The 121,896-nt window shown below is 43.5% G+C and overlaps 1 long non-coding RNA gene across 1 annotated transcript; it reads left to right on the top strand.

The window, feature by feature from the left end:
* Positions 1–18,986: 18,986 nt before the first annotated feature.
* Positions 18,987–40,690, top strand: LOC125626451 (uncharacterized). Its single transcript, XR_007353779.2, has 3 exons — positions 18,987–19,158; positions 19,474–19,674; positions 39,158–40,690. It is a non-coding gene; the product is annotated as an uncharacterized LOC125626451 (long non-coding RNA).
* Positions 40,691–121,896: the final 81,206 nt, after the last annotated feature.

Genomic DNA, 121,896 nt, shown 5'->3' with positions numbered 1-121,896 from the left:
GGTTAGTTCCACCCCCACGGCTAGGGGCATGAGACTCACTGTACCTCTTTGCTAAGACTCTACTTCTGAATGGTGTAAGATGTTTCTGGTTTATAACTGCTGGAGAATGGGGTGGGGTTGAAAGACCTGGGTTATCCTCAGAAGAGAGTTTAAACCAAAGTCTGTAAAGCTTTATGTAAGTAGTAATCATAATAATTAATAACACCTGCCTCTGACATGGTGATTTGCATCAAAGTGCTTTACAAAAGGGGTCAGTATCGTTATCCTCATTTTAGAGATGGGGAAACTGAGTTCTAGCTATGTATCTGGATTGCTCTCTGTGCCGCAAAAGTGCTATGTAAGTACTAGTTATTATTCTTATTTTATGTATTATTTTAGCCTAACTCTGCTCCCATTACCATCCAGGCCATAAGTACGAGCCATTCCTTTGGCTTCACAATGCAGCCGAGCTGCCCCAAAGAGGAAGAGTGAGTGAATTCTACCGAGCCTGGCCAATGTGACAGGAGGAAGGTGAAGCAGCAGAAAGAGGGAATGAATTGAAGAATGAAAGCGGTTTTGGAAATTTCAGTGTTCAGGACCCTCCCTGTTGCCCAGCTTTTCAGCTCAGTGCTGCTATCTGCTGACAGTCAGGGAAGAGCAAATGTTTCATACTTTTGTGCACATTTAAGAACGCCAAGAAATGAACAGAGCCCAAACCCTTAGCCCCTGCTTAATAACAATCAAGATGGGCATGTGGCCAACCCCTTGCAATAGTTTAGGAAAAGAAAGAAATGTCCAAATGACCCACTCGCGTAGGAAGGAGTTTCCTCTGTGTAAGCAGGATATTCTGTGCCATACGCAGCCCTGCCCTACCCTGCAGTGGCTCCCTGCCCCTAGAAGCTGCCACTGGCTTGCTTCAGTCAACCAGTGAGTCCAGGTCTTGATCAGGATTCCAGCTAACTGCTCATGGGAATGTGCATTAGAACCTCTCTTTCCAAACAATTGGTCTAGGTTATTGACACTATAAATGTTCCTGGAACGGTACCAATCTGAGTTAAAGAAGCATTAGATACTATCCGTTAAAGCAGAGCACTGGAGACACTCCTCCTGGGTTCCACAATGGTGTCACTTTGGGCCAGTCACTTAGGCCAACATTTTCAGTCCTATGTGCCTTAACTTAGCTTAGACCCTTAAATAAGTGGCCTCATTGTCAAAGGTGCTGAACACCTAGAGTTTCCATTGACTTCAGTAGGACCTGTGAGTCAACACCCCTGCTAACCAGGCCACTTATATTTAGGTAAGTGCCGAAGAGCTCTAACACACCTTTCAGGAATTATTAATGACACAATAAGAACTAGCCCAAACCTTCCAAAACTTGAGTCAGACACAAAATCAGCTCTGAGGTTTGCAGTGTAAATTATCTTGGTTGACATGTCATTTTTCATGCACCTCCTGGCTTCAGCTGGTGCAGGAAATATATCACACGATGAGCTGTGGCACTTCTGTAACAACCCCTTTGGCTTGATGGGTCATCAGCATAGAATGAACCAAGGGACTTTCAGAACTAAAAGCAGAAGTCTCTACTATTGGAGCTTCAGGAGCAACTCCTTTAGCTGGAAGCATTAGTAGGCTATTATCCTCATATGTGGACCAGCCACAAAAGAGAAACACAGGACACACAATTGAGTAATGTGCTAAGCTTCAATCCCAACACTGTCAAGGAAGCTCATCCTTGTGAGGTTTAGTTTCCAGACTTGAGAGTGTCAGATAAATCTTGATGGCTCTATGACGTGAACCCACTCTTTGCAGAGTTCCCCAGCCCTTCTTTGGGAACAGAGCTAGGTCCTTCCTATCCACACAGAATTCTGTAGTGTGAGTCATATACAACAGTGTTAGCATGGGTCTGGAATATCTCAGCACATAAGTATTTATCCTTCACTAAAATAACGAAAACCATGTCTGGATCTGAGTAATATCCTCTCTGCAGTCTGCCAAGAGGGGCCTTGTGTTTTCAGTATTGAAAACCAAGCATGATTTTTTGCATATTTTATGTTACCATGGTTTATGTCCAAATGAAGGGATTTAATTTCATCCATCATCGTGCCATGGTTTCCACATGACACCAGTGCATTCCTGCTTGCTGTTCTGAGGGATGACAGAATAGAATTAAACGTTCCAACCACCATACTTAAAAGCAAGAGCCCAATTTCCTTAGGCCCTGCAGTTCACAGGGCAGAGCCTCAACCCATGTACATTGTTTTCCGTGGAGCTATGACATTTTACACCAGCTATGTATACATCCCCAGATGTATTTAGTGCAGAAGATAGTCCAAAGAAGGCGGATATAATGAGACTGAGAAGTGAGATAGATAAAGTGAGATTTGATACGGTTAAATTTAGAGTTTAAGAGGTTTAGAACCCTTTCCAGCCATAACCACTGGCATGATCTTCTAATCTAATCTATCTAGCTATCTAGCTAGCTAGCATGAGTCTCTTTCTCCCCACGTCCCTACCCAGGCTATCTCTGCCCTGCTCAGTCTCTATGCAATGTAGATTTAGCCATGTCCGTTGCAGAATATTAGACAAGGTGGGTGAGATCATGTTTTTAAATGTTATTTATCTATTTATCAAAAGATATCTCTGTTCCATCTCTGACTGTTCTCTCTAGCTGGGAATATTATTGTATTTTCCGGTTTAACATTCATTAACCAGCCCAACTTCTGCCGAGAACCAGGGGGAAGGAGTCCCTCCAGACATCATTCCACCAACCACAACCTGCCCGTCATGCCAGCCAACTTCTGCTGAAAGATATCACAGAAGCATTTGTCAACCAGGAGTCTTCTTGCCGTGTCAGGTTGTGGATGGAGGAATGGACTTCTCTAAGAACATAGGCTGGGATTTTCAAAGGAGTCTACAGGAGTTAAGCAACCGACTCCCACTGAAATTTAAGCCCCAGTTCCTAAACATACTGAGCTATTCTGCCATCACAACCTGCCAGCACAAAAAGACTGCTGATTGGGTGACATTTTGTGATAAGGGCTAGTTCTTTGGATGAGGTCAACACGCAGCAGCAGGGAGCACTCATGAGACCAGCCTAGTTCAGAATGCCAGCAGGGAGCGCTCATGAGTACTGATGACTTTCGTGCCTGTCTGTCACACTCTAACATTCACACCATGAGCTGGAAATATGGTGTCCCACCTGAGAATTGGAAAATCCCTGTAGATAAGGAAAGAGTACGTATTCAATACGTGTTTTATTTTCTGGAAGGAAAAAGACTTCAGAAGGCAGATGATAACTAATCATTTGGGCCCGGAGTCAGCACTATTGCAGGAACAATGATCAAACTTTGGCAGCTTTAGGATCTTGCCCTGGGATTTACAGTCACATGATTGGGTGTTGTCATGGCAGCTGAAGGTATTATGGTCACTGTGGTGATGGAGCCAGTGGTCTGGGAGGGGGAAAAGGGAACCAACCAGGACTCAGAGATGAAGAAACTTTGTATTAATTAAAAGCAAATGTTGTATGTTGGCTGGTGAGTTCCAAAGCAGATGTTAGTAAAAATAGCCAAGAGCAAAAAGTTATAAATAATGAGGGTAATAAATATATGTTACTGTTATTTCATATTTACCCAGGTCAGAGCCATGTGTCATCCAGTGCTGGAAAATATCATGGTGTGAGACGTGTCACGTTCAAACAAACATGCACACAAACATGCTGTGTTGTAATGTACACTCTGCAGAGAGCCACATGTCTTCCTCAATGCACCGCCTGGCCCAGTCACTCATACCAATGCCCATCAAGAGCTGTATATGTTCCACCCACACCCCATATCCACGTACCTCTCTAGATAGCACCTTGCCTACAACTCCTGCCTCACTGTACAGAACTTGAACTGAGCACATCTCTCACTTTATAGTCCTTGCCTGAAACGCCGTGCACTCAGCAGCGGTGGCTTGTCTTAGTTCCGTTGTGAATCTGACATTTTCCTTGCAGCCAGTATCTTAGAATTCAGGCAATTCCCACTGGGTGATACCAGTATATGCCACAGGGAGGTGAAGAATGAGTTCCAGATTCATCTCTGGCCTAACCTCATTGCAATTAATGAGTGAGACCAGAGAAGAACTGGACTTCTATTTTGATTGCAGCCATCTTGTGTATGTGCTCCATGGTGGGATGTGCCTAAGGGAGTTAGGCAGCCAAATCAAATTGAATTTAATGGGTTTGGGGTGCCTAATTCCCTTTTTTACTATTGAAAATCCCAGCCTATGGTCTTCGGTACCAGCTGACTCATCACCCTTCACTCTCTACATTGAAAGGCAGGCTGTGGGAGACTCCTTCTGGCACCAATGCGTTATGGCACTGCAAAGACATCTACATATGCACGTTCCCTGATGCCATCAGAGCCCAATTCACTGTTGGCACAAGTGAGCACAATCCAAATCTTCAATGGGATTTCACCCACCTACTCCTGAAGTGAATTTGGCCTAGATATTCATATCCACACCATTATATATAAAACCCGTATAGAAACATCTTCCATATACATGTACATATATGCAGAGTCCTGTATATGTAGTGTACACACATATGGGCCAGATTCTTAGATGGTGTAAATCAGCATAGTTCCAATGAAATCAAGAAAACTAAGTTGATTTACAGCACCTGCAACTCTGGCACTGTGTGTGTCTCTGTGTGTGAACTGAATATAACTAAACTGACCAGTCTGGTTTAACTTTCCAAGTGGAATAAAGTACAAATTTATTTTTTTCAGATGCCATAAATGATTAAAAGGAAATTACATTTAAAGCATTATGTCAGAGTTTGGTAATCTAACACATTACAAGTAAGAGAGGTAAGAGATTTTTTTTAAAAAGAAAAAAGAGAGAATATGACATATACCTTTACTAGGGTTTCTCTATATATATGGGTAAATGTGGATGTAAGTATATGTTGTGGGTGTAGTGTAGTCTTTGGATTTATGTAGCAGTTAAGGTATGTGTGTATAAGACCAAGAGCAAATCTACATATGTGTTAGTTTACATATGTGTATGAATACACATGCATATGTAATCAGACATATATGTATTCACATGTATACATTCACACACATATACATATATGTACACAAATACACAATCGCACACAAATCTTTATATTTATGTGTCTACATATGTGTGTCTATATATAAACACTTACACATGCATGCATGCACCCATATATAGATTAGAACCCTAACTGATTCACCCCTCCAAAGACCCACCCCTATATTTTAATATCTGCACCTACCCATATACAGGACACCCATACAGGTACACAATGATGCATATAAATCTCCATACCCATAAGGACAGCCGCCCATATAAGTATCATGTCCACCCACACACAGAGCCATCCCTGTCTCTTTCTGGTGATGCGCTCTCACCAGCGTCGTCTGATCTCTGCCCTCTTTTTCTCCAAATTAAATTTCAACTTTTTGCAAACCTCTGGTAGAGTGACAAGCCAGTGCCAGAGCTGTCTTTTGATACACAAAAGCATAAATAATGCCATCCATCACAGCTGTCACTCAGAAAGATAGATTGCTACTTGTCCAGACACTGGACTGACACAAAAGTGAAAGTTAGAAAGTGTCTCTTTTCTTTTCTTTCTTTCTTTATTATTATTATTTTTTTTTATTTGCTGGACTGCTTGATTCTGATTAATGGTGCTGTCAGGGTGCGATTCCGCTTGCCAGGATAATGAGTCAGGAATGTATTCCCTGTCACAAACATAGCAGATGTCAGGGGCAGAAGGGCCCGGGAATGCCAGAAACAATATACAGTTTCTTCCTAGTCCCTTGACAGGCCAATATGCTTCACAAGGTCTAATTTATGTAGACAAAATGCAGGCAAGGGGCCTCCGCAGCAGAGAACTATGCCGGAAAGTCTGCACTACAATACAGCAGAGGAGGGAACTGAAGGGAAGTAATGAGCGTTAGCAGTGGGACTCAATAGCACTGCATCAAACAGCTTTAACAAGAATGGCCCAGGACCACTTTGACTTCATTAAACTGCACTTTACATCATTATGGGAAGAAATCAAACAGGGCAGAGGGCTTCTGTTTCTTTTAATGGCTTGATTAGGTTATGCACTGATCAGCATTTGCTGCTGTCATACTCCCACGTTGACGACTGGGAGAGGTACAATAATGCAAGGGGTAGTGCAGTACCCAGATCCCCTCTTATCTGGAGCTCATTGCTTCGATCTCTGAATTCCGCATGTCTCTAGGCAAATACAGCAACATTAAAGGGGCAAGAAACAGAGATAAAAGTCCTGGCCAAGACTGTCAAAAGTAGCTCGATGCTGCATGCCTTCATTTTTTTGGATGCCCAACAGGAGACACTTTAAAGTGGCCTGATTTTTTTCAGGAAGGGCTGAGCACGTGCTCTCTGAACACCAGGCTGCTTTCATACACTTCAAGCTGGGCATCCAAAAGCAGCAAAACCAAAAGCCACATTTGAAACTCTTGCCCCCTATATTAAAAAAAATAAACCAACACCCAACAGCTTGTGTTTCTTGTAGCACATTGGCTTCCATAGTTCTTTGCATCTAGTGTCCTTTTAATCGCTTATGCCATTTGAAAAAAAATTAAAGAAATTGGCATTTAGCATTGCTGGAAAATGAAACTACATGTGTCACTCGCACTTTCTGTTCACCTCTTTGGGGCAGGACCCATCTTTCTGTTAGGGGTTTGTACAGCACCCACCACAATGGGGGCCTGGTCCAGGAATGAGTCTCCAGGGTGCTACCACAATACAAACAATAAATAATAATAATAATATTCATTTTCACATGCTGGCTTGTTTGGGTGCTGCAGGGCAATATTAAAGTTCCCCCATAGAACTTCTGAATATGTTGATTAAATGAAAATATTGGTTTATGAGTATAAAAGCTCAATCCAAAGCCCCATGAAGTCCATGGGGAGTTTTGCCATTGACCTCGCCGGGCCATAGAGAAACCCTTAAAAGACATTAAAATGGGCTCTTTCTTAAGAGTATCGAAGTGTCTAAGATTTCATACATCTGCCTGATGAAATCATATTATACTGCAACATTTGAAACAAAGGCTGATTCTGAATTTGGCTTGTACAAGAGACAGTTTTCCAGTGCAGGAATAGCAATGTGCTTTGGAACGTTACTTAGATTGTCAGTTCTTTGGAGCAGGGACTGCCTTTCTTGTTCTGTGTTTGTACAGCCTTCTGACTAGGGCTTCTGGGTGCTACAGCAAAACAAATAATAAATGTTTCTTGTTGTTATTATTATATGAAAGTTAGACATGATCAAAAGGGGCCAAATTCTCTACTGGCATAGCCCTAATGGAGTTACCCCAGAAGAGAATTTGCCCCCAAATCTTTCCATTTCATGAAATCCTTTGTAGTCCTATAAACAAAAACCTTGAAGTGGGGCCTAAATGTCTTTCTTGCCTTTGACCCCACAAAATATGGACCCCAATGCAGATCATGCAGCTCTGTTACTTTAAGAAGAGAAACAGAGCAAGGGAAATTAAACCATGTAAGGCAGTTTGTTATGTTGGGTTAACTTGGGATATTGCAGCCTGATCCAAAGCTCATTGCACTGAATCAAACTCTTCAGCAGTAGCAGGTTTTGAATTCTGCTACAAGAACTAGGTCTGGTCAGTTCTTATCTCTCTGCCACTTTAGCTTAACTTGACCTGCAAAGCATGAATGGTGCTGTAACTCCTTCCTGAAAAACAGGAGCTCAGCCCTGACGTAGTTCTGACACTGAATGGCTATGGGCCTTGAGAACTTAGAAGGAGTTAGGGGCGGGGAAAGAAGTAAAACTGAGAGTGACAGAGAGATGAGAATGAAGATAAAGGTCTGCAACCCTGAGTCACCATAGTAGACAGGAGCTGCTGCCTTAAATGGGGAAGTGCAGCTAGGATGCTGGGCTTGGCTGATTTCATGCCAAAATTAAATCAGATTAAAATACAATCTTGAACTTTCCCCAGATCCAGGAAACACTGCACAGTGTCCTCATGGAGCCAATATGTGCACACCACTCTGTACATACGCACCAGTGGCATGCTTCATCTGGACAACACGCTTAAAGTGTAGGAGTGATATTCAGTTGGTGTACATTGGCATAGTGCTACTGAGGCCAGTTTACACCAGCTGAGGATCTGGCCCATGTGGGTCAAATTTGCCACTGACTTAAACTACCTCAACCTCACAGAAATCAATAGGATTGCACCAGCATAAATGGCCCAGTCTCTTTTGCTAGATTTGTCACTGTGGTAGTATTTGCATTTACTTTACAACCATGGCATTCCCATTGGAAACCTAACAGTAAAAGGTTTCAGAGTAGCAGCCGTGTTAGTCTGTATTCGCAAAAAGGAAAGGAGGACTTGTGGCACCTTAGAGACTAACCAATTTATTTGAGCATAAGCTTTCGTGAGCTACAGCTCACTTCGTCGGATGCATACTGTGGAAACTGCAGAAGACATTATATACACAGAGACCATGAAACAATTGCAGTTTCCACAGTATGCATCCGATGAAGTGAGCTGTAGCTCACAAAAGCTTATGCTCAAATAAATTGGTTAGTCTCTAAGGTGCCACAAGTACTCCTTTTCTTCTAACAGTAAAAGGTTTTCCGGGAAAGCAGAGATGGGACAAAATATCTTGCCTTGCTTTTATACTGTGGGGCAAATTCAGAGGTGATGTGTAAAGTGATATAAATTACACTATAGTAAATGGATGCAAGCTGATAGGATTGCATGTAACTTACACACTGGAGGAGCTGGAAGAAGACATGAGCCTTTTCTCACCACAGCTGTTGGGCCTTGTCTGCACTGAGGAATAGCTCAGGTGAGCAGCAACCAGTGCTGAATCTTGAGTGTTGGTAAAGGCAAGCCAGGGTTTGCACTGACTGAGCTAATAGGGGGTCAATCATTGCACACCCCTGCAAGTCCTTGTCTGCACTTAGGAGTCAGCACAGGTGCAGGTTTATCCATTGCTGGCCCCTAGTTGCTAAGTCACGACCAATCCTGAGCATAGACAGATCTTAGTTACTTTCCCATCTCTTTCTTCCAGATCCTGGATTTGTAAATTACACCAGCTTGGTTAGAATCAGTGGGACAAATTCATAGGTGTAAGTGGATGTTTTGATGAATGAAAATTTAATCAAAATCAGGTGCTAATTTACACATTGAAGGCCCGATTCTACTCTCACTTAGATATGTATAATTCCAGAGTCACTGGGCCAAATTTTCCTCTTGCTTACCACAGTGTAAATCTGGAGTAACCCCACTGCAATAAATGGTCCTTCTCTAAATTGTCATAGTTCCATTGACTACAGTAAACTTATGCCAGATTTGCTTCAGCTGGGAATCTGGCCCAGTGGAGTTACTTTGGATTTATACTGGTGTAAAGAGTCCACTCCGTTGCAGTCAGTGAAGTGATTTGGATTTATATCGGTCTCAGGAACAACACAATTTGGTTTTGAGGAAGTCAGAAGAAGGTATAAATTACATCAATTTAGACTCACCTCTGAATTTATATCTGAGTTTGGATTTCCCAACAATTATTTGAAATCCTTCCTCATTGAAGTCAATGGGAGTTTTGCCCTTGACTTCAATGGGACCAGGATTTCACCCTGGATCTTTCCTTTCATACTGTACAGCCAACTAATTTTATCCACAAATGAAGAGCAGATCTCCTCCAAACCTAAACACAGCTGTGAGACTAAAAAGAAAGCTTATGCCCAAGTTACCTGGCTTAACACAGCCTTTTTCCATAAAGTCAGGGCCTCTTGCTTCCATTGACAAAGACTTTTCTTCAAAATCATTAAGGGTTGTTGTTGGGGATTTTTTTTCTTTTTCCAAAGAGCAACATGTTTTTATTTAAAATTATTATTCCTGCTCAGAAGGTCCCTAATCAGAACCAGCACCTAATGGCTAGCCTGCAAATAAAGGAAATAGAATTAAATATTGCAATTGCTTTGGTTTAACAAGCCTGAGGGCTGCTGGGGTTTGTGTGACGGGAGGGGGAGGCAAGGGGCCTGTTTTCTTAAGATTAGTTTTGCTTGTGTTCCACTGATCAAAGAAGCATATTGTTAAGTAGGAACAAGCACAAATGCAGAGAGGCAGCATGTTAGAATAACTGTGATTGATGCTGAGTTACAGGAGAGCCGCGGTGAGCATGGGAAGTACACAATGGGAGCTCCCAGAATGCAGGACAGGACTGAGCTGGTAGCAGACGGGCAATGGGAGAGCAGGGCAGCCCCTCTAATGCTGCAAGGTAGAGCTGAGTTGCCAGTGGAGGAGCAGAGTTTCTTCTATAAAGCTGCAAGCTGGATGTGACCTAGAGAGTAGAGCACACTGAAGAGATGAGAAAGCAAGAGAGCACCTATGAGGGCAAGGCATAGGCATACACAGGACAGGGCCAAGCTGGGGAGCAGAGCACTGCGGAATATAGCAAACAGAGGAGTAACTTCTCTACAAAAGGTGTCTGGTCAAAAGGAGCCTGTTACCACAACATGCTGGGAATTTACCCTTCTCTTCTCTTCTCTTCTCTTCTCTTCTCTTCTCTTCTCTTCTCGCCTTTTGCATCATTTTTTAAAATTCATTAAGTGAAACAATCTGAAACTTGCAGCCCCCTCACTACTCCCCTTTGCAATACAGAGAAAGAGCTGGGTCTTGTGTCCCGCTGGTGGAAAATGTGCCGAGACTGAGCTTCTGGCACCTTCTGCATGTTGTGAGCTGGGGTGTAATGGAAATCCTGTGGAAGCAGTTATGACATGGACATTAATAACAATACCAGAGGCGCTCCTTTGGCCTGGCCGTGTTATATTACCAGAGCTGCTGAAAGGAATTAACATTATTTAACAGAATAACCTGGGTCTGTGTATATTTGAGATTCTACAGTGGGGAAGGAGGTTGGGGGTAAGTCTAACTTGTACCTTTTTCTGGCCCCCTCAAAACCAAAACGTAGGTCACGGTGAATCTGAAGTCACTACACTCACTTCAGTGGAGCAGTGGCCAAGCATTGAATTAGTTAAGCTGTCACCCCCTGAACTTTACAGAATGCTGCAGCATGAAAGATTTATGCTTATCACTGCCAGCGCAGGACACTCTGTAACCTGAGTTCCCGCAGGACTGGGTCAAAACGGTCAGTGCTCAGCCACGCCCTCACTTCCCCTCATCTCCCCCCCCACGAGGAGGGATTGGGCTTCTAATTTCTCCTCAGTCATCCTTAGAAGACAAAATTCAAACAAGTGGCACCCTCAGATCAGGGGTCGGTTTGGAGGGGGGAAGAATGTGCCTCGGATCAAAAGCACCCCTTGGCTGCTTCATTGAGGCACATCCCTCAGGAGGGAGACTGAAAAGACCAATTTTCACAGATCTCAGCACCAGGAAACAGGCATTTCATCATGAGATGAATCGAGGAGAGGAGGATTTGGTCAGGCTGCTGTTGCTGAGGCAGAGACAAATGTAATTTATTACCCGGAGGCCTGCAGAGGCTTGGGGAACTCACGGGGAACATGCAGCTTTAAAGAGGCCTGGCCCCCTGGGAGGCTTTTTGGAGAGTGACTAATCAAGTTGGGATATGCTCGACTGTTTGAGTACATTTATCCCTTTTGCACATTTGTATTGTAAAATAAAGGCACTAGGAGAAGGGGTGGCCTTGTGGCTCAGGCAGTGGCCTAGGACTCAGGACATGTGAGGTCCCTTTCTATCTCTGCCACAGGCTCTATGTATGACCGTGGGCAAGTTATTTAATCTTCCAGTTCCCCATCAGCAAAATGGGGAACACAGCACCTCACAAGGGTGTTGTGGGTGTGGTCTTCTGATACTAGAGGCTACAGAAATACCTAGATACATTACATTATAAAGAGAAGGAAGGCAATAGTGACTATTCTGCTCCAGCATGGTAGATAGCAGTGCTGTCATGCAGATGAGATATATAATTTAATGAGACAAAGTGTATAAAGCCTGACCTGGTTGTAACAGGGATAACTTGCAGCCAGAGGCTCAATTAACCCCTCCTGGGGTGCACCCGTACTGGCTGTCAGGCCTGGGTGCAGGACTTAAAAAAGGAGCAGCCCAGCAGTTGGGAGGAGGAAGGGGAAAGGGGCAGACAGGTTTCTCCAGGGAAGATCTGGAAGCCTGACTGGAGACGGACACCGATGAGCTGTCGCCTGCATGAACCCTTCAGTAATGGGGGGAGTGTGCCAGCCGGGGGCTGGTGGCATCACAGAAGCCTGTGGTCAGACATGAGGCCAGCCTAGAGCAGCAGAGGCATACCTGTGACAAGGTGGTGGCCAGCTGGGGTGAAGGCGGGGTTGTTTTCAGATTTTTGTTTGATCTTGGCAAAAGATTCTGAGGTCCCAAAAAGGGGATGGAGTCTTTAAAAGGGCTGGAGTAGGCCAAAAACATTGGGGGAAACTGGGGCAACGTTGCTGCAGCACTTCATCTGAATGCTAGGGGTGTGCTGGAGCAGCAACCTTGTGACAGTGAAGTACCAGCAACTTATTGTCATTAAAAATCACCTAGAGCTTTTTGTAAGGGAAGGGTGTAATCCTCTGTACCCCAGTCAGCTGTCCAGCTCAGGGAATGACATTCCACCTGGCTCCATTCTTCCTGCAAAAGACAGTTTACACGATGATTTCTGTTGCAATCGCATCCAGGTGAATTCACTGACTTACTGGAAAACAGTGAACAGATGCCACCGGGAAGGAAAGGCATGGTGATCAAGTTAAAGGAGCTTTGGAAAGACTAGTTTGGCCCTACATTAGCAAGCATAAGATGAAGTGCGGTGTCACTGTGCCTTTGCTCAGTGTGGTTGTGTTTGGTAGCTTCCACAAGGGTGTGTGTGTGTGTGTGTGTGCATCCACCACCATGGTACTTCGCTCAGGGAATCAGAACTTCTAAGTTATGACCTTGCAAAAGTAATTTAACCTCTATGTGTCTCATTTTAAAACTGTGTCTTGTAGTACCTACATCATAGTGATGCTGTGAGGAATAATGAATATTTGTGAAATGCTTCGAGACCCCTCAAGAGGAAGGTGATATGTAGGAATGCAAGGTGGTGGTATTTCATCCAAGTAGTGATTAAACGATAGTACTAAATGCCGAAGCCCACCACTTCCCATATGCGAGAGCTCGCGTGTGTGTAGCAAGGCCAGGCAAATGACTAATGCAAACCTGAAGAGCGACAGCAGAGCATATTGTAAAGATCAACCCTATTTCAGCTTATGTTCAAATCGGAAATGCCAGAGATTGTTTCATAGTCTTCTGCAATGTTCATTATAAAAGTCCCCAGATGGCAGATGGCTATTAGCTCACTGTGACCTATATAAATGTCAAACGTAAAGCTATTGCCCCAGTGAAAATCTCAAAATAAATAACAACAGGAGGGATGCTGTTCTGCTGCCATCAGGATTTATGGATTATGAATTCATACTAATTCATCCCAAAGCCTGCAAAGGAATGAATCTTGTCCTTTTTTGAGGGATTCACTTAACACCTGTTTACAGATGAACTTCAGTCCTGTTTGCCTAACTCTTGAACCAATCTCTCTTATCTGCTCTTCCACTGGTTCTGGACAGATACCCCTAAAGGGACAGCTGGTTTCTGGAAAAAACAGAATTTACACAGGGTGGTATCGATTGGCACTGGACAACATCAGTGTCAGTCATTGCTGACAGCGGAAATCTTCCTTTGTTTGCCAAAATCATGAAGCAGCAACTTTAACAGTGATTTCCAATTGTCTTTTGTTGCCTTTATTGATCACTATTATACCTCTAAATTATGTCAAGGTCCTGATTCCTCTGAGGCTTTTTAGGGACTGGGATGTGTTTTCACAGGCCCAATTCTGTTCTCAGATACATTCAGTTTGATTAAATTAATCTGTCAGATTTTTTTTACAATGAACATAACATCTTTTTAGTGGGTATAAATAATAAAATAATAATAATAACCATAATTAATAATTATTTATAAACCCTTACCTACAAAAAACAGTCATGTTCAAATAATGGCAAAAATGCCAGTGAGTAGGATCTTCTTAGAGGACAACCTTCCCCTGACATTCCCCCCGCTCCCCTCTGAACAGATGCAATGTGCAGCATGCCCAGAAGGTCAACTGACTTGAGACCCAATTCTGGTCTCACTTACACCACCATAAATTAGGAGTAACTCCACTGAAGTCATAAATGTGATCAGAATCAGGGCTGTGGGTCCTACATAAGCAATGCACCTGACCCCACTCAAGACATGGAAATAAAGGGCTTTTCAGTTTGGGTATCCCAGGTCATCTCAAATATTGCACTAAGACATGCGTGAGTATATACCATTGAGTTGAGTTGTACATGCATGTCTGAGGGCAAAAATACAAACCATGAGCTCAGGAGTTCACTTCAAAAATTAAAAAAAATCACTTTTGAGTTGCAGGGAACTTGGCCTGGATAGCCAGATTAAGATGATTGTCTGAACAGTTTAGCCAATCATAATTATTAATACATTCATTTATATTTATATTACCCGCCCAGCCAAAGACCCCAGTTAGCGTCAGTGTTCCATTGTGTTAAGAACTGTACAAACACACAGGAGGTAGAGCTTGTTGAAATATTGTGAACTAAAAGGTGTCTAATACAAAATGGCCTTTTCTCAATAACAAACTTTTTTGTTGACATTGTTGAAAGTTTTCATGTTTCACAAAAATGGTTGTATTTTGTCATTTTTTGTCTTTCAAAAACATGATTGGAATGGGTATAAGAACAACAACTGGGTTTCTGGTAAACTAATCAAAGCCTATGAGCATTTTGATAAGCTTTCTGGTAACATTTCTGATTTTTTTAAAAATATGTTTAAATTATCAAAGAAAAGAAAATTGGGTCATTTTCAAACTCCCCACGTTGAAAACAACTTCAATTTTTTTTTCACAAAAATAGGATTTAATTTTTCTACGTGCTCTGTCAGGAAGATGTGGTCCTTGTCCTAAAGAATATAAAGTGACTTTAGTTTCTTAACACACCGAATGATACTGGTTAAAATGTTATGGGTCTCTATAGCTATGAGTATTGCCTATGCTTTAAAAATAAATTGTAGTCACACATGGGCCTGGAAGGTTGTTCTCTGATTATATCCATTGTGCACCACAACTTGGAAAATTAGCTGGCGGAGGGATTTAGGTTGCCAATATTAAAAAATAAGATACACTTCATATATGAGAGGGTGTGGGAAGGCTATTGAAAAGTACTCTATAAACAAAGTGCAGCCTTGTGGAATTGTATAGTAAATCCATGCGTCAAAAGGCATAACTTCATAGTAGTTACTGTATTGTTATGCTAGCATGTAGTCAGTGTACCGGGATTCTAAAAATGACATGTATTAAGTATGAGACTAAAATGGCAATACTAAATCACTAAGGCATCAAGTACAACTTCCGGTAATATGAATTAGTCATACAAAGTAGTAATTACACGTAACAAAAAAGAGAGTTGTGCTGTAACTACACTGTAATAATAGTTTAACTGCACGCTAGTTAATGTGCCTGTATTATGATGTTTACCCAAAAAATACACAGTAGTCTACAGTGTTTGTCATTAAAAGTTCAACACTGGCAATGGATACCATGCAATTGTCCCAGTTCTTTCCAGCTATCGCCCTGATACAGCAAAGAACTTAAACATGCTTAATTATTGCCATCTTCATCAACGGTACTTACATGTGCTTAAAGTTCAGGGAACAATTGCTATCACAATATGGTTATTGTTGACAAATGCCAGCCCCACTTTTTACGGCGATCTCTGTAGGACTTGGGTAATGTAGGGCATCCCATTTTGTGCTGTCTTTTTTTAGAACTGGTTATTCCTCAGATCAGAAGGGCAGGTCCTCAGCTGGTGTAAACTGATGTCGTTCCACTGAAGTCAGTGGAACTATGCCCATTTACACCAATTGAGAATCTGGATCAGAATATGAAATTACACCCATTTACTCTAAAGGTACGTTTGTTAGGTACCTTTTTTCCCCTTGATTGACTGGAATTTGCCATGGAAAACATACAGTAAGGGATTGTGTAGGTCCACTTCACATCTGTTCCATTTCCATTGTTTCAGGGCTTTAAATCAACTGGTTACTGAAAGTGCACTTGAAAATTAATTTCCAGCAAAGCTTTTGCCGACAGCTGACAGCTGACAGATTGCTGCATGGCTATATATATATATTGTTCGTGCCCTAATGTGAAATGAAGGTCTTTGAACAAAGTTTTTTGTTTGTTTTTCTTTCTTTTATTACGTCTGCAATTCCACAATGCCATGAGTCGTGCCATGTTCTTTGGTGCTATGCGTATCAGTGTCTCTGATGAAACAATTTTACCCAGTAGCCAAATCCTACGTATTGGGAATAGGCAAAGTATAACTACAGGCTAAATGTGGCCTTCCTGTATAGTCCATGTGGCAGCAGCCTGATTCAACAGATAAGATGCTGAACAGGGAGTCAGGAGACTTGGATTCTATTACTGACCCTGAGCCTGATCTGCAAGTCACTTCTCCTTTCTACACCTCTGTTTCTTCTCCAACCCTTTCTTTGTCTTGTCTATTTTGACAGTAAGTTCTTCAGGATAGGATCTGACTCACACCAGGTGTTTGTACAGCACTTCGCACAATGAGGCACCAATTCCAGGCCTCTAGGCTGTGCTATAATACAAATAATAATGATAAAAACATGAAAACATTGGTGTGGCCCATGGAGACTACATATCGCAGTATGCAGTTCCCCATCTTGACCCCAGGAGTGGAGACCACTAGATCAAGATAAAGGATTGCATGCTAAGATCTGTGGTCTTTGAGCAATGCACCTCTTGTATTAAAGAGGAAAGAAGGTACTATCAACCTGATTTAGGCAGCCGTTGGCTCCAGGCAGGCTTCAGCAGAGCACAATTTGGGTGTCCTTATTCTATTTTTTTTTCTTTCCATTCAATACAGCCTATTACGTTTCTAGTCACGTGATGTGCCCAACAAATCCATTATTAAAAAGATGCATGGCTCATTATTGCTAATTTCTTTGAGTCTGCACACATCATATAATCCAAACGTACATGTATATAAAAGGGAAGATCTGCTATTTCCCCATAACCATTTCCTCTGATTCTGGGGATTTGCAACAGAGCTATTAATACAGGAGTTGGTAAGATTTTGGCTCTGACTTTCAGAGGTGCTGAGCACTCACAAGTCCAACTATAGTTAATTGAAGTTGTGGTCACTCAGCGCCTCTGAAAATCATGCCCTTTGTGTGCCATGGTACAATTACTATAGTTTATATTATGGTCATGCCTAGAGGCCCTAACTGAGACTGGGATCTCATTGCTGTAAATATCGTACATACCCATAGTAAGAGACAGTCCCTGCTCCAAAGAGTTTACAGTCTAAATAGACAAGATGAACAAACAGTCAGAGTTCAAATGTAACAGATCCAGAAACAGAATCCAAGCCTCCTACCTCCCAGTTCAGTGCCCCGTGTGCTAGCATGTGTCCGTGTACCCGGACTGGGAGGCATGCTCTCCCAGCTGCAGTGTAGAGATACGAGGCCAGGGACCATTGTGCTAGGCACTGTAAAAACATATAATAAAGGGATAGTCCTTGACCTGAGGAGCTTACAGTTGAAGCGTAAGAGTATAGACAACTGTTTGATATCTATGCCCCATCACTCGTGATATGTTAATCCATACTAGGAAAGTGATGGAAGTGATACTGTATAGTCATGTAATAGTCAAGCTAAGGAGGCTGCACTAAAGAACTAATAGATCTTATCCAAGTCTCTCTTTTTTGATTCTGTGGATTTGGAGGTCCAGAATCTCAGTCCAGTTACATCCATGCTAATCTGGAGTAACTCTACCGATACTAGCAAAATCTGCCTAGATTTACAATGGTGTCAATGTGACTGAAATCTGGCTCAAAATGTTAGTTTTGCAGCTTGATTCTTCTGTCACACAGACCAGTGTAAACCAGGAGTATCTCCACTGAAAAAAACAGAGCTACCCTGGTGTGAGTGAGAGCAGAATGAGGCCTATCGCTCTGCTCTGTGGATCTCATACTCTTATGGCCAGAGAGAGGCACATCGTTTTCTAAGAGGCCAAGCTCCAGTTCCCCATCAAAGACAAATCAGTCTGTACATAGATCATGGTTTTCCAAGAGTTGCCATACATACAGAAGTGGGGGGAAACACCAGCACACTTTGTCCCTCTGCAACCCAGCAAGGATGGAGTTAACATGACCTAGAGGCTGAAACAAAGAAAGCTTTCCTTCTTCATGCTTTGGCATGCCTGTTACTCACTTCTATGAGTATTTGCATGACCATAAATTCTGAGCTCTGGAGGATAGACCCAGCCAAAGACTACATGTGCAGGATACTATAATGGAAACTGCATGTGTTGTGAGAAGTTGTTAAATGGAACCATTGGATGATAATGTGCCCAGCGTTGTTGTTAATATCAGTCGATTTCCTCCCACCATCCATAAAACAAAGACCTCCTCCCAATCAATTCTACCTTTGTGACGGGTCTCTCTCTCTCTCTCTCTCTATATATATATATATAATTTTTTTAAAGAGAACATTTTTGTCTACCAGAAAACCATAAAAGACCCAGGAACTGGCCTGGGTTTCTGAGCAAGACTTGGGTTGCAGCATGCACAAGAATACAAATAAGCTGTGTCTGTTCATTCCCATTTTTGCTTATTGCCTAGCAGACAATGACATCTTTTGGAAAAGTCTGACACAATCCAATAAATTTGTGAGCTTTCCCAGTCCTCTTCCCTACTCTCCTCCCAATAAAGAGGCTTTTCTTATGGCTTATTGAAACATTTCCTTGTATTGGTTCTAAAAGTGCCAGCCATTCATTTAATCATATGCCCCTTTGCATTGTGGGATGGAGTTCATTTGCCATTATGCCCTTCACAGTTTTGAATGATGCAGAAGTCTTCTGAAAGGGCTTTCTATTGGGCTTTGAATGATGTGGTACCTTGTACACCAGCACCCTGGACTGGTCCTGCTCCTACTGAGGTCAATGGTAAAATTCCGCTGTTTTCAGATGTTGGCTGATTGATCCACAAATCCCTAATGCTTAACCAAAGTGGTGAGAAAGGATTTGACAAGATTCAAAGCGGAACTGGAGATTTATATGGGTAAGAGAAATAACTAACAATAATAAATGGAGTACTGGAAGGGTGATGAAGCCTTATGTGTCATGGTTTAAACCAACCCCATGAGACCTTCATGGGAAGTAGATTAACCCACCTCCGCCTACTTTGGGTTTCTTGCACCTTTCTCTGAAGCGTCTGGTGCTGGACACTGTCAGAGTCTGAATACTGGACTAGATGGACTTTGGGTCTGATCCAGTCTGGCAATTCTTATGTGCCGTGTACATTTTAGAGAGAAACGGGAAGGAGAGGAGGGAGAACTGTAAATCCAACAAACAAAAATGAATTTTCCTTTTAAAGCCTGATAGCTCAGAATCTGTTGGTCCATTGTTTTCCTGTGAGTCCCAAGCTGAGTACGCTGTGTTTCCCCTGCAAGAATTTATCATATCACGAGCACCTCAAGCAGAGCAAAGAGTGCAGGAAACAGCTCTACTCGAGGTGTCGGGGATGTCGCTAACTGTTTCTGAGAAAACACAGAACCCTGAACTCAAGTCTTGGCAGGTAAGTAAAACAAAGAACTGGTTTTCCATAATATTTGCCCGTTTCTCTGTATTTTCAACCTGCACTCAATGCCACAGCTGTTCATGTAATTTTCTCTGCCATTAAAGGTTTAAGACATGAAATGTCTTTTTAAAATATTTCTTGCAGAGGCTTCTGAGTACCCCAAGTTGGTTCTCATGATGGCTAAAGGGTGGACAGGATTTGCACTTCCCAGAACCGTGCAATGACTGCCTTTCAGACCCAGGCTGGCAGGGGTGCTCTTGCTGCTACCTCCATACATTTTATTAAGATACAATCACAAGAACTAGAAAGTTTAGCCGGGGCCCTGATTCAGCAAAGCATTTAAGAGTGAGTGCAATGGAACTTCACTAGGATTTGACCCTGGGTTTAAATGCTTTGCTAAACCTGGACCTAAAATGTTACCTTTGTGGTGCTGAATTCATTGTTATATTTGCAGGGGGTGATGCTATGCTCAGTGATGTACAGAACAGACAAGAAGAGCCACAGGGATGATTAAAGGATTAGAAAACATGCCTTGAGGTGACACACAAAAAGAGCTCACTCTATTGAGCTTAACAAAGAGAAGGTTAAAGGGTGACTTGGTTATAGTCTGTAAGTATCTGCATGGAGAACAAATATTTAATAATGGGCTCTTCAATCTAGCACAGAATGGTATAACACAATCCAATGGCTGGAAGTTGAAGCTAGACAAATTCAGATTGGAAATAAGGTGTAAATTTTTAATGGTGAGAGTAATTAAGCACTGGATCAATTTACCAAGGGTCTTGGTCTCCATCACTGACAACTTTTAAATCAAGATTGGAGGTTTTTCTCAAAGATCTGCTCTAGGAATTATTTTGGGGAAGTTCTGTGTTGTGTGTGTTGTGCCGGAGGACAGACTAGATGATCACAATGGTCCCTTCTGGCCTTGGAGCCTATGAATCTATGAAACAGGGGATCTCATCCCTCTCCTACAAAAGAACAAGTGCTACCGCCCTGTTGCAAGAACTCAGTCTATTAGAGGGTAAAGCCCAAGCTTGCACCGGTGCTAAGTCAGGTGACCAAGGGTCATGTGATGCAATGCCTAGTATAAGAAGGGTCATTGCTCAGTGGTGAGCTAGATAGAGAGAGGGGGGAAAGAGCTTGCACCGGATAAGCAGAAAGTTGCATACTGGGGACAAGTGAACAGACATGGAAGCTGAAGGAACCTGCTGCTTCACTTAGTAGAGCCTTGGAGCTGGAGCCTAGGGGAAAGAGGGTGGGATTAGGTCCTGCAATGCTGTTGCTGCAAAGGTAAAGGATTAACTGCAATCCCTAGTGGGAAGGTTGCAGAGACCCTTGCACCAAAGGGTGGATTGGAGGGGGGCTGTGAGCACCTACTTCAAAGAAGGGGAAGTGTATGTTATGATGTTGGAGAAGCTCCTGAGAGCAAAGGTCAGAGAAGGTTAATGCTGAAGAGGGATAAGGGATGGGCTATTTGTGCACCTCTGCTGCTTAAGGGAGGAGCCACTTATATTTATGGTGTGGAGTCTAGTAAACCAGCCCCCAACAAGAGATGTTACTTGAACTACATGGGTGTGTTTACTTTCCTCTAGGAGCACAGAGGGGAAACTGAGGTATTGTGGTGTGCTACTCATGGGGTGTATCAGCCTTCCTGTAAGGGTGTGTAATGTAACACCTTATTGTCCAAGTGCCAGTGTCTTCAGAAGGGCTGCTTGCAGTCAAGTGCTACTTTGCTTTGATGGGTTTCAGAGTAGCAGCCGTGTCAGTCTGTATCCGCAAAAAGGACAGGAGGACTTGTGGCACCTTAGAGACTAACCCATTTATTTGAGCATGAGCTTTTGTGAATTTGTTAGTCTCTAGGGTGCCACAAGTACTCCTTTTCTTTCTGCTTTGATGGTGAGAGAAAACGAAATGAAAATGCACCATATAGGTGCTGGGGCAAAGTGAAAATCCAGGGGAAGGCCAGTATTCAGTGGGATAATTTACAGAGTAAAGTGCTATTTAGCATGAGTGAGAATGGCAGAACTGGGCCCACAGGTAAGGGTTTTGTAGGTTCAGGTCGCTGCCCCCCGCTGTGAATGGTTCACAATCTCAGGGGTCAATCCGGCAATGCATTGGCAGACTGCTGTTCTTGCTCAGCGCCCCATTGATTTCAATGCCTGAATGTATTTAGTTGCAGGATTGGGGCCAAAAGGCCGTGTCCTGACAGGTTTATAATCCTCTGGATTTTAATAGAAATGAAGTCAATGAGGTTTACAAGAAACTTCTCTTAAAGCCCTACAGAACTGAATAGAGAAGGAGACTTTTTCTGTAGCAGGGATAGAATTCTATAGTAAATCCTGCAGGATAGTTGCAAACACCCAGAGAGAGGCGATTCTATTAAGGAGAGGATTAATTAAGAGGATTTGCTATTCCCTTCTATAGGGCTTTCCCATATGGGTGGGTGATGAGCAGAATGCTATGGCAGGAGCATACCCAGTGCTCATTAAATCAGTGTGACTGCTTGCTTGAGGAAGGACTGCAAGAGCGAGCACCTAACAATGGAGTATAATTTAGACTCTCTCCTTTTCTCAATGGAAGGCAGATGCCTCTCTGACTGTATACAATGGCTCAGGCACTGAGTGAGGAATCGTTGGGCCTTCTTTCTTCCTTCTGAAGTGGACTCTTCTCATTCCCCACTGCCAGTTCCCTATGATTGAAATTTGAAAGCATGTAGCTGTTAATCTGGGAGTGATTAAAGAGCCTCATTTCTTGGAAGAGTCGGTACTCATCATCTGCTGTGATGAATGAGCCTCTAACATCCCCTGATCCCATTATATTGTGATTAATTGTGCCAGTTTAAGTCAATAATTCATTTGTTAAAAATAGGCCTGCAAAGTATCATTTGTCTCTGGGGAGATATCAGAATAAAAAAAATTCATTTGATACTTCTCATTAAATTAGTGTTGGGAGTTCTATTGACGGGTTCTGTTCATGAAACATTTATTGCAGGCTTATTTGATAAGAAGTTGTATTTGTCTAAAATTATGTCTGCTAACAGATGTAACGGCCTGCATTTTTCCAGTGTTAATGAAAGAATAAAGAGTCTGAAGAGGTGCATGACTAGGGAGAAAAGGCTGTCGTGACAAGGGGAGGGATTTCTGAAGCTCAAACAGACAGGAATAATATCCCAATCTTTCAATACAGACTGGGGTCTTTCCCCAACCCCCCACCCGTAAGTCTGACAGTGTGTTAATGGGAAGTTATGTGCCTGCAATAAAAGATGTATGTGTCCCAAACTCTCATAGTATAAATGGTTATAAATGGTGCATTCATATTCATTGAGCCATTATAAATGTTTCAGTTGTGAACCATTCTAAAAGGAATATATAGGGAATAGTAGCTAGTCTACTAATGATAATGGCCATAACTGACAGACACATGCTTAATATCTTCATTTCTAGTCACTTGTACTTTGCATCACTGTAATATTCCCAGTGCTGTGTGGAAGGATGTACAGATTATGAGCTCCCACTAAAACTGCCCAAACTACCCCTATGGAGGAGGATCTTTTAGGATATGTCACCTTTTGATCTCCAGGTAGCTGGTTCAAATCCAGCCCAAGTTGTTCAGGGACAAAAATCATTACCATCTAATGCACAGTCAGTGGCCTGTATGGATTAAGCCATACGTGATCTCAGTCACTTTGACCCTCTTCCTGTCCTGTTCATTAAAATGTAGGCACTTTGGGGGCAGTGACACACTCCTTGTGTGTGGATTCAACTGCTCACAAAGCCCTTCCAGCCTGTAAAACTGCCTGGAATAGCGACCTCTGTTGTTGGGGAGAGTACGGATTTGTTATCAGTGGAGTGATCCCCGGACAGAGGGAGTGTGAAATGGGGGTAGGGAGTAGGTGGAACCTTGAGTCTCCTCCTCTTCTCCCCGCACCCTCTCTAATGACCTGCTAGGGGAAGGACTATGCTGTGCCCCTGAAAGGTGTGTGAGAAATTATTCTATCACCTGGTACAATTGGTGGGCTCTGGGAGGCATAAAGATAGAATGCCTCCAGTGCTGTCCTTGGTACAAAGCAGTTCTGCACTTGCCCCTTCCTACCATTTGTCTTAAAGGCATAATTGAAACCCAAATCGTTAAATGAAGGTAATGCTGGTGAAGAATGCTGAATTGATATCCCCGGAGGGCTGGAGTTCCCTTCTAATGGTCTGAGTAGTTATGGCAAAGGCCGTGGCTCAGTCCTAGGCTGGAGAATCTGCCTCTGAGGTTAAGAAGAGTGTTCAGGGTGGGAGGGAGCCCCACACTTCCTCCAGCTGCTATTCAATCTCTTCATCTCTTTGCTGAGATTGTGATAAAAGAGCCAATCGGTGCCAGTTTCAAACCTGACACCCGTCACCCCCAGGGAATGGACTGACCCCTGTAAATTTTGACCATGGGGCACTTTCTGGAAGAAACTTTAGCTGTTAATAACTTTCAGTTACCACTGACCGTAGATGCATTTGAATCAGTGACCTAAAGAGTCCAGAGCCCCATTCTAATTCTTGGAGCTATTTCCCTTCTGTGTTAGCAGGGCTCTTCCTGCAGCAATATGCAAACAGTTCGGGTTCTCTCAGTACAGCCTAGTAGGAAGGGCTGGGGTCTATGGGTTAGAGCCGGTAACTGGACGCCTGAGTTCTATTCCTGGCTCTGCTGTTGAATTTGACCCAATCATTTTGACCCAATCATTTAAAGACCTGCTGTAGTCAAACACAAGTTAGTGGGCTCAATACAGGGCTGAGTAGGTAAAATTCTCTGGCCTGTTATACAGGGGCTCGGACTAGATGATCTAATGGTCCCCTCTGGCTTTAAAACTCTCTGAATCTCCTTGTGCCTCAGTTTCCACATCTGAAATTGGGATAGTAGCGTTCAATGGACGGGGATGTCGTGAGCTTCCTCTTGTTAATGTTTGAAAAGCACTTCGAGGTCCTTTGCTGGAAGGTGCTAATGAATAGCAAAATGTTACGGCAAAGCGGGCTTGACTTACCACATCCCTACAGAAAATCGGGGGGGGGGGGGGTTTGGCTCCATGAAGGGCAGCAGAACTTGGGCCACAATTTGTCTGTGAACTATTAAGGGAAGACCGGAGAGAACGTAGCAGGGCGGGAGGCAGCTGGAGAAAACAAGGAAATACTCTGCACCATTAAGGAAATCTACACATTAAACTAAGGCCAGCATTGGAAACCCAATATAACCCTGTGCCAAGGTCAGTTCCAAAATATATACTTTAAAAATCTCTACAAACCACAAGTTTCTTTGCGAAATTGGTCTCTGTGCCTTTTGCTTGTATCTCTATTTTATAGTTCCTGCCTCAGGTTACCTGGTGATCTGCCCATCAGCCATGCTGCACACTGCACAATCCTTCCATTGTTTGGAAACCCTGCTTGACGGCGAGGTCTATTAATGTGACGTGCTTGGCCAAAAATGTGTCGTCTGCAGCAGGGTGAGGGGAAAGGGCCTTTGATGTCTGAGTGACAAGTTTCAGATGTCTGCGTGGGGTCCGGGGAATGTGCTCTTGAGCAACAGTCAAAGGGGGAGGGGAACACGAGGTCACTGATGATCTCTCGATTGTAGACACAGCCCTTGATAATGGTGTTTGTCTCATTCTTAGTGGCTTATGCTCCCCCTTCGTTGGGAAAGAAACTAATATATTGCCAGGTTTCAGAGTAGCAGCCGTGTTAGTCTGTATTCGCAAAAAGAAAAGGAGGACTTGTGGCACCTTAGAGACTAACCAATTTATTTGAGCATAAGCTTTCGTGAGCTACAGCTCACTTCGTTTCCAAGGTAATATGGGGTTACCACTTTTGGCTGCTAATGCGTTCATGCTGTGTGTGTTGATCTCCATACAGAAACATAATGGGCAAAGTTCACCATAGCTCCGCTGAATTAGGTCAATAACCCTAACCAGGGACAAGCTCTATCTCCTAAATTTAGGAGTAAGCCTCCTACCTATAGCCAGCAGCCACTGCCTCACAGGTAAGGTGGTGTGGGTGATATGCATCTCTCAGTTACCTGAGCAGCCTGGCACTTTCTTGCACTTTGGAAACACTTGTGTATATGTAGCTTGCCATGTCAATAAAGGCTCATTTGAATGGACAGATTCTTATTGACTTCCTAATGGGCTTTTTTCTTATGCAGTTCAATTCCTTTTTTCTGCCATTTATCCATGCCTTGTGGATCTAGATTAGGCTCTTATATGGAGAGCAAGTAAAGTGCCTCACAATCTTTAATGTATTTATCTTCCTCCTTCGGAGATAGGACAGTGCTATTATCCCCATTGTATGGTTGAGGAACTGAGGCACAGAGAGACTAAGTGACTTGTCCAAGATCACAAAGGGAACCTGTGGCAGAGCAGGGAAGTGACCTCTAGGCTGGAACCATAACCACTAACACATCCTTCTCTTTTGCAGAAAGGCATATATGTATTCATTCATAACAATATTTATCCTAAACAGCACTCTCCTCTTCAGAGCTGTAATGTCCTTCACATGTTGCTCTTTAATCTCACCCATAGTCTTGTGAAGTAGGTAAGTATTATAATGACCATTTCACAGATGGGGGAAAACTGAGACATAGAGTGGCTCAGTGACTTCCCAGAGGTCACAAGGGGAGCTGCGGCCACAGGTTCGGCACGCCCAGTCCTACACTCAGAGCGCTGCCTCCCTCACTTGTCTGGTTTAAAAATATAGCACAACAAGTGGCTTGTTTTTTTAATCTTCTTTAGTTGTCTCCCCCCAGAAGTCATTTGAATACAACCCTTCATAGCTTGACTTATGGCTGAATTAATCATTGCCCATACCCTAAATAATTCACACCTATGTACTGTGAAAACACCCAGAAAGCTGCCTGGGAACACACTTAGATGTGAATTATTGCACAATAACTCACATACTGTCAGGTTCCCCTGTTTCACTTAAGAAGCCTCCATTAGTGCAAAGTTTCACCTCTTTTTATTTGGGAAAGTCTCACTTCTGCTTCCCCTTGCTCACCTAGAGACCCACTGACATCCGTCAGACTAACACGTTACTGTGCGTGAGCCTCAGGCCCTTACTTATGGGCCAGATTTGCAAACATTTTACTGACCCTGGTGATCACTTGCATACAGGAGCATGGGCTAGGCACCACTTCCCAAGTATTAGCAACGAAGGAGTTATTCCTGTGAGAAGTACCTCACCAGGGTGACCAGAGAGGATTCACAACCAGCATATGGGTTATTGGTTAGGCAGAATATTAGCCCTAGTGACTGCAAGGATATGGACATTTGCCATTTGCCTTGGGTTCACCACTGAATCTGAAATGTCAGTGTGCCATTGCTTTTCCATTTTTAAGGCTTCCCCCAGGGTCTGGGATTTGCTAAAATGTCCCCCTGCCTTTGTTCTCAGTCTGTGCTTCACAGGGTACAAACGCCACTGGTTTGTTACAAAACAAACATCAACAACAATCAAAAAGATCTGCAGCCTCCTTGCTAACTGAAAGGCTCTGGTTTGCAGAGAACCAAGGATGCTGCCAGCCGTCTCCTTCTGATAAGGAGAGAGTTCTGCTATAAGACTAGAAAATGCCTGGAGCCCAGTGTGTGATGCATCCCAAAGGACAAACAGCGTCAAAAGCTCCCACTGCCATTTTGCACTGACACTGAGCTCCGCAGGACCAAAAGACACTTTAAAAGGTGAAAGGGTTGCAGCCACGAGTCCTTCTCTGTCCACTACAGAGAGCAGTCCACATTGTCCCACTAACATGGAGGGAGAACAGCTTCAGGGGCCTGACCCAGAGGCAATGGAAAAACATCCATGGAATTTGGAGCAGGCCCCAAGTGAGAAGGGAATTCAGTCACTAAGGTCCAGTCATTCCCAGTTCCATTAAGGGAGACTTTTAACAAGGCCATTTATGGTGACATTTACACCTAGGCACAACAGCTGGGATGAGAGGAACCCCCTTCCCAAACCGGACTCCTTTGACAGGGGCCAGTTGCTAGTAACAACTTGTAGTTACTCCTGGCCTGAGCTGGATTGGAACTGGCAAATAAGGAGCCATCATAATCCTTTAAGCCATCCATTCTCTCTGTTCCCACCCACTCTGAGACTGCCTGTCAGCAAGAAGCATAAAACAGACTATGACACAGGGCAGTGATTTGTTTTAACAATCCTATTATGAAAGACAGAGCTTTCGTGTTTCCTTTTCAGCTTTTATCAAGACCTAAATTGCTGTCAGGTGTGGGGAGAACTTTACCTTTTTAAAAAAAAAAAAGAATTTTTTTTCAGAGAAAAGACTTTGTTCCATTCCTAAATTTTTCCCCAAGTCTCCTCCAAGCTGAGACCCAACAGAATCCCTATTAAATTATATAAAGCGAGTCCAGTCCTTGGCTGTCAGCAGGACCCATCAGTCCTAATTTATCGCCCCAGGAAACACAGTACAATTATGGTAATAAATAATAATAGGATTCAGTACATGACAACATGAATGATGGAGCCTCTCAGAACTCATTTACATTGCTTTGTGTTGCAATCACCCTGCTTCTAATGTAATGCCAAGCAAATGAGGCTTTTTGAATATTGTGCAATCTATTGCAAGTCAACTGGCACAAAACTCACTCAATAAATCATGTTCAAACACATGCCTCTAATGACAGGTAAATCAACAATGAAGTAATTGCATTTAATGTATTGAAATACTGGACAAAAACAGTGACCTCAAAGTGACTTTTTGTTAAAGGTATGACATAGTCGCAACAGCAAATGGGCCTCTTTCTTTTTTTGTAATCAGGCACTTCTTGCTCAGATGCACACATGAGGACTAATGATACTGTTCCCTTCACACACCTTGATTCATGGGCTGCTCTCTGTGCCAGCCAGTGTTAGCTGCACTGGCTGTTAGGAGTTGCAGGTGCCGCCGGCAATCAGTGTATTTCTTTACAAGACTTAGGGCTAAATTCTGCACTCCTTTTCTTGCATGGGATGAAAGAGCCAAATGCTCAGTGGTTGTGAATCGAAAGAGCTCCGGGGAAGCCAATGAGGCTATACCAATTTACACGAGTGAGGATCTGGCCTGTTGTTTTGGACTGACTTTGTTCAAATGGGCTTTTCCCCTTCCCTTTCCTTGTTTTCTTCCCTTGTGATAGAAAAGGGAAGATCAGGGCTAGCATGGGGAGGGGAGACTTCCACAGTGCCTGTTATCAGCCCACCAGGTGATTTCTTGTAGGTTTGGCTGGTTGGCAAATGGAGGAATTAACCGCGTTCACGTTCTGCACAGGAGCACATTGGTGGTGATTAGGGGCAGGGAGGAGCAGAATTCATGGCCTCTCTGGTGGGAAGAAGAGGAAGAGGGGCCTACAGTGGGGGCAGCAGCTTTTCCTGGGGCTCCATCATCGGGACCCCTTTGGCCTGGCTTCCTGCTTCCCAGAACCCTAGGCTGCCATCACGTCATCTTCCACTTCTGGGCCTGCTCTTAAAGAGAGATGCTACCTCAGCAAGGACATGGCAGGGGACCTGGCCCTCCTCCTTCGGAGAATTCTGTTTGCGCCCTTGGTTCTGCATAAACCAGAAGCTCACGCTGCATGGGAAGTAGAAGGTGCATTAGACAAATGCTTCTAATTATCAGTGGTGCATTTCAGGGAAGTATTTGGGCCTGATTCTCCACCTTGTATAATCCTTTGCATTTGGGCAAAAGAGAGTGGAAGGCTATGTCTAAACTGCAGCTGATAAGCTCACCAAAACTGGTAGTATGGACATTGTGGCTCAGGGTCTCATGCCTAGGGGTCGGGTGAGCGTGAGGCCCAAGCCACAAGATCCATACCACTATCTTTAGCATGCTAGCCTGCTACCACAAGTCTGCCTACCTGGGCTGGAAGGCAAACTCGGAGCTGCAGCATAAACATCCCCTAAATAGGTATAAAATGCTGCCACCACTCTGAGTGGCACACTCAGATTTGCTAATGTTGTTGCACTTACTTTGCATGGGTGTAAATTATGCCATAAGGATCACGGCAGGGCAGAATCAAGCCCAGTGAATTGATCTTCCATGCACACTTTCTCTTTCTCTTTTCTCTTAAAGAGAAATTAGTAGTTCTGCTTAGAGGTTCTCTGGTGCAATGTGTTTCTGGCAGAGAACACTGATTTATCACAATCAAAATGTCTTGTGGAGATGGTTCCGCAAAGTCACAACAGATTCAGGTGGATTTCTAATGGAAACCTGCCTGCTTTTCTGCCAGCTCCAGCTTCCCCAGCACCCCGGCTTCTCAGCATCCTCGGAGACTGGTGGGGAGCCAAGAGCCTGGAAGCTCCAAGACACTGCTCCAAGGCTCTCAGCTCCACTTGCAGGCTCCTGGCTCCCCTTCAGCCCACCAAGGAACAGATTCAGGGCTCCTTGGCAGCCCAGGGTTCCAACGTCAAAAGGCCACTAGGCAGAGTGGGGCTCCATTCCCTGTTGAAGAGGATTAAAAAAATCAGAAAACCAAATTTTGAAATATCAAAGTCATTGGAAAAGGGGATTAGTTGCCTTTCTGCACCCAGCTCTAGAAAGGTGGGAAGCACTATGAAACAATACTGCGCAGTAAGGGAAAAGATGTGATCACAGCAAACCAAATCCTCAATCATTTATTTTTGAGTGGACATCATGGCAGAGGAGAGTTTTAAAGAGGGATTAGAAGGACAATAATGAGGCAGCTTTGCAGATATAGCCTGCGACTCCCACTTCTGCACTTCTCCTTCCACAGTTAAACGTTCAGGGAAGTATCAAAGGTCCCTTTGGAATCATGAGGCAATGCAAAGGTTTTCCATATCCCCATGTTGGCCCTCTGTGCTGATAGCTCCCATATGAGGTAAACTGATTAGTGAGATGGCCAGAGGCAGCATCAAGAAGCCATTAATGGAGGAAAAGAAAAGAACAAAATTCTCCAATTTTAGAAAATTGTTACCAGTTGTGTGTGCCATCCAGCTTGTTCTTCTGAGATGGGAATGTCAGGGTGGGATCACACAGTTTTTCCACCCAGCCAAGACACCAGGCCTCCAGGACCCTGATTATAAATATCTACAACATTGACCTTGTTTTTTCTCAATGCTATGCTATAGCATTCCTGGAAGCATGACCAATATTTGGCATCAGGGCATTCCACAGCCAGAGCTCCTCTTGAAATGCAAACTCCCATTATAGACCAATGCACTAGAACAGGACTGCTACAGCTGCAGAATTCAGAGCTGGATCTGGATTTGGAGTATTCTAGTGTCTATGGGGTGATCTGAGCTAAGGTTATGGTTCAGACATTGGCCTGATTTTCAAAGTTGCTAAGCGCTTCTAGATATTGACTTGGTTGGCACTTCCGAGTGCTGAGCAGCTCTGAGAATCAGGCCATACACGGGGCCTTCTGAGACATCTGAATCTGAAATGTACAATGTTCAAGGGGAGTAGGATCCTGGGTTTGGCTCAGGTCTGTCTAGTTCTTTATGGTTATTGTATCCAAACAATTGCACTTGGCTCCACAGATATATAATTAGCTATCCTATACCCACTCGCACACGCACACAGGCAGACACACTCATGCATTTGTATACACACACACACACGTTAATTGAGATAAAGATGCACAGTCATAAATCCCTTCATGTTTACCCCCCTCCCCACCCCCCACACTCTCTCTTCTCCCCCACCAACTGTGAATTAATGTCAGCAGTTCAGTGGTAGGAAATAGACTCGCTCCTCCTTGTCATTTTATTACGTGGCTCCCAAGACCCAATAATCAGGCTCTGGCTGTGAAAAGACCCTGGCTCAGGCAGCTTGATTAATGACTGGGGGTCAGTAAGCACCACCTTTCCGACTGGATCCCTGAAGTACACGCACAACCCAGCTGGAAATGAACAAGAGTCTGAAAGTAACAAAGAGTCTGAACAATCAGGAATCGAAAACAAACTCAGCAGAGACAAAGGGGGGGAAATGTTGATTTTTTTTCAGGAGTCCTTAATCCAAGGGTTGGTTTTTGTTTCCTCTCCCTCTCCCCACCCTGCGCGAATTTAGCATAGTTCCCCTATTAACAGTGCTGGTGGCTGAGGTCCTTTTAGTCCTTGTGCAGTTCAGGAGGCACAGGACGGGGCATCAGGAAATTTGGGCTCTTTTTTACCTTATCTGTCATACATTCCCTCCCTCTCTGCCCTCGAAAAAAGGGATGTGCCACTTCTCTCAGTCAGCCGAAGCAAATGAAGTCAAACTGTTTGCAGCGTTAAGGAGACTGGGAGATACAGATCGGACTAAGCTGGGGAATGGATTTCTCAGTGGACTTTAAAGGAATGGAGTACTACGGGCAGTTGTGGCCGCATCTCAGCCTTGCCTCTGGTCACAGCTCAGACTCACAGGCCTACCCATGCTGGAGGTGACTTTTGAACCACAATTGTTCTCCGGCAGGAGAGAAGAATTATTTCCACGGCACCTTTCCTTTCCAGGCCCTGCTGGTGCCTCTTCAAAAGGCTTCCCAGAATCGTTTTCATCAGCAGAGAGCGGCTGCTTAAAGCCAAGTTTCTCACATAATTAAACTCCCATCCCCCACTCGTGCCTGCACCCTTCAGAAGGCTGCAGGACGTCCAGCTCCATGTTATTAAAATCCTCCAGCGATGAAGTAACAAGCAAGCGTGTTACCACTTGGGGTGTGATGTCATCACACTTTACGAGAGTCCCAGCGAGATGTTCTTCCTCGGAACGTATTAACCTCCCCAGTTTTTAATCTTGCTTGGTCGATAATTATCAGCCATTTTCTTCCCACACAGGGCTCTGCCCAGAAGCCCAACTGCAGTGCTGCGTGTAGGCTCATCACTAGCAAATATTAGTTGGGGGTGCGGCTGGGGTTATTTGCTTTTTTTGCAACCCACGCTGTTGGTTCCTCCAAGTAAAGCAGGCTCACACCTGGAACAATCACAATCCAAAAATGTCACACCAGGAATTGAGTTCTCCTAAACTGCTGCTGACCTGCCAGTCCAGACATCGGAGTAGGAATGCGCTTGGAACACCAACCCACGTCTTGGGAGGAGATAGGTGGGGTAGGGAACGGAGCTGGTGCTGAGCTGCAAAATTCAGCACCAGAACTGGTTCTGGAATTCAGGGCTGTTTGGATCCTCTGTGAGGGTGAAATCCTGCTCTGTTACATGGGTGTAAGTGTAGAGCCACTCCATGGACTCTGATAGGAACAGTTCATGGATTCCATATGTGCACCAATGCGACTGAGAGCGGAGCAGAACACTCCACTCTGGCTTTGACTCTTTTGTGAAAATATTTGCAAGTCCTGAAACTTCTCTCCCTGAGACCTTGTCAACACGCAGGAGTTGCCTTGGTTTAACTACAATCACTTTTCAAACAAATATAATGAAACGGTCACAAACCCGTGTGTGGACAAACTTATCCCAGGTTCAGAGTGGGTTATTTCAGTTCAGCACCAGTCCATTCCCAATCAATTTAATATACAGTTAAATGAGCCTAGCTTAAAATGAAAGACGATAGCTTGCACAGCATTTTGTGCTGATTAACTAAATCAATTTAAGATCACCCTTAAATTAAACCATAGACGCATAGAACTGGAGGGCTGGAAGAGACCTCACAACACTATCCAGCCGCAGTGCAGGGGATGGACTAGACAAAGTAGTGTTACTCTGCTGGCAGGCAAGCCCTTAATGGGATGTAAATCAGGAGCAATTCTACTGAAGACATTGGAGCTGGTATAGGAGGGTGGAGAAAATGACCAAAAGGCCTGATTCACCACTACCTTACAGCCTGCGTAGCTATTTAGGTCCGGGCAATGTGCAGCCAGTTGGCTTGGTAGCATTTTCCACCTCCTTTGCACAGGGGTGAATGAGGATATGTGATACAAGGCAGTAAGGAAGATCAGGCCCCACAGTGCTTGAGATATTGGCAAATAAAAAGCATGTTAGTCACTTGTGCAAGCAGCATTTACTTTGCATTTTATTTTGCATTTACTTCACCTCAAATCTCAATTTATTCCACAAAACTGGGTGGTGAGCTTTGGTTCATCGCTGACAAGAAACGCTGAGTTCTCTGGCTGAGAATCTGAGATGTCTTTGTCAACTTCTGTTGTATTATGAAACCCAAACCATGCTCATCTGAGGAAGTGGTGATATTGTGCACAAGGGTGGGCTCGGGAGCTCTACTGGGGGAAAAAACCCTCCAGTGTTTGAGCGTGTAGTTTCTCAGACAAGTGATAGATGTTTTGCACAGAGCTGCATAAAAGCTGGGTGTTGAAATGAAAGGGGGGAGGCAAAGGAAAAGTGAGCAGATGCAGTCAAAAACTTTCCAAAATTTATGAAGACTGACTATAGAAGATCTATTTCTATTAGGTCACCTTGTCCACACTCATTCTCCCACCCACAGTAATGCGTGTTTGTTCCCTGCACTAGCTTCTCCAGTGCTTTGTCCAGCCAAGAGGTGGAGTGACCCCACCGTGGACTCCAAGCAGCCATATTTGGGGGGGCCCTCTTACCCTAATCCACCCCCTAAAAATTCTAATTGCATTATTTTCACAAACTAAAAAAAATACCAACACAACACATATGGATACACTTATTAAAAAGTCTCTGTTAAATAAGATGAACCGTATTTTGAGGCTAATACTAAATTGGGGGGCCCTTGAGCTGCTTGGGGTCCCAAGCAATTGCTTACTCTGCTTATAACTAGTGTCATCACCATTCCAGCCTGTTTTAAAATGACTCAAGCAATGGGGTTTCCACCACTTCCCTTGAGAGGCAGTTCTGCCGTCTAACCGAGCTCACCAGTAGGAAGTATTTCCTGGTAATCAGTTTAAATTTTCCTTTGCTCATTTTCATCCCATTACTCATTAGCTCTAACCCCTTGGCTCCCTCTAAATAATTCCTTTTCCTCATCAAAATAGCGCGAGAAATCCACTTTCCTAGTTTCACAGATTCTTATTTAATTCCTGCCTGCCAGCTGCCAAACCCCACGAGCAATAACAACCTGCACGATTCTCATGTTCCCTGGGTCTTTCCAGTCGGGACATTAGGCCCCACACATTAAATAGCTGCAGACTCCTTGGAACCTGTATGTTAGTCTTAGAGCTCACTGGAGCTTCGGAGTGCTCAGGTCAAGATCCAGCAAACTCAACACCAGAGGAAATTAGGTTGCTAGGCTCCCAAGATTGTTTATTATGCTCTCATCTTTAATTAGCTGTAAGTAACATCATGTCCGTGTTCTGCCACAAACGCTAAAGCTGTCAGGGCAATTTTACCGAGTCTGGCAGTTTAAATCAGAAACAAGAAAGTCAACATGTCAATAATGGACCTGGACATGATGGATATATTAAGGGGAAAACCTGAAATGTTCTGGACTTCATTATATCTACTTGGACTCTAAAAATGTACATCAGAAGAAATCTGTGCCTCATTGGAAAAGCCCCTTGGAGATATTATTCCACTCAATTATAGGGCACTCTGCTCATCTCCAAGCATTTGTTTTTTCACGCTTTATCCATTACAAAAATATATTAATGGAAGGTGTAGAGGTGGAAATAGGCCAGTTGGGTTTAATTTCTAACAAATATATCTACGGAGGTGGAGAGGATGTAATGAATTTAGGGGAATTGAATGTTATACTCACTTTAAAAGGGATTTTAAAAAAACCCAAAACTGTCTAGACACCAGGCAACTTTTCCAGTGAACACTTCTGAGTAAGAACGGGAGTGAGTTTTAATGTTCTGGGAAGCTGACATACACAACCTTTCAGGAAGAGGTGAAAGAACAGAGAAGAGGAGGGGTTTTGTGGGAGGAAAGATGGTCCAGTGTTAGGGCACAACTCTGGAGCTTGGGAGACCAAGGCTCAGTTCCCTACTCTGCCACAGACTTTTCCTGTGACCTTGGGCAAGTCACTAGAAATCAACTGGATTAAGGTGCCTAAATACCTTTGAGGATTTGGGCCTTAGTGTCTCTGTGCCTCAGTTCTCCATCTATTAAATGGGGGCGATAGCATTTCCCTACCTCACAGCTTGAAGATGAATACATTAAAGATTGTGAGATGCTGCAGTACTATGGAAATGGAGGCCATATATATATATCATAGAGGGGTATTTCCTGGTTAAAATTGTTTCTGGCATGCTTGCATCTGAGTCAGTTCATCCTTTCACATGTCTTGCAAAGACGTAAGCAAGTGAATAACTTTGCACAAAAGGACTTCAATGGGACTACTTGTGTGCGTAAAACCTTTGCATGATTTGGGCCTAAGTCTCCTACACAGAAGGCCCTCCCCCCCACCCCCCCGCAATCATTCTGGCAGTGTAAAGGAGCCTTAAACCATCTTAAGGATGCTTTACACTGCTGGAGTGATGTAAATGAGAATCAAGCCTTTCGACTCTCTCTTTCACACCCACCCACTTGTGTTCTGCAGGTTCTGAGGTATAGGCACTCCGCAAACATTTTGGTGGGCTTGGCCTTCAAACCAATTTTTTCCTCCCCCGCATAAAAATCATGCAAAAATAATTAATATTATTTGACCAGATCTAGTACATTAGCATTACACCAATATTGCCGATATCATGAATGCAGACAGGGCATTGGTTTTTATACTGTGCTCCTTTCCATATTATCTCAATGCATTTAAAAGGTGCATTTTTCTGAGGCAAAGTTCTAGCACATCAGTCTGAGGCCATAACTGTGAGCAGCAGATTTGCAAGGAGGGTATGGGAGGAGGATTATTGAATGTTGACAGTGCGTGCGCGAGAGAGAGAGAGAGAGACTAACTTCCTTTAAATTTCATTAGTTAATCGTTGTTTATTTTCCAACATGTCCCATTCTAAGTGTATTTTGGCTTGTGTATTATACACACGTCCATTAACATTAAGCAGATTTGCCATGGTCTGACAAAGTTAATATTGCTCTGCAAATGTAAGCAGATGTTTTACGAGCTCTCAAGTTGTGGGTTAACCACAGCAAAAGTGTATGCAAGTCAGGGAGTCTGGCCTTTTCAGTACCTGGTGAGAAAAGTCTATGTGCCTTCAGGCAACATTGCCTACAAGAGGAAAGCAGAGAAGAGGGTCTCATCTTGCACAAAGAGGAGTTAGGGCTGGGTTGTTGTTGTTGTTGTGTTAATGGCTGTAAATAAATTATATAGGGGACAATATCACTGGATCCAAAAGCGTTTACTGGGTCTGGATCAAGGTCCCAATTCAGCAACATACATAAGCACCTGCCAAAGTGCGAGCTTATGACTAGTCCCAATAACTTCAGTGGGACAAAGCACTTAGTTACAGTGAGGAACATGTGGTGTATTGAAAAAAACTGTGTTTAAAATTGTAAGCTGTCACTTTAAATTTCAGGGTGGGTTAGTGATCCTGCTTTCAGGGTACAGGGCTCTATAGGGACACTTGTAATCTGGATACTTTTGCAGTCAGTTTGCAGACAGACAGTCTAGAATAAGGTGGGGTGAGTTGTGCCTTTCTGTTTTGGGGGAGCAGCCTGCCTTGTCTCTCTCTGTTTTTGTGGTCTTGCAAGATATCATTCTGAATTCTAAGAAATAAAGTAGTTTGAGATTGCTATCTTCCAGCAAGAGTGTTAATGGTTTTATTTAACTTCTCTGTGTATATGCCAGGAACATAACAGAATGTTCTTAAGCACCTTGATGAATTGGGGCCTGGAGAGGCTTTAAGTATTTTGTTCTCTTTGTTTTTTAACTTTTAATTTTTGATTATTAACATGCATAAACTTTCCAAACAAGCATTAAAAAATCTTATTCATAACCTCAGTATGTTACCTTTAAAAGAAAAATTTGCTTTTGGTCAAACTCTTCACAGTATCTGTGAATATATTTTGTTCAAATTCCCAAACTGGTTATCATACACTATAAAATCTACTTGATTCTGATATAAGGCTGTTTGTCATTTTTTCCATTGAATTGAGTGCTTAACGTTACAGCACTGAGATCTACTTATAATAAAACAAAGAGAACTTTATTAACAAAGATGGAGATTTAAGTGACACTGAGTAAAGACAGTGGGAACAGATACTGTTACAAATAAAACAAAACTATAACATGCTTCTAAGAGACTAAACATAATGTTAGCAGGCTAAAATCTGATCTAAGATAAACTTCCCACCTAAAGTAACCTCTCAGCATCACCCCTCTCCCCTGGGGCCAGAATCCAGCTTTCATGGATGCAAAAAGCACTGTCCTTTTTGCTCCCTCATTGGTGAATAACAAAATATCTTTTTGCTTCTCCTTATATCTCCCCAAAATTCATTGTTTTGACCCCAGAGACGACAATCCCCTTGTGGTTTTAGTCTCTGATGACTTTCCCCCATCAATCTGGGGGACTTTTTTTGTTGGCGTTCATGCAAATGAAGCTCTTATTGAGTTATGGATTTTGCAATGCTTGATTTTTTTCACCACAGATCTCAGCAGACAGGTAAACCAACATTCCTTTGCCTGGGATAAACTTGTTTATTAGCCTTGCCTGATTACATCATTTCAACATATTTTTAGTCCATACATACAACTTCTTGAATAACACCTGAACGTGCATCTCTCAATGCTTATAATGACTACTGTGGTATAAGCTTTCTTTAGTATCTCACATGACCTTCTTTACAGATAAATATTATGACAGCAATGTGTTAGGTGTGGTAAGTGTATCAGGCCTGATAGGAGTTGCTACACAGAGTTGTGAACCACAATGTGCCTCTGTGCCACACACTCCCTTCACAGAGTCCATAGTGACTGTGCTGAGTGTCTCTGCTTCAAGCCACTCCTGGCAGATTTTATATTTGCCCAAAGGCCATCCTTCTAATCCGCTGATGCCCTATGGGGTCAGCAGCATCCTGCCTATTCTGCTTCTCAGTCAAAGGGTGGGTGTACGTGTGTCTTTGTGGAAAAAAGAGGGAAGGAGTCTAGGTATTGACTGCTGTCCCCTCTCTGATGACTTCCCAGAGCTGTAATCCCCCCTGGAGTGAGGAAGATATGGAGATATTTGCTAGATCTCAGTGGGAAGGCTCCCCATGTTCAGTTTCTGTTTTATGTACAGATTTATTCCCTGTCATTCAAGAAGAACACCAATGCCAATGGGGTGCCAGCAGTATAACTGGGAGGGGAAACCCTAAGCAGCACAGGGTAGCACAGTGTAGGGAATTATGAGACAATGAACCAGATCCTCCACTGTAATGTGGCTGCTTCCTGCTGCTCCAGCACAGCTTGGGATCTGGTCCAATGATTTCCTGTAGCCTTTGTCAAGTACTGGAGAAATAACTCCAGGCCCAGTCCCTTCTGAATTCATCTCTGGTTGGCTGATGTACTCTTTATGTGAGTGGCCAGTCAGGCTGTGAGTTTGATGGAGGGATGGCAGAATGAGCCTTGCTCCCCGAGAACTAGCTCTGAAGTTGGGCCCAGAGAAGCAGTCGGCAGAAGCACACTAGGCTTTTTGTTCAGTTAGTATTTTCTTTCATTGTTTAGTTCTTTGTTTTAATTGCAGAGATCTCCAGATCCTTGCAAGAGAGGAAGAGCTTAGCAGAACAAGAAGGAAGGAGCCTTGCTTCAATCCATCACGTGTGTGATCTCTGTGTCTGGCCAGACTGGTTATAGCAGAAGAGTCCTGCCAGAATACGTCAGCGTTCAGGTTACACACATAGAAGGAAACAAGATGTACTTACCAAGAACTGGACATAACGGGGAAGGAGAGCAAAGAGTCTCCACTGTGCCGGGCTGGCTGAGCAACACTGGCAGAGCAAGCAGTCACCTAGGGCAGCAACACTGCCTAAGGCAATGAGTGGGTGACTCATGGTGCATAATTTCCACTTTGCCCAGAGTTGCCCAGAGCCAGTGCTGCTGCTCTTGCTGCTGCATGGTAGGAAACCAGACGCAGAAGTAACCAGATCATACCAATCACTTTCACTATGGAGGGCCTACATGATGCAAGGAATAAATCCCTGAACAGCCAAGCCTGGGTGTGGGAGGGATCCTCAATCAGCTCCTAAGGAGAGTAGCAAGGCTTATAGTGTTAGCTCAGCAAAGTATCATATCGTGCATCTTGAGGATCTCAAAGAGCTTTACAAACCCTGATTAATTAATTAAGCCCCATACAACCCAAGTAAGTATCACTCCTCAAATTGTACAGATGGGGAAACTGAGGCTCAGAGAGGTGATCTGATTTGACTGGGATCACCCAATGGCCAAGTGGGAAATAGAACTCAGAAATGCTGAGTCCCTATCCCCTGCTTTCCCCACCAGACCATGATGTTTTGGGGTTAAGGTCATGCTGATGATGGCTGTGACATTCCATTCCATATTTCTTATGAAAATATGCTTATGAATATGACATAACTGAGATGTACTTTATGCAAGATGGGTCCTGTAAGGTATCACTGGAAAGGTTATGATTTACTGAATGTGATTATCCAATTTGTATGCCTATATCATTTTTGTATCTGAAGTTAGAAATATGGACTATGTAACTATTACACTGGGTATGTACTGGGAAGACACCCACCAGATGACAGGCCATCAGATTTGATGGGCCATCAGGAAGGAACAACAGGACCATGTCAGGGACCTAACTGTGACACTATTAGGTCAGGTGGTCTTGTCACCTGATACTAAATATTACCTGGGATTGCTTGTAACTTTCCACTGGAAGGGGAGGGGGGGTCAAGTTTGGAAAACAAAGGATCCCCGCCTTATTTAAATCCTATTTAAGGATGGGGAGGAAGGCAAATGGGACCCCTCCTCTCCATGGCCTGTCTGCCAATGAAGAAAGACTGCTAGAGCACCTGAAGAGAAGATGGGGGGTTGGATTCCAGACCGAGATGGGGGTCGAGTTTGAAAAGGCATATAACTGGAACTCTGAACCACAGAAACTTTGCAACCTGCCTAAAATAACATTTAGGGAAGGAAATTACATTTTGTGACCTATTTCTTAAGTATATTGAACTTAGCTTGTGTACTTTGTTTTATTTGCTCGTAATCTGCTCTGTTCAGTCTGTTATCTCTTATAGTCACTTAAAATTCACCTTTTGTCCTTAATAAACTTATTTCTTGGTTATAATATAGCCCAGTTTGTACTATGTCTAACTGGAGAGGGCAAGAAGTCGTGCACATCTCTCTTCACATTGAGGAGGAGGGCGGATTTTTATGAGCTTGCGCTGTGCAGATTTTTCTGTACAGGGCAAGACAGTATTATTTTGGGTTTATCTCCCAAAAGGGGTGTGCATGTGAGTGCTGGAGGAGTCCTCTCACGCAGAGCTGACTTCAATCTGTGTCTGCAGTGAGGAGTGGCCCTACCTGTGTGTGTGCTGCAAGAGGCCGGAGAGCCCAATTCAGCGAAGCCGGGAGAGGGAACCCAGGCAGGTTGAGCAGGGAAGGCTCAGTGAAGTCCCAGTACTTCGGGTGGCACTCCAGAAGGGGGAGTCCGACCCGTCGCAATGGCATGTTGCCAAAATTTGTGAGGTCACCACTGGTGGCACAGAATTCACATGTTGTGACAGTGCCTCTGTCTCTCCTAGGTTGTATGGGCATAAAATCCACCCTCTCTGCCTACTAGCAGCCCGACCAAGCCCAGGAGTTCCCTGTTGTTGGTAGCCTGGATTTAAAATTGCAAACAGTGTCTGGCTTCTGTAATGAATAATTATATTGTGTGTAACAAATTAGAACACCGGGTCAGACCATTAGCTGGTATAAACGATCATAGCACCATGGATATGAATGGGATTATGCTGATTTACACCAGTGGAGGGCCTGGCCCAGAGTATGTATTTATATGGGTAGCGGGGTAAAGCAGTAAATGGCTGGTTTTTTTGAACTCCACCATCATAGCCCTATCTATCTATCTATCTAAACACCTACAGTCAGAAAAGAACAAGGCTTCTGCCTTCCAGCTTCTGCTATCTAGCCCTCCAGCCCACGCCAGCTCACTGTGTGACCCTTGTGCCACAGTCATGCCCACTAGGGTCTCCGTGGCATGCTAGGAGGTGACTCCTGTATCACCGGGCCCTGCAGCGATGGCACAAGATGCGATCTAGCCCGCGCCAGGAGCACAGACAGCAGCCCCTCCCTGGCTCACCACTTCCTACATCATTGAAAGCCCACTCACAAAGGGAAGACAGAGGAAGTGGTTTTGCCAGCTCGATAGGGATTTATGACTGCAAAGGCACTTCCCCTCTTGCACTTTCTTCCTGCCTGCTGTTGGAATTAGTCAATCCACACACACAGGCTGACAGGCCTTCTCTGGCTGAATTCACACACGAGAGAAGGATTTCTCTTCCTCCACTATCCTTCCGCCCCCCCCAGCCTTCCCTGGCATTGTTTACAAAGGGATATGACCTCTCCGAATAAACCCTCTTTGGTCTCCTGCTCACTCCAGCCATGTGTTGTACCCCACGAGCTGGCTTGTGGCACTTATTAGAATGAGCAGAAAAATGCTTGCCTCATCACAGAGAGCAGCTGGAGACAGAAGGGTTTTCAAAGGCATGCAGCTGACCTCTAGCTCAGCTGCTGGATGCCTGGGTACTGCCGACTCAGTGGAATTTTTTTCTTTCTCTCTCTGTCTCTCTCTTTCGTTCTCTCTCTTTTTCCTTTCTGGAGTGTCCTGACCTTGCGAGGCCTTGGTCTCCCTGCCTCCCCCCTCACCCCCGATCCATCTCCCAGCTTTCAGTCTCTCTTGTGAACTCATGCTGGGAGATTAATTGCTGCTATCACCCCTAATCCATCACACTTCCCAAAGATTGTTTTGACATCTAGTTAATTTTTGGCTGATGATTTATCAAATTCTTATTACCGTGCTCTGAAGGGGCTCATTTATTGTGTTGATTCATGGTAATGATAAAGGGGAACCTTTTTGAATTTTAACTACATTCCCTCATGGCTCTGCCCAGTGCAGCTAAAAAGGAAAAAAGGGGGGAAAATACAGCTGGGGACTCAAACAATTCCGTATGTAAAAGGGGTGGAGTGGGGGCTTCATTATTTGTTTGAGAGCCAGAAGTCTAAAAGAGGTTAATATATATTAAGATGTATTTTTAGAATCCTGGTCTGGACCATGTTTCAAGAGCATCTCCCCAAGGCTGTTTAAAACATTTATTGCCCTGTAATATTACCTAAATGTCTACTACCATTTTATTCAAATAGAACTTAATGGTAAATGATGTCAGTCATGTACCAGTGGAAATGTAAAACAGGACTCTCTGCCAGTCCATATGGCGATTCAGGCTTTTAAAAGTACACAGAGAATTTTCTATGGCTTTTTATGTCATCCTCCTTTCACTGTACCCACCTATTTTTAATTTGCCGCTCGTTTTTTTTTAAATAAGTCCAGATGGCGAAAGGAAGACAGGAGTAAATGTGCACTCTTTTCTCCAGACAAATACGAGAGTCGGGTAGAGGGAGAGAGGTGTGTGTTTGGGGAGGGGGAGTCATTGTAGGTGTAGTGGACAGCTAACTAGCTGGAGTGGGCATTGGAGGCTGGTTAAAGCTTTGCAATAAACCGGAGCTCTGGGGTGTGCTGACAACTCCAATTTATGGAGGGTTTGGCAGAGGACAGACACAGGAAGAGGGCCTCTGAAAGGCTAGATATTAGATACATAGCATATGCAGTGGGCAGTATTTTCCCAGCTGTCCTGTGCATCCTAGTTTAAGCACTGCAGTCAGAGAGTAGGATGTCTTTGGGTTGAGGCAATGGACTAAAAGGTCTGGATTCAGTTCCTGGCTCTGTCATCGCCTCCCTATATGTACTTGGGCAAGTGATCTTCTCCCTCTGTGCCTCAATTTCCCAGCTATAAAATGGAGAGAATAATACTGCCTTCTCTTTGTCTGGCTTATCTATTTAGGTTGCATGCTCTGTGGGGTAGGGACTGTCTCTGTTCCCATACATACACTGCCTAGCACAAAGCCATAATAATAAATTAACAAAAGATAACGAAAGAAGAGTCATAATGCTAAGGGGAAAAGAAATTGACTTTCTTATAAATTTACTTTTCAAACATGCCAGATGATTTTATTTAACCTTTCGGAACCCTATGGGACTCTTGACTAGATCATGAGGAATTCCCCATCGAGCAAACTGCAAGTGTTCAAGTTACAACTGAAATGAGTGATATGACAGGTTCATCTACACTGGAGTGGGGAGGCGTGATTCCCAGCCCGCACCGAGGTACCCACAGTACCTCTGCTTGAGCTAGCACTTAAAATTCACTCTGTGCCTATGATCGTGTGCGAGGCACCTGGCATCCATGGCCCATGGCATTAGCTGGGACTAGCCACCTGAGTACACACCCAGGGGGGTCAGACAGGATTGTACCCAGGGTGGCTGGCCCAAGAGGCTGCCCATGCCACCATGGGTGCACTAACTACAGCAATTACCTTTACAAGTTTCAGAGGAACAGCCGTGTTAGTCTGTATTCGCAAAAAGAAAAGGAGTACTTGTGGCACCTTAGAGACTAACCAATTTATTTGAGCATGAGCTTTCGTGAGCTACAGCTCACTTCATCAGCTCACTTCATCACTACCTTTACAAAAAGATAGGGACTCCAAACCAGCAAAGCAAGAATGTTTCCTGCTTCCATCCACAGAAAGCACAATGTTGTTTCCGCTCTACCCAAGGAGTAGCATTCTCCCCATCCCTTTGAGTACAGTAGAGCAGCTTACACACACACCAGCCAGATGCTTCTGCTTTCACAGGTTCTTGAGAGCTTTGCCAGGTTCCTGTGACATGTCTGTGTCCCTGGATCTCCTGGAAGGGAGGACCCCGATTCAGGACGTTTCATCCACATAATACTGGTAGGTGATCGTGGAGTCATTTGTTTGCATTAGCACTTGGCACAAAGACATGGCATCTCCTCTCAGTGCCAGGGCCTTTTCGGGGTGAAAACTCTTTCTCCAAGGGTCATAAAAAAAACCGAATGTGTAATCCATATAGTTTAGAAACAGCACTATAAGAGCTAAAACAGATTGCAGGTGTCAGCTTGCTGCCTTAACAAGGGATGTATGGCGGCAGATAGTAGCATGATATGACAGCATCAGGCCCAGCCCACTGTGGTTCAGCTCTCATGTTGCACTTCTATTTAAAAAAAGTTAAATAATGGGTTCCTTTTTAATTCATTGTGGAGTTAGTTAGTTTGTTTGTTTGAGGATTGTTGCCTGTTGTTTTATTTATTTATTTTTTTCTGCTATTTATTTATTTTACATTTTAAGCAAAGTATGTGTTCTTGTTAAGTTCAGAGTCCCTCTCCACTCCAAAAAAGTGATGGGGGTGAATGGTATAGTGAGAGGCGAATGGATGGGTGGAGGGAGGGGAAGGTAGGATTGCAATGAACAGCTCTCGCTTCGGTTAGGGTGAGCTGGTGCCTGGGTTCCAGGAGCTCATCCTTGCCTTCACTCATCCCATAAAGAGAACTTAGCTCAGTTTGTCCCAAGTTCAAGTGCTTCTCTGTCCGCTTTGTACATAGCGGGAGGGGAAATGTCCTGACCCCTGCAACAACCAGCTTACACCATGGAGCATGAGATTTTATTTCTCTCTTCTTCTTAGCATCATTGATGCCTAGATACTATTGTGATGGGCACGTTACAAGTGAGACAGATAAAATAGGTAGACTGCATGGCTACAATGTCACTAATGGTCATAAATAATATAATCAGGTGCTCTGTGCACTTTGCGGCTGTATAGAGCTGATAAAAAAAAATTGACCCAAAAAAAACCTTTTCTGTCATAAAATGTGACCCATTGAAATAGTTTTTTCCCATGGGAAAATGTTGATTTCAATAAAAGTTTTTGCTTTTCTGATTGGGAGAATATTAGTGAACATATCAAATTGTTTTGGTTTTGATCATTGAAGAAAAGTTACCATGGCATTTTTTCAACCAGGTTCATTAATTTTATTTCAGAAGTGATTGGAATCTTCATATCTGGGCACGCCATGACCAGCCTTCCTCTCTTCCCAAGACTCATGAAGAACACGTTCCCTGACTCCATCAAACAAAAAGACCCTCGGATTTTGACTCTCTGCTGTTTGAGTCATTTCTTCCCCTTCCAATGATCGTTAAGATGCATTAAGCGGCATCTGAAGGAGGATAAGGTGAAATAAAACCAGAAGACATTTTGGAGGCTTTACACAGTCCTGTGATGGATATAAAGCTCTCAGGCATACCCATAGGGTGCCTTGCCCAGTTAGCAGTGAGCCCCTTTCCAGCCAGGGTTGCTGGAACAATTTTTATAGTGGGGGGTGCTGAGATCTATTGAACCAAACTGTAAACCCTGTCTGTGATGGACACCACTTCAAGCCAGGGGGCGCAGCAGGCCCCCCACCCCCCGCACCCTTAGTTCCAGCACCCATGCTTTGAGCTGCTTCCCACGTCATTTTCTTTTCCTCTGTGGACTGCAGCAAATGTGTTCTCTCACCAGAAAGGCAAGGAGGACCCTGAGAACCAGCCCTGCGCCTGCTTAGCACAGCGGAGATGTCTAATTCTGCTCTCAGTTACACTGGTGTAAATCAGGAGTAACCTCCTATAAATGACACGAGAATTGGGACTTCACGAGCATGGGTTTGCCCTCACCAGTGCAAACCAGACCCCAGTAAAGGGAAGGGAGGGAATGGCTCGTGACAGACAACAGTTCATTTGAGTCACTGCCTCCCCTTACCTTTTATTTTTCGTATTCGCGCTCCCCCCCGCCCAACACACACACACACACACACACTCTCAGCTTCTCCTCTTCCATCCCTTTAAATGAGGTCACCCTGACTGAATGAAGGACATGAGGAGCCGGGAGAGGTCAGGCATTAGCACGGCTATAACTGCACTGCTACTGAAACTAGGCAAGCCATCCATCACGGGCTCCACTTCTCCATTAGGCCCCACATGAAATATGCCCTGCTCTGAATTGCACGGCCATACATCTCCCAGTCTAGACACCTTCCTGTTGTGTGAAGATCAATGCCGCGCGGTCATGCATCATGTGTCATCCAGTAGCCCTCACTCTAATAATCGTGTCTATTCTCTAGTCTGCAGCATAAATTATGGCACTGTGAAAGTACTATATTATTCAGCAACCTTGGTCACTAATGGATTATTGGTTTATTGGCTGATAATGTGAGCTCCTTTTTGGCTGAACCTCTCTTTTATTTATTTATCTTTTTTCATTATTATTTTGAGCAGTGGCTGATGTAGAGTCCGACCCTCCAGCTTGCAGCGCTGCAAAGCAATAATAAGAATAAAGCCCCCAACGCTCCACTTGACCATGGACCCGCTGCCTTGGCTCTCACTTAATACAGACATGCCTGGTTATTGTTGAAATTAAATGCCCCCTGCTGTGGTCATTCTTGGCCACAGTGCTGGGCATTCTTTCCGACAAAAGCTGGGTGGCCTAGTGACTAAAGCAGGGGACTGGAGGACAGGACTCCTGGGTTCTTTTTGCACCTCAGGGAGGCAGTGTGATCTAGAGGCTGTAGCAGTGAACCACAGACAGGATTCTGTTGCCGGGGTGTCTCTGAGGGTATGTCTGCACTGAAATTGGAAAGTGTGATTGCACCCCATGTAGGCACACTTGTGCTAGGACCCTTAAATAGCAGTGAAGTTGCAGCAGCCATGGTGATGGCACAAGCTAGCCATCCAAGTGCCTACCAAGAAGGATCCTGGGTGGGCTTACACACAAGAACAGAGCTGCTGCAGCTTCACTGCTATGGTTATTCAAACTAGCTGGGGCATGTCTACCCACGCTGTAGTCACGCTTCCAATTGTATTGTATTGTGTGACCTTGCACAAGTCATTTCTGTTTTCCGACTGGTACCTTATCCCCACCCATAAAATGGCGACGCTAGACCCTATCTCACAGAATGGGCATGAAGCTTAATTAGTGTTTGTAAAGCATGCTGAGATCCCCAGCCAGAAGGAGCCAGAGGCGGACAGAGGGTTATTAATAGATTGGCTTCACTATAGCATTGCACCAGGGATGTTGTGATTATGGCTGGAGCATCATTTCATCTTAAGGGGCTTTGTTCAGAGCCGCATCACTTTCTCCACAATTCATTTCCGCATGCTTGTCCTCTGCCATGAGGAGGCCTATGTTATAATTTAAAACAAATTGGGGCTTGCAGATCCGTTCAGATTAGAGTTGGTCCCAAAAATTCATTGAAACCTATTTTTTTAATTTAAAAAATGGCTTTTTCTTCTATCACGGCCCCCCATAATTTGAAGAAACGAGACATTTTTAGTTTTGTCTAAAATTTCTGTGGGTGAAAAAAAAAATTTCCTGACCTGCTGTAATGCAAATATTCCTCCCCGGTCTACCAATAGCATGGACACCCCTGGGTTTGAGGATCAGTAGAAATACTCCTCCCAGCTCTGCTACAGCACTGAAGTCCTTCCCTTGTGGGTGTTCAGAACACATGCCTTCCTCAGATAGGGACTTCCAGTGGGAGAGACAGTAATGAACCTATACCAAGCCGAATGGCACCAGGTGGACGAATGCTGTACCTTAGGCAGACTGGAGACTGAAGGAGACTGAACGAAGCGGGAGGTCCCAGTGCCGCCAGTGTTAATTGACTGTAAAGAGCGCAGCGTGCTGTTCTGCTGTGTCTTGCTCACGTGTCTGCTGCTAATTTGTTGCTGTTTGTTTGTACATGACAGTAATGTGTTTACCTCATTAGGGGATGTCAAAGTTCCCCAAATCTGTAGCTGGGAGATTACAGATCTCCTCTCTGATGCTCTGAGGAAGAGCAACAGATGGGTAAGTGGGTTTTTGGCAGTGGGGCAGAAGGCGGGTACAGCAGTCTGATTTATTAACCCTTGAGTGGCTTGCCCTTCATGCACTCACAGGCTAGCCCCGTCTCCCCGCAAAAGGGGTTCATTGCTATTTATTAATGAGACCGGCACCTCTGCGTCACATGGTAGCAATGGGTCCCAGCCTCAAATACCATGGCTGTGAGCACCATATAAACACCCTGAAACCTCTTGAAACTGGTCTACACCCTGTTGTTGCAAATTGCAGCTTTCCTTGCCCACACTGGGGGTGAAATACTGGCCCCACTGGAGTTAATATTAAAACTCTCATTGATTTCAATAGGGTGGAATTTCACACTAGTGGTTTGAAGTAGTGCGGATGCACTGATAGCTGAAACTGGGGCTAATTCCCAGGCTTTGGACAGATAGATCTGATTAGGGTCGATGGGCCCCACACTGAGAGAGCAAGTGCTTGCCGAGTGCTACCATGCTGAAAAATAAGCTAGTTTATTTTAAAACATTTTTCTAATTTTTGGAAAGGCCTGTTTGCAGTGTCCATCCACAACACTGAATCACAGTTAGTTGTGTGTTCATAAGACACTTTAATTAAGAGTAAGATTCATAGATGTTAAGGCCATTGTGATCAGCTGGTCTGACCACCTGCATAACCCAAGTCAGAGAACCTCACCCACCGATTCCCGCATCAGGCCCATGCAGTCTTGATTGGGTGTGTCACTGTCACTTAAGGGTTGCAGTGCTGGAATTCGATATGCCAATTAAGGAATCCCACACTGGAGCTGTTTGAAACTAAAACTCCAGCGGGAACAAGTCTCTATATAACCATTAAGGTGACATCTTCATAGCCTGCCACAGCGATTCCCAGAGCCATGGTCGACAGACTCAGGCTCATGGGGCTTGGGCTACTGTGCTAAAACCAGCTGTGTAGATGTTGTGACTTGGGCTGGAGCTCAGGCCTGAGCCACAGCATCCACACCGCTGTTTTGAATGTGGTTGCCAGAGTCCTGTGAACCCAAGTTGTTCCCCCTGGCTTTGAGACTCCTTGCCACAAGTTGCCACTCACTGGGTGGACATATCCGATAGTCACCCCAAGGGAAGTGTGAAAGACCCACTCCTGGAGATAATGCTGGGCCAGACAGAACATTGAAGAGTATGCCGTTGGGATAAAACTCCTGCACTCACCAGTTGGGTTGCATTTGACCCTAAACAGAAACATCTAGCTCTGTATCCCATCTGTCTGCAGTGTAAAGTGGCTCAAATTCTCCCTCTGGGAAACTGGACTGATTCAAACAACAGGACTGGAATACCTGAGTTCTACTCTGGGCTCTGACACTTCCACTTTTCTGTGGCCTTGGCCAAGTCACTTCACCTTGCTGTTCCTCACGTTCCACCTCTATAAAATGGGGTTGATATTTACAGGATGGCTGTGAGGATTAATTAGTTCCATGTTTGCAAAGTGCTGTGAAAATACTAAGTGTAACTGTCATTTATTTACTCTGCCAAGTGATCATATTCCCCATCTTCAACATGAATGAGTTCCTACAGGAACAGAAAGTACTTCCTGAGAGTGCAGAAGGGATTAAGCTTTTGAAATTAAAAGGAACAATACAAAAGCCTTTCTTCTTTCTTTAGCTTCAGAGGGAAAAAATCCTAATAGTAATTCCCCACTTCCACCCACTCCTCCACCCTCACCACCAACCAGACCAGGTTTGCTCAGGTCATTAGTGGAACAAAACACTGGCACAGAGATGGGTGCCAGGATCCTGCCCCTCCCTCCTCTATGGGGATGACAGTTCCTCCTGGGAGGGAATTCTGGGAGTGGGGGCCCCTGTGACGGTTCAGTCAGGGCCGTTTCCTGCACATGCCAGGAATTCCTCAGCAGCTGGTATCTCTGACAGGCAGAAGGAGTATCTCAGGGAAGATCTAGGCAATCACTCTGACAGGGCTGGCTGGTTCCACTTCCTGTGAGACATAAAGACGGCACCACATTTGACTCTGCTGATCAGATAGGAGCTGCATTACAAGGCAATATTGTGGTTTTCCTTAATGTCCTGCCAAACTACATTTATCTTCTCTTTTCATCCCCCACTCCCTAAACAACCCCTCTCAGGCCACAGAGCAGAGAGAAAGCCTGCCTTGTGAGGAGGATAGAACGTTAGGCATAGCAAGGGCCCTGATGGAGAATTTTGGTTTATAGGCATGTTTTATATTACTCAGGAATGAGCCAGAATAACTTAATTAGGGGCACTCAGACTGACTCATTGAAGAGGGGATCTTGACCTGCATAGAGTATAGCAGCACTAGAAGGCTGAAAAATGTGGGTGTAGAACCATCCAAGGTTTGTTAGTCCTATTAAAAACAACTAAAGAAATGTGTCTAAATATAGAGACTGCTTACATGCTCAGTTCTTGTATATGAATGGAAGGAATAGGGGGTGGGCAGATAGTTGATTGACTACAGGGTTTTCTAATTCTAAATTCTAATCCCAGCACTGCCATCTAAGTGGTCTCCAGCAATTTAGTGACTATCAGAGTTTCTAGAGACAATAATACTTAGGCTGACTATCAGGACAAATTTACTTACAGTGAGATGTGTTAGTCAGCCCCCCTTGTGAAATCTGTCTTTTGTCTGCTCCAATGGCAGGTCCACACGGAGAACAACAGTCTGCTAGTGGAGTTACTCCTGTACTCAAAGTCTGTACTGTGGAACAGAAGGCCCGGGGTTCAAATCTTGCAGGTGAGATATAGCAGGGAATGTTGTGGAATCAACCTGTGGAATAAAGGAAGTGGTACAAGACCGAGTCCATGGGACATTTTAAACTTGAAAATGCACTGGAGGGAGCAATCCAGGCCAGGAGATGGACTGGATAGTCTAATAGGTCTTTTCCACATCTAAATGATGTGATTAATTGTTGTGTTCACAACAATCTATGTGCCTACGCATTGCTGTTCAGGTCTGTTCACCGTCCTCCTGAGTTATTTCAGTGCACAGAGGAGACTAAGGAGACAGCATCAGACACATTTAACCCTGAGAAGCAGTAGCCAAAAATACTGCTGAAGTCCTTCCAAGTGCCACGAAGCATGTGGCCAGCTTGGACATTTTGTCGTCAATGCAGGGCTACTGTGCAGGCAGTTTCCATCGGCATCTCTGTCAATGAAAGAAGGGTTCCACCATGCAGCCTCTGTAGATATCAAGTGAAAAACTCCAGCGTAGCGGGCACTAGGAGGTCAGTTACGTGGCAATTTTCTGGCCTAAAATACCTCCTTCCCCTTCTCCCAAAGGTATTCTGCCATCTTTCAGCACAATGTACTCACAGTGCATCCTCCCAGCTGAGATCTACTCCTTGGGCTTATGCATGGTGCTAGGGTCGTGAAATGGCAGTCACTTGCTCCACACTGGCCAGTAGCTGTTGGCAGCAAGACAGACTAAACAGCCTTCATTAATATATGCAGAACTGAAGGATTCCCCAAACTAAAGGCAGAGAAAGAAATCATATCAGGGAGCTAATTAAACTATTTTACCCCAAAGGATAAATTCTACCGCCTTCCCCAAATCAGCCTGCATTCTTTTTATTATGTGCCTTGACAGTTATCTTCCTCTCCTGTCTCCAAAAATCCTTATTTTCCCGTCCTCCTTCCTGCATCTTCCTATACTCCTCTCTCACACACACACACTCCTGGGCTCGCTAAAACAAGCAGTGACATCATGCAAAGATTGGATCTTTTTATGTATTCTGACACCTCCCTGCTCCAACCCAGTGATCCACAGGAGATTCATCTGATTGCAGTGGGGGAATGCTCCTTTTGTGTTCTTTAATTTACAGTGTTTCAGAGTTCATTGTTAGTGTTCCAAAACCCTTTGGACAGCCTCTGACAAGGTCCCTCACCAAAGGCTCTTCAGCAAAGTAAGCAGTCGCAGGGTAAGGGGGAATGTCCTCTTCTGGATCAGTTGCTGGTTAAAAGATAAGAAATAAAGGGTAGGAATAAATTGTCAGTTTTCACAGTGGAAAGAGGTAAATGGCAGAGCCCCCATGTATCTATACTGGGACCAGAACTGTTCAACATATTCATAAATGATCTAAAAAGCGGGTAAACAGTGAGGCGGGAAAGTTTTCAGACAATACAAAATTACTCAAGACAGTTAAGACTGCAAAGAGGTACAAAGCAGTCTCACAAAACTGACAGGTTTCAGAGTAGCAGCCATGTTAGTCTGTATCCGCAAAAAGAAAAGGAGGACTTGTGGCACCTTAGAGACTAACAAATTTATTTGAGGATAAGCTTTCGTGAGCTACAGCTCACTTCATCAGATGCATTCAGTGGAAAATACAGTGGGGAGATTTATATACACAGAGAACATGAAACAAAGGGTGTTACCATACACACTGTAACAAGAGTGATCAGGTAAGGTGAGCTATTACCAGCAGGAGAGCGGGGGGGGGGGTGGATGTTACAGTGTGTATGGTAACACCCTTTGTTTCATGTTCTCACAAAACTGAGTGACTCGACAACAAAATGGAAGAAGAAATTCAATGTTGATAAATGCAAACTAATGCACATTGGAAAACATAATCCCAATTATACATACAAAATGACAGGGATCTAGATTAGCTGTTACCACTTAAGAAAGAGATCTTGGAGTCATCATGAATAGTTCTCTGAAAACATCTGCAGTGGCAGTTGAAAAAGCTGACAGAAGGTTAGGAACTGTTAGAAAAGGGATAGAAAATAAGACTGAAAATTTCATAATGCCACTATATAAACCAATCATAGAATCATAGAATATCAGGGTTGGACTGATCTAGTCCTGCCGGAGATCATCTAGTCCAACCCCCTGCTCAAAGCAGGACCAATCCCCAACTAAATCATCCCAGCCAGGGCTTTGTCAAGCCAGGCCTTAAAAACCTCAAAGGAAGGAGATTCTACCACCTCCCTTGGGAACCCATTCCAGTGCTTCACCACCCGCCTAGTGAAAAAGTTTTTCCTAATATCCAACCTAAACCTCCCCACTGCAACTTGAGACCATTACTCCTTGTTCTGTCAACTGCTACCACTGAAAACAATCTAGATCCATCCTCTTTGTAACCCCCTTTCAGGTAGTTGAAAGCAGCTATCAAATCCCCCCTCATGGTATGCCACACCTTGGATACTGTGTGCAGTTCTGATCATCTTGTCTCAGAAAGATATATTAGAATTGGGGAAAGGGCAGAGAGGGGCAACAAAAATGATTAGGGGTGTGGAACAGCTTCCATAGGAGGAGGAACTAAAAACACTGTTACCTTAGAAAAGAGATTACTAAGGGAGGGGATAATCATGGCCTATAAAAATCATGAATGTTGTGGAGAAAGTGAATAAGGAAGCGTTATTTACCACTTCACATAACACAGGAGCCAGGAGTCACCCATTGAGATTAATAGGCAGCAGGTTTAAAACAAGCATAACACGTGCTTCTTTACACAACGTACAGTCAACTTGTGGAACTTGTTGCCTGGGGATGGTGTGAAGGCCAAAAATATAGCTGAGTTCAAAAAAGAATTACACGGAGGATAGACTCATAAATGGCTATTAGCCAAGAGGCTGGATAGCGATCTGTCTTGGATGGTTTAGACCCAATAAATCCTGCATCTTGTAAGGGAGTTAGACTAGATGACCCTTGCAGTCCCTTCTAACCCTATGATTCTATGACCAGGGACACAACCCCATGCTCTGGGTGTCCCTAACTCTCTGACTTCCGGAAGCTGGGACTGGACAATAGGGGATGGATCACCCGATAATTGCCCTGTTCTGTTCATTCCCTCTGAATCATCTGGCACCAGCCATTGTTGAACGACAGGATACTGGGCAAGATGAACCAATGTTCTGACCTAGGGTGGCCGTTCTTATGTTCCTAGCGTGGCCAGCTCCCATGATTTTATTATGAGTCTCAAATTTGATTTTTTTTTCCTGCATGCCTCAATTCCTTGTATCCTTTGCTTACTAGGAAATTTCAGCTTTCATTTTTTGAAAAACACATTTCTAACTTCATGGGTGCAGAGAAAAGCATGAAAACATGACCCGGCTGCACCCTAAACAGTCAGCAACCAAAAGGAAAATGGAAAGGAACTCATAAATGTATATTTTTTAAAAAAATCTCATGACTTTTAAACCAAATCTCATCATTTGGGTTGGGTGGTGGAGGCTTGACTCATGATTTTGCATTGCTTGAGCTGGGCAGTGCTGAAAATATAGTGAAGCCATGGCTTGCATGACTTACAATGGGACCATGCGGTCAGCAGTTCCCCTATAGGAATTCTGGTTGATTTATCTAGAATTCTAACAGCAGGGCAAGGGATGTGCATGTTGGAGCAGTACTTCTGCTATCCTTTAAACAGGTGCAGGATGCTCTCATCCTCCATACTACGCCAGCTCTTTTAGATGATGGGGGTAGAAGGATGTAAGCCCATCTTCACCCCCCACACAACAGGATTGCACCTAAACTCTGCAGAGGGGAAACTGAGAGAAGCTCTCCTGGCCTACCCCTTCTACATCAGTGCAGGGCTAAATACAATGTAGAATGGTTTCAGGAGAGCTGGGCTCAGTTCCCAGTTCTGCCATTCGCTGCCTATGTGCCCTTGGCCAAGTGGTTAAATCTCTTGGTGCCTCAGTTTCCCATAGGTAAAATGGGGATAATAACCATGCCTGTCTCCCTTGTCTTTAGAGTTTGAGCTTTTTGGAGCAGGGACTGTCTCTTATTTTGTGTGCATACTACCCCTAGCACAACTGGGCCCCAAGCATGGTTGCGACTTTGAGGTATTACTGTCATACAGATAATAACAACAGTTTTATATCTCATGGTAGTGCTGTGTACTGGCATCATCTAGACTCTGTGCCCATTTATACATGAGTTTCCCTCCAGAGAATTGAATCCTGTTTAATCTTATATCAACTACAAATACATATATATACACACACAGAGTATATATACAAACACACAATCATTGATACCACATATAGATAGCTAGAAATATACATACGCATAGTACACTGTGTAATATGCATATATGAGTGTTTATAATACCAGCCGGTGTATATTATATGCAGAAAGAAAGAGAAAGAATTGAAAAAGCCCCAGCTTCCTTCTATCTATGGCTTCAGAGATCTCTTTCTCCTGAAATTACTTCTTGCCACAGTGATATAGGACTTGCAGGGCTTGTTGGGATACACAATCCATCTTCGCGAGCCCATAGTCACAGGGAAAGAGCGAGCGAAAAAAACCAATTCCTAAGCACATTTCACCATTGGTTTTGATCCATAGCCAAGGCACTCCACCTGCAGAAATCTTCAACTATCACATTTCTACAGCTGTGGCCGATAACGAAGATAATTGTTTCATCCACTTTGTCAAGCTGAAATGAAAAGAGGGCAAAGCAAAATGATGCCATCATAAATCATGGGGCTGAGACAGCAAAAAAGGACAAGATAGTGACTTCATTAAGGGTTATGTATTGTGTCATTAAGTTGGCAGGGGTCACCTTTCATGTCATGCCACGGCCCCATGATGCATTGCCTGCTCCTCTTTCCAATAAAATTAAACGTAGATGTAAAACTGATTAGGCCGTGTTTGCTTCAGCCCAAGGCAAGGGAACTGCATAGGGAATAATTGATACAAGATCACGACTGATTTGTAATGGCAGCGATTTCTCTTCCTGGTCATTTCGTTGCTGACCTTGCCCATTAAAATAAGCCCAGCTGCCTTGAAAAGAGAGAGACTTTATTCCACCCTCTCCCCCGCCCACCAAAGTGGCTTGCCTGGAATTCATTTCCCCAGACTTTCTCTCCGTGGAATTTTTTGTTCAACATTATTGCCGATTGAAACTGAATGCAGGCGGCTGCATTCAGCCTGCGGCACTGTGTATGACAGAGAGTCCTGGGGCCATCCCTTCCTATCTCCTTGGCATCACTTGCAACACCATCTTCACGTTCCAATGACATCGCACGTCTCTGGCTTTGCCTTTGTGACAAACAATTTATTATTTCCTTCTTCACAGCCCTCCTAATCCCTGTAGGGTGAGGCTTCGCCTTACTGTGTCCCTCTGGTGGATCTGGAATTTTGCTGGAGAGATCAGGTTGTAGGGTGTTGCATTGCACAGGTCTCATTGGTATGTTGTATCAGTTTTGTTGAGCTTTGTCAAAGGTTTCTGTGTTCCTTTGAGAAAGAAGAGCTTTAATCAGAATTTAGGGATTATAGGGGAGAAAGCGAGAGCAGCCAGCTAGGCACTGCAAGGTGTGACCCTAGCCTGCCTATGTTACCCACTGTGAGAGTGTTAAAACTATTAAACTATGCTAGGAAGGGAGTTTTACTAGCACAAGTGGAGTGACTACATGAAAAAGAGTGAAAAATTCATCCAGAATTCAGGGTTGAATATTTTCTACCAGTTTACAACCTGGCAGAACAAAAATCTAAGATTAACGAAGTGTCAAATATTTTCTGTGAAATTTAAAATGAAAATCTTAGCGAAAAATTCTTGGTTGAAATTTAAAAAATTTCAACCAGCTCCACTAGCCTGTATACAGAGGTCTGGATTTAACCCTGTCTAAACTTGTTTCTAACAGCATGTGGACACAGATTACCACAAGGCTTTGAATTGTGTTTTCTCTAGCCCACTTTGACTGCCCAGTTGAGGATATTTTTGAGGATACGTTGAGGATATTTTTTTTACCCCTTGTGGGTTTATTAATTTTTTTTTCAAATTCCCCAATATGGTGCTCATTTCAGGTCTGATCCTGCAGCCCTTACTCACTCATGTAAGAATTTCAGGATTGGAACTTTCATTGCCAGCTTTCAGTTGCTTTCTCAATTGAGCTGATGAACATCCAAAATCTTCATTGCTTACATTCAACAGCCTTGGGGAAGATGTCTGTTATCAAACCCTAGAACTGGCAGTGCAGGGTTTCCCATGAAAAATTTCCACAAAATTAAAACTTTCTCATTTCTCTCTAATTTTCTTTTCTTTTCTTTTTGGACATTTTGGGGGTTCTTGTCGAAAAGCCAAAGCACTGCAACAAAAACAAGCAACTTCCATTTGGTCAAAAAAGCCTTTTTCTGCTGGAAAAAAGTTTTGATGGAAACTTTTTGACCGGCTCTACTAAACAATGATAAAAGGCCAATTTTGTGATTCTCAGCTGTATGGTGTCCCTTCTATCCACCATGGTCAAGAAAACACTATCTCTGTCACATAGCTAGTCTGTATCAGAGTCAGGTATAGAACCTAGGTCTCCTGAGTCTAATTCTGAGGACTTAAGGATGAAGCCAAGATTCTCCTGACTGTAGAGAACAACCCTGCCTCATCTGGTGTTTTCTATCTCCAGTTTCATGTGGATGGAGATGGTTCAGAAATAAGACTCCTCTCAAAGAGCTGGGTGGCGTGAGATGAATGCGAATTCCTGCTCTACATTATTTTAAAACCATAGAGCTGGTTATCTTCTGGGATTGTGGGAGATTTAGACATCCAACTCCCCTATGCTAAGGTAACAAGAGGCACATAAATGTGTCCGCTCTGAAACTTATAGACAGTGGATCAAATGAGATCTCCTTCACATTCTCTGAAGACACAGAAAGCACCTCTGGCTTCATAACTCAATCTATTTGGATCTTGGATTCCCTTTACTGCACCTTCCCTCCCTCTACCATGTCCATCTCCTAATATAGGGCCCGCAATGGCACACCACAATTCAAAGGGCACCTCCCTGGTGTTTTATATATCCTCATGCCACAATAATTTCTGCAGATTAACACTGCTTGTGTTCATAGCACTTTGTCAGGGTGGACAACATGAGCTGAAGTCAGGTCTGAAAGTGGAGGAAAGTCGCTAGTATTTTAATTTCCTTCAGAGAGAAGCAAACAGGAACTTTATTGCAACAGGAGGCCTAGGTCCTGAAAGTTGTTCTGTGCAGATGCATTTCAATGAGACCATCCATCTCTCTCATCCATTAACGCATTTGGACAAAACTTTCAAAAGTGGCTCGTGACTTTTGGGTGCCCAACTTGAGACACCGTAAAAGAGTCTGATTTTCAGAGCACGGGAACTCAGCACTCTCTGAAAGTCCCCTTTAAAGTGTCTGAAGTTAGGCTACCAAAAAAACTGATCCACCTTAAAGCACTAAACATTTGTTGCAAAATCTTGGCCTTTGTCCAAAACAAACATTAGTATAAAAGCTGATCAGCAACTAGTGTAAACTGGTGTAGCTCTGTATACCACAAGGAAGTTGGGACAATTTACAGCATTGAGCATCTGGCCCATTGACTTCAATAGAGCTAGGTCAGGGGTTCTCAAACTGGGGGTTGGGACCCCGCAGGGGGTCACGAGGTTATTACATGGGGGGGGGTCGCAAGTTGTCAGCCTCTATCCCAAGCCCTGCTTTGCCTCCAGCATTTATAATGGTGTTAAATATATTTTAAAAGTGTTTTTAATTTATAAGGGGGGTCGCACACAGAGGCTTGCCATGTGAAAGAGGTCACCAGTACAAAAGTCTGAGAAACACTGAGCTAGGCCAATTTACATCTGCCAAGAATCTGAGCCACAACATAAATAAGTTTGTGCACTTCCCAACAATCAGCCCTCCACAATGATATGATATAAACCTAGGCAGAATTTCAAAGCCCTCCCTGCTCCTGCTTCCTTTACACTCAAATAGGTCACGTCTCAGGCAGCCTTATAACCATGAGGCAATTGGATTGATTGAACTGAGCGTTTGCAATAATGGCACTGGAAGAAAACAGAGTAAATAACAAGTATTGGGTCTCCTTTGCAATGAACAACTATTAAAGAGACGGAACCTGTAAAACAAACCCATTTCCATGCATCACCCCAAGAAATATGGATTAAAAAATACATAGAGGGAGAGAGAGTGCATGAGCCTTCCAAAGGGAGAAGTGAAAAGCACTCATTTTCCCATGCAGTAACTAAGCTGATGTGGAACAAAGGAGCTGGGACCTTCTCCCCATAAACAACTGATGAAAATATAAACATTTTCTGGGGCGCAGATGGCCAATGCTTCGATTGTATTTGTCTTTTCTATACGTTTGACAGCTAAATTCAGTCATTTGTGAACAGCGCAGTAATAAAAATGAATGATAATGATTGGAAGTATCTTACTTTTGTTTTAATGGGCCTCAGTGCAATTCTCAGGGCTTCACCAACCTTTACAAGGAAGGGGAAGAAAAGATTGCAGGCCACATCCTCAGCTGGCGTGAATCAGCCCAGCTACAATGGGGTTGCCCAAATTTACACCTGCTGCGGATCTGGTTCTGCAGTTTTCTGCAGTAATGGCTCTAAATATTAAATTTCGTGCTCTCAACTGCAGGGTTTCTGGTCTGCACAGAGATATCAACATACTATTAGATAAGGCAGATAAATAGGTGTTATTTTTAAATATTTTTATCTGCTTTTCATCTTTTTGTCCTTCTATGATTATTTGAACTGTAATGTGTGTTTAGGCGGGGATTTTCAAAGGAATCTAAAAGAATTAGATGCTCAATCCCAGCTTTAATTGTTTGCATAACACTCTACCATGGGCATTTCAGCAAAGGGAAGAGGATAGTTATGCATAGGGTGGCAGTGCTCTATTTGTCCTTCTGCCAGTAGCTGATTAGTGATCTAGCCACCTCTTTGTAGTGGTGCAGAGTTCTGTTCTTCTGTCTTTCTGTACAACCTTGGGTAAGTCAGACTCTTTGTGCTTCTGTTTAAACAGATGTAGCGTATAGATAATGATAACTGCACATATTTGTTACGTGTTTTGAGATCCTCAGATTATATAACTGCAATGTGAAATTATTAATTTTCAATACATCATGAACAGTTATGTATTGAGCAAACTAATCTGTGCTTATCAAATTATTATTAATGATAAAAGGATAGTGTATTGGGGTCATAAATCTGGATGTGCAGAAAATGAGAAGCAACATAAGATTGGAATGCAAAAAATAGGACTTCTATAAGAGAAATGAAAACCCCATTCTCAGCAAAGTAAATTTTAATAAAATTATGTGTAATCCTTTTATTGACATTGATGCTGCGGTGGCACAAAGGAACTGTGTTCGTTCTATGTTCAACTCACATAGTACACAGTGTTTCAGCTCCTGGTTTATACTTTGATTGGACTCTCCCCAAAGTCACTTGGTCAAAGTTTGCCCTGGACTACAGAGAGCGGATTCAGGGAATGACTTTCACTGGTATCCTTGGATTAGCTGGCTTGGAACTTGTTTAGGGACCAGTCCAAAAACATACAGGCCAATGCTCCACCTCAGTTATTCAATGACATGATATTAGATGGTATTTAAAACGAAAGCCAGCTGTGACAGTGAGTTTACCAAGCTGGAAAACAAAGTGACAAAGCCTCACAATACTGCTGCCTCTCTGAGGATGAAATTCACCCCTGTGCACAGAGGCCAGAAAAAGGCCTAGGCACCACTTAAGTCCCACCTAAGCCGTATTTTGAGGACTTAAGTGACTCATAGGCCTTGCACTGGCCCCCCTGCACAGGGGTGAATTCTATCCCAATATAGTAAATAACTGCATGTTTCGATTAATAGCCTCTCTGTCGCAGGGCGTGGGCGCACTCCTTCCTTACAGTGACCCTCAAGCTGGGGTTAGAACCCACCACTCTCGGACTCCAGTGCTTGCCTGACTGTAAAGGTTATTGAAGTCAATGTGGGTATTTTCATTGAGTTCAAGGGGCTTTGGATGAGGGCTGAAAACAGTCCTTGCAGCTGTGTCTCTCTCCCACTAAATAAACGCTCACTAGACGATCCCAGAGCACCGATCCACAGAATTATGTTCCCGCTGCACCTTTGACCTTCCAGCATTTAGAAAAGGCGTCTTCATAGCTGAGTACAGGCCCAGAGGGAGAGCAGGAACAGTGGGAAAGAACAAAGTACATTTATACAACTTCTCACCAGGCAACTAGCATTCTCCCCATAGTATTTCCTGCCTATCGCAGTCTTTTACTGCCATTAACAGCAGAGTCAGAGGACAGCAAGGGAGTGGGGGGAGGGGAAGGGGATTATTAAATAGATTAAATGTTAAAGTAACTTTCAGGACCAGGCTCCCTTCTTCCAGTGGTTAGGGGGAGCTGTTATTTACTTGGTAGCTGGAGCTGTTTTTGAGGGACTTAGTTATTACCACTCTTCCTGGACCCATAGGTAACGGGTCTCAACAGGTCAGGCAGTGCTTTGTTACAGCAGCCTTTTCCTTTGTTTTCCTTGTGAACTGGAAGGGAAAAGCAGCACCTTCCACGTCCTGGCTCCAGGTATGAACTGCCCAGTCGGACAACAGTTAGCCACTCCTTGTCTCTGTCTTTTCACACGATCTGCCTACCGTGGGGGCAGGAGCCTTCTCCATTGCAACTCTGGCCATCTGGCACAGCCTTTCTGAATCCCTGTAGCTCATTCACCCTCGAGCTCTTTTCTGATCTCAGGTAAAACCACATTTTGACTGTATTCCTCTGTCTCTCTGCTGCTATTTACTCTTGCAGTCTGTGACACTCTTATTTGTCTCTGCAAAAAGTTTTGGAGTACTGTTGTTGTGAAGGATGCTCTTTCTACCACGATGCCCACCAATCACTGCCATCTGACAATGGTTAGGTGGGTGGCAAGCTGGAACTGTTGTTATTATGCCTAATGCAGTCTTTGCACCGTTATGGTATCTGCCCATCTCTGTCACCCCACTCCTGTTTCTTCCACCTGTTGTGCCTTGGCATTATCCAACACTAAGAGCATACCGGGGCAGAGACTGTCTTATTTTGTGTTTATAAAGTGCCCTGCATAATGGGGCTCTGATCCTACTTGTGCTCCTGTAACAATAACAATAATTAATAATGTGTGGGCCTAATCCTGCAAACACGTAGGACCAGGCACTGATCTCTGCTGAGTGAGCAGTCCCATTGATGTTTGAGCATGGGGGCGATTTGTCCCTGCTTTTTAGGAATTCAGAAGCATTTAATAACAGAGGCGCCAGTGAGCTCTATGTACCTGCCCTATCCAAAGGGGGAGGGGAACCTTAAATGATAATCAATAGCCCCCCATTCCAGTAAGGGGATGGCATCCCAAAGAGAGGCCCAGTGGCAGCTGCTACTCCCCCATGCACTATGCCCCAGTGCATGCTGCCAAGACGAGATGCTGAGCTCTGATCCCAGATTGATTTTTCTTAATGTCTTTATATAGACAAGTTAACTCAAAGCCCTTCCAACATAAGCATGTTTTTCTGTTCCTTCATTCTGACCTTGGCATTTTCTTTCTCCACTCCAAGTTCTGTGCTGTCCTCTGGCCAGCTTTGCCTCTCATTTGTCAATGTTATTATTGAATTTTCAAATGCCAGTAGTGCACATAAATCAATGGCTTGCTTCTCCCTAGTGGCATATCCCTGCCACATGTGGTCATTCATTTTTTTTAATAAGTCCTTCTCTCCTTTCACCCATTTATAAAAATGCATCTTGTTTGCCCACTGCCGTCCATCATTCGGTGAGTCCAGCTATTTGTTGCCCCTGAGTGCTTATTCATCAACGTTTTCAAAAGCAAAATCACTCTTCGCCTCCTGCTCTTATTGGGCCATCAATCTCGACTGGGGATCAATAAACCTCGCTTTTGCAATTTTTCCCCTCCACCCTCCTGTGCTAGCTTTCCCAAAGTCTAGTCTTTTTATTTACATTTTTAACTGATCATCAGGAGCGGGGCAATGACAGTGTCGAGGAGCTAAATGCTTTCATTTGCTCCCAGCGTGGCAATCACCGTCTAGGCATCAGTCATTTCACGTGGTAACCCAGAGAAAGGAATACTCACTCCTCTTTTCCCTTTGCTGCACTCCTGCAGTGTGAATTGTAAGTGGAGGGCAGAAAATCCCCAGCCCCAATGGTGTCTGGAGGGAGCAGCCATAGGGACTAGTATTGATTGGTTTTTTTTTCATTATAAAGCAATTTTAGGGACAGGAAATTTCACTGAATTTTCAGAGAAAAACATTAATTTTTGATGAAATTTTCTGTTTTTATCAAAAATGATATATATTTTTATCAAGAATGTTTTTTTCAAATACTGGAAATTCTTAAGGAAACAGTTTTTTAAAACTGTTTTTTTTTTCAACCAATAATGTTTTTCAAAAGCTGAAAATATTTACTGAAAACCATTTTTGAACAAAAAATATTTTTCAGTTTCAGTTTTACATTCACATAAAGTGTTGACAAAAATGAAAAGCTCCCCCAGAGTGCCCCATAAAGTTAGTTGCCATCTTTTGAACTGCTCTAAGAGGGACAAGCTGTTTCGGTCACATAAGGGACAAATTTCAGAGTAGCAGCCGTGTTAGTCTGTATCCACAAAAAGAAAAGGAGGACTTGTGGCACCTTAGAGACTAACCAATTTATTTGAGCATAAGCTTTTGTGAGTTACAGCTCACTTCATTGGATGCATCAAAGTGCTTAGCTGGTCAGTGTTACTTGCTGAAGTGATTTGCTGGACTGGGTTTGAGTGGCTACAAGAGTGTATGATTTCAGACTGAGGGAATGGCTTGCAGGGCTTGGTTCATTCATTGAGGGAACTTCATGTATCTTTTGCCTCTGTGCAGTTTCCAGATTGTATTTAACACAGGGAATTCTATTCCCCCACTGCCCACTCTCCATAATACCAGCCCAGTTTCCTTTCAATTCACTGGCCTTTCACTTCTGGATCCGTGGCTTCCTCAAATTCTGATTTAGGCCACCCGAGAAAATGAGTCTTATGGCCTTGACCTGATATCAAATGGACTTTCCTCCACCACACAAAATCACCACCCAGTGTGGCATGGCTAGTCGCCTCTTTGGCCCAAGGCGCGAAGAGCAGGGCAGTGATCTAGACCTATTGAAAATCACTGGCAAAGAAGCGCTGGCTGGAACGGGGCGAGGACTGGAAAAGAAGTGGCACTGTAGGTGAAGACTGAACGGAGTGTTTGGTCATTACGGGATAGACACCAACTCCATTATGCCTGCCTTTCACCAGTGCAAACTACCCTTTGTGTGCATAGCGACTATCCCCACTCATGCTCACCGAGTTCACTGCCTTTGGGTTATCTCGTGTGACAATATGCCCATAGAAACAACAGCTGGCCTCAGTGTTACCAGTCAGTCCAGTGGGCCAGGGAATAATACTCGGGTGCCTTTGGGGTCTTTCACCAGGGGGGGAAGTGAGTCATTAACCCTTTGTTAACAAGAGAAGTGAAACTACAGCCACACATTTTCAAGAGGAGGAAGCCGGAGCAAGGAAAAGAAAGAGGAGGCAGAAGGAAGCATCTGCCAAGATAGTAAACGCGGGCCAAAATCATTAACATTTTCTGGTTTGACACTTAATTGATTAACTGATTTGAGGCAACAAGATTCAGTGTAGCTGTAGATTAGTGTCGAAGGGATAATTATGGCTAAGCTCCTATTTCCAAACAGTGTGTCAGCTGCGGTTTAGATCAGGCAGAAACCTGCATTACAGCTTTTGCTTTGCAGCCTGTACAGAAGGTTCTTGGAAGAGGTCCCTTTATGGCTCAGCACACTGGGATTGCAATGGAAAGGTCATAGACAAAATCCCTTTCTATAATGTACGTGTTTATTCTCAAATTAAATGTATTCATGTATTATTTGTTCTTAAAATGTCATTCAATAGATAGTAAGCCTAGCTTTCCTGGCAGACCTTTGAAGCCTGAAGTGTAATGTAATAATAGTACATTAATCCATAAGCTACACAGTCATCTCCCAGCAGACCCCAAAACCCCAGTACTAGCTCTGAACCGCTGAATTTGCTGCATCTGTTCCTAGGAATTTCTGTCTAACAATAGCAGGCTTGTTGAAATATGCTCTGCCAGCTCCAGCATGAGACACTGCTTCTCTCCCATCCATCTGTTCAGCATTAACACTCAGGCACCTGTAAGGGCGCTTTTGGGTACCAAGACAGGTGTTCATTTCGCTAGTGGCATTCATCTCAGCTCTACTTTAATTAGGGGTGCGCTCGAGGCACAGCGTTCAGCTCTGGAACCAAATCAGGATTTGCACTTTCCCTGTTGCCCAACATTTTGGTTTGGACCCATCTCTAATTGAACGTCAGTGGAAAATTGCTGCCGTTGGACTTGACCCCTTCCTGAATTCTTGGCATAAGCAGATGATCTCTTGATAAAAATCTCCAGCTTATTTCTCAAAAGCAACCTAGCTATCTATTGTGATATGCTATATTATAGGTACCTAAATGCCAATCGTATATGCAGCTTTAAAGGAAACAGAAACCTTTTATTTACCCTTATCCCCACTGACCCTTGATAGTTTGGAGAAATCGGAATCCACCACTCTGGTTTTGGTTTTGCAAATCTGACACTTGACTGATGAGTACAGCTGAGCAAATAGTTTACAATAGTTCGTTTATCTGACAAATTTAGACCTCTTTTGTCTTTACAGAATATCCACAAGCAGAGCATGTTTTATTTTAAATGTATCAGTTATTCCAGTTTATTCAATGAATGTTTAATTTTTTACTAAATTAATTGTTTTCTTTTCATGTTCTTATGCCACATCCATCTTATCTTAGCAGTTAACACCATGGATTGACCATGAACACTTCCTGAAGAGTATTCATTTGTCAACATTCAAAATTATAGGTGAGCTGCTAACTTGTGACTGGTCAGTGAAGTCACATTATTATCTGTCCCCCAGTGCTGTGAGTATACATGCATATCCAATGCTCATAGCCATACACACAAATTTAAAATTCCCCCAAATACTTTTACAGGCAACTTTAATATTCACTTTTTGTAGACATGTGTGTCAGCACAACTTGATTTCTCAAGTGTCTCCACAAACCTAATCCAAAAGGGATGTGATCCAGGCCAAAGACAGATCATTTCAAAATTGAAGCAAACGTGCTGAAATGTATAGCTCCAATCCCCTCCATTGAAGTCAATGACAAAACTCCTACTGGCTTGAGTGGTGCTGAATTAGGCCCTACATAAGACATTCACCCATCTGTACTGATGAGTTTGTGCAAAATTATCCCAAAGTACTGTGTGTGTGCATGTGCGAGAGAGAGAGAGAGAGATGTAGATATAGGGAGTGCTGTTTACTTAGATTGTAAGGTCTTTGAGCAATGGAATCCTGGTCCTTGAATGGGGTTCCTAGGTAATGCTGAAATAATAACCTACATTTTATAATTTATTATTATTATTATTATTAATTATTATTATTATCCTATTATATATGTAAATATGTAATGTATATTATCCATATATATATGTAAATCTTTTTTAAATTAAGATCTTGGCAGATTGCTAGCACCACGGAACTGGAGGACAGGAATTAATTATGATATATAATCATTTTTGTTAATATTATAAATAATAAGAAGAAAAGTTTTCTGTTTCCTTTACTAGGATGTTCAAAGCCAGGAATTCCCATTTGAGGAAAGCTCAATAGATAGATGGTGCTGAAAGAATTAATTGCACTACATAAAGTGAGATTAAAAGCTTGGTGCTCTTTGGCTGTATTGCAACACCCTGTCATTCCAACCCCACACACTTAGGGCAGCTCCCTCTCATCCAGAGAAAAGATTGCAACTCTACTTAGAGACTACATGTATGAAAATGAGGGAATAAATCAGAGAACGTGGCAGCAAGTGGTGGGTGGTACCAACAGATTCCTAGCACTTCCTGTTCCTTCTCCATCTTGCTCGGAAAACTATAAAATGCAGAGACCCTGCTCTGAATCTCAATGCTTTCCAAGCTGTGTGCTCTCCAGGAGAAAAGGATGCAAAGGCAAGTTTCCCTGTGAAAGTGGCGCAGTTCTGTTATAGGAGGGAGGGGGAATACGTCCCAGTGTAACCCTCGATCAAGGAGCCATAGAGGTCACAAAGAGAACATGCCGGGATTCTTCTCTTCAGCTCTTGTAATGGTATTAGCAATGACTGTTTCTTACTCAATCATACTCCCAAAGGATTTTCAATAAACTTTTTATGTGCCATAACTGTTACATTAAATAAAGCTGAAAGTATTGAGTAAACTGACTGTAAATCACTTTAGATGCCTTGGAATTACATTAAGTGTGAGAATTATGGATCTTTTGCTGCTTGCAGAAACTGAGAGACGACAGAGCCAGATATTTTTATGTTGCAGCCTTTCTGAAGATTTTTTTAATTATTTTTATGCCATGTGACAGGCTTCTTCTCCTGTAAATAGCTTGTTCAGGAGTATATAGATGCTGAATGCCCGGCTACACTTTGGGATCTTATGGCTCCAGTGAATATCTGCCCCCGCTATAAATCTGGGTTTGTTTTCTCAAGTGGGAAACCTTAATTAAATGCTGGAAGGGACAACACTAGCAGATCTGAATTCACTGCAGAGTTTATTACATAGCGGGTGATTTTCCATTGGATCTTACAGCTGATATTTTATCAATATAAAAATCTTATTTATTTAGATTTAAAGAAATGCTGAGCAAAGAGCACCTTTCCATATTCTCTATGCACCCTTGAGGTAACTTAAAAATACATCATAATGAGTACCTTAGGGGCAGCTGTACAATTAAATATAGCCCATCACCAATGAATCAGGCAACTTAAAAACTCAGATCTTCCTCCTCCTCCAGCTTCTCCCCCACTTACAACTCTCTCCACCCCATTATCAAATGAGTGGGAAACAAGATGAACTTTGCAAAATGCACTGATGGTCATCAGATTCAGGGCATTTTGGACCAAGGGTGGGGAGCAGTGGGACACTCACAGAGTATGGTGAACCAGCAGCCCCTTCTTGTTTATACCAATAGGTCTTCAACTCAAGCTCCTCCGCTGATCTCAACTTGACTTTGATCCTGTGGCCTTGCTGTGACTGTCATTCTGTCATAGATTATTGGGGGGCATTGGTTTTTAATCCTTTAAGGCTTAATCGGTCTCATCCAATGCCCATCATAGTCAGTGGGAGTCTTTCCATTGACTTCAGTGGTCTCTGGATCGGGCACCACAGGACTTTCATCCTGCAGGAAAAGTGAACAGAGCATTTTTAAAAACTGACCTGTCAGGAGAGTCTGATGAAGGCTTTCACCTCTACACTGCTGGTTCACAATTAACACCAATTCTTGACAACCTCTGCAGAGAAACCAAGGACAGTGAGGAACTCTGCCCTCAACACCCAAGATCAGGGTTTTGTCCTTGGGAGGCAATACATGAGGGTCATTTGTGTGTGTTCCATGGACCAGCAGAGGACTCCTGTCTCCTTTGTGTAACTTTCATGAGCACTAAATTGACATGAACAGTAACATCATGATGGTGGTGAACAAGTATAGGAAGGAAGTTGGTTTGTTCCTTTTCTTTTGATCCAACTGATGTGAAAACTTTCGACCTGAATGCTTGTTGCTTTTAATGAAAGGGCCAAAATCAGAGGTAATGAGCATGATGGTGTATGTTAAATTCCAATAGATCTTCTCTACACTAATTGTTTTCCCAAAATATTTCCAATTCTTGCTACTGCTGGTTCAGCTCCACTGGGGATAGCACTGTTGCAGACAGAAAACCATCATGCCATCTTCCTGGTTTTTGCCTCAAGCCTGCAAACAAAACCACAGGGGCAGGCTCATATCTGAGAATTTGAATTGGAGGCCTCCTTGCTCCTCAGAAAGGAGTGGGCTGGGAAATTCAAGGTTTGGGCCTCTCCCTGGTTTAAAGCAAGGCAACAGGCATTTTTAAAGTTCCATCCTGGTCCAGCCCTACTTGGCCAGGTCCATCTCAGGTTCACAGCAGTTCAACCAGCCTGATTCTTCTCCCACCCACAGCACTGTAAATCAGGGATCAACTCCACCAAAGTCAATGGAGTTACCCCAGAGTGGAAAGAGTCAGATCCAATATATTGCAAGTAGGCTTGTACATCACTCAGTATGCACTGAAAGTGCAAAACAAAGGGCAGCAGTCTGGGGAGATTTTGGTTTTGTGTGTTATCATTACCACTGAATTAGAAATCTAACTCTGCAAATCAAGCAAGGCAAATGGCAACCTGGCTGGAATCCAGGCTGGAGTGCTGAGATGGTTGCAGGGAGGGCAGTGAGTGAAGGAAAGAGAGAGAAATGCCTGGCTAGAATTGCTGGTCTCTGTTTCTAGCAGAAGCATGGCAAATCACAGGCTCTCGCAAGCCAACATTCTGATGAGGAAATAGTTAGAAAAAGGTTCTCAGTGGGAAAACCTTCTGTTTTGCTGATCTTGTAAATCAGCTGAATTCAGCATGTCACAAGCACGTCTTACAATACACAAGACAATGCCCAGATTTTTGTAGCGCAAAAGCATATTAACCTTTGTGTACTCTTACGGGCTTTCGACAAAAGATGTCTGGTAAGAACTGCAGGGCTCATTGTAATTGCTTGCCATGTGGGTAAATGATCCAGAGCTGTGTGAAGATAAGAAGAAATTGCTAAAGGCAAATCACCTGGGTTTTATTATGCTTGCCCTAAAAAATAATTAGCCTGGCCTATGAAATCATGCTGTGAGGGGGTTTGTTTTAGAAGGAAAGTGTAACCAATATAGTGTAGCTTTCTTCCTGCAGAGTAAATGTTGTTGTTGTTGGGGGAGTGTGGGGGTTAACTACAGTGAAAGACAAATGAACAAGTCCCTGAATTGAATAGCAACAAGGGGTTTGGGCGCTAAACTGCAAAACCAGGTATCTTCGCTCGTCAAGTCACAGACTCGCCCTTAAGGAAAGTCTTGTCGATTTCTCCAAGTGGACATGGCTGGATGTAGCAAAATTCCATCCCCAACCCCATGTGCTACTTGGAATCAGGAATTGTTGTGAATTTGTCCCAATTTGTCCCAATCATAAAAATTCCCCATTTTTAAGGATGCAAACACCTTTGTAGAGGAGCAAAATGACCATTTTCTTGATTTTTGTAGGTGCTGAATACCCACAGCTCAATGTGTAGAACCACTGGACTGCTTTGCTATGGAAACAGGGCAGCCAGCCCCGGGGACCAGCCAGTGTCTTCTGCCATTTGCTAGGGGCAAAACTCATCACTGCATAAGACGGATGCACCACTTAGGCCTTGAATGGTGTATGGGGCCCTTTGCACGGTGGGCTGCATCATATCAACACTAACTCCCCTGCCTTCCCAGTCTCTTTGCTTTTTACTACTCTAGCTCTGTGGCTTTTCTTTGTGCCTGCAATAATCCCTGCATTATCCTAAGAGAGCTTTTTCCCCCGCCTCGAGCTCAACTGATTATTTATTTAGTTTTGCTAAGTGTTTCTGTTCTGGGGGCAGGGGAGAGGAAGGCTGGTGTCTTAGAAAAAACGACTCATAAATGTTCAGGTACATTCCTTTTTTGTTTCATTTTGTTGGCTAAGCAGCTTTCCAAGCCAAAATTATAATCCCACTATGGGCATCTCCCAGGACCTGGAAGCAAACATATTTAATCTCTCCTTGGTAACAATGCACAGATGCCAATGCTGCTGGTTTGGTTGTTCTTGTTTGAACGATGCATTTTCAATAGATTTTTGTCAGGGAGCTGGTTGTTTTCTTCATCGGTTGAGTCTTCACAGCTTTTCAGGGAGGGTGAAACAAAAATCCCCCCGACATATGCTCCTCCCATGGCTTGCCAAGATGGCATTTAGTCATTTCCACTCTGGATGATTAATATTGTTTTGCAATTTGGGTAACTGTGCTTTTTGTTTTATTTAACTTAGTTGTGGTGGCAAGTGCTACGTGGCCATCCGTGGGGAATGACCCTTGAGGCAGCCTGGGTGACATTCACAACTGTGCAGAGAGCAGCACAAAGTCTCTGCACTACTTTACCCCGAAGACAGGGCTCCAGCTGGACTTACACAATGCATGGGCCTTGTGCTGGCCCCTTGCACAGGGATGTGTTTTGCTCAGCAGGGGCTTAAGTGGCACTCTGGGGGTGCATGGGCCTCATGCTAACGCAACTATTTGAGAAGCTGCACATGAATTCATTCTGCTTCAGTGGGACAGCACCTACGTCTTGCCTCAGTTGTCAAAATAGTGCTGCATAGAGTTTATGTGCTAGCTACACAGGGGTAAGTTTCAACCTTGGGTACCAGAATGGATGAAGTTCTGTGCCCATTAAAATCAATGGCAAAACTCTCAGTGGGATCAGTGGGATCATGATTTCACCCCAGGTGACTTCTACATGTGTATGTCTTACACATTGAAAGGTGAGGGCGGGGGGGATGGGGTGTGCTCTGCAACTGCTCCAAGTCCCCTATGTTATCCAGTGCATGTATTTTAATGATTTGGATTCCTTTCAATCACTGGGGTGGGGCTGGGAGTATTTTATTGGGGGATGGGGGAATGCAGGAATCTAAATAGGTAATGTTTGTGCTGAGCCCAAGCCTGGGATCTTGGATCCACTTTCTCCTCCTGTCTCCGCTGGAGCCAGAAAGTTTGCTGGGTTGCTGATGCAGAGGAAGCTCTGACTGGCATTTATCTGCCTCCATCACACACCTAGCAGGCTCGACTTTCCCCCGGGTTCGTTTTCTAAAGCTATCCGTTTGTTTTTTCACTGGGCAGTTGTTCTGAGTTTACTGAAATGGAGGGCAGTCATAAATGTCAGCAGTTGTTACAGAGAGGAACGGATTGTGTTTCTTGGAGTCCCCGAAGCAGGGTCAGGCCCAGAGGATCCTGACACAGCGAGGGCATTCTTTGGTACAAAGCTGGAATCAGTGAAGATGGAGTCTTATTAACAACTACCTTTAAATCAGCTGTCTAATTTCAAGCAGAAAGGCAGGTCACTCCAAAGTGGATACGTTCACCAGATGGAGGCACTCAGTTCAAACTTTTCATGCCAGGTCATTTTTAATGGATGTGGTATGTTTGTCTGCTGCCAGCACCTCATGGGGAGGGGTATAAATTAACAACCTTATCATTTATCATGGGAGCTGCGACAGAGAGATTTTGCTGAAGGATCAGGTGGCTTAAAGAAATTGGTAATAGAGGCCACATTTCAGCAAAGCATATGCTTAACTTTAAGCAAAGGCTTAAGTCCAACTGAAGTCGATATGACTTGAAGTTAAGTATGTGTTTAAAGGGGCATAGAGCCTTTAGGATCAAGTTTCCATAACAACTCAACTCCCATTTAGGTGCGTAAATAAATTGTTCAGATTTACAAAAGTGTGAACAATGGGAGATGCTGGGTGGTGGGAATTCTGAAAATCTGACCCTTCTTTAGGTGCCTAACTGGGAGCTGAGCTCTTCTGCAAACCTGACCATTCAGCATCCTCTTCGCTGATTTGAATGTGGTCCAGGATGTTTCTGACTGAGTGTTGCTATCTATTTGTTGCTTCCTGTAAAAATGAGTGGGTGGGTGAGGTTGTATGTAGCAGAGGAGGTTTTCCACTCTATTTCTTAGTGGATTACATGTCCATCTCACAAAAATCACTATCAGAATCGGCATGAATAGGAACACTCCTTGACAATGTCAGATAGGTGAAGCATGGAACTGGACATGGAGTCTGAACCTCACAATTACCTCTCCTGAAAAGAGTCAATGCAAATCGGTTCTGCCACTGTCCATTGTGTATTTGCGTTGTACATAAACAGAACCCACCGTTCCTTGGGCTGTAAGTCTGAGCCCTTTAACAACCAATACATACTTTTATTTTTTAAATGACCTAGCCCTAAGGACTCCCTATTTGAAACATTCCATCTGCAGTAGACAGGGGAGACTCTTATCTGTGTTTAGACAATATCTCTCATTGGAAAGGCCTCAGATCCCTTCTATTCTCTCCCAGGAATTCTGTCTGTGTTTGCTTTGTCCAACTGCTTTCTGAGCTTCCACTTAAAGGTCAGGGAGAGCCATAAAATCCTATTCCCCATTATTACATGCTTAAAACAATCAGTTCCATTCTTAGGTAGGTATGGGTGGGTTTATTCCGTCCTTGCATTTTTTTTAATTGGTTTTGGCAATACATTCCATCAAGAGGAAAATTCCTATGGTAATTAGTCATTCCTGTGGTCGTCAGTATAATAACAGAAATATGCTATCCTGTAATTTTAGATTAAATTTAAAATAAAATACAAAAACACCCACTGAAAACATAGAAAGAGTCAGACATCATCCTACGAAAGCACAAGTGATCCTAGCTTCAGGCTCCTGTGCTAAGCTGGGCCCACTCTGCTGTGTATAGATGCACAATAGTTTACACGTTATTCCAAGGCTAGAGAACAGGCATGCCTCAGAAAGGTTCAGCATGCAGGTGAGGCTAGTATAAGCACCCTGATGGTGCTGCACCCCAGCCCTCTAGGTCTGCAAAAATAGGCCAGGAAACTCTCAAGAGACCAGGACTTTTCACAAGGTTTCTGCTGCTTCCTGCATCTGATGGGAAAACTCAAGGAAAGTCTCAGTGATGGGAAATCACCAAAAACCACGACAATGGCAGTGCAAGCTTCCCCACAACTCAGTCTGGGAATACTGTATGGGTCTTAGTGCTTCACACCTGGACTTGGAAGAGCAAGAGAATTCAGTCTTTATGACCTGCTTACCACTTGGCGTAGCTGCAGGGGCAGCCAACAAGAGCCATTAGTGCCAGTGGGGACATTGACACTGAAAACCTAAGGCTGAGCCCAAACCATCTCACTGAAACCACATCCTGTCGAGCTACGTGGGAGAGTTCAGGTCCCAGTCTGAAAATCACTGCTCAGGCAGACATATCTATACTGATCCAAACTGGAACAACAAATCCAAACACTAGAGAAGAGTTTAGGGGAAGTTGGATTTGAATCTGGATCCAAACACCCCAGTTCTGGCTCATAGTAAAACTCAGCTCTTCTATAGAACTTTTCAGCCACAGATTTTAATATGTCTTACAAAGGAAGGCCAGTATCATTAGCCCCAGCTGTAAGATGGGAAACTGAGACACAGAGACATGAAATAAATAACCTAGATATAGAATCCAGTTCTCCCAAATACCAGCCCGTGCTCTGGCCACTGGCAAACACCATCAATTTATCGTGCACAGGCCACTGAACAGCCATCGTATATTGAGAAAATCCCAAATGGACCAGAGCTAAACTAGATTTATCCCACAAATGAAAGTTTCTGAAGGTGGAAGCTTTGATCTCATGGGCTTTCTTCAGTCATTACCAGTCATCCTGAGCCACTAAATCCCTCTCAAAGCTCCAAAGTTTCAGAAACAATGATAGCTTAGAAACGAGTGGAAAAAACCTATCCCCACTGATTATGTATTTTTCCCCATTAAGACCTTGTAAAAAAGGCATTAAAATTCATAAGCCACAATGGTGCCGGTTCCTCATAGCTCCCAGTGACTTGGCGGTACTGAAGACAATGTGATGAAGCAGTTTGCACACTGTGGATTTTATTATTAAATACCAGCATAAATAGTCATTTGAAACTGACATCATTTGTCAGCTCCTGAGTTATGGCTGCTGTGGTAACATAGACACCCTCAGCTTCTGCCAAGTTCTCATGCTCTTTGTTTTGAATATGTATAATTTTATGGGTTTGGACTTAAATAACTTCTGCTGTCTCTCTCAGATTTCCACCAGTGTAAGAGCAAAGGCAAAGCTACTTCCACACAGGGTGCAAAGGGAACCATAATATGCCACAGGTTTTTTCTTGGGAACCACAGTTGCATTGCTCATTTTTATAAACAATTGGAGTCATGCTGGAAAGGAATCAACTCTGCTGTTAGTATTAGTCATAGACCGTGGAAATGTGTATCTTTCCCAGGAAGTCCTAATGAAGTTTAAAGTCCTCAGGCCAAATTCACAAAGGTATTGAGATATCTAAAGATGCAGTCAGGTGCCTAGGGGGGTTTATACAAACTTCTAAGCAGGTCAGATCCCTCTCCTCCACTGAAAGTCCATGGGATTTAGATGCCAACTCACTTGGTGCTTTTTCAAATCCCATTAGACACCTGTATAATCTGCAGGTGCCTAAATACCTGTGAAAATCTGGCCCTTCTTCTATCCCCATTTTTCATTCGCTCGTAATTTGGGATCGGACAATTACCTTGTAGAAATGTATGCAAAAGAATAAAAAGAAAAAAATCTAAAATTATTTAAAATACCTTCACTGTGCAAGGCACATCCCTCAAACCACAGTGCAGCAGATACTCAGCTGAGGTAAATTCGTGCCGCTCAGTTGACTTTAATGGGACTCGTATTATTATGTGTATTACTGTAGTGGCTAGAAGCCCAAGTTGTTGACCAGGACCCCACTGTCTTAGGTGCTGTACAAACAGAACTATGCTGATTTATGCCAGCTGAAGATTTGGTGCAGTGTCTCTTGTGACTAGCCAAGACAACTGGCAATCAGGTCTGCCTTCTGTAGTGTTCCAGGTTGATGGAAGCTTTCTGAATCAAAGCGCTAAGGGTTGATAAATGAGGCAAATAACAATTAGCTTTATCAAAGATGTCCACATTTATAAAGTACTAACTTACTGGTGACTCTCAATGTCCTGCCTCATCATGGCCTGGGCTGATGAACTTTTTTGGAGAGGTCTCCTCTTCATTTATTCCCAAAGCCTCGAGCCCAATTCAGATCCCATGGAAGTCAGTGCAAAGCTTCCAGTGACTTCCATGACAGCAGGCTGGAATCCAGAGTGGGTCTTGCTAAGACATTGCAGGTTCTACTCCCAGCTCTGGCACTGATTTGCTGTATGACCTTGGCGAAATCTCTGAACCTTTGTGTACCTCTGTTACTGCATCTTCAAAAAGGAAATAATGGTGCGTTGCACAGCTTAATTGTTTGTAAAGTGCTTTGAAATCCTCAGATGAGATACATGGTACGAATGCAAATCATTATGACTTTGGATAACTGTGCCTCTTTTAATCCATGTATTGTCTGCAAAGTATAATTAAAACAAATACAAATTATTATCAGACAGATTTCAATCCCTTTACTTGCGCTTGCTTTGCACATGACTCTGCAGAAGAATGATTTAAAGATCGGAAAACATTCCTGTAGTGGTAAACTCAAGGAGCTCAATCTGTTTAGCTTCCCAAAGTGTACCTTGATCACAGTCTTTAAGTACCTAACTGGGGAACAAAGATTTGATAACTGGCTCTTCAATCTAGCAGACAAAGGTATAACACGATTCAGTGGCTGGAAGTGGAAGCTAGACAATTTCAGACTAGAAATAAGGCGTACGTTTTTAACAGTGAATGTAATTAACTACTGGAACAATTTACCAACGGTTGTGGTGGATTCTCCATTATTGGTAAGCTTTAAATCAAGATAGGATGTTTTTCTAATAGATCTGCTCTACTTCAATGAAGAATTACTTCAGAGATGTTCTCTGGCCTGTGTTCTGCAGGAGGTCAGGTTGAATTATCACAATGGTCCCTTCTGGTCTTAGAATCTATGAATATACATGCAGCCCCATGGAATACTTGTGGCTGAGTAAGGGCACCACAGTCTGTCCCATTATGTATATAAATTTACAGCCCTTTTCTAATGGCATCAGACAAAGGGAAACATAGGTATAGACAGAATGAGAAAGCCAATACCCCCAATACCATACCCACGCTCCTGTGCTGCGGACAGAACTTCCAGAGGGTAGAAGTGCTTTCCACTTTGAACTAGTGCTTAGTTCTACGTGTACCAAAATTGCTGAACTATTGACTGTCATGCTGGTTCAATTATCCTCTGCTATAACCTTCTTTTTCCACATTGCTGCAGATAAGGGAAATTGCAGGCACATCCATTCACCAAGGCCACACAAGGAGGCACTTGCTGTGCAGTTACAAATTCCCAGCCATATAACTCTTCCTAGTGGAGAACACTGGCTCACAGGCGAAGGGCAGGAAGATGAGGACTAGCCTGACACCTCTTGAAAGCTGTATTCAGACTTGGCTTGGCTCGCAAATGAAATGTGTTTGCTGGGTCTCAACTTTACATTTGTCATCCCCTAAACATCACCATAGAACTTGGCATATGCTTAATGGGCATACGAGGACACAGTGTAGGGCATTGGCAGATAGAGCTGGCCAGACATCAGAATTCCTGTTCCACAGGAAATACCAAAATTTAAAAACAAAAACAAATCTGAAACAGAATAAAACTGAAATTTCTAAATTTCCCACAGACTGGGAATTCTGAAACTGCATTTCCAAAAAGTGGAACAGACATTTCATTTTGACCTTTTCTAAATGTTCCCAGGGCTCCCCCAACTGCCCAGAGTCCCAGCAGCTCACCAGGCAGAGAGTTGGGTAACTCAGGGAACCTGGGGACCAGAGCTCTCAGAGTTTCTGGGCTGCTAAGGAGCCAAGAGTCTGGAAGCCGTAAGAGCCCCAGCTACAGGACAGGTGGCCAGGCAGGCTGCCCCAGAGCTGAGGAGCTGGTAGCTTGGGAGCCAGGGTTCCAGAGCTTCCAGGCTCCTGGTTCTCCATCAAAACCTGCCTGAACTCTGTCTGAATTTTGTGAAATTCTGATACGGTCCCGTGGAAAGTTTCAATTTAACCACATTGACACTTCCAATGGAACCGCGTTCTGTTAGAAAATTTCTGATGGGTTTGATTGGCAGACTTTTGTGGTGAGGCCTGAGACTGGAGCAGAAAGGAGTCTTGCAGGGCAGGACTGAAGAACAGTGGCAGATTTTCAATGTAGCCTGAGACTGGAGGTCTGGATTAACGTTAAGTCTGAGAGAACTGTTCCACGAACCTGCTTGCACTATGCACCAGACAGCTCTATTACTGTGGCCCTGGTGCTCATTTCATGTATGTATGTATGTATAATTGGCATGCCTAGGCCCGAATTGAGAATCAGGACCCCATTGTGCTAGGTGCGGTACAAACATAAAACAAACAGATGGTCCTTGCCTCAAAGAGCTTCCCATCTAAGTACACGACTAGAGCTAACAGACGGATAGGCGCATGAGGTAACAATGAGACAGGCCTGTTCTGCATGATCAGCAGTGATCACAGCCCGCCAGCTGCCGGCCCAGCCTCCTCACCATGACAATTCAATGTGCTTTATTTTAAGGATATATGTTGTTGTTGTTTTTAAAAAAAAAAAAAACAACCCAAAACCAGGAGAGGTGATAAGCTGAACAGCTGTCTGCTGGGCTAATCACCTAGCAGCTTGTTGCCCATCAGGATGTGTAGACTTGCATAGCAGACCAGGATAACAGCAATATTTTGTATTTTTATTATTTAACATTTATCATCTATCCTATTGCAGCAGTGCCTAGAGACCACAACCACGCTGAGCCTCATCGCACTACGTGCTGTGCAAAAACTGATTTCAGAAGTTATCGGTGTCACCAGAAAGTGTCTGGCTGCTCAGACACATTTACAGCGCTTCCGTTGCGCTAGGTGTGTTGGATGCAGGGGAACTGGGGTATATTCCTCGGCCTCATGGAGAGAGGCCTTGGTAGGGTTTTGCCATCTTGGGTGGATACTTACCAAGTTAATTTCAGATCTACAAAGCTTCCCATGGATGTTGCTCGTAGCTGCCTTGCTCTACAGTAGGGGTCACTGTACAGCCAGGATAACAGCACCAGCCCAGGGAAAACATGCATTGTACTTTGGGCAGCAACCTGTCCTTTCCTGTTAGGTTCATATGGCCGAGTGCAGCTGTGTGTCTTGGACACAGATTCTTCCTCTGATCACACCTCATGCTGTGCCCTGTAAAGGCAACCTGGGCATTATCGCCCATCATTGTGGGGCAAGGAGACCTGCTGGGTATCAGGGAGGAGCAGAGTTAAGCCATCTGTGTGAGAGGTTAGGTCCCCAATCACACAAAGTGCATTGGACAAGTACTATCATCCCTAAGCGTTATCAGCTGTCTGAAAGGGGAGGAAGCATGGTCCTGTGGTTAAGGAACAGGCCTGGCCTGTACTATAGAGTCAGAGAGTCACAGCCATATAACCGGAAAAGAGACTAGAACACCAGGACTCTAGTGCGCTATTCCTCACTATAATCCTGACTCGTTCCCTCTCCTTGCTTCAGTTTCCCCATCATTCAGCTGGGGGTGATGATTCTGACCTATCCCACAGAGTGTGTTGTGAGGGTTACCAGTTAGTTATGATTTGTTAATTAGCTTATAATAGAGATAAGATCTGACCAAAGTCCCAGAACTAGGAAACGGGATATTAACTTCAGGTCCAGTCTCTGTCTCTGAAATGGGCAGAACACCTGTGGTCTGGATAGAACTTCAAAACACATTTTTAAAAAAAATAAAGCACCACCTAAATAAAGTGGAGCACATGACTAGGACTTAGGAGACCTGAGTTCTATCCCTGGGGTAAGCCCCTTTCACTCTCTGTGCCTCAGTTTCATGCTCTGTACATGATAGTGCTCTCCTTTGTGAAGCACTTTGAGATCGGTTGATGAAAACGCATTGTGTATACATAAGAACTGGGTATTACTATTAATGCTAAATATTAAGGCCGGAATTTTCAGAAGGGTTCAGCATCCACAGCTGGGGGTTATGTTTCCAAAATAGCTCAGCTCCCATTTAGGCACCTGGAGATAAAAAAAAAAGCTCAGATTTTCAAAAGAGCTCAGTGAGTTGAATGCAGGGCTCTTTTGACAACCTGGCTCCACCTATGGGTGCTGAGCACTTGAAAATCTGGCTCTGAGCTCTTCGGAAAATCTGGCTCAACCCCTGTTGACCTACCGCATTGGGGAGCGGGGGGAAGGCGGGGGGGGGGGGAGGAGAAGCTTAATGTTCATAAGCCACGGTGAGAGCTTCACTTGAAAGGCATTGTGGGTGAAATTCACCTCAGTTCAGAGAGAGACCGTGAAGCCCTCAGAACAGTGCCTAGGGTTGGTGTTGGTCTCTGCACAGGGCTGAATGGCAGCCTGTAGGCATGCAAAGCCCCTCATTGTTACTGCCATTGTTTAATGTGTCTATTTACTGGGGAAGCACTGCAACCAGAGGGATAATAGAAAGGTTAAATGATAAATTGTAAGTCCTTTGCTTGGCCACCACACATGGGACACAGCCATCCTTACCAGTGTTATGAGTTCTAATGGGAAAGGGAAATTATTTTGCCATCTACTAAAGGGCAATATTCTGATCAGCTCCTGTTCTAATGCACGCAGAGAGGAGAGAGGGTGGAAGAAGGAGAAGAGTACAAAAAAAAAAATATCAAGAGAGAAAGAAATACTTACGTTTTAATGGAAGCTCATTTTTGTAAAGTACCCCAGTGGCCCCGTGGGCCAAGAGAATTAAACGCTGTCATTCAGAGCTTGAAAGCAGAGCTATCCAGTTTGCAGACACCTGTCATAATTAAACTAATGGCTCTGAAAATGTGCCTTGATATTAAATCTATCTTCCACCAAGAAGCAGGGCTGATTAAAACTGCTGTTTGACAGTTAATGATGAACCTCTCGCTTGCTGAGCTCAGTAACTGGAACAGACCGGTTCATCCCTCCCCTGGCCTGTCCCTTTCCCATATTACTCTCCTCCTCTCATGAACTGCCTGACTTCTCCCCAGGTCCTCTCCTGCCGGCGATAAGAGGTGGTGGGGGATAGGGCTTGAAAAGCAATGCCAGGCTAGTGAATGCATGTCGTGGCTCAGCATAGGGACTCCAGCAATTTTGCAGCAAGAGGATAAGAAGCCATCTGTAGGGGAATGGGTGGTTTTGCAATTGGGGGAGGCTTTCTTTATGTATGTACAGAGCCTAGCACAAAGGGCTCAAACATGAATGGCCGCTAGGTGCTACTGCAATATTAATGAACCTTTTATGAGCCTAGAAAAAATCTCCAGACCCAAATATCTCTGATCTTTCTCTAATGAGAAGGTGGGAAGGTTGGAATTTGAACCCAGATCTGGATTTCAAATCTGGCCACCTGTCTCTACGAATGGCCAATCCAAAGGATTCCAGATCCTGAAATCCTTGAACTCCGGAATATTTGGTATTTAGATCCTTTATTTTACCTATGTATTTGGGTACAACTGCTGCTGGAACACTGTGTCCATTTCTGGTGCCCACAATTCAAGAAGGATGTTGATAAATTGGAGCAGGTTCAGAGAAGAGCCATGAGAAAGATTAAAGGATTGGAGAACATGCCTTATAATTATAAACGCAAGGAGCTTGATCTACTTAGCTTAACAAAGAGAAGGCTAAGGGGAGACTTGATCACAGTCCAGAAGTACCTATACAATGAACAGAAATTTGATAATAGGCTCTTCAATCTAGCACACAAGATCCAATGGCTGGAATTTAAAACTAGACACATTCAGTCTGGAAAAAGGCAGAATTTTTTAACAATGAGGGCAATTAACCATTGGAACAGTCATGGGTGACAGGTGCACCCCCTCTTCGGGGAGACTAGCCCCGCAGCCCAGCCCCTTCCGCACAAGACCCCATGGCCAGAGCCTTGAGCCCCTTCCCCCACTCCACCCAGCCAGAGAAGCCTCAGGCCAGCCGGAACCTCGAACCACACACCCCCTCTCCACCAAAGGAGCGGCCCCAGGGCCGGAGCAGCCCTAACCACGCCAGCCAGGCCAGGCCCAGAGCAATCCCAGCCACACTGGCCGGCCCGGGGACAGAGCAGCCCCAGCCCAGCATCTCGCGGCAGTGGCTAAAGACAGGAAATACAGAGCCTACCCTGGCCTATTATACCCACCACCCATGGGAACAGTTTACCAATGATTGAGGTATATTCCCCACCATGGGCAATTTTTGGATCAAGATTGAATATTTTTCTAAAAGATCTGATCTAGTTCAAACAGGAATTAATCCAGGGCAGTCCTCTGGCCTGCTTTATACAGGAGGTCAGACTAGATGATCCCAGTGGTCCTTTCTGGCTTTATAATCTACAAATTCAGCTCTGTGGGCCAGGGAATCAGGAGACCTGGATTCTATTCCTGGCTCTGGCATCGACCTTGGACAAGTCACTTCCCCTCTCTTGTCTCTGTCTCTTTTGTTTCCCCTTCTCGGTCCTTGTCTATTTAAATTGCAAGCCTTTGAGGCAGAAACTCTCTTTTACTATGTAAACATGCAGCACCGAGCACAATGTGCCCTCATCTCCATTGGGCTTCCCGATACTACTATCATACAAATAATAAATAAAAAGAGATTTGAATTATGCCTCCTGAGCCCATCTGGACCCCGTAATTTTGGTGCGGCTGGTGACTGTGAAAATGCTGAATCATATTTTGTAGAGGTGCTTCTGCCAAGAAATCCTGTCCTTTCATGTTCTCTGTGCATGTCTAAGAAGACAAAACAAACTCTTTGATCATCCCTATTATTAGGTACATTGGCATGGAAACAGGGATCTTTATTGCTTTGTTTTCATCAGCTGCTGCGGTTTATTCCCCAGATGATGTAATAACCTACTTATTCTGATGTCACAGCTGGTTGCCATGGCAGTGGTTTGGCTGTCACAAATACAGGATTATGATTTCAGGAGAGGGAAAGAAGCCAAATTGCTGTTTTCTTGGAAATGTCTCCATAAAGGACTGTTGGGATGCAGTGGGTTAGTGTCTCAGTCCAGCTCCTAGCAGGGATCAGTCCCTCTCAGCAATCCCTCAGAACAGCTGCTTCTAACTTTTCCCCTTGTTGGTAGCCTCCTGGGGGCGGGGGGTGGGGGAGACAGAGACTAAACTGACCATAGAGACTGATCTGCCCCTGGCCCCTAGAGGCAACCCTTTGAACACTCATAAACCAGGGATATGTGCTCAGCCTAGATAAACACAATAATCCCAAAGTGATTGCAGAGCTAATCAGACACAGCCCTAGCAATTAGTGTGACACAAACTCCCAAAAGTACAGATAAGTATCAGCAGTTCCAGATACCATTTACTCTGATGAGCTGGGTCATATGATATCTCAGTCCCCCAACTCTCCATCTACACAATAGGGATCATAAAACTTCCTTTGTCTACCTAGTCTTTGTAAACTGTAAGATCACTGGGGCAGGGAATGTCTGTTACTATGTGTTATACAACACGCAGCGCAAAGGTGTCCTGATCTCTATTGGGCATCTAGATACTGCCACTATAAATGCACTATGTAAGACCATAGTACACCCACACCTTGAATACTGCAATCAGTTATTACCACCCCATCTCCAAAAGGATATATTAGAATTGGAAAAGGTACAGAGAAGGGCAACAAAAATGATTTGTGGTATGGAACAGCTTTTATATGAGGAGAGATTAAAAAGACTGGGACTTTTCATCTTAGACAACTAAGGGGTGATATGATCGATTAAATCATGAATGGTGTGAAGAAAGTGACTACAGAAGTGTTATTTACCCCTTCACATAACACAAGCACTAGAGGTCATCTGATGAAATTAATAGGTAGCAGTTTTGAAACAAACAGAAGGAAGTACTTGTTCATACAACACACAGTCAACCTGTGGAACTCACTGCCAGGGGATGTTGTGAAGATCAAAAGTATAACTGAGTTCGAAAAAGAATTAGATAAGTTCATGGAGAATAGGTCAATCAATGGCTATAAGCCAAGATGGTCAGGGATACAACCCGATGCGTGCGGTGTCTCTAAACTTCTGACTGCAAGGAGCTAGGTCTGGACGACGGGATGGATCACTTTGTCAATTGCCCTGTTCTGTTTGTTCCCTCTGAAGCATCTGGCATTGACCACTGTTGGAAGAGGTTACTGGGATACATGGACCATTGATCTGACCCAATATGGCTGTTCTTATGCTGTAATATAAATAATAAGGCACACTAAAAATTTAGGATGCTGATGAGAAAATAGGTTTATGTATAGAGAGAGTGATAAATGAGCCATTTGCTGGACTTGTCTGATCACAAGAGCTCTCACTCCACAGCCAGCCTGCCACTGACATCCAGCCAGGCTTCTATCTGACTAGCATTAGCTTTCTTACCCAGCTCTAACGCCATCCGCTGCCACAACAGTAATTACCAGGAGATTAGGCAGCATTAAGCACTCCTTAATTTGACACATTGCAATGATCTCCATTCAGCCTTTCTGCTCGAATAACTCTCCATAAATATTTCGTGAGGCTACCAAAATAAACAGAGGCTAGGCTGTTTGTACAGCTGAGCTCCTTGCAGGTTCCAGGAGACCAGGTAGCAGGGCAGAGGGTTATTGTGGATGCAGTAGGAGGGAATCTGCAAGGTAAATTGGTTCTGGTGAAGCACCAGGAACTGGGGAAATTACACCGTGCAGCAAAAGTTAAAATAATAATAAGAAGAATATAATATATGTCTTATCCCTGATAGCAATTTAATAGAAACCATTTTTAAACAACAACCTAGTAAAGAGAGATGGGTATTTGTGTAAGAAGTGTCTGCATTAGGAGAAATAATAATTACATTGGAGTTGGCTTTTTTGGTGTGCTATTAGCCCAGACATTATTCATTAAGTAATGCAGTGGAAAACCACTGTTAGTACAGCAATAAATCCCATGGGGCCCCATCGCTTCTGAGATAGGATCATTTGGTAATTACTGTGCATTAGAAGTTCAATATTCTTTCATGAATTTTTTTTCGCACTCTCCTCCCTCCCTGAATGAGCTGGATTAGAGGTGGGCTGCAAAGGCACGTGCTGGGGAGAAATACTGCAAACGCAAGGTGTGCTGCTCCACATGACGTCACTGTACCTGATGTCAGCTCCTTATGGGCCTCAGTTGTGTGCAGTACAGGAGAGGAAAGACACATGAGCAAAGCAAAATGTGCAGAGCAGGATGAGGAGGGTGGAGGAACCTGATGCAGCATTAATTAGAGTGTACCCGCAACATTATTCCTGCCCAGGAGCAGGAGGAAGGCTAAAGAGGGCAGCTCGTTATTATCATTCTTGTACAGACATCTTTCAAACTCACTTACCCCACTACAATAATAGAGCTTCCAGCTACCAGGGTAAGACTCGTGAGCATGAGCTTCCCTTGGCAGCTGGAACTCCACTGTGGAACCTGCGCCTGGAGCTGGAGCTGGGGCTGAGTGAAAATTTTCTACTTAAACTTTTTAAAACAGAAAATTGGATTTTCAACAAACTGAAAATTTCAATGGGAAAAAAAGTCTGATTTCCTTGAAATTTTTCACCAGAAAACCTGAACTCTCTCTCCCCAAATGGAGTGAAAAACAGCCAAAAATTGAAAAATTTTGGCTAAAACCCAAACAATTTTGGAAGCAAAGTATTTAGGTTTTTGGCTGAAGTTTTTCAGGTTTGTGGTTTTTCTGATTTTCAGCAAAAAGTGAAAAATTTCTGCAGAAATGCTGATACACAAAAATAAGTGTTTTCATTGAAATTTCCCACACAACTCCCCCAACAAACAAATTTTCCAGCCAGTCCTAAACATTAGCATGAGCCTCATTATCCTCAATGCAAAATGCAAAAGTTATTTATTTAACATAGTTTTCCTGATTATGTGCAAGTGTGTGACTATGTAGATATGGCTACAGACTCACAACAGAGAAAGAGAAGTAGACTCACTACAGAGAGCTAGAGAGCTGTCTCTCTATATAATATATATATATAGTATGGGTGTGTGCATGCAGATATATATGTATATATGCATACTAACATACTGACCTGAAGAAGAGCTCTGTGAGTTTCAAAAGCTTGTCCCTTCCACCAACAGAAGTTGGTTTAATAAAAGTTATTACCTCACCCACCTTGTCCCTCTAATATACTTGCTAATATTTTTCTTTTCTAAAACCTGACAGGTGCTCAGATACCATTGCTATTATTGTATTACAGTGGTTCCTACAAGCCTCAACCAAAGTTAGCCCCCAACCTGAAGAATTTATAATCCAGACAAGACAAATCAGACAAAGGATGGGATAAAGGAAAGATTATTATCCCCATTTTACAAATGGAAAACTGAGGCACAGAAAGATTCAGTGACTTGCCCACTGTCATATTGGAAGCTTGAGGAGGAGCCAGGATTTAAACCAGTCCAGTGCCTGGACTATGACATCCTGTCTCTCTAGTCATGGTGATGAGAGTGGAATAAGAACTAGACAGATAAACAGATTCTCAACTCACATCCTAGTCTTCGTCTTTGTGGCACTCGAGAATTAAGGGAGTGGGTGTGCAAGGGTTTTTGAGACATTTTCCATTCAGCATGGATGACTGTGGGCCAGATCCTCAGCTGGTGTGAAGTGATGCAGCTCAGTGGAGCTATGAGTTCAGCAGAGCTGCATTGATTTAAACCTCTGAGGGTTTGGCCTTGTACCTAGTACTTAACCTTACTTGTGCACACATTGAGCCTTTGGGGCACAATGACTTTTCGCATGGCACAAGGACTTGCAGGATCAAGGGCTATCGACATCTGGGAATAGGGATGGAGCTGGGCAGGCCAAGGTGAAGGTGATTCTAGGCAGGAAGCAGGCAGAGTTCTTGGCAGGTTATTTACAGGATTAGGTGATTGACCATAGTGATTCGACCCACAACTATGGGGTCAGGAAGGAATTCCCCACCCAGGGAGCAGAGCTCTGAGCGAGGGCTATCATCGAGGATCAGGTGAGTGTATCCCATGGGATAGCCTTTTGGCCCATTGTCTTCAACAGGTGTTGAGGAGGCTCAGAAGCTGGAAACCCGGAGGTCCTGGATAGCCACTATGCATGTACTACAAGGGGGTAAATGCTGTCTTGACATAGAAGAAAGTCCCTTTCTTTTACACAGCGGATGCTATTAAACAGTAATGAAATCTATGGGTCCCCTTAACAAATGCATCTTCCCTGAGTGCTAAAGTAAACTGTCTCCATTTATAGTGTCAATATCAGAGTGGAGTCTTCCCCATTCTTCAAGTAGCCCTTAATGGATTGTGGTTGGCTTCCGGGTCCCCGATTCCTATGCACGGTGAAAGCTGTCAATGGACCTGTCAATACGATACTGGGGGCTATCGATCAGCATAGGCATGTAGGGGTCACCGGTCGATGAGAACTCTCGCCAAGAGATGTAGGAAATGAGCGCTTTCAAATAAAGGCAGCAAAATGAGAGTCCCTGACGAAGAATAATATGTCTCAGTTTTCCCCTCACCCTGCTGCTTTGTCAATTCCCCTCTATCTGGAGGCAGTTGTGACCACGGTCAGGGCCGGGTTGAATTCAAGCGTTTGACTGAAAACATCTCAGAGACTGAAAAACCAACCAGCCGCAATTAAACCACAGGCTAACTCCCAACAGACTGTGTGAACGGAAGGGCAAAGCGATAAGGTGCTAAATAAGAGCCATTCTGGTGTGAACCTAAGGATCAATGATTTAGATAAGGGCATAGAGAGCACACTTATAAAGTTTGTGGCTGATACCAAACTGGGAAGGGTTGCAAGTGCTTTGGAGGATAGGACTAAAATTCAAAATGATCTGGACTAACTGGAGAAATAGTCTGAAGTAAATAGGATGCAATTCATTAAGGACAAATTCAAAGTACTCCACTTAGGAAGGAACAATCAGTTGCACACCACACATACACAATGGGAAATGACTCCCCAGGAAGGAGTACTGCGGAAAGGGATCTGGGGATAATATTGGTTCACAAGCTAAATATGAGTCAACAGTGTAACGCTGTTGGCAAAAAAAAGCAATCATTCTGGGATGTATTAGCAGGAGTATTGTAAGCAAGACATGAGGAGTAATTCTTCCACTCTATTCTGAGCTAATTAAGCCCCAACTGGAGTATTGTGTCCAGTTCTGGGCACCACATTTCAGGAAAGATGTGGATGAACTGGAGAAAGTCCAGAGAAAAGCAACAAAAATGATTTAAGGTCCAGAAAACATGACCTGTGAGGGAAGATTGAAAAAATTGGGTTTGTTTAGTTTGGATAAGAGAAGACTGAGGGGGGACATGATAATAGTTTTCAAGTACATAAAAGGTTGTTACAAGGAGGAGGGAGAAGAATTGTTCTTCTTAACCTCTGAGGATAGGACAAGAAGCAATGACTTAAATTGCAGCAAGAGGGGGATAGGTTGGACATTAGGAAAAATGTCTTAACTGTGAGGGTGGTTAAGCACTGGAATAAATTGCCTAGGAAGGTTGTGGAATCTCTATCATTGGAAATTTTTAAGAGCAGGTTGGACAAACACCTGTTAGGGATGGTCTAGATAATACTTAGTCCTGCCATGAGTGCAGGGGACTGGACTAGATGACCTCTCAAGGTCCATTCCAATCCTGTGATTCTATGTCTCGCCTTTGGGAGTTCAAAGGATCAGTAATAGGATACAGACCTGTAGGTCACTGGTGCTTTGTGACTGAGTTTCCGTTCAAAATGGGTTGGTGGAGATCACACCAGTTGGCTGTCTGGTTGAATGGGCTGCGGAGACGGAACAACTCCCTTATGGTTAGCTGGGAACTAAAATCTGTGTATATTCTCTGAATAGATAATAGTACCATCCCTTCCCCCACAGTGGCATTTTCTGCCTTCCCCATTTTCAAGAGCAAGGCCCTGTTTCCTGTGAATACAGCAACACTGGTGGTTGCCATTACTCCATCCTGCCTGGATCAGAAACCTTGAGTCGATAGATACATTGTGCAAATGTGCAGATCTGTCATTTATTGGACATGAGTCATTATAAATATTGAAAAGTGGTGGTTCTGAATTCATTCATGCTCACAAAGCCCTTCAAGAGCCTCGGTGTTACAACCAGACACAGTCTCACTGAAATATCGTTATTCTCTGTCCCTGACTTTCTCCTTTCTTCCTCCCTCTCCTGGTCTAAAGAAAATGCTTGCAGCCATCGAACCAGTCTAGCACTCGTAGGTCTGAATGTTAATCAATATCTGTTCTGCAGATACAAAGTGTTTGCCATTGTTATTCAATTCCTCAGGCTGGAATCAGACAGATACTGACAGGGGGAAGCAACACGGGTCTGGATTGGGGAGGGAAGTGAGGAGAGCTGGCAGCATAATCGCTCTTTCCTCAGGAGTCTTTAATTCTAATTGTGTTTTTGGTTTCACACAAAGTGTGACCCTAAGAATTCTGCAATGCCAGCTAGTGAAAGGTTTACTATTCTGTATCCGCAAAGTCTATGAGGCCTGACAAACTCACTGCACCTAACATACTACTTTCATCGTAGTAATCCACAAAGGGTCATGAAAGGTGTCTGATAAAAGCCTATATCATACTTGCAATCGCTGTATGATGGTTGGATGGATGATATTTAAGATGTGTGTATGTGCTGCAAGTGTGTTTTAGAATCTGTGTCCCAAATCAACACAAGGATGTGAAGTCAATATGGGAAGACACCCGAGACTAAAACCAGAGGGGGCTGTCTAGTCTCTTGGGTACAAAGGCAATGAACTTTGGGGTATAAGAGGAAGGGAAAAGGACTCTGTGTCATTCATTTATTGAGGAATAAATCAATAAAGGGAATTGGATGTTCATGAAAAGTCGAATCCCGGTTATGACGGAAAATGATCAGCTTGATCAAAGACTTAATCCTGTGGAAGGAAGCTACTCTGTTAAACGGGAAAGTAACAATTAACAAGTGTAGATCCAGGATTGTGTTTGGGGTTTTGTTTTATATGTAATCTGTTGTCCTGGCTATTCTTACTCACTGTCTTTTACAATCTTAGCCTTTGCTAATAAGCTGATGTTTGTTTTCACTATAACTAGATCATAACTGGCCACCAGGAAGTTTAGACTTGAAATTAGATGAAGGTTTCTAACCATCAGAGGAGTGAAGTTCTGGAACAGCCTTCCAAGGAGAGTAGCGGCGGCAAAAGGCATATCTGTCTTCAAGACGAAGCTTGGTAAGTTTGTGGAGGGTATTAACTGATTTTTGACTATTAGCGGTAAATATGCCTTGAAATCCACGCACCCGCCAGGACATAATTACCTTGTACCATCAAGATGCAAACGTATTGGTGTTTTCAGCCCTGTGCGACACATCCTAGCTAATAATGCAACTCCATATCCAGAGAATGGTATGTGATAGGGAGAAGTAATGTCTGGAAGCCACAGCCACTAACCGCACTGAAAAGTTACATCAGTATAATTACATCTCTCAGGGGTGTGAAAAATCCACACCCCTGAGAAACATAGTTCAACCAACTTAACCCCCAGTGAAGGCAGTGCTAGGTCAACAGAAGAATTCTTCCATCAACCCTAACTACCGCCTCTCAGAGAGGCGGATTATCTACAGCGATGGGAACTGTAGTAAGCGTCTACACTGAAGTGCTACAACAACAGAGCTGCAGGGCCAAAGCTGTGCCACTGTAGTGTTTTAAGTATAGCCATAGCCTAATACTTGAAGGTGTCCCTGAAGTAGAACTCCATGAGACAATGCTTGTACCCAGCCAGCCGACATCCACCCTCTCATCTCTGACCATCTCCTGCTCCCAGAACTCAGAAGCGGGATAGGCTTGTGGATGAAGTATCATACAATACAGCACATCTCCTTTGCTTTTACATTCACTCTAAAATCAATGGTCAGAGTTTTCCACTGCATAATATTGAGTCATGCACACTGTTAGCTGAATACAACTTCCTTCTCTACACCTTTGATTATTCCAGTTCTGGCACGTTGGGGCTGGTTCTCTGATTGCATGTGCCTCCCTGACTTGCTTCTTTGCAATACTTTTTTGGTGTCTTTCTATTGTCAATTGCTCTGAGCTGGTGCTGGAAATTAAACTGCCTATGTGATGTAAATCAGGCAAAAGACACAAAATGAGCTCTATGTGTTCTGCCACATAATCCTTTTCTGTGAAAACAGACTATGCACACAAGACAAGACAGAGAGCTGAATGGGGCTAATTTGATATCACTTACCCTGGTGTAAATCAGGAGTAACTCAATGAATGCTAATGGAGCTAACAGCAGTGTTAAGCCAGCATAAGTGAGAGGAAAAGCAGGCCCCACATAAGCACTCTTAGATCTAAGATAAACTTTCTGGCCTGTTTTTCAGTCATGCTGCAGACTTTCTCTGCAAGTTTTCTCCAGCCCTTCAGACACCCTGTTTGGGGGTCAAAGTAAAGTTCATGAGAGGACTCATTCCATTCCCCAGTGCATGTGTATGCACACGACAAGGCTGCCATCATGTCTTTGTTGGCCCAGAGGGGTGAGAATTGACTGGGTTCTGAAGACTGCACTGCCTGGTCAGTGTTCAGGAATATCGGCCTGATTGCGTGGGGAAAGCTCTCGTGGCCGGGCTTCTGTAGCACAGATAGCACCAGTGCAAGAACAATTTGCAAAGAGATAAAAAGAAGCACGTTTGCAAATATTGTAAGGAATACATGTTCTCATACGTGCTGCTATTAAGTCCGTTCATATCGTATCAGCAAACATCATGTCAGCTTGGAGAGGTTCCTAGGTACTTTTTTTTCCCCCATGAAATGTTTTTCAATGCCTGAGCGAATCAAAATGAATGTAAATGAGGTTTATTAAGTCAACCCCACACAGTGCTGTATTGTCAGCATTTGTAGGCTGTGACAGGTTAGTTATTCCAGTTTGAAAGGAATGTCACCAGCACAGCAGTCTGCAGAAATAACTTTTAAAAAGAAGAAGAAGAAGAAGAATGCATCTCAGGACTTTCCATGATCTTTGAGAATCATTTTCACAAGAAATGTGAAAAGGAGTTTAAAATACTTAAAGATGATTTTCAAAAGGCCTCTGGAATTTGTACAGGCAAAATGTATGTGTGCAGTCATTTGTATGTGCAGTCATTTGTTTGTGCAAACCCTGCATGTGTGTGTACTTACTGAGTACTCAGGGAGGGGCACTGAAAGGCACAAACGTTATTTCCTCTTCTAGTTTTATACAGTGTCAATACCCATGACTTCTGGAAGATTTTCTGTAAATCTGACCCCATGAAGTTGTCTCAGGAGTCTCTCTTGCCTTCAGTGAATCAATCTAATTAATTTTGGTAAATTACTTAGGCCTTGCCTATGTAACAAAAGTAACCAGGAGAAGTGTTTATTATTTATTATTTATTTAGATTTAAAATAACAAAAGCACCTAGCCAGAGCTCTAGGTGCGCTTAGTATCATCACTACCCAATAAATACAATTAAATTAAATCTTAGCAGCACAAATATCATCAATTCCACAGGAATTCAGCCAGCTACCCCTGACTTCAGCATTTAGGAAGGGTCCCTCAGCCCCACCCAAACCCCTATCAAACAGCCCCAAGGCTCCAAATTTGGATTTTTTTATGGCCCAAAGGAGATACAAGTTCAAGAGTCTCAGAGCCCACACAGAAAATGACCCCTTTCTTCTAGGACATGGAGGTGCCAACTCAGTTATGCTCGGTCTATGGCATGTGGCACAGGGAGAGAGATGATCCCTCAGGTAGGGCATCCCAGCCCATTTAAGGTTTGTATAGGTTATTTATATTCTGGCAGCAACCAAAGGTGACAATCAGGATGGGGGTCGCATTTTGCCAGGCTCTGCACAAACATAGGAAAGAGGCAATTTTCTAGTCTAAAAGGCATAAATCAATAAAGGGCAGAGAAAGGGAATATAAGGAAAGCAAATAAGAACTCCCATACTGGGTCAGACCAATAGTCCATCTAGCCCAGTATCCTGTCTTCTGACAGTGGCCCGTGTCAGATGTGTCAGAGGGAATGAACAGAACAGGGGAAATCCAACTAATCCATTCCCTGTCATCCAATCCCAGTTTCTGACAATCAGAGGTTTAGGGACACCCAGAGCGTGTGGCTGCCTCCCTGACCCTCTTGGCTAATAGCCATTGATGGACCTATCCTCCAGGAATGCATCTAATTCTTTTTTTAATCCAATTATACTTTTGGTCTTCACAACATCCCTGGCAACAAGTGGCACAGGCTGTGTGCTGTGCAAAGAAACACTTCCTTTTGTTCATTTCAAAATTGCTGCCTATTAATTTAATCCGATTACCTCTAGTTCTTGTGTTATCTGAAGGGGTCAATAAGACTTCCTTATTCACTTTCTCCACACCAGTCATGATTTTATGGACCTCTATCATGTCTCCCCTTGGTTATCTTTTTTCTAAGGTGAACAATCTCAGTCTTTTTAATCTCTCCTTGTATGGAAGCTGTTCCATCCCCTTAATCATTTTGGTTGCCTTTCTCTGTACTTTTTCCAATGGTAATATATATTTTTTGAGGTGGGGCGACCAGAACTGCAGGCAGTATTCAAGGGGAGGGCATACCAGCACTGGTGAGGCCGCACCTGGAGTACTGCATCCAGTTTTGGGGCCCCCACTACAAGAAGGATGTGGACAAATTGGAGAGACTCCGGCGGAGGGCAACGAAAATGATTGGGGGCTGGGGCACATGGCTTACGAGGAGAGGCTGAGGGAACTGGGGTGATTTAGTCTGCAGAAGAGAAGAGTGAGGGGGGATTTGATAGCAGCCTTCAACTACCTGAAGGGGGGTTCCAAAGAGGATGGAACTCAGCTGTTCTCAGTGGTGGCAGATGACCGAACAAGGAGCAATGATCTCAAGTTGCAGTGGGAGAGGTATAGGCTGGATATTAGGAAACACTGTTCCACTAGGAGGGTGGTGAAGCACTGGAATGGGTTACCTAGGGAGGTGGAGGAATCTCCTTCCTTAGATATTTTTAAGGTCAGGCTTGACAAAGCCCTGGCTGGGATGATTTAGTTGGGGATTGGTCCTGCTTTGAGCAGGGGGTTGGACTAGACGACCTCCTGAGGTCTCTTCCAACCCTAATATTCTATGATTCTACCATGGATTTATATAGAGGTATCATGATATTTACTGTCTTATTATGGCATGTGGCCCTTGTTTCTGGTCCCAAACTGAACCAGAAAGTGCAGAAGTCCCTGTGAAAATGAGAAATAGTTTTAAAAAAGTAATCTTAAATCTGTGAAAAATAAAACTGGATTGGGCAAGGCTGACTTTGTATTTTGGGGGTGGAGGTGTAATGGGGCAGCTATCTATAGAAACCACTATATACAGAAAGTCCTGTTTATGCACTGCATGAGATTTCAGCCTTTTACAACAGCTCTCATTCCTATTTTTCATGCCTTCCACAAATGATCAGGACACAGGACTGATGTTTAGACCTGGCTGAAATTTTCAGGACAGATGAGGGCCGTTTTTCCCAGCACATAATTTCTATTCCTACCTGCTTGGTATGTCCTCTCTACTTAGAACAGTGATTCTTAAACTGGGGGTAAGGACCCCTCAAGGGGTCACAAGGTTACTACATGGCGGGTCATGAGCCTCAGCCTCCACCCCACACCGTGCTTTGCCTCCAGCATTTATAATGGTGTTAAATATATTTAAAAGTGTTTTTAATGTATAAGGGGGGTCACACTCAGGGGCTGGCTATGTGAAAGGGGTCACCAGTACAGAAGTTTGAGAACCAGTGCCTTAGACACAGTGCAGCTGTGCTGATGATGACCAGACATTTTACAGGCAGGAGGCTCCAGTACACGTCATTGTCTGAAGATATAAGATTGGAATTTTCAGAAGGCCTCAGCTACCAAGCTGGAGCCAGATTTTCCCATTTAGCCACCCCAAAAACTCAGTACATTGGGTGCGGATCTCTGTTGAAAATCCAGCCATTTGTGTCACCATGAGAGCTGGTGGGTGGTGAGCACTTTGAAAAACCTGTCCCATAATGACATGCCGACATGGGAGCTGAGTTCTTTTGCCCATCTGGCTATAGCTCTGAGTGCTGAGCACTGGATCATCTGGCCTTGAGTTCTTTTATAAGAGTGGCCTAAAAAGAAGAAAAAGCAAGACTTTCTTCAAAACCAGCTCATTCTATTCTCTATATCTGAGGCTTTGTTGACAGTTTGGGGTATTTTTCCAGACTACAGATTCCTGGCATTGTCCACTCCATCTACCTCCTTTAGATTGGATTTCAGTTTACCATGTTTACATGCTATATCCTCTGAAGAGTCAGTGTCCTTACTTTTTGATCAGCAGTTGGCCTAGTTTTCCTACCCAGCCTTTGAAATCAATTGGCTGGCAAAAGCTCTGCATGTGTGTGTGTGTGTGTGTTTGTGTGTGTGTGTGTGTGTGTGTGTGTGTGTGCGGGTGCCCACACATGCATGCATGCTTATGGGGTACTCACCCATCAGCTGTCTCCACTGACTGAAAGTATTTTTTACTCTTGTAGAAAAAAAATAAACCAGCTTTGTTCTAGAGGCCAACAGACATAATCCCACCTGCCCCCAAATTTGGTTGCAACAGCACGGTCTCAAAATCGATCTAAAGAAACACCCACAACATTTAATATACTTTGGCTAGGTCAGTATTAGATCAGAAATGTTTTGAGGATGTCACATAAGCCAGACAAAATTATTTGTTCCCTCAAGCTATCGATCTGCGCAAGGTGCCTTGCATTCTGTCTGCACCAAAAGGAGTTGCAGTTTGACAGAAACCTGCTCTGGTTTTGCATATTTATTCCTCCTTTAAATCATTTCCAAACCACTAAACCATTTTACAAGGACGAAGGAAATCATAAATTACAATTATAGTGAAAAACTCTTCCAAGGCAGAGCCTAGGTAGACGGAAAACATACCCATCCATTTGCAGTTTTTACAAAGCACTTCATAATATTATGGTCTGTTTCCTCTCTCCCCCTTCCCCTGCCCCTCCCTTCTCTAGTTTTAAATGAACAATACAATAGCTCAATTTTTGCTGATAGCAGATGTAATTGCAGGTACTTGTACCTTGTGAACCCTGTGTTTTGCCCATCCCAATGCTGATTTTTAGTCTCTACCCTTCTTCTTGCATGGATTTAAGCTAACATTGGGGCTTCACTGACCAGAAAATCCTAAAGGGACATTATGGTAAGAAATGTTGTTCATGCTTTTGGTATATCAGCCCAGCCAGAAGCAGGAAGCACTGCAAATATTTCCCAAGAAAGCTTTCCCCTTGGAGAATCCAAGTTCCTTCATGCAGATGTAAGAAGTGAAGGCAATGGTGAAGATTGTTCAAATTTTGTGGGCTTATTCAAACTCCAAGCTCCATGCTGCTAATCCCTAAGCTTCACATTTCCCACTGAGAGAATGAGACAAGGGAGGAAGGGCATTAAGAGCTTGACTACTACTGACTTCAATGGGTGTTGTATTAGAAATTAAAAATCGAGGGCCTCATTCTGTTCTGCCGTGAAGCTTGTGTGACTGTTGACATCTGTGCAACATGGGTGTAAAACTCCATTGCATCAGAATGGCAGCATTTTATACTCACTCGGCACTCACGTTGCAGAGGTTTCAATCAGAGCAGATAGAAACCAGAATTTCCGTTCAATGAAAAAATCTGAAATTTAAAAAAAAAAAAGTTCCAAATCAGAAAGAAAAGTTGCAATTTTGAAATTTCCTGTGGAATGAAAATTCTGAAGAATTTTGATTCAAAAGCCTCTAAAGGTTTTGTTTTGATAACATCAATTCATTTTGTTTTGACTTTTATATTAAAAATATATATTGAAGATGTATAATATTCAGCAGTATATATACACAATATAATATTCATATGAATATTTTGCTATAATATAAAAGTCTAAATTGAAATAAGTTGAGATGAAACAAATGAAACATTTTCTCATTGCCGAAATAAAATGCGAAAGTCAAAAGTCATTCTGACTTCTTCCCATTTAAAATGTAGTCAAAATTGACATAGTCTTATGAAATATTTTGATTTTGCAAAGACTGCATTTTCAGATGCAAAACCGTTCCATCAAAATGTTTTCAACCAGCATTAGTTTCAATATTTACAGTAAAAAACCATGGAGAATCAGGACCCTAGAACCTCCAGAATGCTGTATTAGGGTCAGAGATAGACATTTTAGGTGGTTTGACCTAAACCTAAGGGCTTTATTTGTGCTGAAATGTTTAGGGTAAGGAAGTAGGAACTGAGTATACTTTGGATTCTGTCAATCTTAAATGTGTCCCATTTAAAGTTGGGCTTCTTTTCCTTTCAAGTGGACAAGACTAGAACCTGCAGTCAGCAGGCACAGATAGCAATTACTCTGTCCATCCACCATGACACTCAGTGGGCTGCCACCCTGATAGAGCAAATTAAATTAGCTACTAATTGGTTAATTGGTGAGGGGCTCTGTAAAGCAGCTAGGAGCAAATTAAGCAGCAACAAGAGAAGTGCACATTTGTGAGATCTGGTTGCTCTTTCTGAGGGCTGCCAGTCAGTAATATCATGGTCTGGAAAGCAAATGGGGAAGGGAATGGCTATTGCCAAGATTATATTTCATCGTGTGTGCGTGCATGTGTGTGTGTGTGTGTTCTCTTCTGAGCCAGGTCTAGGGAGTTTTGATTGTACTCTTTTTCTGACTGATGCACTGAGAGATCTGTGCATCTTGGGTCCTTTTTTGCCCACGCACAGTAAAATCTCTTTTGCTTTAGTGGGAACCTGTCCCTTCTTCATGCTAGATTCATCAGTGGCTAGCCACAGTTCTGTCAGTAAGAGTATGTGTGTGTTTGTGACACTGCATGGGTGTGTAGCTGTGTGTCTGTCTGCATTACTGTTTTTGAGCATGTCTGTTTCCGTGCGTGTGTACATGGGTATGACTCTTTCCTGACACCATGCAAGTGTGCCTGTCTGTGGGAGCCTCTGTGTTTTTGAGGTTGTGTGTGTGACTGTTTTTTGAGACCATATGAGTGTATCTCAAAGCATGAGTCTCTCTACTTTTGAAATCATGTCCAGCTGTGTACCAGTGGCATGCTAAGAGCAATGTTCTTCTCCCCATTGACCAGGTTGCCTAGAGTTACATCCTTGAGTACTCATAAATGTAACCCAGATCTGATTTGCAGCAGGGGCTGACAAGCTCCCGGCAGAGTGAGAGAGCCCTTCAATCCCTGTATCACTCACCCACTTCTCGGGAGCATTTGTTTACACTCATTCTAAGCTTCTGTAGCATCTACAGATGGTGCCTCCAGATGGAGCTCTAACTGCCAGACTCTCCTGCCTTCAGATGATGAAGAATCACTGTTGTTCTTCCTGGTCAAAAAAAACCCCAGACCATTCAGAGTGATGGAAAGTTTTCATCAAAACAAATGGAAATATGGGAACTTCCATCTGCAAAGAAAGACACAGCAGGCCTATTTTGAGGCAAAATAAAGCAGTCAGTGGGCTGAACCGTTTTTTATAGCTCTCCCTTTGGGCTCCAATAGCTAAGAGAGGGCAAAGGTTTGTTCCTCGTCTTTCAAACCCTGGTATATACCTCTTTAAGCCCAGCCAGATGCCACATTAACTTGCGTGACTTCTTGCCTGTAACAACACATAATGCAGCTCGAGTGATGTAACTCAATGTGATGCCAAAATTTATAAGGAAAGACATTGCTTTCTGAGGTCAGGCTGGTATCTGATTTAAGCTGGCAGTGGGAGCATCATTGTTTCTGCAAACCAGCAGATACTGCAGCTCTCCAACAAATCAAATTACTTTCAAAGACTTTGGAGTATCCCTAATCCAGACAGCTCTTCAAAACTGGGGACATCAGTTAAGCCAGAGTGCATTAAACCCACGCAGGGTTTGGGGGGATTTACTCAGACAGGCTCCTGAAAACATTTTCACGGATGGTTTTATTTTTTTTATTTTATGAGCAGAAGGATTGCAGATAAACTTGATAAGGACTGGAATCAAAACATCATCCTACAGCCAAAAATGCAGTGACAGATATTCTGGGGAGTGAAAAATGATGACAGATCCTAAGCAGACAGAAGCGAACATGATAAAACAAGTGAGATTATTATTCTTATATTAGCATTGCAGTAGAAACTAGAGGCCACAGCTCAGATTGGGGGCCCATTGAGCCAGGTGCTAATAAGACACACAGTAAGAGACACACCCAGTCCAGAGGTGTTTACAGTCTCAGGCCAGGTCCGTACTACAGACCTATGTCAGTATAATGGTGTGAAAAATCCACATCCCTGAGCAACATAGTTATACTGTCCTAAAACCCCCCATCGGATGGGAGAACTTCTCCCGTCGGCAAAGGAGAATCTTCGCTAAAGTGCTACAGCAGCGCTACTGAGTTTTAAGTGTAGACCTGCTCTAAATAGACAAGACTGACAAGTGGTGCGAAAGAAAGGATTATCCATTTTACAGATGGGGAACTTAAAGTCGATCCAAATTTTTCCATCAAAATGTTTTTTTCTGATGGAAAATATTTGTTCCATGAAATAGAAATATTCATGAACAAATGCCTGCTTGATTCAAAAATTTCCGTTTTTTCAGCAAAACCCCAAAACATTTTGAAGATTGAACATTTTGAAGAGATTCCCTGGCCAGCTCATGGGAAGCAGAGGCATAGAAAGATTAAGGGCCAAGTTTTCAAAACAGCACAGTGCCTAACAACTCCCATTTAGCAACCAGATTTCAGAAATACCCAGAAGCTCCCTTAATTTTCTTTGGGAACTACAATTTTTTGAAAATCTGGCCATAAGCAATTTGCTCTTAGTCAGACAGGGAGTCTGAAGCCGAGCTGTGGGTTGAGCACAGATTTTCCAGTCTACAGTCTTAACCACAAGACCAACCTTCCTCTCAAACTGCCCAACAACTAATGGGATAGTCTGGCCAGAAACAGGAGAGGTCATCAGGTCAACAAAGCACTTCATGTAAAATAAGAGCCTAAATGATTTAGAAACCTGAGTCATATTGCTTTTGATGATACTTAGGCTCCTAAGTCTTAAGTCTCCTTTGTAAATGGGACTTAGGTGTTCTTGATACTTTTGCTTCAAGTCTCATTGAAAGTCAATGAGACTTAGGCTCCTAAATACCTAAGCCACTTTTGAGAATGGTATCTAGGCTCCTTACCAGAGGATAACAGATTTTTCAATTTGCTGCTGATAACAAAAAATGGGGGGAAGGAATCATTCTGAGTCAAGCACAAAACAAAATATTTCAAAAAGTAAAAGAATTTAAAAGGTTTGGGTTGAAAAAAATATTTTTGTTGTACCCAACATGAAACGTTTTATTTAGATTTAGAGCATTTTTAATGTTTTAAACTTTTAATAACTAAAATTAAAGGAAAATTTGAAAGAGAAATTTGTTTTGAATCAAAAAATCAAAAGGTTTCATTTAGAAAATGTTGAAACAAAAAAGAAGGTTTTTTTGTGGGAGTGAGCAGGGGGAGGTTTGACCAAAACAATCGGATAAAATCAACACAAATTATTTTAATGCCCCCTCCCCCCCACCCTCACCAAATAAAAAAATTAAAAGGTTTTGGTCAAGAAATTTCAGCTAGCTCTACTCCTAAGTTATTTGGGCAATTTTGAAAATGTTGACCTTGAATATGTGCTTATCTGTAAACACCTGTTTAAAACCCATTGATGTGTTTAAAATACTAAATATGTGACAATTAATAATAAATGAATACATGAAATAAAGACGCTGATGACAACATAAATAATTAAAATAATAACAATAGTAGTTAAAGTAACAGAGTTACCCAGCAGCTTCCAGCATCCAATACAATCACGGATTTTGGGCTGAGGGTTTCAGTGCGGTGCGGGGAGCTGAAAGGAATAAGAAGCCTCGTGCAGGCTTTCCACTCACTCCAACCACCATCTCTAATTCTTTTCTTAAAGTATAAAATCATTCCTCCACTGATCTCGCTTCTGGTCAGAGCTCAGTACAGGACCATCAGTCACTGCGCTGATTTGGTTCAGCAGGTGTTGGTTGTGCAATCGCTCACTGCAGGCTAATCTGCGAGCGGCTGTCAAGGGTTATGGAGTATTTATTGAGTTTGTGTCAGGTCCAGATGACCAATAGCCAGCAGCCGCTGGATGCCCATTGACATTGATGATATTGCTGAATTAAACTCGGTGGTGTATACGGAACTTGCTCAGAGCTAGTAATGAACCCTGGAACGATTTGAAACACAACACAGAGGGCCCCTGTGCTTGGAGCTTTGCACTCCCCCTTTTAAATAAAAAAATTATTATTATTTTCTTTTAACACCAAAAGAGAAGCCATGAATTGAACTCCTCTGAAATACTTAGGAAGAAAAATAGAGTAGCCCAATGGAAATGAAAATCATCTTTATATTCTGCAGATTTACTGCCCTGGCGACTGAGGAATTTCTCAGATGCTCTTTAGAAAGACAGGGTGGTGAGGAGGGTGATGAATAGGTTATTGAATACCCATCAAGGACCTGATCCTTTCAAGGGCTTGCTGAGCACTTTGAGATACCATTGACTCAACTCAGCATCTGGCAGGATCTGGCCAGATAGGTGTTCTATGGCACTTTATCTTGTGAGATGCTATGTGAATTACAGTTTACACAGTACTGCTCATCTGAAGGCACTTGAGAAATATTAATCCAATAATCTTCACAGTGAGATACAGTGCATAAGCAGCATTCTTAGCCCCATACACAAAGGGGTAAACTGGGGCCCGGAAAAGGGAAGAGAATTGACCCAGGTCATTCAGTGCATCACTGGCAGAGCTGGGAATAGTCCCTGGAGTGCTGACTCCCAGTTCTGTGCTCAGACCTCTACACTCTGCTTCTCTCATCATTTGCAGACATGAAGCCCCTGAAGAATATGTCTGTCGATATGGGTGAACTTGCTGATACAAGAGTAATCAGGGTTACTAGTGAGTAAGATATGTACACAAGTCAGCTCTCAATGGGTTCACCTACACTGCAAAAAAATACCCCACAGCAGGAAGACTCAAAGCCTGAGTCTACAAACTTGGGCCCACAGGGCTGAAGCTACATCACTAAAAATATCTGAATAGATGTTCCCATGTGGGCTGGGTCTCTTGCAACAAGCATTGCCCTAAAAGCGGTTCATGCCACTGTAGAGCCACGCACAAGGGTGTCATTGCCCTGTAAGACCCAGTTGATTCTGGGATGCTAATGTGAAGTATGTTGGGCCTGTTTCTCCATCACACTGCCTCGCGTGTTGTCATTTAAACTAGTGCAACGTTGAGTGGGAAATGCTATCAAGTCAGAAGCATTCTGTTCTCCCTTTGCACTGGTGTAAATGACTGCCCAAGGTGATGTAAGTATAACAACTGTCATCTTGGTGATCACTGGGGGATTGAACTCAGGACCTCCAGAGCTTAGCCCATCAGCACCAGTGACGCTGACGATTTTATCATGAGACTTGTGATATTTGTTGATCCTCAGCTCCTGGAATCAAGAGATTAGGTGAGAATCTCAGCTTTCATTTAAAAAAGGTAAAAGTTTTTAACCCTAAAGGTTGCAGAGAAAAGCTTTGAACTGTGACCCAAGTGTACCCCAAAGGCTCAAAAACCAGAAGCTGAATAAAATGAGGCCCAAATTGATTATTTTCTTAAAACTCATTATTTTTAAACCAATCTCATGATGTTTGAGGCTTGACTCATGATTTTTGAGTGCTTGGGGCTGGCAATCCATTTGAGCTGAAGGAATAAGCTGCGATCTAAAGCAAAGTCCTATCGTCTGTGGGTCAGGCATGGGGACAAGTACCACACACTGAGCCCAAAGTGCCTCACATTGGACTACCAACATTTGAGGCAGGCAGAATCAACAGCCCCTCTTGAAGACTGTGGCCTTTCCATTTCCAAGCAGCTGTGGCTTTTTCTTGTGAGGCTCTTTTTTCTCTGTTGTGGAAGTGGAAGTTAGGCTCCAGGACAGTGATTCAGTCCTCGTTGCGACTGAATTATTTTGCACAAAGCATCAACGTGAATTTGGGGGGTGATCAGCTTGTTTGACAAGCCAGGCAGCTGCCACCACTGCCTGCTGAAACCTGCAGTGCTGGAGAAGGAGCAATCAAAGCAGTGACCTTGGCAAAGACTGGGGTTAGATTACAGGCATGATTAAATGCTGAGAAGAAGGCATCGGAGCTGCTATTTGAATACCTGTTTACATGTAGGATAATAGATGGCCACCCATTGACAGCCAGGCTGTAATTCACTTCTGGGACTCTGGGACTCTGATGACACCATAAACTATGAGAGGCAGTGCTCAGGCTGCTCACACAGGACAGCGAGTCCCTGAGAATGATTTATAGCCATGGACTCACTCTGTGGCTGTCTAATCTATTGTCTTTTATTGCAGACACCACAGGGAGAAAGTATTTTTTTTAAAATTGTTTAAGGGAACACTGTAAACTCACTTTGATCTGCCAAAGAAACCTTAAAATCCTTCGGTATGAGCAGGTGGAGGAGAGAGGATCCTTTCGAGTCTAATCTAACTTTATCTGCTGGCCCCACTCCCTTGGAGTTAGTGCAGAGGATTTAGTGTATTTTCAAGGGGGCAGAGGGAATTACAAAGTAAGGCCCCAATCCTGCAACTGATTCTGTGCAATTGGACCCCTGCACCTCTGTGGAACCTCCATTGAAGTCACTACATGGTCAGTTGCAGAATTAACCCACGATTTTATGGGTTACGAACCTCACCCCTCTTACCCTACCAATGTCTTGTCTGCACTCGAGCAACTCTGAAGCTGGAGTTAATACCCAGAGAATTCCTCTGACTGTTACCCTATTAGACGCCCATCCCGGGTCCAGGCTGAGCACCCTCTTTGGGATCTGCAGTTACTTTAGCAGCCACTATGCCAGAGTGCAGCTGGCAAAGCTGCCTGTGCAAAGATATATTCCGCTCTCTGCGCTCAATGGACAGAAACGTGGTTTCACTGTAAACAACTTATTTGTATCAATAAAGTTTCAGGTTCTTAGAGTCTTGAGACATCCCCCTGGGATTGGAGGACTGTTTGCCCTAGGCTTACAGGCGCTGTGCTGCTGGAATGGGCATGACTTTCACCAGTATTGTCCCATTCTTTCCTCGTCGCCCCTGTCAGTCTGTATCCCATCTGTTGGCTCTTATCTTATATTTAGTCTGTCAGCTCCTTGGTGCAAGGACCATCATTTTGTTCTGTGTTTGTACAGCGCCGAGCACATTGGGGTCCTTGTTCATGATGGGGGCTCCTAGGCTCTCCAATATTTCATATAATAATTAATAATAATCGTACAGGTGTAGAACTAGAACACTGGCACCCGACCCTGCCAGAGCTCTGACACCAGAATGTCAGTTTCTTGAATTCTGAAAGGTGTGTGATAGGAAGGTTAGGACAAACCACAGTATCAGCTTGTTTCCCTTCATTGCAGCTCTTTAGTTTAGTAGCAGTAAGGAAAGTAACCGAAATACTTCCCGATAGATTGTATTTTCTAAATGGACAACCTACCCTAATTCTCAATTACTGATGGACAGTCTCCACTCATTGATATATTTTGCTTTCCACAACCAACTCTCTGTACAACTCTTCATGAGTGATATACCCGAGTATTCGAATTCTAATATCTAAACTGTATTGTTAAATTTATTCACCTAAATTTGGGCTATTGCTGATTATGTACTCCAGATGTTCTGGTTTAACTTGGATTTAAACTTGGAGAGTGGTCAGTTTGGATGAGCTATTACCAGCAGGAGAGTGAGTTTGTGTGTGTATGGGGGTGGGGGGGATGTGAGAAAACCTGGATTTGTGCAGGAAATAGCCCGACTTGATTATGTAAAGAGTTGTCACTTTGGATGGGCTAGCACCAGCAGGAGAGTGAATTTGTGTGGGGGGGTGGAGGGTGAGAAAACCTGGATTTGTGCTGGAAATGGCCCACCTGATGATCACGTTAGATAAGCTATTACCAGCAGGACAGTGGGGTGGGAGGAGGTATTGTTTCATATTCTCTGTGTATATATAAAGTCTGCTGCAGTTTCCACGGTATGCATCCGATGAAGTGAGCTGTAGCTCACGAAAGCTCATGCTCAAATAAATTGGTTAGTCTCTAAGGTGCCACAAGTACTCCTTTTCTTTTTGCGAATACAGACTAACACGGCTGTTACTCTGAAACCTATGTACTCTATGTATCACATGCCTTAAAAACAAACTATTTGTGGATAATCTAAGCGCTATACCCAGATGTACAGACACTCTTTTCAGAGTAGCAGCCGTGTTAGTCTGTATTTGCAAAAAGGAAAGGAGGACTAGTGGCACCTTAGAGACTAACCAATTTATTTGAGCATAAGCTTTCATGAGCTACAGCTCACTTCATCGGATGCACTCTTTTCTCAACCTATGTATTACATATATTTTTTAGCATTCGCTTCAATAAAATGTTTAAATCTGAAAGGTCTTTTATCAATAGACCTGCCTAGTCAAGCAGATTTGATCATCTCTCAGGTTTTTCCATCTTTAAACTGATCCTAAGAACACTGTGGTAAGAAAGAGCTACAAGCTCCAATGTCTTGGGAAGTGGCTGAGATCTCTGCAAATGAGCATATTAATGGGCTGTTAACTGGGCAATGGGAAAGGAGAGACATAAATAGGGAACTTTTTGTTGTATGGAGAAGGGGAATAGGTCATAGTACAGCTGCTGAGCTCTGCTCTGTGAAATAAGTTGTCTGTGGTTCTCTCTGTTGAAGGAAGGAATGCAAACTGACTTCTCAGATCTTTATAATGAGCATTTTCCCGCAACCTCTGCAAAAAATCACTATAAGGCTGAGACTGGAAAACAATTTTTGGGAAGCAGAAGCAAGATGGAAAGAAGTGTTTATAGTAGAAGCCTGGATGTAAATTTACAAGTTATCATGATTAATGTTTAGAGCTTCTTTAGTGCCTTTTATCACAAGATCATCAAGTGCTTTACAAGCATTCACTCATGAATAATATCCTTTGGTGGAGTGGGGCAATTTGTACTGAGGGGTTATGCCATTGGATTGGGACTCTGGAATCTTGAGTTCAATTTCTCGCTCTGCTATAGGATCTTACTTTTATTTCCCTATTCTAAAATGGGGATAATGATACTTCCCTACCTCACCGTGGTCGTATTCGGATACATTTATTGATGATTGCCAGGGGCTCAGAGCGTGTGGAAGGAGAGTCAATGTTCCCCTGCACCAGGACTCCAGATCTGCTTATATAGCCTAGCTAGCTCCATCCTTCCAGCCCAGGAGAGGCCTCTCCTCCGTACTCGATATGCCTCTTTGGGTTCTAGCTTTTCCTTCAAGATGCTATTGTACTTTCCTCAAGGCCCTGGTCTGTGAAAACCCCACCCTGGGAAAACCCTGTGTAGATTTCCACAGCATCTTGCTGGGAGTGACTTGTGGCATTTCATACAAACATCCCTCTGTCTAAATGTTTAGCATCATTGTAGCTTGATTAGCAACTGAGCCCACCAGTTCCCCCTCACTGTAATGATTTCCCTTTATGGAAAGCCACGTGGCAAATCCTTAGCTCATGACTAATTGTCCAAGGCCTTCTGACGCTAAAATAATCCATAATTGCTTAATCTAGCTGGGCCTGTGTGGCAAGGGAGGGAAAAGCACTTTAGAGAGATCAATCATCTAAAATCATGGAGAGGCATATTGGCATCCAGGTTGCTGCCCATTCCCAGTTGAGAGAAAGTGGTGCTGTGAGATTAAGGCTCTGAGATAGACTTCTCCTGTCCCCATAGCTTTTTGATCCTGAGAGAGGTTACCCCAGAAGCTCTCACTGCTCTCTGCTTGTGCTAAACACAGGTAATAGCATCTGGAACCACCTCCACATAAATGATACTGCTACCAAACGAATTACCTTCTCTCCTCTCCCAGCTCCAAACCACAAGGGACAGAGCAGGCACCATGGTAGAGGGGGAGAAAAAAATATTTTGTGGCTTGTACCCTGATCTCCTGGGATGGCCTTAAGAAAATGCTGAGTTCCTAAACAGCTTAAAAACCATAAAATGCCCCATATACTCTCTATAAACAAGCAGTTAGAGAAATTCAGGCGGGAAAACACTTGGTGGAATAGGGTCAAGCCTCTCATATGAATCAAATTAGTGGCCGCTCAACGAGCACCACAGTACATTAGGCTTCAGGGACGAGGGAAATGCAGCTATTTTCAAGGTTATGCTTTTCCTCCCCACCTGATCTACTTGCTGCTGGGAGATCTTGGTCATTTAGAACTGCAGGTCCCTTTGGGATGGATGTTTTCTGGCTTCTGCAGCATCTGAAGAGGAGAAACCCTGCCATCTGAGAGAGGAGGAGGGTGTAAAGGCCATTGCTAGTCCTCTTTCATGATTACAAAAATATTTACTTTGAAATAAAAAGAAAGGGAGTGTGTGATAAACCTCAAGGAAATTACAAATGGGCTCTGTATGGGGATAGTGATCACACTCACTCCCCAGCTGGACACTATTCCAGAATAAGAATGTCCACACAAGTTATTCCAAAACAGCTAAGTAACTTGCCCAAGGTCACTCCTGGAATCTGTGGCAGCCCCCAGAATTGAACTCAAATCTCCACAGTCTCAGGCCACTGCCATAATCCCAAGATCTCCCTTCCTTTGACAAAAGGGCTCTTATACCTTTTATGTAGGGACTCTTGGTTTAGCAATGCACTCTATGGATTTTTAAGGCACCCATCTCTGTCATATCTGGTTGATAGGTGAGCTATGCTGGGTTCCTGAGTTTTAGGTGAGCTGGGGCTGTGTCTTGGGTAAACCTTGTTCCTTTATGGGTTTCAGTCCAAACCACATGAGACTGGTTTGTTTCACATTATTACGAGACCAGGAAACGAATGATGCTGTCAGCTGACTATTGCTCTGAATTTTTATTTAAACTCTAAATCACAGGGTCCACAAACAAGCAAGGACCACAGCGTAAAAAGCCATAACCAAAAGTATTGCCATACCAACTAATAAAGCCAGGGACACTACTGAGACTGGCCAAATCAAATATGACCCTCCTCCTATACACAGAGACAAAATGGCAGACATGCCTTTAAGGTAGTGATTTTAACAGTCAGTTCCCTTGACTTAGCTGAGGTTTGCATGTTGATGTTATTCCCAGAACAAGGTGAGGACTCCTGCTCCCAGAAACCTCATTAAAATGATTATCATGTGCCACAGGGATCATTTTGCTTCAATTATAGTGAAAAAACACTGATTTGCTTCTCCTCTCTGACCCCTTCTACCCCGCCTTCTGTCCCTGTCAAGGGCCAGACTTAAGGCAGTCAAGGAAACGAATCCAGATGCCATTAGCAATCAGTATCGAGGAATTAAGAAGAAGCTAATTTCAAGGCAGTATGAGCAGTTTTAGCAGCGCCAATCAGGATAATGAAGCGACCAAGCATGGTGCTGAGCAGAGCTGGGCAAAATTTTTCAGTTGATACTATTTGGGGAAAAAATGCAGATTTGGCAGCACAGAAGCATTTTGTGAATTCATATCAGCTTCATCAAATCGTTAGTGCTGGAAAAAAGAAAAATCCAAAAAAGTCAAAATGTTTTGTTTTGACATCTTCTGAAACGAAATGACCTCTCGTTTTGAAATTTCCTTCCATTTGAGTTTTTAAAAAATATGTAAAAATATTTCGCAGAAGAAAAAGGTTCATTCGACTTGAAACAGTCCCTGTCCCCTCACCCAATTTTTTGAGTAGGTGAACATGAATTTTTTTTGTTTTGGGTCAACCCCAAACTAAAATTACTTCTGACTTTTCAGAATTCCCAACAAACGGGAAAAAAGCAGTTATGCACCCAGCGGTAGTGCTGAGCACCTGCAGTGGGAGCTCAAGGAATGTCTGCATTGCACCGAAGGAGCAGGCCCAGGGCTTGCGTTACAGATAACACCTCTAAGAGTGACGGGTAGAAACTGAGCAAAGGTGGAAGATGTGACTGAATAGCATGGGAGACATGCAGATGAGGAGGGCATTATAGGTGGTGGAACAGTCTCCCAAAGGATGTGGTGGCAGTCCGGTCACTCAAAATCAGACTGAACTCAGCACTAGAGAGTTATAGGGGAGAACTACTCTGCCCCTGGCCAGTAGAGAATGGGCGGTTTGGCTTCCCTAGCTGTGCATTCTGCCATCTCTCACCTGCACTTTGCATCTTACAGCCTTTGTCCCGTACAGATAAACCCTGGGTTCTACTTATTGATTTCTTTATGTGGGGGTGTCATAGTTCTGCAGTGTCCTGTGATCTCCTTTAAGGACCTGCTTTGCCAGCTACTAAACAAAATGAAGCAGCCAGTCATCATCTTTCCGGCTACATTAAACCTCGGTTCGGGCAGCGTGGAACCCACGTTGTTTCCTGTAGTAAAAGCAAAGTTAAGCATTGCTCTGAATGCAGAGAGAGTTCCTTGAAGCTGAAGTGTTCAATTTTACTTCCCCAAGCATCCAGTATAATCCATTGAAAGGGCACTGTCCTTCAGGCCTTTCAGCTGGTCTGACAGCTGCCCACTGATTAATTGACAGGTTAAAAAGATTGATTCCACATGTCAGAGCTGTAACCCTGCCAGAACAATACGGCTGTCAATTGGGCTGTAAAACAGACGCTTACATTAACAGCCCTGACAGCAGCAGTGCACGAACACATGCACCTGCCTTTATGGAGAGCCTGAACACACAGCCGTGCAAAGATTAATCATCTTGAAAGCAGCATTGGAGGATCAAATAAACATTTCTGCGGTGGAAAAGTGGCACAGCACTAACTTGGCATAGATGCCGTCTACAGATGGTGCCCGGCGGGCAGCCAAGAAGGACACTGGGGACCGTGGGGTGGGGTCCACAGTTGTCGTCAATGTTTCAGTTATTATCTTGGCCACGTGTCCTCCCCTCCCCTACCCAACACACTCAGACTCACACTTACCCTGCACCAATATATGCTATAGACAGAACGGCGCAGCTCTGTACGGTATAGACAGACTCACCCAGGTGCTGTATCCTCACAAACGGACCCACACGCCCTCACAAACATATGCTGCACACACAAACTCACCCATCTACTCTCTACACAGACACACACTCACTGAAAATCAGCCCCCTTTAAGGTTTCTCTGGTTCGACACCCAAAAACAGAGTACCCGAAATCACTAGTCACATTTGAAAAATCTTGGCTACCCTACATACGTGCCCTTATTCATACTCACGTATACGTATATTATACACACACACACACACTTACCCATTTATTGTACATACACTGACCAAGCCTCTCCCTAACATAAACATATCAGGTACCACCTATAAATAACCCTGTACACACGCACGCTCCCAAACTCACCCTGGGGGTAGGTCTACATTTTGAGCTGCGGATGTGATTCCCAGATCAAGGAGACATACTGAATAGAATGTAGCCACAGCAACACAAGCTGCAGGAGGGACTAGCTGTCCTGAGTAGGTATCCATCCAACACCCTGCTGCCTTTCGCGTCGCCAGTTACGCTCTATTTTTAGTGTGACAGCACTGGAGCTAAGAATCACACCCCCTGCTCCAAGTGTAGACAGCCTCAGATGCATGCACACGTTGTGCCAGTTACAGATAGCTGGGCTGTACAGTTGGTATAAAGCTGTGTCCAGAAGGTGGCACCGTTCAAAACAGCCAAGGTACAATGGCAACCATGCAAGGGACTGAAAATCAGGACTCGTGGGTGAATCACTTCTCCTCTCTCTGCATCATTTTCCCTATTAACAAAATGTGGATAATTAATACCTACCTTGGTGGACTGTTTCTAAAGCACTTTGAGATCCTCACATGAAAAACACTTAAATAATATAAAGGATGATTGTTTATTTTCCTAATATCCTCTTCAGCAGCTGGGCAAATTACATAGTAAAGGTAAAAAGAAAAGGAGTACTTGTGGCACCTTAGAGACTAACCAATTTATTTGAGCATGAGCTTTCGTGAGCTGTATGAAGTGATGAAGTGAGCTGTAGCTCACGAAAGCTCATGCTCAAATAAATTGGTTAGTCTCTAAAGTGCCACAAGTACTCCTTTTCTTTTTGCGAATACAGACTAACACGGCTGTTCCTCTGAAACCTGTCATAGTAAAGGTGAAATTCACCCCAGGCAGAAGGGCCTACACAAGGCCTACACGCCACTTAAATATCTTGAGGGCTTGAAATGGTTTAAGTGTTGCATAAATCTGTCTGGTGCTGATTCTCTGCATACGGGTCTAAGTATCCTGGGACATGGATAAACACTGAAATTAACATTCTAAATTTAAAACAACTTCCCCCATCCAGTATTCTGTGGAATGAAAAAATCCTTATGCTTAAGGGAGATAAAGAAAGGATGAATCCCAACCAAGGCTGGCTTTGCCAGAAGATGTTTCAAAGCTTTTATGGTGAGATTCAATACAGATATACAGAGATCAATTATCTTAAAAGCAGCAAGGAGGTCCAGCAAATATTTCCAGCTTTAAACAGGTTTATTTCCATCTGCACTTATCTGTGCTATTTAAACTCCATTGCTTGCAGTTAATCTTTTGTAATGCAGCATAAGAGGGCTTATTTACTTTCTAATGACATCAATTGGCCATAAATATTAGACATCTAAGGTTCGCTGGAGCTATAGGGACAGATTTCCATTCCTACTTGACATTTGACTATTTGCAGAGCTTCCTTTCTGTTTGTTCTTGTGTGACTCACTTATCGGCTGTCATAGGCCCCTGTTCGATTTATTTAAATTGAATGAATAAGTACATTAGGCAAAGCTGTCAGGAGAAGAGAGAATGAGAACTCACAGGGATGAATGATAAGTCAACAAGCTGCAAGGGAGATTCTTAGTAGAACTGCACAAATCAAAGTACTAAATAGGAGGAATGGAGACAGCAAGGTGACAAGAATTTGGTATGAGCGAAACTATAGATCTCAGGGTAAACAGAACCTACCGACCGTAATCTATTGGACACGGTGGAACATTTGTTCTGCATGCCATATATTCAAACTAACGATTGTTGTAAAAGCAAAGTCTGAGCACTTTTTAGCAATACTAATAGTTATGAGTTATTACGGGATCAGAGACTCCAGATTGTTATCTGACACTGAGGTGGGAGCTATGCAAATATTCAGATATCTAATTGCTTTGTGGGATAGTTTTCATTTTTCTTTTCATCTTTGCTTGATACTTAACTGAACTATTTAATTAGGGAGAATGTATACAACGGACCTTCCAGATTTGTTTGCATTTAATCTATTAGGCGTGAGTCTGAGGGAGGAAATGCACCTCAGCTCATTTTACCCTCTCTGATTATTATTATTGGAAGCAGTATTTTATTATTTTTATTGTATTATTTATATATTTCATTATTATATGTCATTATTTGTTGCATTGCATATGAGTAATATGCGTTGTGCTGAACAAGACTCTACATTTAAGATCATCCCTGTCCCAACGAATTTTTAAAAGGCAGAACTAGAAAAGGCAGGAGGCCCTGGGAAATACAGAGGAGGAGGCTCACTGAGGCACTGATCCTGCAGAGACTTATGCACGTGCTTACCTCCAGTCACTGGGAGTAGTCCCTTTGGAAGCTATGGTGTGTAAAGTTAAATAGGTGCATATGTCTTTGCAGGATTGGGGCCTTAAAGGTTTGTTGAGGGATAAAGGGATTTTTTGCTGTTGTTATTATGAACTCACAACTTGTGGACACTGTAGAAAAAGAGAGTTTTAACAAGGGATTTGAGGGAGGATTTGGATTCTCACACCTTCGTTTTTCCCCTAATTATCACTGAATCTGAAGGAAATTCCCTTGGTTGTTTGCCATGGAGCTAAAGACTAGCAGTTTTAACCCTCAAACTCTCTCCCCAGCACTTGAGCCTGTTTGAGAGTCACCTTTCCATATAGGACGTCATCCAGCACTAGTGTGTCCTTACCTCAGTGGGCTTTGGAACAGGCTCATGGAGCCTTGTTGAGAAAGGAAAAGAGTGCTCCAAAGGCAAATCCTCTGTAATCCAGAAGTCTGGGGGGGGGGGGGGGGGGGAGTGGTGGGTGGAGGAGGGGCATTGCTAACAGCCACATGAAAACCAGCATATTCACCTGGTGCCTTTGACACTGGGCTAGACCATTTCCAGAGGCCTGGTGCTGCTGTGCCATGTGTTCCCACTTACCAGGGCCCTGACATAAGAAAGCCTAAGTCATCCCAGTGTCCTATACTATATCTCAGTTCACATGCCATTAAATTCGGCTATGTGAGGAGGAGCAGGGCTCCAGCTCCTATACTGAGCAGTCACCTCTTGCTGGTACTAGAATCCACTTCCCTAATGGATTAAATTTACCAGGTGGGAATGATTCTTCTGTCTGGTTGTCTCTGGCTGCTACAGGGGAACAACTGTTAGCCAGCTACATAAAGATCATCATACTTTGTCTCGTTCTCTCACACCTTCCATCTGAGGAGCTCAGAGCACTTTACTAACATCACCTGAGCCTCACAACACATCCTCTGGGGAAGGAGGCCAGTGTTGTTATCCCCAAGTGTAAACTGAGGAAACTGAGGCACACCAAGGTGAGGTGATTTGTCCAACTCTTTGGCATCATCTGGAAACAGAACCAGGAGTTCTGCACCGATGGCTAGAGTGTCCCATAGACAGGGACTGGGAAACAGGAATCCTTCTGTCTTGCCCATTCGCATGGAATATGAAGGAGACTAACTTGAAATGGGGTGCACCTGCACTCAACTTACCATAAATTAATAGTCAGAATGAAACGGGTGCCATTGTAGGTGGAGTGCAGATGTAATTTGGCTCCTGTGAATTGCAGATCCAAACCATTCGGAGTGACAATGGAAGGTGGTGGAAATTACCTCCAATGAGCTGTAGTATTGCATCATTCACCCATTACATTATGACAGGTTTCAGAGTAACAGCCGTGTTAGTCTGTATTCACAAAAAGAAAAGGAGGACTTGTGGCACCTTAGAGACTAACAAATTTATTTGAGCATGAGCTTTTGTGAGCTACAGCTCACTTCATCGGATGCATACCGTGTCTTCTGCAGTTTCCACGGTATGCATCCGATGAAGTGAGCTGTAGCTCACGAAAGCTCATGCTCAAATAAATTGGTTAGTCTCTAAGGTGCCACAAGTACTCCTTTTCTTTTTGCCATTACATTATGACAGCTGTTCATCTCCTTTTGAAATATCCACTGCTGCTAAAGATGGACTATTGGGATAGCCGGGTCAACGGACCTCTCCAATGTGCTTAGGGTCAAGTACCTTGAGTAACTGCCCTAGAGCTGGGTGTTCTGTGGAAAGGGCATCTTGGATTTGTGGGGGGCTGGGAAGGAGGGAAGAGCTGATCTCAGAAAGCTGGGCACCAGCAAAAACAAAATTAAAAATAATAAACTCCTTAGTAACTTTAATATATGGTGCCTGGGACTTTTTATAGTTCAATGAGTAACCGGACAAGGTTGAGAAATGCAGATGGGTTGGGTCAAAAGCTATAAATCTAAGGAAAGGGAAACCTAATAAAACAGTTTGCAAATCACCCTGTATGCCTTTGATGGGTTAGGCTGGGGGGTTAGGACCCCATTCAGTGCCAGGATTATAACAACCTAACTTCATTCCACCGGTCGCTTTGTTGGCAAGCCAGCAATTTAGTTTCAGAGTAGCAGCCGTGTTAGTCTGTATCCGCAAAATGAAAAGGAGGACTTGTGGCACCTTAGAGACTAAGAAATTTATTTGAGCATAAGCTTTTGTAAGCTACAGCTCACTTCATCGGATGCATTCAGCAATTTAGTGTTTCACCAAAAGACAAACACCCAACTATTTAAAGCAATAGCTGTTATGTTCACTACAGCTATGCCCAACGGTTTCCATGAAGAGTGGGAAACCTGGTGAAATGTTCTCCGTTCACCAGCTTCCAAACTGGGAGGAAATAAAGTAATGATCTGATGATTATTATTTATTTATTATTATCCTCTTTCAAATCCCTCTTAAGGACCTACTTCTACTGTGCTGCTTATACTGATGGAGTTGCCTTGCATAAAGATTGCCTATTGTAGTTCCTCTTCCCCGTACTTCTGTCTGCCTGTTTGTCAGCCCTGACGTTGTCAGCTTCCCAGCTCATAGACCTTCCTGCCTGAGAATCTGGAAAGTGCCTAGGTACCATAAATAAATAGTAAACAATGATATGAAGATGACAATTTCTGCCCGATGCAGTGGCTTCAGTAGAGTTATGTCATCAGAGACTCTGGCCCATGGGTTGGGGGGAAAATTTGTCAGCAATAAAATACTGTTCTCATATTGCCAGTTTATATGTCCCTGGAGAGGGGGACAGTAAAAGTTATTTGTGAGTGACACTTGCTGCAGATTTTTAACGGTAATTGAAATCAGTGGAAGATACGCACCTAAATATTGGCCATTCGGGTCTACAAGTGGCATCAGTCCTGCCCTCTGAATTCGAACAACCAAAATTCCATATGCAGTATTTTGAGGTGAGCAGTTTTAGGCCAGCCAAATCTCAGTGTGAGCCAATGGTGGCAGTACGTTCACGATTCAGGCAATGTCATGTGTAATGAGGCCTTTAGTACTTCCAGAACTTGGCCAGCTGTGAATTCCTGTGTGAATAGCCCTCGTCATGGCATGTTGGTAGTCCCACTTCTGGCCTCAGCCAGGTGCTTAGGTATCTGAATGAGCTAAAGTGGGGGCACCAAAAATTGCAGACACAAAAGGCCAAGCTTTAAAACTGCGTCCCATGGTGGGGCAGAGTCAATCCTTATTGCTGCAAGTGTATTATAAAGTAGGGGGGGAGGCGGGTAGTAGAAGCCTCGGGAGCGGGTTACTCCCTCTTCTCATATAAGCCAGTGCCAGAGCATATCCTCTTCCAATATGGCAGATTCTATATTCCTTTAGTCCTACATTGACCTAGGACTAGGGTTTTCGTTACACTTAAGTCCGTAGCCCTTGCAAACATCAGGCCTGCATCACCTGCAGCTTGGTGTAACTCCATTGGGCCAGATCCTCAGCGGGTGCTAATCGGTTTCAATGGAGCTGTGCTCATTCACACCAGCTGGGGATCTGTCCCATGGACTCCGGCGGCGCTACACCAGCCCGATGCTTATCTCATGCAGTCGTGAATCAAGCCCCAGACACAAATCTAAGGCTAGTGTGAAAGTGACCCAGTCCCTTGTTAGCCACCTAAACCCCCTTTGCCTTGGCCTGCAGCTGAGGACCCTGATGTAGCATCAGTATTTTACCTTCTGGGTGAGCCGAGAGAATCTCATCCTCACTTTTCCTCACATGGGGCTCCTTTCCATTCATGGCAGGTTTTTGCTTTTCACCTCTTAACATCTGACCCCCTTGAAACCTTAATTGGGTGAGCATGGTAAATCAGAGCTGACAGTGGTTGAATAGCAGCTGATTAAAATCATTTGTTTTCAGCTCAGTGTGCTGCAGGCTTTACCCTACACAACTTTTGTGGCGTACTCAACAGTTTCTTTTTCACTCTCTCTTTTTTCTAAGAAATTAACTCGTGTTTTTCTAATTCTTTAAAGCCGAACTCCCCCCATCCCCCCACAAAATACCCCGGTCCCAATTTTACAAGCCCAGCCTTATTTATGTCACAGACCACTTGTACGGTTCCCTCAAAGGCAAGGGGTCCTCTTGGTTTGTATGTGCGACAACTTGCAGCCTGCATCGATTTCTTTTTTTTTTTCAAAAGAGAAAAAAAAAAAGCAGCGAAGAAAGAAAAGTATCCAAGCTCATCATTCCATTTTTGTAGCCTAACTACTCATCACATCACTGTCTGAAATAGATAATTAAATATTTAGGTAACATGATAAGAAACCTGCAAAGAGCGGGGAATATCCATCATGCTTAGCTTGGAAGATCTGGCATCCCCTTGGGGACAGAAAGAGTGTGGGGTCTCTCTAGGGATGCTGTTTGTCCTGGAGCATTTCCCAGGGGTGAGTCAGAGAAAGTTTTAAGGGTTCCTGTCAGTGGGAGGTAGTGTAGGATTAGCGCATAGCAGGAGAGAAGAGGGTGGCTTTTATTGCTGATGGTCTCATTCGGAGAGGCGCTGAGTCCCTTATGAGAGGTGGCGAATGTCCTCAATCCCCACTGACATCAATAGACAATGGGAGTTGCTCAGTACCTCACAGGATTAGGACCTGAATGTTAAGGTTTGGAAGCTTCTTCACTGGAGGTTTTCCAAAGGAGGCTGGAGCCATCTGTCTTGGATGGGTTAGACACAACAAATCCTGCATCTAGCAGGGGTTTAGACTAGATGGCCCTTGCGGTCTCTTCTAACCTTATGGTTCTGTGATTCGATGACTTGCAGTCTGAATGCAGGTGGACTGAAATGTGCTCCATTTCTGTGTATGGCCACAAAAGCACCACCCAGAAAACGCTCGCAGGCTGAATGAGCAATTTCTCAATCTTAGGTATTTAGAGTGCTGACTACTTGTATGCATCAAATTAAAACCAAATGCACAATACAAATATCTTTGCCATTCTAGTATAGGGTTTTGCATGACAGTCACATTCCTGTGACAATTCCCATCATGTGTTTTACTACACAGGCTAACAGCTGTTTCCAAAACAGCCCAGGATGAACAGACAAAATCTTGGGTATTTGGACATATGTATTATTTTGTTTATTTATTGCACCATAGCCATGCATGAGTGGGCAATGTGTGTTTAGTCACTTCTCTGGAGCATTAACTCATCATGGATGTTTCCAATCTGAACAGAAATACACAAACTATGTAATTAGTTGACACACAATTCTCCAGGCAACATAATGGGGCCCCACAGGGTTGGAGTGATTTTTCTGCACATAAACAGATTATGCAACAAAGTGATATACATTTAAGTTGAGCGCGCTGCACTGTATAACAGGTAGGAATACATGTCGTGATTCCAGACTGGGGCTTCAGACGAACTCCTTCTGAACCCTGAGGAAGCTTGGATCAGTACCCCATTGCGACCTCTGCGACTTTATTATTATTGCTCTTGTTGTAGCAGTAGCATATCGATGCTGCAGCTGTGCGCCGTGTAGACACATAAAACAAAAACAAAAAAGATCCCTGCACTAAAGTTTACAATCTAAGTAAACTTAGCCCCATCTGAAATCAGAGTTTCTATTGATAATCAGCCCGCTGTCAATTACACACAGCCACAGACATATCTTTGAACACTCGCTACACGCATCCTTATGAAGACACAACCACATGTGCCCAGACCCCTCCAGGGGCATGATATACCTAATGCCAGGCACTGTCCCACACATACACACACACATGTGCATGCCATAGCCCTCCCATAAATGCACACACACGCTGACTACTAGAGGGACGCTCACATGTTACTCTATCCGTTCCCTTATGCACATGCATGTGACACTCCCCCCCACACACACACATACACACAGCTGAACGAGTTGTATGAGTTCCGAAAGCGATTAGTGCTCTTGGAGGATGTTTACTTTTCAAAGCCGTCTTTTCCTTACATTTAAACAGAAATGTTTCCTTTCTCAAACAGTTTACATTTCTGGTTCCAGTGGTATCTAGCTTGCCAAAACCACCAGTATTCATCTCACTTTAAACACATCTGAATGCTAAATACACACACACACACACATACACACACACATACACAATACAGCATATAAATATATATTCATTTTTTCTTGTTAAATTTACAGAAATCAAACATTCCTTGAGTTCATTTAAATAATTTAAAACCAAAACACATCACATACCACCCACTGTCAGCACTAAGTAGACTCTCCCTAGGGTAAATCAGACACATGCACGTATGATTGTCTGTTCAGACTGACAAATCAGTGCGACAATTGGGTGCAAAACAATGGTGTTTTAAGTAGACCCAAAATGAGAATTCTGTTTTGCAAAATATTTCAACGTTTGTTGTCATTCCAGAATGGGACAAAACCAAAACCTTTTGAAATGTTTCATATAAGAGCAGAGGCAGAGTGAGGACTCTTCCCCCACACTCTAAGAATAGCCAGTAGCCCCACTGCTGGGTTTAGTGCATGGAAACTGGTGGCCTGTGATATACAGGAGGTCAGACAAAATGTTCTGAGGGGACCTTCTGGCCATTCAGAGCAGGGACTTAAACCAGGGGTCTCCCACATTCTAAATGAGTGCCCTAACCACCAGGCTATAGAGACAGTTTCTAGATCAATGGATATTTAATTATTTATAAAAAGTGGAACAGCTCCAAGAGAGGAGATCAATTCTGCCCAGGGGTTACGGAATTCTGAATCCAGCGCTACAGGGATTTCAGCCTGGGGTCTGCCCAGTCTAGCTGAATGCTCTAACTACCAGGCTGTAGTGAGTTTTTCTCTCTCTGGCCCAATGAATATTTAATTATTGATACAAAGTGGAAGACCTCCCATAGAAGAGACTGCCTCTAGCCCAGAGCTGTGCCTGATTTGGAACAGGACTCAAAGCCAAGTCTCTCACATCTAACGTGAGTACCCTAACCACTGGGCTATTAGCTATTTGGGAGTTGGGTGCACTCTGGTTTTGAGCAGAGAGTCCATCCTGGACTTGAGAAACCTTTCCCAACAAAAGCCTAGTCAAAAGCAATATGGGTCTGCAAAAATTTCCGTTTTGACAGATTGGTATCTTCTGACGAAAAAGGGTTTTGTCAAAAACATCCTGACCAGCTCTGCTTTTAAGTAAGCAGATCCTGTGTATTGATGAATGATCACATTTCTCCCTTTTACTACTCATGAGGTCTTCATATAGCATTTCTATCCAAGAGCACTTCATTAATTTTTACAAGGTCCTGCATGATGGGCATTATTATACCCACTTAACAGATGGAGACACTGAGGGGTGAAGTGACTGACCCAAGGCCACTCGGTGGCACAGTGGCAAAGCCAGGATTAGAATTCAGACCTGTGCTCTAACTCTGACACTCTGCCAGCCTCCTCACTTCCAAACCGACCATAAAAAAGATTCTCCTCCTCAATCTCGAGAGCTGATGCATAAATTCAAGAGGTTTAGGCCACTTGTACAAAGGATAGCGGAGCCTGCCGCAGAAGCTGAAAATCTTAGCGTCCCTTGCCAAGTCTTTCCAAGGATAATGGCACAGTCATACAGAGGCCTGAGGAGAAATCTAGAGGAGAAGTTCTGGTACTATTGAAGTCAAAGGGGAGTGTTGCTATTGACTTCAACAGGACCAGGATTTTACCCCAGGCTTTGTCTACACTGTGCACCTTACTGCAGCACAGCTGTGCCACTAAAGCCATGTACGGTATGCAGTGTAGCCGCTCTTTGTCGGCAGGAGAAAGCTGCTCTCCTCCTCGCTGCTCTCAATTTCGTTCTGGACTCTGAATTTTCGTTCTGCTCTCGGTTCCTCCCCTCTCTCTATGCCATGCCCTTTCTCTCCACCACTGTCCAGGAGACTTAGAAAACTCCAGCCAACCTGCAGGTATTTACACACTGCTTACACAGAGTAATAAGAATTAGAGCAAGTTGAACATTTTTGGAAGGGACAGTTTTCCATTGGAAACTGCTGATTCAAGGGAATCTAAAGGTTTTTGCCAGGATGTATTGATTTCATCAACATTTTCAACAGGAATTTATTGAAACATTTCAGGAGTCTCCTGTCATTTAGACTTTTAAGTTAATATGTAACCTAATATAAAACATAAAAAGGTCAACATGATAAGGAATTATTTGGGAAAGTTTTCTGGCCTATGTTATCCAGGAGGTCAGACTAGATGATCCCTTCTGGCCTTGGAATCTATGAAAGGTCCAAATAAAATATTGTGGAATATTTCATTTTGCAAAACACTCTGAGATTTCAATTTTTCATTCCAATTTGGGATTAAATGAAATTTCAAAATCTTGGAATTTCTCACAGGACAGAAATGCTGTTTTTTGACCAGCAGTAATACTGCCAGATCATAATTAATATTAATCTTGAAAGGGGGATGCAGGAAGCAAATCCTTTGTTTGTTGCTGAGATTTCAGAAACAGTAATAGCCCTAGTGCCACCTTTCTTTCAAGTTTTCAAGACTCCCCTATTGACATCGGAAGGGGGGAAAGTTAGACTTGTAGCAGACAGTTTGTACAACTTGCCAAATCATGCAGGGCCCAGCAAAGTTCAGTCTTATTCTTCCCCTGGAAAATGATGATGGAAAATTCATTTAAGTATCAGATGTAGCTTTTGTTGGGGTGGAGGAGGGAAGGGGTAAATCTAATGCAGACACAGCGCTCCCCTCAAACGGATGCTGAATGTAAACGTTCGCTGCATTTCTGTCAGACTTAATGATTTCACTTACGAGAACCATAATAAACAGTTCAGATCAGAGTCAGCTGGGGGAACATTTAAAACCCAGTAGAGTCATTTGTTTTGCCAGGCAGATTTAGTCTGGGGGTCAGGAGAGCCTGGGTTTTAAGGTGCTGTATTTATATTTTAGGCTCAAGGAGCGAGAAACTGGAATCTTGGGGCTTCATGAAAAGCCACAAATGGACTGAGGCAAGTTGTGGACCTCTGAGGCCCAAGGCTTCCTGGAGCAGTGGGGCTGTGTTAGGGGAGACATAGTGATGCCAACTCTGGCGATTTTATCGCTCATCTTGCAATAATCTGCGTTTCCTTAATATCTCAGCTCCTGGACTCATTTAATTGCACAAGAATCTTGGCTTTCTTTTCTAAAGGAAGTTTCTATCCGCTGTGGTTGCTTAAAAATGTGACCTTTAAGGAAGATAGAAAGAGCCTTCCATTTTTTAAAAAATAATCTCCTGATTTTAAGCTGATAGGTTGGTTTTCTGGGGCCTGGCTCATGATTTTTGAATGATTGGGGCATGCGACGTGAGGAGAGAATTGTCAGGAGGCATGGAAATGCAGCCTGCCCTCCAGCCAGATGGAAATGCTTGTCAGTGGGCACATAGCACCCCACCCAAACATCTTCCTTGTTTGGGGGGAGGCCTGTGCTGTTAGCATCATCCCCGACCTGAGGTGGCTGCATAAACATGGAGAATTGATACACAGTATTATACTAGTGGAATCACAGGACAACCAACAGC

Source organism: Caretta caretta, chromosome 26, assembly GCF_965140235.1.
Source record: "Caretta caretta isolate rCarCar2 chromosome 26, rCarCar1.hap1, whole genome shotgun sequence".
Classification (NCBI taxonomy): Eukaryota; Metazoa; Chordata; order Testudines; family Cheloniidae; genus Caretta; species Caretta caretta.
Note: the sequence above shows the minus strand (reverse complement) of the source record. Positions and strands in the feature narration are given on the sequence as shown.